This window comes from Lontra canadensis, unplaced genomic scaffold, assembly GCF_010015895.1.
Source record: "Lontra canadensis isolate GAN:19392208 unplaced genomic scaffold, GSC_riverotter_1.0 scaffold4, whole genome shotgun sequence".
Taxonomy (NCBI): Eukaryota; Metazoa; Chordata; class Mammalia; order Carnivora; family Mustelidae; genus Lontra; species Lontra canadensis.
In genome coordinates, this window is record NW_022630998.1 from 13,219,154 (window position 1) to 13,363,332 (window position 144,179).

The 144,179-nt window shown below is 35.5% G+C and overlaps 4 protein-coding genes and 1 pseudogene across 42 annotated transcripts in view; 2 read left to right on the forward strand and 3 right to left on the reverse strand.

Moving 5' to 3' along the window:
- Nucleotides 1-4,907: 4,907 nt before the first annotated feature.
- On the reverse strand, nucleotides 4,908-82,480 carry PPIP5K2 (diphosphoinositol pentakisphosphate kinase 2). 18 transcript variants are annotated; one of them, XM_032845402.1, is made up of 33 exons: nucleotides 82,308-82,480; nucleotides 79,375-79,494; nucleotides 77,143-77,504; nucleotides 71,554-71,749; nucleotides 68,728-68,818; nucleotides 67,409-67,494; nucleotides 65,804-65,958; nucleotides 64,443-64,544; nucleotides 63,110-63,271; nucleotides 61,465-61,586; nucleotides 59,184-59,285; nucleotides 57,967-58,053; nucleotides 57,171-57,246; nucleotides 56,980-57,089; nucleotides 56,198-56,283; nucleotides 53,702-53,827; nucleotides 53,438-53,559; nucleotides 52,985-53,167; nucleotides 44,599-44,740; nucleotides 43,604-43,827; nucleotides 37,446-37,573; nucleotides 36,574-36,688; nucleotides 30,949-31,056; nucleotides 30,740-30,856; nucleotides 27,858-28,025; nucleotides 26,188-26,304; nucleotides 25,343-25,516; nucleotides 23,969-24,041; nucleotides 22,288-22,407; nucleotides 21,341-21,403; nucleotides 17,626-17,766; nucleotides 13,524-13,649; nucleotides 4,908-6,630 (listed from the first exon to the last, which is right to left on the reverse strand). In XM_032845402.1, the coding sequence occupies exons 3-33, from the start codon at nucleotides 77,254-77,256 to the stop codon at nucleotides 6,518-6,520; spliced, it is 3,849 nt and encodes a 1,282-aa protein (XP_032701293.1). In that variant the 5' UTR covers nucleotides 77,257-77,504; nucleotides 79,375-79,494; nucleotides 82,308-82,480; the 3' UTR covers nucleotides 4,908-6,517. The 18 variants fall into 18 exon arrangements, with proteins under 18 accessions (XP_032701293.1, XP_032701319.1, XP_032701287.1 ...); XM_032845428.1 differs by lacking the exon at nucleotides 79,375-79,494 and having other exon boundaries at nucleotides 53,438-53,556; XM_032845396.1 differs by lacking the exon at nucleotides 79,375-79,494.
- Nucleotides 9,692-10,066, forward strand: LOC116859882 (annotated as a pseudogene).
- A 155-nt stretch (nucleotides 82,481-82,635) lies between the features above and the next one.
- Nucleotides 82,636-108,105, forward strand: GIN1 (gypsy retrotransposon integrase 1). Of its 4 annotated transcripts, none has more exons than XM_032845559.1 (8): nucleotides 82,636-82,711; nucleotides 91,858-92,003; nucleotides 93,838-94,031; nucleotides 95,753-96,058; nucleotides 101,096-101,287; nucleotides 101,386-101,562; nucleotides 102,236-102,521; nucleotides 107,034-108,104. In XM_032845559.1, the coding sequence occupies exons 2-8, from the start codon at nucleotides 91,865-91,867 to the stop codon at nucleotides 107,306-107,308; spliced, it is 1,569 nt and encodes a 522-aa protein (XP_032701450.1). In that variant the 5' UTR covers nucleotides 82,636-82,711; nucleotides 91,858-91,864; the 3' UTR covers nucleotides 107,309-108,104. The 4 variants fall into 4 exon arrangements, with proteins under 4 accessions (XP_032701450.1, XP_032701458.1, XP_032701464.1 ...); XM_032845567.1 differs by having other exon boundaries at nucleotides 82,649-82,743; nucleotides 107,034-108,105; XM_032845573.1 differs by lacking the exons at nucleotides 82,636-82,711; nucleotides 93,838-94,031 and having other exon boundaries at nucleotides 91,914-92,003; nucleotides 107,034-108,105.
- Nucleotides 108,106-120,173: 12,068 nt separating this feature from the next.
- Nucleotides 120,174-120,668, reverse strand: LOC116859889 (tubulin alpha-1 chain-like). The gene has a single exon (XM_032845603.1). The coding sequence runs from the start codon at nucleotides 120,666-120,668 to the stop codon at nucleotides 120,174-120,176; it is 495 nt and encodes a 164-aa protein (XP_032701494.1).
- Nucleotides 120,669-134,158: 13,490 nt separating this feature from the next.
- The window catches only part of PAM (peptidylglycine alpha-amidating monooxygenase), a 278,000-nt gene continuing 267,979 nt past the window's right edge, over nucleotides 134,159-144,179 (reverse strand). For 4 of the 19 annotated variants that reach the window (XM_032845610.1, XM_032845631.1, XM_032845695.1 and 1 more), the window contains 3 exons: nucleotides 139,251-139,454; nucleotides 136,276-136,332; nucleotides 134,159-135,193 (listed from right to left, as the gene is read on the reverse strand). In XM_032845610.1, the coding sequence (XP_032701501.1) occupies nucleotides 135,012-135,193; nucleotides 136,276-136,332; nucleotides 139,251-139,454 (443 nt within the window). In that variant the 3' untranslated portion in view covers nucleotides 134,159-135,011. The remainder of the gene's footprint in view (nucleotides 135,194-136,275; nucleotides 136,333-139,250; nucleotides 139,455-144,179) is intronic. The other 15 variants (XM_032845616.1, XM_032845640.1, XM_032845720.1 and 12 more) reach the window with 5 other exon arrangements.

The window sequence follows — 144,179 nt, forward strand, 5'->3', positions numbered from 1 at the left end:
AGGATAGTAACCAAAAGAGAAGTGATTCCTCGTTTGAAAATGGAGAAATCATTTCTCAATAAAAATGATTATCCCCAAATAGAAAACAGAGATATAAACTGTCTTCAACAAAACAGGAAAACAGTTGTAACTTCAGATACAACCGATGAAAAGAGCTGTCAAATGAAGACAGATCTAACAGGAAGATGCCTGGAGAGGATATCTCTACTCCAGACCTCAAAGTCATCAGACAAAAAGACTCCAAAATAGTGGACATTATCTGAGGGGCAAAACCAACTTCTTGTCTGAGACAATGGAAATGCAGTGGGAACCAGCAATGAGGGGTTTTCTGGATACCGCCTGGGACCACAGAGTAGCAAGTGAGGCAAAGCCAAAGGAGGAGATACAGACATGTCACTTACAAGAAGCTGTCTGTGGATGAGACAAGAGTGGAGGAAAGAGACTCCAAGAGGGAGTAGCTCTGAAGTTGTTAATTATTGTTTGCTGGAGAGAATAAAAGGGTAAAACAGCTCTCTCAGAGCCACAATCCTGTCATAAGTAGCTTCCTGAATACCCAGGAAGAGCTGTTTGTTCAAAATGCTACATTACCCACTATATGGGTGTATACCAAATAGGTGAGCTAGAAACTTAAGATGCGTGATGAATGAAAATGAACCCACCTGTTACTCGCACAAACACTCCAAGAAAATGACAGGAACAGGAGAAATAATAGCAGGTAAAACCATTGTTGATACAGGGGTGCCTGGGTGGCTCAGGCAGTTAAGCGTCTGCCTTCGGCTCAGGTCATGAGCCAGGAGTCCGAGAATTGAGTCCCTGAGTTCCAGGATCGAGTCTCGCATTGGGCTTCCTGCTCAGTGGGGAGTCTCTTCTCCCTCTGCACTTGATCCTACTTGTGTTCACTCTCATTTTCACTCTCTCTCAAATAAATAAATAAAATCTTTTCAAAAAATTGTTGAGAAAACTATTCAACAGAAAAAAAATTGATCTACTGAGCATGTGAAATATATGACCAAATATACTGTCATAATTCAACTTAAGGAAACCAGAAGTTCATCTAGAGATACAGGTGATCAGAAACCACATGGAAACACAACCGAAGGAAATGCGATAGGAGTTAACAGAGTTCAGGAAAGAAATGGAAAAGCGAAAAAGTCATCCCAAAACAAATGCCATACCAGAGGAAATACAAAAGGGAGAAGTGAAACTGAGAGAAGGCCAAAAAGGGTAAGGTAGAAATGGTTTCATCTTAATTGGGGGTTCAAAATGTGGCATTTAAATTGATAAGCATGTAATAAAGCCATAAAATATTTATAGGTATAAAGCTGAACACAAGGAAAACCAAAGAAATAATACAGTCAACTAAAACTGCTCTAGAGGGAAAGCAGAAAAAAAGTATACTAATTAGACATTGTTCATAGCAGGGAGTCAATAGCATCTAAAAAATGAAATACATAAATTACAGTTAAGAAGAAAACCACTAGGGGAACAAAGGAAACTAGAGCAAATATGGATAATACAAAATGCAGTGTACAATGTGTATTGTTGGATTACTTATCCTTTATTCATCCTTCCACTCCTCATCCCTAACAGAACCCAAATTTTGGTCATATGTCCATTCTTTCTTCACATAATCATGTGCTCAAAGGATTCTTAACCCAGAGTGTTTCTGCTTCTCCAGGGGACATTCTGACAATATCTAGAGACATTTTTGACTCTCTTTTAGGGGGAGTTACTGGCATTTAGGTTAGAGACCAGCAGAACAGCTTCAGGCCAAAATCCTATGATCTTTCAGGCCTTATCATAGGCAATTACAAAAGCCTTTACATAAGCTTTATGACAGAAAGCTGTCCTCCCCACACAGTCTTTGAAGGGAGCTGTAGTCAAGGACTCAGGCCACCAATGGCCACCATGCTCATATTCATATCTGCCTTCCCAGCCCTGGCACCTCCATCCAGAGGCCTCCTTCTCAGGGGGACCTTGGCTATGGCAATGTTCGGGCGTCTCCACTGAGACCTTCTTACTGCGGAGAGAGGGCTTGACCAACATACACTTCTCCTCTCTGTTTTTTCCACTTCTGGCCTTTCTTTCTCTCCCCTTCCTGTCCCTGGGTTCATAAAATGGCAGGGATCTTCTGCTCAGTGCTCCTCAGCAGTCAGACTATTTCCTCCATCCACACTGCATGTCCTGTGATTGATCCCTGCCCAGTGCCATTCAGTGGGGGGTGGGGCAGGAGGGAAGGAAGAACAGTGAAGAGCCAATACTACTTTTCTTTTGGGCCTCTTGCTTATATTATCACAGTAAGTAAACAGAGACTTGATCATTATTTTCATTTTGGCTCATTGTATTAATTGACTACTTCAACTCTTGCAGCCTAGCATAGGAATATTGGAAAACACCGACTAAGAACAGAACAGCCTTCCACAATAAAGCATTAATTGGTCCAAACTATATACAATGCTGAGGCTTTTGGGGGAGCTTGACCGTATCACCAGCTTCAGAGCCAACAAGCCCATAGAACTCTCCTAGAGAATGTTATTCATCCAGGAACGGATAGATGACCAAATAAGTTGGCCCAATCACATGGAAATGAAAGACTTACTATTCCATGGGTAAGAGAGAATTTTCTTCAATTTTTGTTGTGTTAGGCATGAACAAGGGAGCATAAAACCCTAATTGCCATGGGCAGCCATTTTGTGAACAGGAGGTAAAACAACTTTGGGATAAAGCTTGTACAGTGCTATAGGAGTGAGGGAGAAAAGGTGGGTCCTTGAAGACAGTATGGACTGAGAAGACTGTGGCTGGAACCCACCTCCCACCTGTGGACTTGCAGAAATGTGTTCTAAATTTCCTCATGATTTTAAGTTTCAACTGGAGTTTTTCTTACTTGGAGTGAAAAGTATTCTTTTACAAAAAGATAAACAAAATAACAAAAGCAATAAAAATAGAAAGCATTAATCTAAAAGCAAAGGTATATTACATATGAATAGACTACACTAATATATGAAATAAGAGGAATCCTAAAATTGAATCACAAAGCAAAACTCACCATATACTATTTTAAAAAACTTGAAAAAACTGACAAAAATACAAAAAATACAGGGATGAATAAAGGTGTAATCAAGCAAATGCAAGCTAAATTAAAACTTCAGTCATATTAATATCAGACATTTTAAATTATAGGACAAAAGCATCCAGGGAAACAACAACAACAACAAAAGATTTTGTTGTAATGATAAAGGTTATACCCACATTGGAAATCTAGCAGTCCTGAATTCATATGCAATGGAAAACACAGCCACATACAACAGAGAAAAAAAATAAAAACTGACAATAAAAGGAGAAAACCCCTAAGTGAAAATTTTCATTTACCTTTGTCTCAAGTTATGCCTAAGCACATAGACCAAACGAAAAGGTTACAGAAAATCTAAATGATATATTTAATCAAAATATAATTTACATGTAAAATAATAGATCTTATATAGTTCTCCATTCTCTGAAAATAGAGTAGACCTTCAAAACAATTGACCCATATAAAGAAAACGTCACATGGCAATAGTGTGGTACCCATTATTCTGTACAAAGGGAGAGCTGTTTCTACTTGGACTCCTTATGACAAGTGACTCCTTCAGAAGAAATATAAAAATTGTTCCCCTGGGTAAGAAGCTGCTAGTGGTGACAGCTCTAGGTACAGTTTATGAAAACTGGAGAGAGGCTAGAGAGGGAGGTGCTGAGCCACTGCAGAAATGATCCCCACTTGACTAAGAATACAGGCAGTCTACACTGTCCAGGTAAGTCAAGGATAAAATGATGTAATATTAATGAACACTATATGGAAAGCAAACTTTGATAAACGCAAAAGGAAATACTGAGGACAAAAACCAGACAAAAAGGTAAGATCTTAGTTCAAACTGGCATGAAACTAGGTAATAGTGGACATGCAGAGCAGAGCCAGAAAACCTGGAGGGAAATCTGGGTAGTACTGTTCAAAACAGACTTTTGTCTTGTCTAAAGAGTTTTAATGAAGTATTTCTTGAAGAAGTGTACATTTAACTTGTCTCTCTCCGTGGCCATCTATTGCCCTTTTGCTCCATGTATATACTAAGCACACTGTCACAAGTTCTCTGTCCCTTTACTGTTTTTCTTCTGCCTCCATTTCCTGCTCAAAGGAAACATGAGAACAGCTGTTCAGCACATTTTGCTCCTTAACCTGAGGTTGGTGAAACACTCCCCACTCCGAATATCTCCTGTTGAGGATGGGCTATGAGACCTCAATACAACCAGGGCAGCAAAAGCCACCAGCACAACTTCAAGGGCAAAGTTAAGTCTGAGTTCAGATGTATGATTAAGGATGGGAAGAATGAATAACGTACTCTAAGATCAAAACCCCAGAATGGCTGGGCAGTTCCTCGGGCAGCACCTTCTCATCTCTTTGCCGGATAGAGGATTAGGCTACAAGCAGTATCTTCCAGTATTTAAAACAAACGAAAAATATACCTTCTAGGGACAGAATCATTTGAGAAACAAATGGTTCAGTCAAACTTCCATTAAATAGTGGTAGCTATAATTTCTTGCTCTTATGTATAAGCCTTTTTGTTGCTTCAGAAAAGGATTAAAAGATTCTTTGAAATAAGACTGTCCAGTCTATACAAAAATATTTCTGAGTTTAGTGACTACAGTCAAATCATAGTTCTTGTATAACAATGGAAAAAGTGAGCTATGCTGAACTTTTCTAGTTAATTTCTAGGAAATATATTGCAATGTGTATGGCCAACAGTAAGTTTTATTTCACAACTAAGATAGCACTGTTTAATAATCAAATAGTTTTCTTCATTTACTGCTATTTTGAAAGCTAAAAGGAAAGATAAAGAATAGGAATAAAAAATAATTTGACATTTAAGTCACTGTGATACTGGAAATAAAATATTTTAATTCAGTTCCACTTAAAAAATAAAAGGAGTTTCTTACTCCCACACTGAGCACTTAACATTTTCACATACAGAAAGCTTAGGTACATTCAACTGTTTACAAGACATGTCTCCACATAATACAATTACATTCAAGTGAAGTATATAAACTTGTATAATTATATATATTTGTGACTCCTGTATCTGGTACTTTTAAAACTAACACATAATATGCTTATTTTCTAAAAGTCAATTCTTAGATGATGATTTTGAGTTAGGAGAGTCTCCTGAAAAATTTTAATAGTTGTGTTCATATGAGAATTCAGTAATTTCCTGAACATAAGCTTCAAACTATAGCTTTAGCAATTTAAGTGACCTGACTGGCAATGCATGGAATTCTTATCAGGTTGTACTGTTTGGTTTACAGTTTAAGTCATTTCAAGTGGTTTATAATTATTTGTGCATTAGGGGGGAAAAAGCACCAAGGATAATAAATATTTTTTCACATCATAGATGAAATCACAAAACAATGATCTCAATTTCCTTTCAAAATCTAATCATTTGAAAAGAGCATATATTTCAAATGTTCTATCTTTAAGCTTTCTTAGTGAGATCAACTAATACACTAGAGATAAGAGTAGAAATGCTAAAAAGAGGTGCTATAGATAATATCTACCAACTACAGAATTCAGACATTTTTCTCACATTGATGACACACATTTTTTAACTGATTTCCTTAGATCTAAAAAGAACTTTGAAAATAAGTGTAACATTTATAAACTTGTCAACTATATCTCTTAAAAAAAAAAATCTAAAGATGTCTTTCTTCCCAACACATGAAGCAAAATTTTCCTGATGAGCAAAAGCACCTTATGGTAAGGAAATATATAAAGAAAATATTTTCTACAAATTAATATAAGAAATTTATGTGCATAAAGGTGTAGTTATTCCAGCTGTATATGTAATATTTTAAATAACATATAATAAAAAAACTCAAAGCACAGATTGAAAAAATAACCCATATGTTAATACTCCAGTTATTAAATATTGCAGCATATATGTAATTCTAACAATTGGGGGAAAAGGTTTCTAATCTAAATGGTCAGTGAAATCTCTTTGGAAATACACTTAAAAAATCTGCTTCAGTAATCCTGACTGTCAAATTCTAACCCAAGCTACAGGTTTTTACAGCTAAGATAAAATCCCATGAAAATGAAAGTAGATATAGAGGTCACCTCACAGATTCTTAAGTAAACAGCATTATTGGTGTGACACTGGTACAAGCTATCTGGGCTTTTCTGTCCTTGTCTTTACCAAAGGTACACCGTAAACATAACATTAGGAATGACAGTCCTACATCGCTATAACTTTTGGTACTCATAAAATGTTAATAAACATTGTCTTAAACATTTCAAGATCATGAGAAAAGTTCCTTACCTGAATATATACAAAGAATTCTCTAGATTTAACATATTCTAAAATGAATTCAGAGATGTATAAGAGAAATATAAGCTACTTGCTTTGACAGTTTTCAGTCAAGGTTTATTATGTGTCCTTTTCTATTGAACATATGACTTTTATATATTTAAGGAGTTCCAGCTTCTGCTAAGATTTCATTTCTTTTTCCCAGTGGTCTTTTTGTGTTCATGCATTTCTGTTTTGTTAGTTATATTCTTTTTTCGAGATGAGGTATTAGGAACAACTGCATTAGAAGGTCCGCTGGTAGCTATACAAAAAAAGAAAACTATTGCTTAGATTTTCACAAGAATTCATGTTCAAATAATACTGCTAAGTGATAAAATAATTACTTTATAATTGTGATGTAAATGAAACATTATATTCAACAGAGCATTTTTAACCTTTTAAGTTTTTAGAATTCAACACTAATATAAAAAAGCAATTTCAATGGGCCATGTTCACAAAAAATTTCTCTTTTCACTCTACATTCTTCCTAGAAAACTAATTTATTCATCATTTTTAACTACTATCTATTGTGCTAATGATCTTCAAATGTACACTCTGGTCCCAGATCTTTTCCCTTACTTCAAGATTTGTATATCCTGTATATTCCAATAGAAATCTCTGTATAGGTAACTGACAGGAAACATAAACTTAGTATGTTTAAAACTCATCATATCCCTAAAAACATCTATTTTCTACTCTATCTTTTATGTCATCACTATTTAAAAAGCCTGAAGATGGGGTGCCTGGGTGGCTCAGTTGGTTAAGCATCTGACTCGAGTTCAGGTCATGATCTCAGGGTCCTCCCTGCTCAGTGGGAAGCCCGCTTCTCCCTCCCCTCCCCCTGCTTGTGTGCTCTTTGTCAAATAAATAAATAAAATCTTTCACAAAAAAATAAAAATCTGAAGGTTAGAAAACTACAGACATTCTTGATTTAGAATTCATTCTTCTATATCCAAATGAAAATCAAGCCCTAATGAGTTACTAAAAAATTATTCTAAGCCAGATTATACTTCCGGTCCAGATGGGAAGCTTCTGTCACACCAATTCTTCTGCAGATAACAAGTATAAACTCAAGATAAAATATAAAAAACAACTATTCGAAGACCCTCCAGAGTAAACAAAAGCAGGCATACAATGGAAAAAATCAACACTTGGAAGAAGTGCTGAGTCCCCCCAACACACATATATTTTTGAAAAAACTTCTGGCCTTAAAAAAAATGGGGTGCCTGGGTGCCTCGGTCAGTTGAATGCCTGACTCTTGATTTCAGCTCAGGTCATGATATCAAGGTTGTGACCACGTTGGGCTCTGCTCTGGGTGTGGAGCCTGCTTGGGATTCTCTCTCTCCCTCTCCTTTTGCTCCTCTGTTCCCCACCCTCCCAGCGCCCCTCACCCCATCCCGCCCCGTGCCCAGCCCCTAGCTCATGGCTCACAAGCTGTCGCTCTCAAAAAAAAAAAAGAAAAGAAAAAGAAAAAGCTTTTGGCCTGAGGACCGTATCCAGAGTATCTAGTCTGAACCATGTGCAATGACTAAAACTCCAACATAAAACTCATTCTTAGTAGCATTAAGAACCAGAAGATAAGTACTGGAACAACTACAGCTGCTGGAAGTCAGGTGGGTGATCCCAGAAAGGGAAAGCCCCCCATTCTTTGTATAAACCCTGATCATATTTATGGCATGAGCAGGGTAAGCTCCAAGTCATCCAGCTGAGGCTAAAAGAAATGAAGTGAAATGTGAGCTGCCAATGACTTCAAGGGACACAGTTTTGCAATCTGAGTTCCGTCAAGGTTAACTCTTTGCTTTACAAGAACCCAAACAACTCAATAGTCTTGTGAAAAACATAACAAAAACAACAGTCTGGAGTTTATACAACGTCTTATTCATAATGTCTAGGACACAATCCAAAATTCCTCAATGTATGAAGAAACAGGAAAACATCTTTCTTCTTGAGAATGGATAAACTGATAGAGACCAATCCCAAGATCAGCCAGAGCAGTTACGCAAGAATTTTAAAGCAAGCACTTTAACTATACTCAAGAACAAAGGAAAAGGTTGCTTATAATGAATAAGAATATAGGAATATAGGAAATCTCCGAAGAGAAAAAAATTACAAGAATCAAAAAGTGTCTAAAACTAAAGAATAAATAAATATCTGAAATAATAATCTACGAGATAGGTTAACAGCAGAATGGAGAGGAAAAAGTGAACATCAATCCAAATTATTTAAAAAAAAAAAAGTCCTGGGCAGGCTTGCCATAGTCAAACTGCTGAGACTTTGTCAAAGATAAAGGGAAAATACTCAAAGCAGGCAGAAAAAAAAACAATTCATTAATCCACAGCATACACTGGAACAATTCAAATTAGCAAATACTTCTTATCAGAAACAATGGGAACCAGAAAATGGGAACACCACCTTTTAAATGCTGAAAACAGTAACAACAACAAACGAACAAACAAAACACTTTCTTCCTAGAATTGTCTATCCAGCAAAACTACTTTCCAGGAATAAAGGTGAAATAAAGACTTTTTCAAATACAGAAACAGATCTGCAGTATAAGAAATGCTAAAAAGATTCAGGTTGAAAGCAAAACCAGATGGAAACAAAGACTTAGAAAAAGGAATAAAAACTGATATGGCAAACGTGTGGATAAATAAAAGACTTTTTTTTCTCTTCTTAATTTCTTTAAAATACATATATGACTACTTAAAACAAATATTCCAACACTATATTATAGCCTTTATAACATATGTGGAAGTAACACACATAGATAACTACTATGTGTTAAGGATGAGAGGAGAGGAAGGTAAACAAACCTATAGTTGCAATGCTTCCCACATTTTGAGTATAAAATTATCTCTAAGTAGACCATGAAAAGTGAGAGATGCGTATTTACAGCTGCCAATAAAAGAATAATTCAAAAAGATAAAGCTAAAAAGTTAATAGATAAGTTAAAATAAAATACTAAAAAATACTAAATTAATACAAAACAAGGCATAAAAGAATAAAATAACAATCAGAATATACAAACAGAAAATATAATAAAATAGTAGATCTAATCCAACCATATCAATAATTACAATGTTAATGAATTATAAACATTTCAACTATATTGTTAGAATGGGTTTTTTTAAAAAGCCAAATGTATGTTGCCTACTACGACAATAAAATTTCTTAAATACAAGGACACAGCAGAGAGCAGAGTTGAGGTCTGGAGGGCAGCGCGCCCCGAGCTCTCTGCCTACCCCCGCATGTCAGCCGGAGGCCCAGGGGCCCAGGTGGACCCCAGCAGCAGCAGCGCCCAGAGCAGCCCCAGCAGCAGCGCCATGGTCGGGTGGAACACCTACATCTACAACCTCATGGCGACGGGACCTGTCAGGACACGGCCATCATGGGCTATAAGGACTTGCCCTCCGTCTGGGCCACTGTCCCTGGGAAAACCTTCATCAACATCATACCAGCTGAGGTTGGTGTCCTGGTTGGCAAAGACTGGTCAAGTTTTTTCGTGAACGGGCTGACACCTGGAGGCCAGAAATGTCCTGTTATCCAGGACTCACTGCTTCAGGACAGGGAATTTACCATGGATCTTCGTACCAAGAGAACCAGTGGAGCCCCCACTTTCAACATCACTGTCACCATGACTGCCAAGACGCTAGTCCTGCTGATGGCAAAGAAGGTGTCCATGGTGGTATGATCAACAAAAAATGCTATGGAAATGGCCTCCCACCTGCGGCGTTCCCAGTACTGACCTCATCCGTCCTTCAGCCCCACCACTCCCCACGGCTTTTGCACCCCTCTCCTTCCCAGACATACAGATAACACCATTTTTATTTTGGGGGCCATTACCCCACACCCCTTATTGCTGCCAAAACCACATGGGCTGGGGGCTGGGGCTAGATGGACAGACACCCCCCCCACACAAACCCCTCTTGTGTATGGTTGGAAAACTTTTTTTGTTTTCTTGGGTTTTATTTTCTGAATAAAAAAGATTCTATTAAAAAAAAAAAATGAAGACACAGACTATTTGTAAAAATACTCCATGCATACAGTAAGCATGAGAAATGTGAAGTAGCAAAATTTACAACAGATTAAATAAACTTGAAGATAAACCATTACTTGGAATCAGAGGGAAATTTCATGATGAGAAATGAGTCAATACATTAGGAAATCATATCAAATATGTATGTACATAATAAAAAAGCTTCAAAGCACAGAATAAAAACTGACTGAATTAAAGGTAGAAATAGACAATTCCACAGTTGAGTGAAAATTGCTCTCTAAGCAATTGATACAACAGTGAGAAACTTTCCTCCTATGCACTTGTTCCCACCCCTCAAAATGGTAAAGACACAGAAGATCTGAATATGATTATCAGCAATTCTGACCTAATGGGTACTGATAGAACATTACATTACTGAACTATGGAATAAAATTTCTTTTCTAGTGCGCTTGATACATTTAAGATGTACCAAGTCCAAATGGTAAGCCATAAAAAAGTTTCACATTTAAAAGACTGCAATCCGTGTATGTTACAAAACAGCATATGTTTTGTAATTGCAATGCAATGAAACAAGGAATTAGTAACAAGATCAAATCCCCACCCCCCAAATATTTAGAAATTAACCAATATGTTTCTAAATACTCCATGACTCAAAGAATAAATCACAATGTAAATTAGAAAATATTTTTAACTGAATGAGAATGAAAATAAAATCTAACTTTTGTGAGGTGTAGCTAAAAGAGGGAAATTTACAGCTTTAAACGTTTATATAGTAAGAGAAGAAATGTCTCACAAAAAGTGATCTAGAAACTATAAATAGAAAATAAATATAAAATAAGTAGAAGGAAGAAAATATTAAAGAGTGGAAATCAATGAAATATAAAACAAACAGCTAAAATCTAGCTCTTTGAAAACACCAACAGAATGGATAATTCCCTAGTAAGGGTAATAGAGAAAAAAAAAACCGCAACACAAATTATCAGTATCATGAATTATAGAAGTTATTACCATATTCATTAAAAGGATAATAAAGTAACAAGAAAGTTGACAACTTAGATAAAATGAACAAATTCCTTGAAAACTATAAGTTATCAAATCCATCACTAAAATGAAACAGAAAATTAATTCTATCAAAATTTAAGAAATACCCATCTTACAAAAACTCATTCAGAAAACAGAAAGAGGGAGAAATACTACCCAAATCATTTCATTCATCTCAGAATCAACCTGAGACCAAAATCTAAAAGATATTACAAAAACAAAGAAAACAAACAAAAAACCCAACTACAGACCAGTCACTATCTTTCACAAATGCAGGTGCCCAAATCCTCAAAGTCAAACTGAATTCAGCAACATATAAATAAATTATTCATCATGACCAAGTAAGGTTTATCCCAGAAATGCAAGATTGGCTTTTAGTGGCTTCTATTTGGAAAGTCAAATACAATACCATTTCATCATTATTTAAAAATGCTTATGAAATAATGCATTTATTATGTGTCTAATATATAGAGAACAACAAGTATTCAAGTCCGAGGCCTACCAATTAACAGTTATGTGAACAGGAGTAAGTCACAACCTCTCTGTAACTTTTCATCCATAATGGCATGGCCATGGGCCATGTTTAGAAATATAAGAGTAAAAAAGCTCTTTGCAGTATAAAAAACTATATAAATGTTAGCTTTGTGTTATATATGGAATATACCATAATTTATACTTCAGATACTCAGATATTAAGTTTTATATTTAAGATTATATTTAAGATTTCAGTTGTCTATTCTGCATATTCTGACTATTTAGAATGTACTAAGTTTAAATATATTTAAGATATTGTCTTTAACTTATTAAAGCCTGATAATCTGACAGAGCTATAATTAGGTATAAATATCATGTCAGTAGTGGAGTGTCATCAGAGCTCTTGTTTTGGTAATCCTAGAAATATCACCAGTGGAGGGGGCTGGATTGGGTCTTCAAGAGTGGGAATTAATGGGAGAACATTTTAGAAGAAGAAAAATTACTTGAGTATCACAGGGATTTATTTGGGGGGAAGTGAAGAGAACAGTTTGCAACACTGTGACAATAACAGCAGCTAACATTTAGTGAGTGTTTACTGCGTGTGTCAAGTACTTTATAATATTATTGGATTCATTTCTGACAACCTTTAAGAGGTACTATTACCTGGTGTTATGACTATGAAACCAAGAATCAGGGAAGTTAAGTAACATACCCAAGATCATACAGCTAACAAGTAGCAGAGTTGAGATTTTAATCTAGGTTCCTCCCACTCCCAAGCACGAACTGTTAACCAAAAGAATATTTGAGTGCACTAACATGAGGGAAAGAATTAAGAGATTTCCAGTGAGGATACAGTCAGAAACTCAGAGCTGCCTAGAATTCTCTGAAGAAAAGAAGTATAGGTTAAGAAAAAAAGAACAGCTGAATGTCCTTATTTAGTATAGGAAAGTAGGAAGAAGGACCCTCAAACAAGAAGAGTAGAAGAATCAGATAAAGGTAAAGAGCACCAAAACAGAGTACACTGTGGAAGTCAGAATAAGAAACAGTTTCAGGAAGGCCCAATCACACAACCAAATATGCCCAAAACTAAAAACAGAAAAAAGTTGGGGCACTTGGCTGGGTCAGTTGGTAGAGCTTGACTCTTGATCCTGGGGTTGTGAGTTCAAGCCCCAGTTTGAGTACATTACTTAAAAAAATACAATCTTAAAACACACACACACACACACACACACACACACACACACACATACACGGAAACAAACAGAAAAAAGTTGATAAAAGATAGTTGAATTTGGTGTTCTTACCATTAGACTGAGAATAGAAAATTAAGACACTGTAAAGGAAGACAAAAAAATTTCATATAAAAGGACTAAAATAATGCCTAGGCTCAAAAGAAAAGCAAAAAGTTCATAAGTTAGTTTGCAGAAACATGTTAAGTATGAAATAATTTTTATTAACAGATACAGGGTTGGGAGAGCCAAAAGAGAAAAAAAATACAAATACATCAATGGACTACCGTAACAGTTTTTAACTCTAGGAATTGTAATGATCTTTCGTAAAAATAGATTTTAAACTCAAAAAGCAAGCTATTTTTACTCCTCTGATTGCTATACAGAATCCATAAATTCACAAGCAGTCCTAACCTGGCTTGCTGCTTGCTTTCGTACCCTTTAAGGTAGCTGGTGGTGTTGGGAGGATCTTTGCAGGTGTATAAGTATTTAAAGTTATTTTTCTTCTCATTACTGGACTGGAACGTGAAGCTGTGGAGGCTGAAAGAAAAAAAAAACACAACAGATATGGCAGTTCAGTAACTTCCTGCCAAGTCTTTACATTTTAGAAGTTTCTAATGACATATTTAGTGGACTTACGAATACACATCACAGGAAAAAATAAACAATGTAAGGTTTAGAGAGTAAATTCAGCAAAATCATCTTTCCTATAAAAAGTTCTCTCATGCTCTTAGCCAAATAGATGTTTTGTTTCTACTGTAAACAATAAGCATTTAACAGTATTTACTAAAGGTATGCCAAGGGGCGTCTGGGTGACTCAGTTGGTTGGGCGGCTGCCTTCAGCTCCGGTCATGGTCCTGGAGTACTGGGATCAAGTCCCACATAGGGCTCCCAGCTCCATGGGGAGTCTGCTTCTCCCTCTGACCTACTCCTCTCTCATGTTCTCTCTCACTGTCTCTCTCTCAAATAAATAAATAAAAATCTTTAAAGGTATGCCAACAAGAATAGAGCAAAAGACATAATTTTATCCTGCCCTGATAGAAATTCAGATTCTTAAGGGATGGTGGAGAGCTTTTGACACTTTTATTGCCTGATTAAAAAAAAAAGACAGGGTGCCAAATTGTTTTCCCTTAAAAATATGAGGTGGAGATTAAGGGATAGTTAATTCATGAACACTATGGTCTATTAAACTATTCTGGTTAAGAATAAATTAATATGATATAAGTAATAAATCAAATTGTCTTCCTCTATTACCTAATTGAGATTTATCTTAATGCAAGGGAATTTTAAAGATTTTTTTTTTCTTTCTAATCAAGGTGGGGCAATTAAGAGGTGTAAAAAGGAAAAGTAGGGATAATTCTTAAGTATAAGCTTCTCTGGGGAAGGATAGGCCAGAGCTGGTTAGCTACTGGCATGAGCTTCTGAGTTCCCAACCAAAAGGAGGTGGAGAGTTAACAACATACAGATTTGCCTGTTTTTGTGATTTTGGGGGGTAGGACCTGATAGCAATAAACAGCATGTCTCTGAAAAATATGTGGGCCAATTACACCAACTGTGCCTTAGATGGCTGATATCTATCTACACTGACTGAATATAAATCCCATTGGTGGAAGCTCCAAGTAGTCATTAATGACATAATACACAAATGAAGAAAAAATCCTTAAAGTACCATGTAAAGCACTACATTGCTACCAAGCTCTTTCCCGCTTGCATATTTTCATCCTGTTAACTTCCTTCTTTAACTTAACCAATTAGCATTTCCACACCTCCTCCCCATCGGATATTGTTAGTGTCCCATTTTAAGCTATCTACTAGTTAGCACAAAATTAAATTTGTCCTAAGTGAGGAAAAAGACTTTCTGAGTGACAGAGGATTAACAATGTCAGCTTCCTTATTATAAATAGCACAAAATCAATATAGTCTACATCATGATACAAATTCCTTGACAGTTCAGGGAATTAAGTATAAGTAATGTAAATATACTGTGATTACTATTAATTCTGCAGTTACAGTATAAAATACTAAATAAAAAAGTCAGTCAGATAACTTATTTTAATTGGCATCTATTTTCTTTACTATTCAAAAAGAATGAAAAAACCATATACTTTAGAAGACCTGGGTTTTAGTCTTGCTTGACCACTAACTGCTTGATTTCCTCAATGGCATTCTAAGTTTTTTTTCTTTAAACAGTAAATTTTTCCCAAATGAAATGTTAAACAAAATGGATGAAAAGAGATACTCTGGTTGAAGCAGCCATGCAAGACATAAGGCCTAACCATTCAGCATCGTCGTCCTCATAGAATTTCCAAAAGCTCTTGGGAATACAGACTGAAGACCAAAGAACCAGATGGACTCTAAGGTTTATCCAATTCTATGAACTGTGTTAACTGTATTTACATTCTCCTCTAGTTCCCTTAGTAAGCAACGGCAGGAAATTTTAAGAGAGCTACAGGTTGGGGTACAACTTGTATCCGTGATACAGAGAAGAGCTAATCTGAACTGGAAAAGGAATTTGATATCCTTCTTTTCATTAATATACCTCAATAATATACTCTGATGAACTGAATTCACTAACCCCAGAAATAAAGCCAACATAATATAACAGCATCACAGAAACGAATGTACCTTCAAAGATGATCCTTTTGTAAATATTCCACAATTCTCTTTCCAAAAAAACCCAGAAGTCATTATTACTATTTTCCTTAAGTCATTCACTGAAAATCTTCTAAAGTCTAAATAGCATTGATATCTATCCTAAGTTCTAATTTAATAATCAGAATCTTCCTTTCATCTCTATTTTAAGATCATAAATCCTTAGCCCAGAGAAGAAGTGAAACATCAAGAATAAAGAGGGTAAAGGGTAAATGAGAATTCATTCAGGTTCTCTACTGCAATCTGAGGAAAAGCACTGTCCATTCTATCAGCTAACAGAGAAGAAAGGCATCTGAACATGCTTTGTTTTCCTAACTTTGATTTCACGGAGCTTGGAGAAGTTATTTCATTTGCAGTATTATTAGTTCCCAGAATCAGAAAAACTCATATGAAAACTCTGAAATTAAAACCTACTTCCTAAAACCATTTCTAAAAGTATTTTAGAATGCCCTGATATCTCTCTATTATCGTTAATGATTCAATGTTGACCTCTACTACCGGAAGTGGAAGAAAAGGGAAGCCCACTATACTGCAGAAATGCAGGGGGCACCATTCAGACAGAATACAATGTGAACAGAACTCTCTATAATAATACAGTGTGGTAGCCAGAGAAGAGAACCCAGCAACACGAAAGTGGCTTTCATTCCAAGCCCTCCCGCTTCATTCTTCAGAGAAACAGATTTACAGTATGCAACTTACGAAAAGGAGAAAGGTATACATTGAAAATCATTCCAAAGATATGATTATCCTCAGCAAGATTCTTAACAGAGCAGAGCATGCTCTCCCCAAACTATATGCTTCTTAAACTAGAAGTTCCAACATGCTGACGGATCCTATAGAGCTGAGAATGACAGCAGTCAACTGACTTCTCACACCAAAAAGGTAGCTCTACAGGTTTCCCAAAATGATGTCCCTTACAACAGTGCTAAAGAATGTGTCACCAAAAATGTGTTTTTAAAAAAAATAAGTTTTGGAAAATCTAGGTATACAGTTTTCCTGACAGAAGAATCTTAGCTATTTCTACACAAATGTAACTCTCTCTCTCTAAAGGGAGGGAGAATATAATAAACAGTTTCCAAACCTTCCTGAGCCATGAATCCCTTTTCTTCATACAATGAATGAACGTTTTCAGAATATTTTCTGAAGAATGTAACTTGAAAACCCTTCTGTCCTAATCTGCTCTCTTTAGTCAAGAGTGCCTTCTTGGTCAGTATGACTACTTACCAAAGGTGTTGTGGGGATGGGCATGTGTGCCTGTGTAGGTTAATGACAAATTATATTTTGTAATTTTTTAAAAAGCTTATTATAAAATGACACACGATAAGGATGTGGAAAAAAAAAAAAAGACCATGACTCTATACTATTGACTTCTATTGCTGGGTTTTTTTTTTTTTTTTTTTTTAAGATTGATTTATTTATTTATTTGACAGAGATCACAAGTAGGCGCAGAGGCAGGCAGAGAGAGAGGAGGGAAGCAGGCTCCCCGCTGAGCAGAGAGCCCGATGCGGGGCTTGATCCCAAGACCCTGGGATCATGACCTGAGTTGAAGGCAGAGGCTTAACCCACTGAGCCACCCAGGCGCCCCTATTGCTGGATCTTAGATTTTTTTTCTTTTTTCTTTCTGGAAAGAGAAAGATTTTTGGGAGGAGTCACGAAAAGCGCCACACTGCATAGTAATTATGCTAAAGAATTCCAAATAATCTTCCGGTATACCCCCTTTTCTCCTAAAATTCTATTCACTACCACTACTTGAGTTTGTTATTCTCAAAAATTTAGGTTTGCACATATTTTTATATTCAGATAATATCTACTGCCACAAGATGATATAATAATAATAACAATAATAAAATAATAATTTTCCTACAAATTTCAGGGGTCTTCCTTGGAACTTCACTTGATGGAGAAGCAATGGAAGCAAGAAATTCATCCACCTGCTTTAAGGACAGGGCATTGTGAAGAGTCTCTAGAGGACAAATAGATGGCACCATGGAATACAATTCAAAGCCTGAAAAAAAGAAAGAAAAAAATTTGGATATTTAAAAAAATCATTACATATGAAGGAAGACAACAACTGCTTAGAACTATGCGGGTTAGGTCTTTCCAATCTATCACATGCAAACACATGAGATCTCTGAAGTCATGACGCCAGATGCTATGCGATATGGGATTGGAACAAGATGTGACAAAGATTTCATTTCAAATGTAATCACATAGTATAGCATGCACACAATTTCATTCTATATTTTGGTAAAATCTGAGAATGATACTTAAAACCTGGGGGTGGGGAGAAGCAGAAAACATTATATTGTTTCAGTTTTTACTTTAAAATTTCAGGTCTACTTGAAAGGTGAGTAAGCTGATGCCATGATGTGTTCCTGATGCCAGAATGCTAAAATTAACCTCTTATCGAAGAATAATTATGTTGTAATTACTTGTGAAGAGTGATTTAAATTAGCTTTTCTAGTCATACCAAGGCCAATGACTCTCTAGTGTGACCTGTAAACAACATTCATTTATTTATGCTGAAAATGAAATTTTAAAACATTTACCTACCTTTTTGAATTAACTTAATAATGCTATTGTTGAAATTGCTAGTTGAGTAAAGTCAAGCCAAGTAAAAAGCAATACAAAATACAGACATGTTTGCATTCAAAAATGGCACAGAAATACAAAAATTCCATGAAACAAATCATGCACATATATATTATTAATACCATCAGTGAAACAAAAATGCTTAGACACAGTTTTTTAAAAATCAGTAAGATATAGGTTATTTGTTTTTTATATGAATAGCCTGTTCATTTAAACTTCATTCAACCGAATGGCTTTTAAAATTGCTTTCATATACAACTGAAATAATAGGTCCTTCTGCAGCTATTCTTTGCAAAATTCGAACTAATTTTCCTCCAAAGGAAATACTTTTAACACTTAGATTAAGATTTTCTATAAAGGCTAATATGATTAAATAAAAATTAAAAATCAAACTCAAATAGACTGCAAAACTCTCCGCTTCAATAGGCATGTGCTCATTTTACTTGGCTGATTGTTTACTTAATTTGGGGAGGAAAGAGTGACCCAAGAACTGCCTAAGTCTTGGCTGAAGTAGGGAAAGTATGGTTGAAAGAGAATCAAGTCTTCCTATGAAAATAACAGAAAGGTTTATAAAACCGGTTTGTTTGATTTTTCAGGTGCAAACCAAAGCATGGCGTAACATTACATATAGTCAAAAACAAAACAAAACAGAAACTATACCGTAACAGCAGTTAAAGCACCTAAATTAAGCACTAAAAAATTTAGGTTTGCACAAGTATTATGTTTTTTAAAGTAGAGGATTCATGCAAATACACGCAAACCCTTTCTTGGCATTACACGAAACTTAACGATGTGATTTTTTTTTTCTCCTCTCGTCAGAATGTTTTGTAAGTGTTTTGTAACAACTACTTCCTTGCATTTGCCTGTTAGATTTCTTAACGGGCAAATAACAATACAGTAAGTTCCTCTGGTGACATATTTCCCCACTTATCTTTAGTAAACTTTGCATTTAATGCACAAGGAAAGGGTTAGCGCAGCGATTTAAAAAGCCACCCTGCTGTCATGTTTAGAAGCTATGAAAACATACCACTGGAGCCTAGACATTCCACAGAGGAAACGGACCAGCACCTATAGAGGTGTAGGTGTTCTGCACAGAGGCCCAGAAAATAAGGTAAAGCACTGTCAGAAGATACTTGTTTCACCATGTTCCTTGAACTAAAGATGAAGGGAGGGATAAGTCCATGATATGTATTAAGATGGAAATAACATAAAAGGGGAAATAAAAAGTGAAAAGAGTCAAATGACAATTCATAGGACAGATAAGACAACACAGTATAAAAAAGAAAAAAAAAAAAAAAAGAATCTTGAAAACCCAAAAGAAACATTTCTAGAGTTGAAATGAATGCATTTTACATGCATTAAGTCACACATGTGGAAAACCCACATGTGTGGGTCTTAGCCAAAGTCTCGGCCAAAGGAATATAAAGTTACTCTAGTTTCTGCTAAATTTCACAAACTTTTTTTTAAAGCTTCAGTAAACACAGATTCCTCCTATAAAAAAACTTGCAATACTGGCTATAAATACATAAGCAGTCCGCACAAAAACTACAGTCAGTCTTAAACCTGCAATGTCTCTTCTTAGGATTTTGTGACTTCTGTGTTTCTTGTGACTTCGGTTTTTCTTCTAAGAGGTTCTTACGCATGTGGGTTCTTTAGAAGCTGCAGCTGTATCAAATAAGGATCTTTTTCTTCAGAAAGTAGCATTTAAAGAGCTACAAGGGAGGGAAAGCACATTAGGCTTTAAGGCCAAATTTTCTCTTGTTTGAGGATGAGATCTTCTTACTCCACCTCCAGGAAGTATTTAAGTGCACTGTTACTTAAGTGTGCTGTTAAAGGATCCAGACAGGCGAGAGTAACTATAAGCTGTGTTTAACCCTTTCGTTTCATAGAAGTTTTTGAAAGACCTGACTCGAGTTTTTGAAAGATTTATTAAAAAGAAAAAGATTTATTTATTAAAAAGAAAAAAAAAAAGTTTTTGAAAGACCTGACTCGAGTTTTTGAAAGATTTATTTATTAAAAAGAAAAAAAAAAATTCCAGGGGATCAAAGCAACTTCATTCCGAAGAAAAGCAAAAATCTCTATGTTTTCCTTTAAATTCTTTGATCCTCAGTTATTTAAAATGATCAGTAAATAATCCCTTTTGTCCCAGAAGAACAAGCTCTGTGTAAGAAAGCAGTAGTAGTGCAAGGATTCAGTTTATCAACAATGGGCACGAAACACTTTATTGTTAGCCTCAGAAACTGAATTGAATTGAATTAGCTTTCTAGATTTTCAGCTTAGTCTTCTTCCTATCGTGAGTTCTCCAAATTTTAGCAAAAAACAGTGGTACCAAAAAAAAAAAAAAGCAAAAAACACCAAAACTGATTGCTTCACCATAGCAAACCATATTGCCACATGAGAACAAAGTGAGGGCTAGATGAAGTTTTCAGTCTGCTCCAGACCAAACGGAGTTTTGCTTTAGACAGAGAGCCACAGATAAATGATGTTACACAGTGAAATCTGCATCTCCTAGTTCCCAAGAACTTTTCAAAGACACATCTCATTTGGCTATTTGACAAGTGTGTCTCTGTATTTCTATTGAGTAACTAAATAAAACAATCACGTGATCAGAAAACAAATTAGGAAAAAAAAATTTAAATGATTAAGAATTAAAAAGGAAAGAGAATACTAATTGTATTTTTAAAATTTGTGTAGACTGATCACTTTAGAAATTAGAAGGGATTTTTAGGTGCTAATTTAGTATTAAAACTCATCATCATCGTGGTCATTTAAAAGTTTGATGAGTGATGTTAAGTGATTATGTAAATTACAGCTGAAAAGGGGAGCTAGACAGTATCAATGCTTCAGGTGAGTAAGTTGGAATTATATGCCAACTGAAATTAAGAATGGAGAAGTGAATGATACTGTATACCCCACAGTTTGAAATAAAAGAAAAATAAAAAAGGATGAAGCAGGGGAATATCTTTTAAAATAAAAGCAAAACGTACCATTGGTTGGGTGTCGAGCAAATGAGATAGAAAACCTTTTAACAGCAGAACCGCGTGTGGCGTCTGAGAAAGAGAAAAACAGGTACCTGAAATTCGTAACAGCTACCAAAAGAAGAACACTTAAAAAAAGAGGGAAAAAACAAATATATAAGAAGGTTAGAATTAGGTGACATGCAGAAGGGAATGAGAGAGGGTACTGGTTAAAAGTAAAATGGCTTGATGATAGAGACAAAGTGTTTAATGAAATATACAAAAGAAAGAAAAGCGGGATGAGCCAGCAATTCTGGTAAATCCATGTTTTACTGACTTAAGTAAATTTGTGGATATATGAGAAAACATTTTAAATAAAGTTAATCTGAAAGGGCTAATAAACATTCCTATTAACAGGCACGAGCTTCCACGAGCCTCAAAAGACAATCTGAATATTAACACTTAAGGTATTTTAACAAGAGTGAGAGGCTCTCCAACTAGGGATTCTAAAATATTCTCATCCTATGTTTATTTTATAAAAGTATTGCCAAAATATTTTCTTCTACTTATAAACATTCTGTTTACTTTATTTCATATAGATCACTGTCAGTAAGTAAAATGAGGGATAACAATGAACAAAAGTTTAAAAGATCAGAGAAAGACTTATTCTTTATAATATGGCTTACTTACTGTCCATAAGACCAATACATATGATGCAGTTCTAAATTTCACATTTCAACAAACTAGTCATTGAATAAGTACTGTGTGTCTAACTACAATTAACTCTGATGAAACACGGATCCAAGCTATGGACAAGAAAGCGGTGATTGTCATTTAGGTGCTAGGTGTCATCAAAGGGAACTATGATTCCAGTTGAATCAGTCAGTGGACTTAGGCTTGCCTTTGAGAAGTACTGCATGTTTATGGGTGTGTGCGTGGGTGTGCATATGAATCTGTGTGTGCATATGTGCACATACCATCTATGCAGCCAGAAGAAGTCAGCTTTTTACGATGAGTACGAGCATAATCCTGTAGGTTAGGTGCGCTTGAAGAACCCCCGAGCACCGAGGTGCTAAACAGGCCCGCACAGTGAGACCCTGATGGGAGTTAGAGAAAATACATACACAACGGGTGTTCTTCCATTCACAATGGGAATTCATGCAGCATGCAATAACATGGCTCTTACCACACTTATCTGGCAGTGCCTTCAATAGACTCACAATTCACTTGTAATGTCAACTTTAATATAATCACCACCACCATTTATTATATGTACAAATGAAGGTATTTAACACTGGATAAAATGTTGCCTTTGAGGAAAATAATATACCTATACCATAACTAGACATATACATATTAAAAGTACTAAAAATACTACCACAGGAATTAATTTAGGTTGATAAGGGATTCTGTCAGTTTGCATGAGCAGTTCATATAAAAAACCTCTCCTAGCACAAATCTAGTCATAACAGATCAGTATTTTTTAATGTATGTCTATAAATGAAGAATCTTTTCTGATACCCCTGAGTTAAGAATCATCAGTATATGTTACAAAATAAAGCAAATTATTAATCTGTGAGAAGACCATGTGAGAACAATTCCTTGTAGGTCATCCAGGCCTAAATCACCTTAAGTTTTTAATACTTAAATGACTTCAGATCTTAATTAATAAGACCCCATGAAACATATTATTAGCAAATAAAACATAGCCAGTATAAACTGATGTTTAATTTGTAGCAAAAATCTTTATACCCAAGGAAAACTTTTACCACTTGGTAAAGTTTAAAAAAATTTCTATCAAATACATTATGATACATAAAGTAAGATAATGTGGGAATATTAGAAGCTATCAACATTAGCTGTGTGTAATTAACTAAAGAAGATCCTCAAGTAAATAGTCATCAACAAACAGTTCATATACTTAGTATTTAGATCAAAGTACATAAAAGTTGAACCTTATTCATGCTTTATTAAACCTATTTAGACAACAATTTATAGAGAAAATACTATGCCATTACCTCATATCGTTTACTAACAATGAGCTTAAAACTAGTAAGTTTAGAAAGGTCCTTTTCAATGTTGCTTTGCAACTCTATTTGCAAAGAACTAGTTATGTTCCACAGGTCAATAATGAATAACAACTGCACTTATGCATTAGTTTTGCTTTGGTTTTCCTTAGGAGATAATCAAAAGGAAAATCAATACACCGAGAAAGGGTTTAAAACACTCCCCACTTAAAATTTTTTTTTAATCAGAAAAGAAGTTTCTTTTTTTTTTCTTTTTAGTAGAAGGTTCTTTTTCATTTGCAATAGCATATATACAATTTTGTCAACTGGGAAAAATGAAGTTTCCTTCATAAATTAAAACATTTTGGGGTTTTAATTTATAGAATACAAGATTAAAAACTAGCATTGGCAACTGGACTAAGTATTTCACACTGCAGATAGTCAAAACAGTTATAAATCAAATTAAATGCTATTCCTCGTTCATTTTATTGAAACTTTATACTTTGAGTCGTACAATATCTTTTAATTAGTATGTGTTAAATTAAAACTAAAGCATAGCATTTGGTCATGCTTTCATCACTGAAGTTTTACATATGTGCAGAAGAGGGAATTGAAGAAGGTTTGGAATATAATTTCCCTTTAGACCACATACCTACAGTAGGGTTCTGCTTCTGTTCCACAAGAGTTCTTGGTGTTCGCAGGTAATTAGCATTTTCAGATACAACCTGTACAAGGAAAGCAAAATAAATGAGGTAAAACAGTAAAATCAATTAAAAAGTCCATACTTCATTTGAAGCCTGTTCCAGACAGACAAAGGTTAATAAGCTGTATGATAAATATTAGTAGAAATACATAAAACATGAAAGATCATGCAAGATCCCCTTCTGAAGGGAGTCCATTTCATATGAAGTCCTTGCAATGAAGTGGTGCGAAGCAGGCATTCAGAATGAAATATCATGTATGAAACAAGACAGATGAAAAGAAACAATTAATAGATTGATATAATTTCACTCTTAAAAGAAGCCAAATGCCCACTCTTACACAGCTCCTGTATTTGAAGGGGGGAAAAACAATCACAAACAAAAGAAAAGACAGACAGAGACTGTTGAGGTCACCATACAATTACTGATCCATGCACGGGCTTTATCAGAGTAACCTTTAAATATTCACAGCCTTAATGGATACCATAATCCCTTTTCCTATAATCAAATGCATTATATTTCCAAAAGGAAGTTGCTGAAATTCTTGGGAAAGTCATGTGTAACAGCAGACCTTCCATTCTTAAAGCAAAAAAAAAAAAAAAAAAAAAGCAAAAAAATTCTATTATTTTAAATTTCCAAATGTCATCACAGAAAGTCCTTCTGAAGTCCTTTTATTTTGGCCCATATTACTAATGGGTACCTATATATTGCATCTTCATATAAAGAGAGCATTAAAATATTATACAACTCAAAAAAACCCCACACTGTATGTATCCTTTAGATACTTCCAGATAATGGAATAGTGAGGGAGAGAATAATTAATATTAGGTATACCCTGCTAATTAACACAGGACCATGTAAATTTTGATAGTTTAAAAAATGTTCATACTCTCAGCAAATTCCAAATGGAATCTAATTTTTCAATTATCGGGGGGGGAAGGTCATTAAATTTTCTTACCATCAAATTACATAATTTTGTTTCTGAATGTTTTGAAGGACAACTATGCCAAAAAAGATTTTTTTTCCTTTTTAAAAATTTTTTATTAACACACTAAAGTTCCAGGAATATAAAATTTACTGATTAATTTTTAAATCCTGGATATTTAAAATCCTCCCAATAAAAATCCTAAGCACATGCAATGTAAGAGGTTTCTTTCTCTCAAATATTGTCAGGTATCACAAGCTTATTTTTAAATGAACGGAAAATTAAAATACAGAAGGATTTACTCTGATGTTAAATATAAGGGATTAGATGTCCTCAAAGACAGCTGTTTGTTGCTCTGAATGCGGGTAGGAAAATGTTTAATGAAGTAAAGTTTAAAAACCTGTTGCCATGAGCCAAAAATACTGGATGTGAAAGCCAATGATTTGGGGGAGACAGGGGAAGAAGTGATTTGTTCCCCTGATCTGCGTCTTCGACGCCCAGTACCCACACCACTGGTATAATGCAGCCAGGTACCAGTACCCTCTGGGCTAGACACACTCAGGGGGCTCTCTTCCTGGAAGTGAGAAAGGGGCAAAGAAAAAAAAAAAAAAAAAAAAAAGCAGAGAATGCAAAGTTAGATACAACAGAGCCAAATGATCAGAAAGAAAAAAAAATACAGTTTGTTCGCATTTATCAATTTAAAAAAAAAAAAACTATTAAACAGTAATTTGGGAGCCAAATATTTCAAATATTTGAGAAATCCATGGGAAAGAGTTAGAAATCTAATTCTGTGTGATAACAATTATAGGAATTACCTTATCTTCAAAATACGAAGTATTTATACTGCTTAATAGTTGTCACTTTTCTCTTAAAACTGGAAAGATTTAACAATTTTCTGTCTTAGCAACTTTTAAAGTATAAAAGTATTCTGCTTAATTTTAAATATTCAAGACATTCTGTGCTATACTGGGTAACCTTCTAGCCCAAAGCACTAAAGAATTGTGCAAAGGGTTACAGAAGTTTCAATGTATATGATGTAGAAAAGAAAACCTATCTGCCAGACACTTTAAAAAAGAGAGGTAAAATGGATTCAAATTGAACTTGTTTCCACTTTCAAGCTATTTTGTTTACCCCCTCCAAAGATTACTTATAGAGTTCAGTAAGCAAAACATGCAGCAAACATCATCATTTACATGTTTGCATGTTCAGGTTTCAGACAGTGAGGACAGAGTAAAATCTACTTGCACAAAATGAAGAGAATAGTCTTTTTCTCTGTGTGTCTTTTGGAAGTACAAACTTCTGATATCCATGGAGATGGTGGACGCTGGAAAAAGTCTTCAAGGTTTTACTTGAATAATTTACCTTATGGAAGTAAAAGTTTAGCATGGCATAGAAATAATCTCTTGAAAGCAATTATTTAAGTATTTATGAGAAAAAAGGTTTATAAATGTGTTCTGCGTCTTAAGATTAACAAAGGGCAGTGATTCTGTTGAAGAATTTACAAATACAAATGTGTTGCAAAATGAAGACTCACAACACATTTGGCTTTATCAGTGTTACAAGCTTTCTGGAGTACAGAAGGTTTAATGGTAAAATTTTGAACAATCTGATTAATGTGCAGATTGCTTTGTTCAACAACATCAAAATCACTGCCCTCACACAGATGTTTAAGTTATATTAATATGTCATTTTCCAATTTTCTGAAATTAAAGATACCTGAACATAGTCCCAGGTTTCTTATTTTTAAATTAAGCTATACTAGAACACAGTCCCAAATTCTACAGCTCTTAGTCATTGTCTTTAATAATTAACTTAAAATATCACAATCCCTATAGAAACCCTAAGTAGTATACAATTTCCATTATAAAATTACCACAATCTACTTATTGATGGATGTTTTTCCTATACATAATTGTCAAATTGGGCCACATATTTATTTGAAATTTGAGAATCCTAAAGCACTCCTGTTTGTATAATTTGGGGCAACAGAAATGAGCATAATTCTGTTTTGTTGTTATTTATGTTCTTACTCACCAACTGCTAGTTAAATGTTATATTTAACTCTCATGACTTGGCATATGTCATTATCAACAAAGATATTTTTCTAACTTAAAAGTTGAAGGTGGTTTCTATCTTAAAATCTTGCTCTGTACTTTCAATTGAGCATTTAGAAAACATTTATAAGCACTAATCTCAATCAGTGCTGGGAGAATCAGCCTATAGGGAATATAGATAACCCAAAATAAAGGTTTTTGAATTATAAAAAATGCATAGTGATGTTAAAGATTTACTTAACAAACTACATTCCAACTGTTCAGCTTTCCTGTTAAATCTTATTTTAGTAGTTATTTAAATGTCATTCTACTAGGGAACATAAGAATTAGCCTTATTTAATTATAGACCTTAATACAAAAGGTAACATTTTCAACTATCTCCTCAAATTTTCAAATTCCTATACTGATTTGTGCAATCAGGCTAACAACTTAGAATTTCATACTTAATTTATAGTGTCATTGGAATCAGTTGTTGTCAAGGCATTTCTGGTAGTTCCTCTCTACTTTCAGGCGAAAATTATTCTCTGCCTATTAAATCAGACTTTTAAAAAAGTTCTTGATTAGAATAATATAACGTGACAGGAGAAAAAAATAGATGAGTTTTTAGAAAGGTCTTATTTTACTATGTCTACTTAACTTTGTTAGGAAAACAATACATAAAGCTCCAGATTCTTAAAGCTTTTTCTCTTTTTTAATGGCCTCTCTATTTTTAAAATATTAATTAGAGAAAGAGGCAAAGTTGACAATTAAAAATCTGTTAGGTTCCCAAGCTCAATAATTAAAGCTGTATTTTCTTTTCTGTTTTATTAAAATATAGTTAGTTTTTTTTTATGAAAAACATGCTCTGACACATATACTTACTTCATTTGTAGGAATCTTCCTAGATCTTGGAAGTGGAGACTTCCTGTGTATATGAATTGGCTCTGATACCATAGGTTTGAACAGTATCACAGCACGATCAGTCTCATCTTTTTTAGAAGTATGTGGTTCATCATCATTATCAATTTTAAAAGATCTCCTGCCTTCATTCTGTGAGCAAAGAATACAACATACAAAATTCAGATAAAGCAAGAGTCTCTTATGATAAATTCAACCACCAACTGGTGAAGTTAGTTGAAGCACATATATAAGTTTGCTGATTCAAATGAATCAATATTAACTGAGTTTTTACAACAGCCTAATATTAATCTGGGTATCATAAGACAGATGACAGAGTTCCTGACTTTAAGAAATACATAATGGAAAAATTAAACAGTAAGTGACAATACAAAGTGCCATACAAAACCAACTGTTTAATTATATTTCATCAAATGTCAACATAAATAAGAAATAATAATAAGTAACAGTAATAAAGAACAGAGATCAGTTTTATTATATGGGAATATCATTAGCATAAGCACAAACTAAAACAGCATTTTAATTTATAAATTTCAGAATATTTAAATTATGTCCCAAATAGTCCCAACACATGTGATGATTGCATAAATAATCATATGATGACTTACTAAATATTTACTGGGTGTGTACCATGCGCCAGGACACAGATGAATAAAATAGAGTTCCAGATAAAAGATAAACAAATTAAAAACAACTTACACCAAATATCTATCTGTAATAGAAAGGATAACTTGGGGGCATAGTCATACATATAGTAAAACATGTTTTAAAGCAATAGCAATGAACATACTAAAACTAAATACAATTACATTCAACAAATCTCACAAACATAACATTAGTCAAAAGAAGTCAGGCAGAGTACATAAGATCCATCATCAAACTAAGGAGTATAGGAAATAAAGAACTTCTTCAACTGGTTAAGAGATATCTAAAATCTTGATAACAATCATCACAGTTAATAAATCATTGAAATATTAGTGTGGCCACCATTATTAAATCTACTCAATACCATATTGGACATTTGTCATCATTCATAGATATGACCATATCTATAGAAAATAGATATGATCTATTTTATATATATTATATATATTTATATAGATTATCATGGATAAATTATTAGAATTAATAACAGCATGTTAATAAGACTGTTATAAAATTTTCATACACAATTGAGTTAAAATTCACTATTCACTAAAACAAACAAAATGAAATTTAAATAAACCATGTATGATAGCATAAAAATATAAAGAACAAGGAATTAATGTGACAAAGAAGATACAAGACATAAAAACCCTTAATTTTACCAAAAAGATACAAAAACAGCTAAATAAATTCAGAGCTATATCAACTCCTTGGACTAGAGGATCTACTACTGTAAGTTTATTGCCCTCAAAATTGATCTGCAGAATTTATGTAATCTCAACCAAAATCCCAAAAAGTTCTCTTTGGAACATTACTTTTTACTTTAGTTTGAGAATAAAGAAGCATTTATTTTTTTATTTTATTTTTTGGGGGAAAGGGGCAAAGAGAGAATCTTAAGCAGCCTCCACAACCAGCCTAGAGCCGGACTTGGGCTCACTCTCACAACCTTAAGCTCATGACCTGAGCTGAAATCAAGAATCAGATGCTTAACTGACTGAGCCACCCATGGGCACTGTGAGTGAAGTGTTTAATAGCAACACTTCTATTCAACACCATGCTGGTCTAAGCCAGTAGCTCTTCATAAAAAACATATCCAATTGGCCAATAAACATATGAAAATTGCTAATCCTTACTGGTCATGAGGATAATGTAAAATTAAACCATGACAAGATATCACTGTATAGCCTTCAAAATGGCTACATTAAAAACAATGACCATACCAAGTGCTGACAAGAATATGGCAGTATCTTTAGAAAACTATTTGATTGTATTTTCTAAACTTGAACACATACACCCTATGACCTAGCAATTTTGCTCCTCAATGTATATCCAAAAGAAATGCATACATATGTTCACCAAAAGACTTGTACAAAAATGTTCATGAAAGAAACTTCATAGCTTGAAGTGGAAACAAATAAATGATCAAAGATGAAGAGATGAACACACTGTACTGTATTTATTTATCTTTACTGTTGCCATGTAATCCTACATGACAACAAAAATGAAGAACAGAATGGATAAATTTCATAGACATAATGAAAGAAAGAAGCCAAACCCACTCACGCTCCCCCAAAAGCGTGTATTTTGCGATTTATAAAAAGTTCAAAAATAGGCATAATTCAAACATGGTGCTAAAGTTCATAACAGTAGGTATCTTTGAGGAGAAGAAAGAGAGGTTGGATAGGGAGGGGGGACACAAGGGGGTCTTCTGGAATGATGATAATATGCTACGTATAACCTCCCTGGCTATTTTGTAATTGTGTTCATTCTGTAATACAACATTAAGCTAAATCATAAGTGTATGATTTATCAATATGAATTATAATTTAGTGATAAGTTTTAAATTGAATACATATTTAACTTTGTAAGGTTAGTGTAAGGATTAAAACAACAATAGTTTGTACCAAGTACTCATTAGCACAGTGTTTACCATGCACTAGTCCTCAAGTAATACAACAACCAAAACTATAGTTAAGCATTCTAAATAGTGGTCTTAAAAATACAAAAAATCTAAATAAAATATAAAAGTCTAGTATGCTTAGAAATGTCGTCTGCCCAAATCATACATAAAGAAATTTATATCATCTTGCTACTTGGTAGTTGAGGTAAGAATTGAAGTGCATTAACAGGAAATTCTTACAGAAATCTTATGGAAATCTAGAACTATAGTAACCAAATACTGCGAGTTTCATCTTTATTACCTCTCTTGAAGCTGGTCTATATCCATAGCCAGATGGTAAATTTTTGTCTTCTTCACATCCTTTAGCTCCTGGACTAAAATGTAATTCAACGTGAAAGCGCTCCTCCGAGGAAAGATCCTAAAAAATATTATAGAACATTTCCAAAATGAAAAACTACAGGCTACTTACTTACCTCTGATAATAACATACAAATCAAGAACTCTTGTTACCTTGTTAGGATCCTCATAAAGCATGATCACAATCTGAGTCATGTAATTGAGTTCATTGACAACATTTAAGTAATCCATAGCTCGTTTCCACTGTTCATCCTTTGATTCCTGAACAAAAGGTATATGGTAAGCATTTTTCTCATACCACTTTACTTGAAAGTCACTTTATTTTCATTATGGTAGTTTGTTTAATCCTGAGTTATACCACACAAACAAGGTAAATACGTATATATTCAACCTTTCAAAATAACTCAACTATACTTAAGTCTTGATAAATTACTTATGTTTCGCTAAAGTATTTTAAGAATCTCTTATCAGCAGTAATAGAAAATCTAATGGTAACTTTTTAAATAGCTTCTAGAAAGTAAAAATAAAAATCTCTGAAATACAAAAGCAACATTGTATTTTGAGGCTTAGTAAGGGGCAGTGAGTTGTTAAACTTAATTCCCAAAGTGTGGAATCACCCTTAATAATCAGAATACTATCCTATAAGAGTAGAGCTATTTTTCCCAGTATTATATAGTCAATGTATGTAATACATGCTTATCAGTAAATATGCCTCATTATACTGCAGTGGTATTTAAAATAATCAGCAGGAGGTAGTATATTTACAAGTTTGATTAATCTTATCATCTCTTTCATCACTCCTCCATCTTCATTTAGGTAATCATTGGTATTTAAACATATAATCATATAGCATCAGAACTGAAAGGAATCCTAGAGAAAATGTACTACAAGCATTCGAAGTAGAAAATTCTATTTGAAAGGGCAAAACTAGTCAAAGTACAAAGTCTACAGTCAATGCGCAATAGGGTCTACATCACAGATAACTTTCCTGCATTTCATATGTCATAAACTTTAGAAATAAATGCATACAACAATTTTTTGCATACAGTAAGAATATACAATATTTTAGACTTTAGAAGATTTCTATTGTTTTAAAAAATGAAATTTGACACACAAAAGCCTAAACTTACAAGACCACATGTTGATTACTTATTTAAAAAAAAACAACAAAATCCCAAACCAGCATGTATTCCTTTTCAAATTTAGACATTACACATCTCTGAGGAAGCATTCCCCTTTTGAAGTTTCTAGAAAAGTAAAGTTAAATATACATCATATAATTTGTATTCTTCCATGTGTACTTAGCATCATTTTAATAAATGGATATCCACACCTCTAAATGCTCTAATGCAAAGCCATTAGGGAAGCTACTCCCAACCTAAGCAACATTCCAGAGGAAAAAACTGAATCTGTGTTTGTTTGCACGTGTCTGCTTGTGTATTTGTGGTAGGAATATATGCAAAAATGTATCTGTGTTTTTTTCAAAATTGGTAAAGGAGAATATTAGCATAGCATTTGAGTTTCACTAAATGTGAGTTACTATAAATAATGAATTTAAATTAAATACTAAAAATTTTCAGTAGGTTAAAAAGATATATTAGAGTTTGTGATCCTATATTATTAATGAAAACACCATTTAATAATATCTAATTCAGTTAGAGTTTGTGATCCTATATTATTAATGAAAACACCATTTAATAATATCTAATTCAGTGTTTCAGTTATAGATTCTCCTAGGTCTAATCTAATGAACATATGAAATTAAATAATATTTAGTAGCATCTTCCTGAACACAATTAACATGTAAGAATCTATAAAATATCTTTTTTAAATTAAGTCTTATAAAATACATTCCCTGAAATCTTACTTACAATCATGTTACCTTAACAAACATCTTTTGAAAAAAATCCATTATGGAGAGCTAGATTTTACCCAGTTCACACTGAAAAAAAATCAAAAATTTCAAGTGGGGAGAGACTGAACAAGGTTTTAAGATACCTCTTATAGGGCCTTATAAAGGTGACATGAACTGCAATCATGAATTACAGTTCAAATAAATTAATTTTTTATATTAGAAAATGGGACATCATAATGATATTAAAGATCCTACATGCATTTACTAACATGAAAAATAATTTTTTTGAAATCCTGGAAGCAGATTTTTAAAAGGATGGAGTTGTTCAGCTTTTGTTTTAAAAATGTAGCTGAATGCAATATATACTCAACAAGCTCTAATTCTACTACCACTACCCTAGTCCAAGTTATACCTTTCTTCAGGTCACTGCAAGAGAGCTTCCAAACTGGTTTTCTCACATGTACTCCAGACTATCTGCTGTCCACACAGCAACCAAAGCCATTTACTTCCCTGCTTAAAAATGGTTTCCCAATCCCCTTAGGATCATCAAGGCATTTGCTCCCAAACCTATCTGTTGCCATTTAATCCACTGCTCACTAAAATGCTCCACAGGCTTATTCTATTGGCTCCTGTATCTTCCATGCTTCTTCCACCTTCTAAATAAGTGTAAGAGTCAAAAAGGAACCACATAGGAGACGTAGTTCTCCTCCCCCAAAACAAACAATTCCATCACTACTACTGGATAAATTAAGTTCCTTACTTGCTAATTAAGCATCTTTTTTTTTTTTTTACAATTTATTTTATTAAAGCTCAATAATGCATATATGCACGCAAGGGCTGTCACTTTGCAGTGACATAGAAGAACATAGGAATGAAAAATCTGATGAGAACAGAGGACTGAAATAATTTTAGTATAACTTTAATATTAACTATTCATCAAGGCTAATAATAAAATTAAGAATCAAGAGACTAACAGGGGCGCCTGGGTGGCTCAGTGGGTTAAAGCCTCTGCCTTCGGCTCAGGTCATGATCCCAGGGTCCTCGGATTGAGCCCCGCATCGGGCTCTCTGCTCAGCAGGGAGCCTGCTTCCTCCCTCTCTCTCTGCCTGCCTCTCTGCCTACTTGTGATGTCTGTCAAATAAATAAATAAATAAATAAGTAAAACATTAAAAAAGAGAGAGACTAACAAATCTTCATTATATATCTAAATGTCCTTTATTAAAAAGGTAAAACAAAACTGAATTTTCTTTTAAGAACCACTTTGTTAATAGATGTGTATAGATGTGTACACCAATACTTAGAGAAAATTGAAGGAAAAATTCTTATTTTTTGCAATTTTAGAGATGTATGAAAATATATCTCTGTTATAGAAAATATAATAGAGTGAAATTGTTTCTAGGTAATCTATAGTTTGGGTGTACTGAGAAACAAGATATTAAAATTTCTAAGTCTTTTGTACATTATCACTTTCACTGCCAATCCCTACAATGTCGTTTTGCAATTTCAAATACAAACTCCCTGGGAACCTTAGCTGTCATTTGTATATTGGCTTCCTAACTCTGCACATTTAACCCAAACCTCTATCCTCACATATGAACATACTCAAGCTGTCTAAACCTAAACTCATTACTTTTCCTTCTGAAGACCTGATCTTCCTCCCAAGTGTTACTTTTATCAGTGAATGGTAGGATCATCTACCAAATTACCTACATTAGAGATATGGGAATCTTTCTTGATTCTCTCTTCTTTCTCACTCTCCATATGTGTGAGCACTGGAAGGGTCCTGAGGAGAGTGTTAGTGAAAGCCTAACAGGCTGGAGGAGGTTGTTGGTGAGGGATTGTATAAAGGTAAGAAAAATGTTACTGGAAACTACAGGAAAATGAACTCCTGCTATGTAGTGGCATAAAGTATAGAAAACACTAGCCTGTAGACAGTGGAAAATAAATAAGAAGTATTTCTAATGAACTAGTTTTGGAGACTTTTAGGACAAGTGCTAAACATGTCACCAAGATTCTTCTCACTACCTGTGATAAACTAGGAGAGAGATAAGCTACAAGGAAATTGTCAATTATAAAGAAGCTTGCTGGGTCCAAAAATAAAACTGTTTCTCATTCACAGCATTTTCAGGTACCAAATGATGCTGTAATTAACAGACTTTCGAGAAGAAAGGAAGCACAAGACTGCCATAACGTAGTGCGATTATAAAAACACTTGCTAAGACCTCCAAAAGCTGTAATGAGGTGCTTCACATATCTTCCAAAGAAACGCACTTTCTCGGGATCCTAGGAGTATGTCTCTCACATGCTCAGTATTAAGCAATAAACGATTGCTGAGTGCCATCCCTTAGTAACCACATAGGGAACCCAAGGTAGAAAGGGCTATCCTTAAGAGATCTTTAGGTTTGATGGGTTTAATATAGTATATTCTAAATTATTCCATTTTGTTTTGTTTTTTTTAATTATACCACCTGAGCTAAAAATAAACATACCTTTGGAACCCCAAACTTCTCTGGGCAGGAAGCAGGTTGAAGAAAACTACTCAACTGCAAACATGAGCTACTTTTTATTTTAAAGGAAGGATGACCCAGATGAAGCAATCAAGAACCCAAATTATGAAGCCATGAGCCATTGAAAACAACTTCTTGGCAGTATGACAGAGCCTTAAATAAAGAATGGGCAACATGGGCCTGGGGAGCTTCGCTAAATTGCTATGGACCAGTAACTACAATGCACCTTCTGTTTTATCCTCTTTTGAAAAGTTCATCTACAGCAGTTATCTTATGCCTAATGCCTAACCCACCACTGTATGTTGGGTATTTGAAGGATAGATAATTGGTCTCTTCAGTTCATAGGTCTTTGAATTAATATCAAATGCTCTTGAGCATTCAGGAGTTGTGTCCAAGGAACCCCATCTATATCTGAACTTGACTTAGGTGAAGAAACCTGGGATGTCAAGTTTATGATGTAATAAAATAAGACAGGTAATATTGTATGAGAGATTAAGTGAATTTTGTAAATAGGAGAAACATGGATTGTGTATTCAACAGACAGATTGTGATGGATCCTATTTTCCAAAGATGGTCACCAAATGTATCTAATCCCAAGTACTCATCTTACAATGTGACAGTGACACTCTATGCATATAGTAATGTAGATCTATTTCCCCAACCCTTGAATTTGGATGAACCTCTATGACTGCCTCAACCCATTCAGGTCAGTAGAAGTGCCAGTATGTTACTGCATAAGCTAGATCATAAAAAAAGTCTTGCACATGCACCTTGTTCCAATACGAAACTCAATCCTGGAACTCAGCTACCATGTTTTGAGGAAGCAGGCAGGTCACACGGACAGGTCAGGTATAGGTATTCTAGTCGACAATCCCAGCTGAAGTTCTAGCTGACATACAGCATCAAGCACAAGATGTGAGAGGAAACCTTTAAGTTGATTCAAGCCCCTGCCACTGTCTAACTGCAACCTCATCAGAGACCCAAAGTGAAACTGCCTGAGTATATCACAGTCAATCCTTTAAACTATGGGAGATAAAAGTAAGTGTGGCTGTATTAAGCCAAATTTTGGTATGACTCACTACTAACAAGAGATGAGAGGCACAATATCCAACCAAACACTAAATTCTTTCTACCCCCTAAATAACTCAAATTCATCAGGTGCTTTTTATCTAATTACCACCAGCCTATAACATTACCTAAAATATTTTATGCAATTGTTTGCTTAAACTTCTCCAAAGGGAAGAGAACATGTCTTTATCCCCAACATCTAGCACAGTGCTTGGTATATAGTAGACCTTTGACAAATGATGGCAAATGATCAATTACTGAAATTGCACAGTAAAAAGTGGTACTAGTGATTTGATTACGAGTTCAAGGAACCATACTTGGTAGATTGGAATAGCTTATTCTACTTACATTGCATAAGGCACCATAGCGAAGAATAGAGAGCAAAGAATGTACATGACTTTCACTGGTAAAATATAACCTGGTACGGACATGACGTTCAGGAGACAGAACACCTCTGGAATACCTAAAGTTAGTAGCAGACAATGTTAGAACATAACCATCTAGTCAAACATTAAGTACTGAAATTATTTTGTAATGGAATTTAATCTTACTAGAAGTAAAAAACTATAATGAGTAAATCTATCCCTCTTCCAACCACAACTGAGGAGTTACCTTTGTAGATATTCCTCTAACATGAAGATTAACTAGAACTAACTGGGATCTCTGAGATTAGCCAAAAAAGAATTAATATTAGTTTGGGGCGGCTGGGTGGCTCAGTGGGTTAAAGCCTCTGCCTTCTGCCCAGGTCATGGTCTCAGGATCGAGCTCCACATCGGGCTCTCTGTTCAGCAGGGGGCCTGCTTCCTCCTCCCTCTCTGCCTGCCTCTCCATCTGCCTGCGATCTCTGTCAAATAAATAAAATCTTAAAAAAAAAAAAAAAAATAATATTAGTCAAATTCACTGTAAATAGGTCATTTTAGCTCCTCTAATAAAAATGACAAAGGTCGTAACCCTAAAGAAGCTCACAGATATTTATCCTGCTGAATGTACACACTGATGATCCCATATGAAAGATGACACATGTCCCCTTTCATCTCAGTTCTTCCTCAGTTTGGACCCCTAAAGAACCTTGGTTGGAAGTTAAATGTTAACAATACCTTGGTTATCCTTCTTTCCACAGTGCACTAAGTAACACATTCCTGATTTCTTCATAGGAACATTAGATTTGAATATGTAAAAACAGGTGCCTATAGATTTACAATACCAGTACAGTCTCTTACACAGGGTGGAGTTTATTTACAGTGTCATCATCTTGTGTCCTCTGGAGGTCTGAGCGAATTTTTCTAACTAGAGGAGTACAGTAGCCTTTGGCAATCTCCAGTTTTTCAGCTTTAGTTATACCATATTCCTGAGCAGAAAATAATATCATTATTAGAAAAAGGGTATAATGACAAAGCACTCTAGCAAATGCACTGCTTATTTAAAACATCCTAGGTAAGAGACAAATACCTTTATTAAGCTTCTTTTTTTGAACACTACAAATTTCTGAGTTTACATTTTTTGCAACTGCAAGTATACCATCTTAAAACTTCTAAGTATAATTGGAAAGGCTTTTTTTTGTAGAATGGAAAAAGCAAGTAATTTCTGAAGAGGGGAGGATGAATGAATGAATGTAACCTTAATTGACAGTAGTTCAACTCAATCATAAGGTTTTAAATGTAGAAACAATCCTAAAAGAAAGACGGACTAGGGGCGCCTGGGTGGCTCAGTGGGTTGGGCCGCTGCCTTTGGCTCAGGTCATGATCCCAGGGTCCTGGGATCGAGCCCCGCATCGGGCTCTCTGCTCCTCAGGGAGCCTGCCTCCACCTCTCTCTCTGCCTGCCTCTCTGCCTACTTGTGATCTCTGTCAAATAAATAAAAAAAAAAATCTTAAAAAAAAAAAAAAAGAAAGAAAGACGGACTAAGGACACAAACACTAGAGCACAGAAAAACAGTCAATAAACCTATGAAAAGAAATACAAATGAAACCATGAGATTTTGTTTATTCAAATGCCAAAGATTAAAAAGGCTAACAAATCACTTAAAAGCCTTTGGCTAATGCTTTGAAAGTGGTGAGCAAAAAAATGTAATGTAATCATCATATTTAATGACTTCAATAATAATTATGAGTTAATCAAATTTACAATGATTTTACAATATGAAGTGTTAAGAAAACATAATCATAATAATAATTCTAATAAAAATTACAGTTCAAAGAAACAGGTTAGAAAATGACCTGATGTATAAAGAGAAAAAGCTGTGATATGTGTGTAGATGGAAAAGAGGGAGAGGAAGAAAAGCCAAAAGTGGAAAGGGAGGGACAGAGACAGAAAGGAGAGTGCAGAGAGGAGGTGGGAATAGACAGACATACCCTCTCTTTCCAAGTTTATTCTAAGATAACCTGAATTTAAAGACTACTTCCTGCTATCAGATACTTCCCAAATAGCAAAAACTCTATATGGATAATAAAACTGAGAACTGTCAAGTAAAGAAAAGGCTGACTGATTACAGATGAAAGGCCCATGAAAATAGAAACTTCTTAGGTCCCTTTATCATAAACTAAAACTTGGTTGGTTCAACAGTCTTGCCAACATAGATCACTGTGAATGGAGTATGTAAAAAAGATATATATGTAATTGTGTATGTGTAAATAAAAGGAAAATACTGGAACTAAAAATCATTAGGTGAAATTTTTTTGTGTTGTTAGCAAGGTATGAAGAGACAGATGCTTTCCCAGTGTTTACCTGGAAAAAACTAGTAAAAGATTTCTGCAGCTACAAAAACAGTCTTGAGTATATGTAAAGACATGTGAAAAGAGAGTGAAAGAAATGAAGAGTCCAGATTCCCAAATACGAAAAATTGGTTATATAAGTAATTATCATACCATTACCCATTAGAAATAATGATGTACATATAGCTTTAACGATATGGAAAGAAGTTCTTGGTGCTAAGTGAAGGGGAAAAAATCAGGTAGTAAAAGAGTATGCTTTTTCTGGTTCCATTTGTGCAAAGAATATGTTTGTTACATGTATGAGAAAAATTGTATCTTTGTGAATTTAAGAGAAAAATCCTTTAAGAATTTTCTAAAACATTAAAATGTTTTCCTCTAATTGATAATATCACAGTGACTTCTACATTTTCTAATTTTACACATATATTAATTTTGTAATAAAGAAATTATTCCCTTTAACACACATACATGTTTTGTTCATCTGCCACCACCAAGAAGGATCAAATAATTAATTGTTAGATATCCCAGTTCTTGTGTGTAATTACAACATTTCTGCCATAGATAGAACTAATTAAAATACCAGATGAGGCTATCTGAAAGCTTATTATGTGGTTATATTTAATGAGAGTATCAATGGACTTTATATGGTAAATGCTATTATAAACAATTCTACTTCATAATCCATAAATAACTAAACAAATTGTCTTCAAACGTTCATAAATGTGATCCCAGTTAAGAGAACCTTAATACCAAATTTAGTCTTAAGAGGTTCTTATCTACTGACATAACATCATGACTATTTTTAAGCATCATTTTTAAGACAGAGCCTCTATTTGATGAAAATTGAGACTAGTTAAAAAGTGGAAAGTTAATTCTATCAAAAGAAAAATATTTATAATAATTAAATTAGTTTAATTTAAAAATAAATAAAAGTAATAAACTGCATTATATTTAAGCTTAGTTGTGATTAGAATTACATAATTCACACAGTGTAGATTTAAGTATTAATCAATTCAGGGGCGCCTGGGTGGCTCAGTGGATTAAGCTGCTGCCTCCGGCTCAGGTCATGATCTCAGGGTCCTGGGATTGAGCCCCACATCTGCCTCAGCATCCCTGCTGAGCAGAGAGCCTGCTTCCCCATCTCTCTCTGCCTGACTCTCTGCCTACTTGTGATCTCTCTCTCTGTCAAATAAATAAATAAAATCTTAAAAAAAAAAAAAGAATTAACCAATTCAATGTAAGGACAGAAATACATTTTTAGAGGCATAATACTTTGAGGTATACCAGTGCATATACCCATTCTTCTTGCAGACAGTGATGTTCTCAATCTAAATTAGCATATTCTAAACTAGTCAAAATTCTACGTTATTTGACTGAATCATCAAGTCTCTAAGCTTGAAATAGTCTTTATTTCCTTGAGAATTAAGTAAGCAAAATTTTCATTTTCTTTCCATTTTAAACTACAGTTTCATCATAATTACCATAAATACATTAATAACTTTTAGTTTGTTAAGTAACTGGAAATGCATGCATTTTGTCCATAGTTGTGGATTTAGGAAGGCTAACAAAGCAAAATAATATTTACTGGATTGAACTCAATACTCCATTAAAAAAGAAGAAATCCCAAGTTTCTGCCACAATAAGGAATATCAAACCAAAAAGTTAGGGAGGTAGACCCAAAGCTGTCCTCTACTCAAGTTATAATCTCAGAACTACAGAAAAGCATACTAAAAAAACCTCTGCTTTTAAAGTTATAACTTTTTCAAAATATAATTATAAATTTATCAAAAATAAAACAGATTCTTGTAAACTTGGGCAAAATGTTGTCTGAACAATCCAAAGATTTGGATAAGTAATTTATCCAAGAAAGAAATTTTGGAGATGTCTTCAAGTAAATTCTCAGACTGCTGAGATCTAACCTAACTGCATCCAAAGATGATTACTGTAATAAAGACTGAGAACAGTTGAGCATGACAAATTATTTTAAAAGATATATATGATGCTTTAAATCCCCAACCCATTCTCATTTTTACTGATTCTTAGTACTTTGAAAAATTCGTTGTAAATATTTAAGCTACAAGGAGATGGTAAGAAGTTTCTTCAGTGATTTAAGCAATACACCTAAAATACATAGATACATAGGAGAAATTAACATCTAAAACCCTATTAACACTTGAGTATCTTTTTAAGCCCAACTCTGAGAAACCAGCCTTTCATGCCCAATTCTAGAATGTTTAGTATACAGAACTGAGAGGCACGAGGTTACATAAGTCATGTAACAAAATAGACATGATTATGCTAACAAATCATTTGTGTAGTTAGCCACTGAGGAGCTAAGTTTAGATATACTGAAAGCCTACTCTGAAGAATGCATATAGCCACCCTAAATATTTAAGACTGCCTTATATTAACAGTTTACCTGTTAAAAAGCATACTTTTCGATAATCTTCACTGACGAAATGAGTATAACTAATACGCACTGAGCCTGGACTAATGTCAAAGCAATCCAAAACAATGAAAACTTCCAGTGCAAACTAATTATATGGTTAGCAGAATCAACAGCAACCATTCCGGGGCACCTGGGTGGCTCATTCAGTTAAGCCTCTGCCTTCAGCTCAGGTCATGATCTCAGGGTCCTAGGATTAAGCCCCACCTTGGGGTCCCTGCTTAGTGGGGAGTATGTTTCTTCCTTTCCTTCTGCCTCTCCCCCCTCTCCCCCCTTGCTGCCTCTCCCCCTCTCTCCCCATGTGCTCTCTTTCTCTCAAATGAATAAATAAAATCTTTTAAAATAAAACAAAACAAGCCAGCAATCATTCTTGGAATAGTTAATAAAAATTTGAATAAACTTTCTTTCTTGAATTTCAAAACAAAGATGACTCTGACTCAGTAACTTCAGTTATAATCAAACCAGTGTTAGCTCAATGACTGTCTATACATTGCAGCTAAAACTTGAGTTATGCAGAATTTAGTGTGTTCATTCTGATGATAATCTTAAAACATATTACCTGTCATAAAACTCTTTATTCTGTAAAATTAAATTTCTCTTTTGCATTTTTTTTTAAGATTTTTAAATCTATTTCAAAGAGAGAGAGAGAGAGTACATATGCCTGCAGGGAGGGGCAGGGGGAGGAGACAAGTCGACTCCCCACTGACAGATCCAAGAGTCCAACACGGAACTTGATCCCAGAACCCCGAGAGCATGACCTGAGTTAAATCCAGAGTTGGACGCTTCAAAGACTGAGCCACCCAGGTGCCCCTAAATTTCTCTTTTGCAGAATAAAAACGCTTCCATTTAGTAAAACAGATCATCAGATAACAATTCCTTGCTTGCTAAGTCAAACTTTAAGTTTCCTAAAAGGCCCAAAGATATATTCTTGATATGTGACGTATTTTTATCTTCTTTTTTAAGAATTCATTTTGCATATCACTGGATCATACAATATACTTAAGATTGTCTATATTATACATCTGACCAAGCAAGTAAGCAGTGTTCTCTCAGGCTGAAAGAATAAGCTAATCTTTAGCAGGTACACAAATAATTATAGGTAAGTTGTGTACTGTCTGAATTCCCAGTTTTGTAAGTTGTAGTTCTTCCTGAACTTTCTGTGAAAATTAAGGGACACTGATACTATTTTAACCATTTTCATATGTATTTTTAGGTAAGGCTACTTTTGTTCAGCATCTTCATATTTTTCAGGTATCCCATTTTTTCCTTCTATTTAACTTTGGTTCTTAGGTGGAATATCTGATCTACTCCAATCTCTTCTTTATAATATCCAAATAATCTTTTGTCATTGAGTAGAAAACAGGTCCCAAATTTAAGAAGAATTTAGAGGAGTACCAGGGTGACTCAGTCAGGGGTCTGACTCTGGATTTCAGCTCAGGGAATCTGGAACCATTTTCCATTATCATGTTCTGTATCTCACTTGTCTTGTCATTTGCCTCTTTATTATCAATCTGATTCTCTGCCTAATTGCATTTCAATTATTTGAATTCTGGCTACACCTTTATTTTTATTCTCCTATAAATGAAAAGACCCATGACTTGTACCCTTCCAATAATAACTTACACCTTGACCTCCAAATAATTTTTTCAAGGGGCACCTGGGTGGCAATTAAGCGTGAACTCTTGATTTTTGCTCGGGTCATGATCTCAGGGTCATGAGATGGAGCCCCATGTCAAGCTCTGCATTGGGTGTGAAGCCTGCTTAAGTTTCTCTCTCCCTCTGCCCCTCTCCTGTTCTCTCAAAAAAAAATTTTTTTTTCAAACTACTTGCACATATTTTTTATTTTTTTTCAAAACACTTACATATAGTACATAATATGGAAGTATGTGGGGAGTGGGAGAGAAAGGTAGTTGTGGCCCTATGTAAATTTTGCAAGTCTTTTTAATTTATATGCAAGTATTTTGAAAAAAAAATTTTTTTTATTGAATAATAAGTAGTAATTAAACTATTAAACTATCACTATAATTAAATTATTAGAAAATCAAGTAATGATTTAATACAATAAAAAGCTTAAAATATAAGTCCATAATTACTTAACTTTCCTTTTAAAAGTTACGGATTTTATAGAGAGATAAAAACCAACTATCTTTTTTCCAGTGACAGAAATTTTTTAAAAGAATCTAAAGAACCCTCTAAGAAAACTGATTTCTAGATTTACTTACCTGAGGGATAACAATATCTGCTAATGCTTTCGAAAGCCTGTATAATTCCATTGTATTTTCTAATTTCAAGGAACCATTATGCTGGACATCATATTTTATACAGTCATATATGTCGGGGATTTTACTAATGTCATATCTTCCATTCTTTGTTTTAAAGTCCTTCTCCAACTTGGACCATCTACGTAGCATAAGCTCTAATGTTTCACTGTGGTAAAGCTGAATATCTAAAACAACATAATGGATTTAGTATTATTAAACTTAGATTAAGGGAATATACTAAAATGTTGATATTTAGAAACTTTTAAAAGTTGATAATTAGAAACTTTTTTTAGCGTCAGACGTAAAACTATTAAGAAAGTAGGGGATGTTATCATAGTTATATACCATTTGCAAGCATTTATTTTGTAGACTTTCAAAGAGTAAATAATTGGCTTAGGACTTGGGTTAAAGAAAAGAACTTTATGTTACACACTTCAATAATCAGAAGAAAAAGAACAATTATAACAGACCTCTTTAAGACTATTTACAATTCTAAATTTTAAGTACCATTCTTTCTTACTAGATTCACAGAACTAACAACAGAATAGACACTCTTTAGCAGAAAGGAACCTTAGAAATTAAACAGTTCAAAGGATTTATTTTTACCAGGAAGGATTCTAGATTTCAAAGTTGCTCAAGTTATAACAAAGTTAATATCAGAGTTAGAGCCCAGATCATCTTCCCATGTTTGTTTCTGATAAGCTGCCTACTTGCCACTTAACTATATGACAGTGCTATGGGATTAATCAAATAATAATATTTTATTATTTTTTTCATGTTATCATAGAGAAAAGAAACTGTAACCTAGCCATTATTCTTTTGCTGGATGTATGTTCACTCAGACCTAGAATAGTATGAGGCTTAATTTAAGATTGATGTATCTTGTTTTAAAGTGTTTATTTAACTGGATAATAATTTTCATTAGTTTCATGTCCCAAGGAATACATAATATTTACCTGATGATTTGGGATCTTCCATTCGATGTCTGATTTGAGAAGTCAAACTTTGTATCAAGGAATAAACTTTATCACAGGTCTTAACGGGATTTTTAATTAAATGCATTGATTTAATTAGAGAAATGCTTCCAGATGGAGTAAGCTACAAATGAAGAAAGTAAAAATTTTACATCTAGTTATGCCTAATTATCCAAGAGAATAATACACAAAATTTTCCAATAGCTGGAGAATAATTCTGTATCATAAATTAAGATGACCCCCCAAAATATAGTAATAAGATCAAGAAGGAAGTAAAAATTTCAGAATTTTATGTTAAAAAATAGTAAAGATTAGTTATCATAAGATTACTCAGAGAAAATTTAGCAGAAGTACTCTAACTTACAATGAAATTTTATTCTAACTTACAGTGACAAATTGCTGACTCAGTATGGTTTTAATATAATGTATTATATATAATGTATATATAATGTAATATATTGCATATATTTACATGCAATAACCCTAAGACTCTATCACTATCATTATCTTTTTTCCAGATGCGTTTCTTAACAGAGGTTACATGACATGCCTAAGATCAAACCAATAGTAGGACAAGAGTGAGAGAAAAATAGGCGCCTGGGTGGCTCAGTGGATTAAAGCCTCTGCCTTCAGCTCGGGTCATGATCCCAGGATCCTGGGATTGAGTCCAGCATCGGGCTCTCTGCTCGGTGGGGAACCTGCTTCCCCCTCTTTCTCTGCCTGCCTCTCTGCCTACTTGTGATCTCTGTCTGTCAAATAAATAAATAAATAAATCTTTCAAAAAAAAAAAAAAAGGTGAGAAAAAAAAAAAGCGGGTGGTCTGGCTATAGAGCTTGTCCTCTTAATGACCATGCTAATGCTATTGTGATGAGATTTTCCTAAGTCAACAAAATCCGTTAGTGACAATATAGTTTCAAATTAGCTTTGATATTTAGCATGACAAGTTATTTTATCATTAGAAAGTTTCTTTAAAGTATGTAAATTGAATTTCACTTCTTTTTATTATAAACTAGTTCGTTTGGATCAATCTAACCATTGAAGAAAAGTAAGAATTCTGGGCTAACTTCTGTATTTCTGCTTTAAGGTATCTGAGAAATAGCATAGTAAGAAATTGTGGCAGCCGAACTCATAGGTCAGAGATCCAGAGAATGATCCTGGCATTTAGGTCTATTTTTGTACCAGAGACATTTATTGAGTCTGAATAGATAGCAGAGAGGTGGAATAGAGCTTTAATAGTCTTATTAGGTTAAGGCGACCGAAGTGAAGTACAGTGTTCCCAAAAGTAGAACTCTGGCAAACTACACATTTAAGGTTTGAAAAAGTAAAGATGAATCAGAAGCAAACCAATCCATGAACAAAATGCAGACCAGGTTCAAGTCAACTATTGGCTCTGAAAAGATCTGTTCTGAAATTGGATTAAGGCAATCCTAGATTGTTGTACTGACAGGTACATGGCAGGAACAAATTAAGAAAGCCATATAGGAAGATGATAATATAATCTTAAGCTAACTGTATTTCCACAAACAAATATGCATCCATTACTCAAGATAGTCAGGCACAAAAAAAAAAAAAAAGACAGGCACAAAAGAAAACAGGACAGTATGAATGCCAATAAGCATAATACACAACAGAAACAGAACCAAAGAGACTCTAGGTATTAGATTTATTAAAAACTAAAAAATGAGGAAAACACTAATTTGTAAAGATACATGCACCTTATATCTACCACAGCATTATTTAAAATAGCCAAATAATGGAAGCAGTCCAAGTATATACATATAGATGACCAGATAAAGGTGTGGTGTGTACAAACACACACAAACACACACACACACACACACACACACACACATACACACGAATATTATTCAACATGAAAAAGAATAAGATCTTGCCATTTGCAACATGGATAGATCTAAGGAGTATCGTGTTAAGTGAAATAAGTCAGAGAAAGACAAACACCATATGATTTCACTCCTATGTGGAATTTAAGAGACAAAACAAATGAAGAAAAAAGGGACAACCAAAACAACCACTCTTAACTGAAGAGAACAAATTGATGGTTACCAGAGGGGAGGTAGGTGGAAGATGGGTGAAATAGTGATGGGGACTAAGACGACACTTAATCATGATGAGTACTGAGTAATGTGTAGAATGGTTGAATCTCTATATTGTAAACCTGAAACTAATAAAACACTGTTAATTATATTGGAATTAAGAAAGAAAACAAAGAGTAAAAAATTAAACACCTGAAAAATGAGGAAACTTCCTGTGTTCAAAAAGATAAAAGAAAACACTAAAAATAAAAAACTGCAAATGACTGAAAAGTGACATATTCAATATTAAAATAGCAAAAAGAAATTTTAGAATTAAAAAATACACTGGCTAAATTAAAAGCACATAAAATACAGCCAAAGGCAGATTTAGTAAATTGGAAGACTGGTGAGAAAATTTTATCCATAATAAAGCAGAGACCAAAGGATGAAAAAAAAATTTTTTTAAAGGATAAGAGAAGAGAAATTTCTAACAAACATGTATTTAGAGACCCAGAAGAAGGTAAGAAATGCTACATTAAAGACAAAAATCAAAACCAGAAAAACAACTTCGCAAAACTGAAGCCACAGATACAAGAATCCTAATCAACTACTAGCAGGATAAGTTAAAAAAAAAAAAAAAAAAATCTAGGGGTGCCTGGGTGGCTCAGTGGGTTAAAGCCTCTGCCTTCAGCTCCGGTCATGATCTCAGGGTCCTGGGACTGAGCTCCACATCTGGCTCTCTGCTCAGCGGGGAGCCTGCTTTTCCTTCTTGCTCTGCCTGCCTCTTTGCCTACCTCTGATCTCTGTCAAATAAATAAAAATTTTTTAAAAAATCTTAAAAAAAAAAAAAAAAACAATCTACATCTAAACATGTAACAGAATAACTGCTGAAAATCAAAGGCAAAAATGTTAAAAGTGGCCAGAAGGAGTTACTGAAGAATAAAAAATTAATTAATTAATTAATTAATTTTTATAAAGATTATCTTCAAAGGTATAACAGTAAGATCAACAACTGACTTCGTAAGGGAAATACTAGAAGCTACAAGATGGTCTAACAGTATCTTCAGCGCAATGAAAGAAAATAAATTTTATCCTGGAACTCTATACCTAGTGAAAATATCCTATAGAGTCAAGTTGAGGGGCGCCTGAGTGCCTCAGCTGGTTAAGCATTCATCTCTTGATTTCGGCTCAGGTCATGATCTCAGGGTTGTGAGATTGAGCCTCACGTCAGACCCTGCTGCTGGGCATGGAGCCTGCTTAGGATTCTTCCTCTTCCTCTGCCCTTCCCTTACCCTCCCTTTAGAAAGAAAAAAAAAAAAAGTAAAGTTGAAATAAAAACATCTTCAAACAGAAAAGAATTCACCACCAGTAGACTGATACTAACAGAATTAATATAGTTGTTCAGACAGAGGGAAAATGGTCTTAAATGGAAACTATAGACTTTCAAAAGAATAAAAGGTAATTTAAAGGGCAAAGGAGAGGCGCCTGGGTGGCTCAGTCAGTTAAGCCCGCAACTCAATTTCAGCTCTGTTCTTGATCTCAGGGTCTTAAGTTCAAGCCCCTCCACACCGAGCATGGAGCCTACTAAAACAAAACATAACAAAACAAAACAAAAAAAACAAAAAAGGGCAAATTAATGGATAAATCTAAATAAAAACTCCTTGCATAAAAGAATAACAAAATGACATTGTACAGTTTAAAATACACAAAATTAAACAATATTAAGAGCATACAAGTTACAGGTAGGCAAATGTTACAAGGATTTTAAGGCTTGTTGCTAAATGTATGGTCTCAGGAGTAGGCACTGACACGAACTGGAAGCTTATTAGAAAGCTGAATCGTAGTCTCCATCCCAGATAGGACGAATAAGAATATGCATTTTTAATAAGACTTCAGATGATTATTATGCAAGTTAACGTTTGCATAGTATTTTTCTAGAATCTGTGCATTGTCCAGAGTAAGAGCACCATATATGTAAACATTTGACTTTAAGAAGTTATAGAAGCGGGGCGCCTAGGTGGCTCAATGGATTAAGCCTCTGCTTTCAGCTCAGGTCATGATCTCAGGATCCTGGGATGGAGCCCCACATCGGGCTCTCTGTTCTGCAGGGAGCCTGCTTCTCCCTCTTTCTCTGCCTGCCTCTCTGTCTACTTGTGATCTCTCTCTCTGTCAAATAAATAAATAAAATCTTAAAAAAAAAAAAAAAGAAGTCATAGAAGCCTATTGTTATCTCTGGGGTAATGACAAAACAAAAAACAAAATCAAATATAATTTTTAATCTAACAAATAAGTAAGTAAAAAGTACCAATTTCAACAAAGGAAGAGAGAAAAATTAAGGCAGTATAAATGTAAAGCCCTTGAAAATATAGTGGATTCATATCTAAATTTGCCAATAATTTATATTGTAAATAAAAATGCCCTAAATATTTTCATAATACATTTTTAAAAATCCAGCTATATGCAGATTACAATAGATATATCTAAAAATGTAATTTAAAAAAAACATAATTTCACAAAGACTTAAAGTGAAAAGATAAAAAAGATACACAATGCAAGACCAAGTAAGAGGGGAAAAACTGTTGTTGCTTATATTAACCTCAAATGTTGAGGCAAAAAGTACTGGTGGAGATATATCATTTCTAAATTTGTGTCTGTCCAACAACATGTCATCAAATATGTAAAGCAAAGATTAAGAAAACTACAAAGACAAGGAAAATCCACAGTTAGGGAAATGTTCACACACAACAACAACAACAACAACAACAACAACAAACAAAAAAATTCAGGAAGAATTCTTGTTTTTACTAAAATGATATAAAGTTTAACTCAAAATGACATAGGTTTGGAAATTTTGAAAAACAAACAAAAAAACAAAACCCTCTGAATAATCTATGATCAAAGAAGAAAAATCAAAGGAAATTAGAAAATATCCCAAACCACACAAACCTCAAAATTTATGCATGCAGTGATAAAGAGAAATTTATAGCCTAAAGTCTGTATTTTAGAAAAGACTGAACATTCATGAGTTAATAAGCACACAGCTAGTGACATGAGTTTACGGAAAGAGAAGGAATATAATATTAAACAAAAATTAATCAAATGGAAAATAAGTACATAATAAAGAGGACCAACAAATCAAAGATATTTCTTAGAAAGGACTAGTAAAGTATATCAACCAGTCCAACTGATCAAGAGAAAAAAAGACAGTACAATGTTATGAAACAGAAAAGGACATCTCTACAGATCCTGCAGACATCACAAAGAATTTAAAAAGGATATGATAAACTTCTATAAGAATGTAATTTAATACTGACACAAAATATAGTAACTGAAAATTAGTAAGTACTCTGGAATCCATAATTACAATGATTACATGATTTCCCACAAAGAAAATCTCCATAGGATTTACTAGTAAATTTTACCAAATATTTAATTAAAGATATGTACACAAACTCTTTCCCCAAAATAGGACACCTTAACAAATTTTAGGGGATTAATATAATTCTGATATTGAAAGCAGACCAAGACATAAGAACAAAAATGTGAAGGTCAGTCTAACTTAAACACAGATGTAAAACTCTTACCCAAAAATAGCAAACCCAAACTAGGGATATATATTAACAACAACAATAACAAAATACATACATACACATATACATATAAAAGTTGAGTTTATTCTAGGAACCACGATAGCTTTGATATCCCCCCAAAATCAAATGATACAAGAGACAAAAAGAAAATAATGATAAAATTCACCAACTTTTCATTTAACAAAACAGGAACAAAATGGAATTTCCTTATTTTGAAAAAGAATAGCTATTTAAAAATCTATAGAAAACATATTTAATGGACAAGTGTTAAAAGCTATCTTTGAGAACATGGACAAGATATACCACTTTTATTTAATACTGTTTTTAAGCTAGTTACTGAAGATAAGAAAAAATAAATAAATAAAATCAGAAAGGAAGAAAAAAACCTATATGCTTTTAAAGGATAAAGAAAAATCTACCAATAAATTATTAAAGTAATAAATGAGTTCAATAAGGTTGATGCATACAAAGTCAACGTTAGCTATTTTTATGTAACAACAGAGAATAAAATTTTTAGAGGTACTATTTACAACAGCATTAAAAATATATTAAAAGAAATACATTTTCAGAAACTACAGATGTGATCCATGTAAACCAATACTGCAACAGGATTTTTGACAGGATATTTTTAAATTTACATGGAAATGCAAGAAAAGCCAAAAAAAAAAAAACTTGAAGAAGGGACCTTGTAGTACTTGGGAGATCAAGAAAAGAATATAGTATAGAAAAAGATCATGTATATATATTATAAAGATGGTACCACAAAGTAGAGGGGAAAGGACAGTCTTTCAGGATGTGGTACTGAAGTATCTGGGATGTATAAACAGCTGGGTAAAAATCAATTTCGACATCCTATAGCACACAGAAACGTCAAGTTTAGCCAGATTATAGATAAATGTGAAGGGCAAAACAATAAAGCTTACAGAAGGTCATACATAAGACTATTTTATGACCTCTAATTAGAAAAAGATATTAGGGGGCGCCTGGGTGGCTCAGTGGGTTAAGCGCTGCCTTCGGCTCAGGTCATGATCTCAGGGTCCTGGGATCAAGCCCCGCATCGGGCTCTCTGCTCAGCAAGGAGCCTGCTTCCTCCTCTCTCTCTGCCTGCCTCTCTGCCTGCTTATGATCTCTGTCTGTCAAATAAATAAATAAAATCTTTAAAAAAAAAAAGAAAGAAAGAAAAGAAAAAGATATTAGAAGCAATACATTAAAATGCACTGACCACAAAGGGGAATGGGAGATACCAGCATCCAGTTATTGAATGAGCAAGTCATGGGGATAAACGGCAGAGCACAGGGAATATAGTCAATGATATTTTAGTAATGTTGTACGGTGATAGATGGTGGCTACACTTGTGGCGAGCATTGCACAACATACACTCTTGTCTAATCACTAATCAACTAATCAACTCATTATGTGTTTTATACCTGATACTAATGAAACAATGTGTGTCATTATACCTCAATAATTAAAAAAAAAAGATATTAGACTACACTAAAAAAATGGACTGACCATAAAGGAAAAAATTAAACTTGGAATTCATGAAAAATGAGAACCTCTGCTTATTGAAAGACATCATAAAGGCTCAGAGTAGGTGGTAGGATTTAGAATACATATTAAAAGAGCTCATATTCAAAATAACTTAAGAACTTCTACCACTCACTAGGAAAAAAACAGACAAGCAGTAGAAAAAAGGACAAGAGACTTGAAGAGAAGGCCTCAGGAAAGGATAGCTAAACGGTCAAAAGATACTAAAACCATACTGAGCTACTATTACACATCCACCTTCAGGACGGTCAAAACTGAACAGTCTGAGAATACCAAGAATAGAGACTATGTAGAATAATGATTATTTTCATGGACTTCTGGTGGAAGTGTAAATTGGCTCAATAATGGCTTTGGAAAACAGTTTGACATTATCTACTAATATTGAAACAGAAGCGTACGGTGGGTCATAACAATTCCAATCTTAGAATACACCAAGAGAATGTATGCTCATATGCACTAGGAGATGCACAATGACCGTCTCAGCAGTATTAATCATAAGAGCACAAGACTGTAACGATGATACAAAGTACATATAAATTATAGTATACTCATAGAATAAAACACAGGTCATCAAACTATGGCCTACAGGCCAAATGTGGCCTGTGGCATAGCCCATGAGCAAAGAACGGTTTTTACATTTTTTAAAGGGGGTTAAAAAACAAAAAGAATATGCAACAAGAGACCAAAGTGACCCACAAAGCCTAAAATTTACTATCTGGTCTCTCACAGAAAAAGTTTGCCAATCCCTAAAATAAAATACTACATAGAAGTGATTACTGGTTAACTGTGGAAATTCTCAAAAATATGGATGAACGTCATAAACACGGTATTGAGCAAAAGAAGCCAAACATAAAAGAAAATCTACTCTATTGTATGAAGCTTAGAAAACAGCCAAAACTGAGACCATAGCAATTAGGGATACATACTTATCCAAGTAAGTTTCTTGATATGAGAAGATTTTAAAAAAGAGCAATAGAAAGTAAGGATAGTAATTATTTCTAGGAGATTGGGAAGGAGCTACAATTGAGGAGGGGCACACAGGGATCAGAGGTGTCCCAATGTTCTATTTCTGTATCTGGATGGTGGCTATATGAGTATTTGCTTTCTAATACAACAGACTCTAAGTTTATGTTTTATATACTTTTCTGTACATGCATAATATTTCACAATGTAAAAGAGTTTGTTTAGACCCACCTTTTCATAGTCTTCAGCTGTAAAATCTCTATCTTTCTGAAGTATTTCATGAAGTCTTGCTTTCACACGTTGCTGACAACTGCTCAAAGAGTCACTGTCACTATCCAAAAGACCATTCATATTTGCACTTTTTACCATCTGAACAAGAATGGGTGTAAGCTCTCCTTCTAGAGCTAAGAGCCCCTACACATATTGAATAAAGCCAATACAGATTTTAAAATTAGTATGCAAATTAATAGAAAGCATTTTAATAATTATTTTGTTACATGCTGAATTTCACAAGGCATAGGCTAACTATGTGCAATAAATGAACTGTTAATAATATAGCCCATCACCATTTCAGGGCCTGAGTTTGAAATTTCAAATGTAGAATTTTTAAACATTGCCTTAGCAAAAATCTTTTAAAATGTAATATTAGATGACATTCCTAGTAATTCTAAAAAACATTTATACCTTTGCAAAAGCAGCTGCAGTCATCTGTACTCGTCCCTCATCAGAGGCATATATTTTGAGGTCATGTCGATAGGTACTATGTAATCTAAGTAAACCACAACCAGGAAATCCTGCATAATCTCCTGAAAATAAATACTCAAATCACTTAAGCTATATTTTTGTCTCACTATATTTCTACAAATATTTAGTAACATCACAAAATAAATGAAGATTTGAAAACATAATGCATAGATTTAACCAAATTAAAGAAACGACAAGATTTACCTTGACCTCCAGGATACATACACCTGAAAGCTCTTCCAAGTTCTTCAGCCTGGACCCTGCCTGCAGGAGTTAGTTCTCCTCCCCATTTTAGAACCAAAAGTAAGGATGGTTCTTCTCTTCGGCTGTCTAAGACACATGTGAATGGATAGAGGTAAATGTCAAGTTTGTTTCTTTTAAAGAGACATATTACTGAGATTAATTTTTTCTTTGTTCTCTCTTCTGCAGTGAAATATAACTTTTATCTAAATTATCTTGTTCCTTTGAACATACCTATCTGTAGGTTTTTGTTTCTTTCAGGAACACTCTTTGCTCCTTCAGTTAAAATCTTACTCAAATTTCAAAATCTCTTCCATACTTTACAAAGAAGGCTCTTTCTCAGTTTTCTGAAAGAAGTATTGCTTCTACCTTCCCTGCTATCATAGTGACAGGACACCAATAAGATTTGCCCAATATATTTAATTTAGTTGTGCTAGCGATGTTAGATTAAGAGCTCCCTGACCATAAAGCTCCCTTATATTTGTCTTTATATCAAAAGTCTCACATAAAAGGTAATGCTACCTGAAGTGAAGATGTATACATTTTTATGATGAGAAATTAATGATCTGCATAATTTTAGGAAGACATGAGATGAGAAAACCTAAAATTTATTATAATTTAAGTTTATGAATGATATATAATAAAATGTAGCCAAGAGCAATTTTTTAAATTTGGAATTGTACAATCTCTTTATGTTCCTTACCAAAGATTTTTCTCAGATATTAGGGGAAGTTCCACAAGCAAATGAGTTTCTATACTTAATTCATCTGCCCTTTATCATGTCCTAAGATCTGTATTGGGCTACAGAAACAAAGGTAATTTTAAAATAAGCAATAGGGGGCACCTCGGTGGCTCAGTCAGTCTGGCATCCGCCTTCAGCTCAGGTCATGATCCCAGGGTTCTGGGATCCAGGCCCCTCGTTGGGCTCTTTGCTCAGTGGAGAGCCTGCTTCTTCCTCTCCCTCTGCCACCCCCCTGCTCTTACACTTTCTCTGTCTCTCTCAAATAAATGAATAAAATCTTTTTAAAAAATAAATTAATTAAAATAAATAAATTTTTAAAATAAAAATAAGCAATAGAAGTGCTAAAAAACTTAATGTTGATTCATTAAAAGTGATAGAAATCAACCTTTGTCTTGGGATTAGATAGTAGTTGTGTTTATTACATAGGCCAATATTAATTTATGGAAGGAAAATTAATTAACAGACTTTTTCAATCACAGTTATTTACTGAATGTTTTTTATCACAAACATTAAATAAAAGAAATTAATCTGTATTGCTATTAATCACAAGTGTGACAAAACAGCAACATGTCAAATTTTAAAAATAAATTTATTAAAGATCAACATAATCAAACTTGTGCTTTCATTTAAGATAATCATTACTTCAATTTATGCTACTATAAAGAATGACACTGAGAATATTCCCAAAGATCAATCTTTCCCTGAATATCTAACCACTTCCTTGGGATCGATTCTTCTTATTTTTCCCCAAGATTTTATTTATTTATGTGAGAGAGAGAGCATGAGACAGAAGAAGGTCAGAGGGAGAAGCCGACTCCCTGTGGAGCTGGGAACCTGAGGCAGGACTTGATCCAGACACTCTAGAATCATGAGTTGAGCCAAAGGCAGTTGCTTAACCAACCAAGCCACCCAGGCGCCCAAGATTCTTCTAAGTAGAATTAAGATCAACGCATATGAACATTTTCTGAAGTTTCTAATATATACTGCCAAATAACTTTTCAAAGAGTATGTCAATTTATACTCCAATCAATAGACTGAAATATACTCACACTGTTTTCTCATTAATATCCTTTATCACCAATTTGACAAAGAATAAGAAAACACTTTGCAAGTGTGATAGGCAAAAGTAGTTACTACTATTATTATCATTATTTTTTGGGCATCTATACTCCTCTATGAAATGGCTTTTCTAACTCCTGCCCATTTTTCTTTTAAAAGGTAAATGAATTTATGGAGTTTTACGCTGACTGCTTTTAGAGACTGACCTTCTTTAAATGCTTATTCTGACTCTTTCAGTGGAGGAAAACAGCTATATCAGAAACATTTTTATTATGTACTTTTTTAGTTTTCTTGTACTTTTTGAGCTTTCTTCCTGTATACTCTGTCCTCTTTTACGAAAAGAGGAAGAAAGGGATCCATTAAGTAACATGTAGTCATAAATAAACTTTCTGAAACAATCCCAGAGTAAAAAGGAAGTCCAAAGCAGTTTCCAAAACAATAAAATCTATCCTTAAAGGATCAAGAATAAAATCTATCCTTTACTTAAAATATAGTTAGGGAAAGTAAGAGGGAAAGTTAACAAAACTCTACTTTATTTTTTCCTTTATTCAGCATGTCAGTCCCTAAATTATTACACTCAAGAGGGCCCGAAGGTAGTCAAATGAGTAGTTAAGTCCCTACACATAATTAAAACACAACAGACATTAATAGTGATATACCTTCTTCTTCACTAGATGTTTTAGGACAACCATGAGGGAGATAAGTTAATTGGACTTTACGATTTATTCCAGAAAAATGGCCATACCTGAAAAACAAACGACAAGCAAAACAAATAACATTTAGTAAGTATTCAATGCAATCTCCTAAAGAAAAATTAAACCTGTCTAGAGAAAAACTAAATCTACATATTAATGTGCCTTTCTATTTGTAATTAATTGCTGAATTCTCTAACATATCCTACCAGAAAATCTCCATAAAATATTCATTTTAATCACATTAAAAATGAAAATACAAAAAAGTTTCTCTACAAAACTCAGACAATTTTGAAGAGATGAAGAAGTATAGAAATATAAAAAAATAAATGTATGGGTATCTAAACGAAATAGGATTCTAAGTGGTCAAATATGTAAAGCTTATAATAAGCATACCGGTGTTATCAATTTCACTTGACTGAAACAGCTCAAAATTGTTTTTTAATTAAACAACATTTAATCAATGGTGATGTTAGCAATTTGGCTTTCATCCTAAGTAGTACTTCATAAAATATCCAAATTCTTCTCATCAAAATGAAAAGTAAAACTAAAATAATAACCTTCAAAACAACCATCTATTTTCTCACTGGTACAAATAAAAATCTCACTCGACCTTCACTAATATCTCTTCAGCTTCAGCAATAAATTACAAAAAGATTAAACTGTAAAGGAAATTTAACAAACTCATACATTAAAAAAAGAACACAGCAAGTAATTATCAAAGTTAAGGGTTTCAGAAAGATTCTCACATTTCTAATACAGTCTTAAGTTGTTCAAGTTTTGACTTGTTTTCTTCAATTTCAGAATCATTATTTTGCCCCAGCTCCATAAGAAGTTGTCGGGCAATGTCCAGCACTTCCTATAAAATAATAAAGAACTGAATTTTTATGTAACATTGCCATTAGCAATTTAAAACCAACAAAAAATAAAATGCACTTGCCTGTAATTGTTTTGGCTTTTTGAGTTTTAATTTCCCCGATTTGTATCCATCACACTTTTCAAAAAGATCAAAAAATCTTATAAAAAAAAGATAGCACAGTTAGTCCTTTGCAATAATTAGTATTAATAACATATACTTACACAAACCACTTATAATGAAGATATGGGACTCAGGTCTATGGATTTCAAATACTGTGTGTTCTCTTTCACTATAGAAGGTTGCTCCTCCACCCTGGGCAATAAAACTTAATATTCTCGTGAGCACATCAAACTAACAATCACTAGATTATTTTTAAAAGTTTTCTCATGATGGAAACGGAGTATATGATTGTAATACTAAGTATTACATTCTCTGAAGTGACTGCATACCCATACATATTAAAAATGTTTCAACACATATTTATTGGCTCAAGTTTTCAAATTTTATTATTTCCAAATCAAATACTGAAGAGAAATAAGATAAACTTCCATTCTACTAATTTTCTTCTAGAAGGTTGAGAGGTTAAAGACTCATAGAAACCAATGAAGAGAGTAACAAACCAAGATTAAACAGAACACCTTAGGATGTTTATGCCTTTCCAGAAGTAAACAAAAGTCAGACCAGATGGACGATAATTGATGGATATTAACATAATTTTCAGATGCTGATACACACAGTTATTTTACATGGATTTTCACTGCATCCAGCAGTTTAAATTAATGGCCAAGAAATGGGGAAACAGATTTTCTATAAGATGTGTTAATCAAATCAGCTAATCACCTATCAGAAATCTTAAATTATTCCTCCTAAAACATACTTTTGATGCCTCACTTCCATTTTCATTTTTTGTTTTGGTGTTCGATCCCCATGACGTATCACAGCTATGACACATCTAAGTTCCATCCTAAAATTAAAAAAAAAAAAAAAATGCTTTCAATTTTCTAACAAAGTTTTCTGTTAAATAATTCAGACTAATACAACAGCTTATTATTTGTTTAGAGCTACCTTTTACATTTGAGAGCTTTCCTATGAAGAACAGTATTTGTAACAACCAGTTGATTTTATCAAATTCAATCTTAAGATTTTTAGGAGCTGGAGGGGGAGTAATACGAAGCTTTATGTTAGCTTCCTCTCTAGAGATGGTTATGCTCACACTGGGATAAAAGTAAACGAATGGCAATCCTGGAACTTCATGAAATGCTTGTTCTGTAGCATAGATCGTTATAGACTGAGATTTCATTAAAACAAAGCAAAATAAAGCTTTACTTTATAGCTGCTATATTTATTTTGCCCTTGGTAAGAACAGAACAGGTATTTCAAACTCAAATTACTAGAAGATAATACAGTTCTAGAAAGAATGCTAGGGTGTACTTTAGAGTGTGCCGAACTATAAGCCACAGAATACAACCCTGCAGGATTTTAATAAGTTACCTAAAAAAATGTTATACTAAATAGTTTGAGAATACTGGTTTAAAAACATTATACATATTTTTTTGTCCCCCCACCCAACCAAGACTTCTCAGAATTTTTAACATGCTAATGTAAATGTCTAAGCTGTGAATATGAAGCATTTGGTCAACTCACCTGAGTAGCAGATGAGTTTCAAGCAGTAATTTTCACTAGGAGAATGTTATGAGACACCCTGGCAATACTGGTCTAATTAATTTACTTCAAGACTTACCCGTGTATTTTTTCTGTACACACTCAGAAGTTGTAAAACCATCAACTATGAACCTTTAAGTGACATACCTGTTGGCACCTCATTTATTTTTATGACTTAATTCAATAGTTCTATAACTAAGCATTTTTCAGAATTTTTTCCCCACAGAATTTTATTTTTAACAATATAAAAGATTTTTAGTCTAGGTGGACCCCGCAAAAGCATATAATCTATTTCTCTATCTGCCAAGTGAATCATATGAAAACATACACAGCAAAGTATCCAATAACCATCAGAAATTTAATCTCTATTGTAACAGCAGAGACCAATATACAAAACCACACGAATTACTAAAAGAAAATAATCAAACTTACATAGTTCCAGATGTAGTTGGTACAATTGGGATATCTTCAGCTTCTAAGGGTATTGACCAGGGGATATGAAATTGTGGAGCAAGCTCTCTCATTACAATATTGCTTTGATACAAAAAAAAAAAAAAACTAGAAATTAGTTCATTTTAAGACAAAGCTAGGTATTTAATGACTAATAATACAGAATCATAAAAGTTAAGGTCAAACCAGTGATTCTGTGATTATAGCACAAAAAAAGTAACTCAAAGAATCAATCCTGATTAAAACAAAGATTAGCAGTTCTAAACTGGTACATTAGAACACACTGAAGAAACGCTATAAATTTGGAATTACTGGGGCGCCTGGGTGGCTCAGTTATTAAGCGTCTGCCTTCTGCTCAGGTCATGATCTCAGGGTACTAGGACTGAGCCCCGCTTCGGGCTCTCTGCTCAGCGAGAAGCCTGCTTCTCCCTCTTCACTCCCACTGCTTGTGTTCCCTCTTGTGCTGTCTCTCTCTCTGTCAAATAAATAAAATCTTTAAAAAAAAATTGGAATTATTTATTATTTACATTAGTTTCAAAGTATAAATCACACTGGAGTCAAATAAATCACTATAACTGCATTATATCCACTCAAAGATAAATTCTGAAAACAAAGATTGTCTCTTCTTTATGGCCACAGGTCATTTCTTTTTTTTTTTAGATTCTATTTATTTATTTATTTAGAGTGTGTGAAAGAAGGGGGGAGGGGCAGAGGGAGGAGAGAATCCCCAACAGGCTCCCCACTGAGGATGGAGCCCTACATGGAGCTCAATCCCAGGACCCTGAGAACTGACCTGGGCCAAAACCAAGAATCGGAAGCTCAAACAACTGAGCCACACAGGTGCCCCAAGGGTCCTTTCTTAACTGTTAATCACTTTTGAAATTACTCTAAATACCATGGCTCTTTTTAAACAAATATCCATTATATTTTACTAATAGGGTTAACAATAATTTTATAATTACATGTTAAGTAATTATAAAACATTTTTTGTTTTGTTTCAATTCAGCATTCATGCTAAAATTTAGTAAGCTCCCCCAAATTTCACCTTAAGGGTCAGTTCTCCAATCTTTAAAATATATTATAAAAGCAAACTCTAATTATGACAATACATTTTTTTAATTTATTTTTATTAACATATAATGTATTATTTGCTTCAGGGGTACAGGTCTGTTGAGTCATCAGTCTTAAAAAATTCACAGCACTCACCATAGCACATATCCTCCCCAATGTCCATAACCCAGCCACCCTATCCCGCCCCCCAACAACCCTCAGTTTGTTTCCTGAAATTAACAGTCTCTTATGGTTTGTCTCTCTCCCCGATCCCATCGTGTTTCATTTTTTTCTCTTCCTTCCCCCCAGGACCCCCTTGTCCTGCCTCTCAAATTCCTCATGTCAGAGAGATCATATGATAATTATGACAATACATTTTAAAATGTAAGTTTCTTAAGCCTTTGCCATATATACTTGGAAATGGTTTAAAAATATGTCTTGTGAATCTTCTAAATCAAGGTATAAGAAAATAGTTCAAAGAAAATAAAAATCGCATTTCTACATGTAGTAATTTCTTATGGGTTCACTTGATAATCTCATGAGATTATCTTTAAGTGACATGTAATGATAGAAAACAGTATCATTCAAAAGAAGTCTGAATCCCAAATATTTCTATTCTAATCCAGTTACTTATTTCATGAATATTCATTTTATACCTTCAAGTAAGAAAATGAAACCTTTTCAACTGTAATTATATACCAAAAACTTGCAAAACAAAGTAACCTAATAAATTAGCTGTAATAATCACTGCATGGGGCACCTGGGTGGCTCAGTGGGTTAAGCCTCTGCCTTCAGCTCAGGTCATGATCCCGGTGTCCTGGGATCGAGCCCCGCATCGGGCTCTCTGCTCAGCGGGGAGCCCGCTTCCCCCTCTCTCTCTCTGCCTGCCTCTCTGCCTACTTGTGATCTCTCTCTCTGTCAAATTTAAAAAAAAAAAAAAATCACTGCATAGCACTTCTAAATCTTTAAGTTGAAGTATTTTTAAGCCATCATCTATACTGGCCATAAATTACTCTGCCTTTGATAACCCAAAGTATAACTCAGGATTTGGTGTAGTTCTTTGGGGAATGTCATTTTATGAACATTGATTTTTATTCTAGAGTGCTTTCAGGACCCTGATCATTTGATGTTTGCAATTATTTGGTTTCTGAATAGCTAGTATGCATTAGCTGTAACAAAGGTAAAGAGGAGAAATGTAAAGAAAAATTCTTACCCAAGTATTTTTGCACAATCATCATAATACTTCATGGAATTTTTCACAAAACTGAAGCCATTGACATCACAGACATAGGACTGTCCATTGGCCCGTAACAAATCAAAACCACAAACTGTTTGCTATTTAAAATAAATTATATTTAAAGTTACATTTGAATTAGGATCCACAGTTTTTCAGTCTTATAATGTATCAAATTTCATAAATGCCTAAAAATTTACTACTGATTATTAGTTGATTTCATAGTAAGTAATAAATGAAATTACCATCTCTAACCTGAGTACTCTGAAAATATATAAAACATACCATATGACCATTTGAGTTCCCCCATGAAATAAATATAGAACCAAAATGTGTAAGAGATAAGAGAGGCCAAAAAATAACATACTATAAGACGTTCTTCAAGTAACAATTAAAAAACAAGAGTAAACGTTTTTCAAGGCTTTGTTAAAATTTTGTCATAGTAGAAATTCTACTGCTTTAATCCAAAAATGCATAAAGGAAAACAGTTTCGAAGATATGTCCCAGAGGAAACATCCAATTACCCCTATGAATCTTTTTTTTTTTTACGAGATTTTATTTTTAAGTAATCTCTACACCCAATGGGGGGGTTCAAACTCCAACCCCGAAATCAAGAGTTGCAGGCTCTACCAACTGAGCCAGCCAGGTGGTCTGCCCTCTGAATATTTTACACCCTGACAACTATATCCTTGTGAGCACCTGAAATACATTCCTTTTATTCTAGGGAGAAGAAAACAGTTGTAAGGCTCCTGCTCAGGCTCCTGAAATTTTCTATCTTCTGTGTCTTATATTCAAATTATCACATACCAGTATAATGGGATTTTAAGTCATGTCTTTTGGAATCCTGGTATTACAAAATTAAAACAATTTATATAAAGCTATTAAAATGTATTTATAGACAAATATTCCTTTCACAAAAGTGACTTCAATATATTAAGACATAAAGGATTATTTAATAACCAGTAATACAATAGTCTTTACATTATATACCCAAGACAAGACTTCAAAAGGTAAAGTTTATCCTTTAAAAGATCAGGTTGTACTACCTCGGTTTAAATCTTTAACATACATTATTGGAAGCCTAATGATATAGACTGAGGGAATTAGTCAAATGCTAGAAAAAAAAAGTTTTCTTTAAGAAATGTATTCGTATTGCTTTCATGAACACATTTTAACATATACTATAAATGGGCTAAAGGATGTATTGCCAAAGCTAGAAGACTACTAAGGACCTTTTTTATTCAACAAAGCAAGCATTTATCAATTCTGAGTAAATAGTACTTTTAACCAGTTGTTTTTACCATGTTAAACAATATCTCTAAACACTGGTTAATGCTACTGCTTTAGTTAAGTCCATCAAACTTTAATTTCTGAACAAATGGGCAAAATTCCCTTTTACATAACACAGAAAGAATACAGAAAAACAAAGGCCTTCATTTACTGTATATTTTTATTAATGGCACTATAAGAATCTCCTGAGAAGTATATAAACAGTTCAAATATATCATTTTTAATCTTCTGAGCTGATTTCTCCTATTAAATGCCCATGTAACATTTCTTTTACTCAAGAGAGAAAATTAGAATTTCTTTTACAAGGGTCTATGTGGCCTGTAAAACATCTTACCTTAAAAGCAAGGCAGACTTTCCAGGCAATTAATTTCTCTCGTGCATTAAGAATAACAGGGTATCTAACTTCTTTTCCCTCACTGTCTCGTTCCACCTTGCCATCAAGTGCTGGAGATTTTCGAGCTTCAGCATGCGCATAATCTGGACCCACTGTATAAACCTTTAATAAATGTTAAAATATATACATTAAAATGTATATGTTATATAAAATGTATTAAATTTTAAAAAGCAAGACAACAAATCAAAAGAAAAAAAAATCAATAAAAAATACTTCAGTCTCCAGACTGTTCTTTTCACACTTCTTTCTATTTCACATGCCAAAATTTTCAATACACTGGAAAAGATTATAAATAATTAATTACATGGCAAAACTGGTAACATGAAGTTCTGTTCTCCACAGAGAATGATTATACTGAGCGGTATGAGGGAACACAAGGTTGTATAGGATGTGATCTTTCCCTAATTTTTTTTTAGCTTAACCAAAGGAGAAGTACAAATAATTATAAAAACGTTATAGAAGGAAGTAATAGCCAAAAGAAAGATTGTGGTGGTGGTGGTGGTGAGGGGCAGCATATGCTGAAAAGCAGACAAGAAAGGGAATAGCACCCTAAGTAAAGGTAGTAAACACAGAGGCCAGAAGCATTAAAAAGCACAATGTATTAAGGCAAGAGTAAGTTATTTGGTGCCATTTATACAGTAAGAAATAAGGTTCATAGAACAGACTGGGAAATATTCTGTATGCCACCCTTATGAATCTGATTATTACCCTACGGTCAACAAAATCCATAAGAGAATTTTAAAGGAGAGGTTCACGATCAGGTTTATACCTTAGAAAAAAAGATATTCTCATTAGACAGAGATTAGTTGAAGGTAAAGCAATTAAGACCTTATCTGTCACCCAAGGAAATTTCAAACACATTGTTATATTACACTACAGTTGTCACAGATCTCAGAGCATCATTTACAACAATCAGTGCTTAGAAACTAATGGCTATTAGACCCTTAACCCACTATATTTTATTATTTAATGTCCTTTTAAAGAAGCACACATATTATTGTATCACAAAGTTGGTTTTTAAATATTTTTATAACTACATTTCAAAAAAAATTGTCCCCCTGGCAATCTTGTTTTGGGCATCAAAGAACATGATTCTAAAACAAGGGTCCACAGGCTTCAGACTGCCAAAGGCATTCATAATACAAAACAGATAAAGAACCCCTAGTCATAAAAAGAAAGAGATCCACAACAGAGTCTATCCTTGGGGTAATCTCTTTTTCTGTATTACTGGTAAACTAAAGGCAAAATTAAAATATACTGTAATCAATCCTACCTTTACATCAGTACCATCTGTAGGCATAAACTCTTCATATATATATGAGCCTGTTTTTCGTACATTGCTTTCTGGGGAATAAACACTACTTCTACTGCCAATCTGAAAACAAAAGATGTCCACAAATATAAAAGCTAAGTTATTCATCTCATTTTTATAATATAACCTCTTTATCATCTATTTCCATCTTAGATATTTCCAACAACTTTTATTGGTGAACAAATATTTAACAACACTTACTATAGAGTTGACAGTGCATTATTTTCTGTTGTAATGTAACTTACATGTAAGTTAAGTAGCATAAGAATACAATGAACAGTAAGAATAATGCTCCTAAGATTCAATCATGTTCTTGCATGTTCTTGCATGCATCTCTTTTGTTCACTTTTTCCACCACCCAATTTTACACTGTATAGGTACACCATAATTCATTCATTTTATTAATGAATATTTAGGTTGTTTTCTAAGCTTTAGCCAGTAGAAGAGTGTTGCTTTCAATATTCTTGTAAGTGTCCCAGGTGCAAGGGCATTTCTAAGGTACATACTACAAGTAGAATTACTAGGTGATAGAATTACTAGGTGCTCATATTCAATTTACAAAGATAATGCTAAAATATTTTATAAACTATTTTGACAATTTAGAGTCTTCTAGCAATGTATGTGAGTTCCCACTGCTCTACATCCTCATCTATAATTGGTATTGTTAAACTTAATATTTGCCACTCTAATGGATATAAAATAGTACCTCACTGTGTTTTACTCTGTATTTCCATAATTGCTTATAAGTATACGTGCATCTTTGATCTTAATACACTGTTAAATTATGTTGCTGAGAGGAAAAAGGCTATATTAATGTACATTTCTGCTAACAACATTTGGGCTTATGCCTGTTTTGCAACTATCTCAATCTTTTTGATTTTTTGCCAATCAAAAAAGTAATTCAATGTCATTACCTTTTAGACTTCATTTGCATTTATTTTATTATGGGTACAGTTTTGAGCACACTTTCATGAATGTAAATGTTATTGATATTACTTGTGTCTATGAATTATCTATCTTGGAGGCCATTTTTCTTACAAACTACTGATCTTTGCTTGTATTTCTCATATGCCAGATACATAAATGGAAGATAGAAAGAAAATCAAGTAAATTTCTTGGTATTTTGTACATAGAAATTTTGCATAAACAACATTAAGTAACTAAAATAACATCTTGTTTTTCTAACAAAGAAGGATATGTTTGAATTTATGCCTAAATGGTACATTTTTATTTAATCTTAATTCTACTGAATACTTGGTTACTTTTAGTATAATTTCTATGAAGTATGAATAACAGTATCCCCTAGGATAACAAAGGCTTACCTTTCGAAAAAGTCTTTGACTTCCACCACCTGCAGATGTGGGATAGTAAATGTAAACATTGTGATCCTCTGCACTGACTGGCTTTTCTACAAATGGCTTTTGAAAAACTTCACCATTTACTTCTACATGATCTTCCCCTTCAATGAGATTGCATTCTAAAAATCAAACATAACAGCAGGAAAAATTAAATATTGTATATTAGCTACATTTAACATTATTGTTACAGTTTTTACTAGAATAGAGTTTACAAAGAAAAGTAACTGTGGATAATGTATGATTTTATTTTAATTAAAAAGTCATGCAGAAGTGCCTGGATGGTTCAGTTGGTTAAGCGTCCCACTTTTGGTTTCAGCTCAGGTCATGATCTCATGGGTCTGAAGATGGAGCTCAGTCTTGGCTCCACACTAAGCAGGAAGTCTGCTTCAAGATTCTCTACACTGGGCTGCCTGGGTGGCTCAGTGGGTTAAGCCTCTGCCTTCAGCTCAGATCATGATCTCAGGGTCCTGGGATCAAGTCCCACATCAGGCTCTCTGCTAGGCAGGGAGCCTGCTTCCTCCCCTCTCTCTCTCTCTCTCTCTACTTGTGATCTCTGTCAAATAAATAAAATCTTAAAAAAAAAAAAAGATTCTCTACACTGCCCCTCCCCCAACCTCTCTCTCTAAAAAGTAAATCATCTTTAAAATAATATTTATGCAAAAATATACACCAAGATTTATGATCTGACATTAAAAACTACAGTTATTCTTCAAAATCTTATGAACCTGACATTTTACCTTATCATCCCACAGAATTCAATATTAGATATGAAATGATGACAACAAGAAAGACTGAGAAATCTTTCTAGATTGCTATCATCTTCTGAAAATTATATGGAATTATTTGTATCCCAGATACCACAAAACATGAAATTATTTAAGTTATTAAAGTAACCTATATAAAGTAAGCAAGCAATCCAATCAGGAAGTTAATTTTTTGCTCTAGACAAATAAGAGAAATTCTCTGTTACTGATAATAAATGCTATATATAGTTTTTTAACAGAAGTTGCTTTAAAGTACAATAAAATCATCAAAATTCCCCAAAATACCCTTGTCAGAATATTAACTCTTAAAGCAGATAAATATTTACCTTGGCTTTTTAGAATGTTACATATAACTTACATGCTATGTTTTAGATAACCAGAAAAATGAAGCAAAGGGTGCTTTAGGATATTAATAAGTAGTAATATTTCTGAATCCCAGGCATCAGAAATTATGGTATCTTAGCATGAAGTTTCTAATCCTGAATTCAACAACCACAGATAAATCACCTGATTACCAATCACCCGTAATCAATACAAATTTATTAAGCATGTAATTCAAAAATTCTTTATGATTCCCGGATATATGTTAAATGTAGAACAAAGAAAAGTAGGATGTATAACTCTTAAATTATTAGCGGGCCTTTTAGCTTATAGTGGCACACTTTAACTGAACATAATGCTCATTAAAAAAAAGTAAATAGAATAGTATGAGTTCTCTGAATTCCTTCTACTTAATTAGAAAGGAAATAACTCAAAAGTATGTTGAATGACAAAAGGTAGCTTGCTCAAAATCTCATGTTCTTACCTTTGGGATTATTTGGGTCACGGTTCAAAATTGCATAACGAGGAAGTAAAATACCTTCAGCTTGAAGAATACTATATACTTCTCTTCTGAAGAAAAAGGAAAACATTTTTTTAAATTTTATTGCTCTATTTGAAGAGTACTTTATTACTATTGTATTAATTAAAAAGGCAAGGATATCAAGTCTTCTTATTTTTTAAATAAACAAATAAATCATTTAAAAATATTAAACATTTCTAAGGAAATATTCAGCCACATTAGAGCAAAAATGTATGCACAATACTTTATGTGACATATTAAAACACTAATATTTAAAAGTGGGAATAAAAATGTATAAAAAGAAATGGTTAAATGCAAAGTTGTGATATGGCATGACAGCATATTATCTATTAAAAACTTTATACTCAAAGAATATTTAATGACATGGGAAAATGTTCATAGTATTTTAAAAGAAAAGTGACCCTCATTTTGTAAAATGTGAGTGGATGTATGTATTTCTTTCTACATGAAAAAATATGATAGACAGTAGTAGGGTTAAATGCCTTTCTTTATGCTTTTATTTTCCAAATTTCTTAAAGTAAATACACATTTACATATTTATGTATATATTTATAACATAGAAGTATGTATTAATATGTAAATCTAGGGAAAATGTTTTAAAATGTTAGATATTGTACTATTTGGAAGAACAGAAAAAATAACAAAACCAGAAAACTATAGGGCCTTAAACTTTATAATGCATTTTTCACACATATAATCTCATACAATAATCCTAACACAAAAGAAAACTAAATATTGGTGAAATTATATGGTAGCCATCAGAGTGAAACATCACTCAAACAAAATAAATATATTTGTATTTTATAGTTTTTCTTAGAAATCCATGCTTTCAGCCTGTAAAATGAATGCTAAGATATATCATGAGATATTTTTCAAAACAGTTGCACTATTCCATTAAAAAAAAAAGTCTAGTTCAATGAGTACAACTAATTTCATCTTCAGTCAAATGACAGAGAAACTGTTCATAATTTCAAATTGAAACTAAATTTTCAATGGTTCGGTAGGCTCTGGAAATTAAACAAACCTAGTTTAAGTCCTTGTTCCACTATTGACTGAACTACTTGTGACTCTGGGCAAATTTATTCATCTCCCTGAGTCTCAAGTTTCTTCATCTATAAAACTGGGTATAAATTCCTATTCCTAAGTATTATTTAGAGGATACCACAAGTTAATATATATGAAAACACCTGATGTCAGCTTACAGTAGACATTAAATAAATGTTATTTTTCCTTCCCTTAATTCAGCCATCTCCATCACTCACCTATCTTGTATGAGATACTGCATATTCAAGTCATTGATTACAAATGGATTCCTGAGTTTTGCATAGGCAACTGCTTTGTCCAGTGGAAATCCTAAGAACACATATTATTAACATATTCCATATAATCTCAAGATAAGTTGACATCTATAATTTTATCAATTTGATTCTGTATCACTTCCCATAAAAGGTAAATTTAATTATGCATATAATTGCTTTCCATACAGCGCATGGAAAAACACACAAAACTTGACATGTATTAATAATAAGTCTTATTTTTTCCTAGTTAATTTGATTGATAAGGCATAACAAGGCAGTGGCTATATAGCCAAATAGAGAGCACTGACATGTTAGTCAATGCCTGATTATTCAAAGTCACCTAATAAAAGTTAAGATTACTTCATATGCAAAAGAGAAATCTAAATATAATTAAGTGTATCACAATCACTTGGTGTTTAAAAAAAAACAAGTATAAATTCTTCCCACTTTAGTTTGATATTTATACATATCAATTGCCAAGAATTCAAAGAACTTATGTACCTTTTAAAATAGCAAAAACAAAAGTTAATTCACATATAATAGATATGCTCTAAATATAAAATTTATGCATAGAATCATACTTGCTCTTACTAGGTCACTGTTAAGGTATTAGAAATTAATTCCCTAAAATTTCTAGACTTTGATAAAACTACTAATTACATGGAAAACAAACCAAATGGCAGATATAATAAGAGGTCCAAAAAAAATCTAAAGCATTTAATAATTATACTGCACTCTCTGTATTGACACTAAAAGTCTCCAATTTTATCCATCAATACATACTATTAAGAGATGGTGTGGCAGTATACCACAGAGTCTAATAAAACAGGGTTCAAAATCCTGGCTCCATCTTTCATTAGCTTTGTGATCCTGGGTAAGTTTATTTAACATCGCTAAGCCCCTGATTCTCAGCTGTAAATGGGTATTATACCAGTCTTACCTAGTAGAGTTTTTGAGGAACTCGATAAAGGAGTATATATAAAACAGTATAGTCCCTGACAGAGTAGGCTCCCAATAAACATTTAATATTCCTTAAGTGACAATATTTTAGTGAATATCTTATCTATGGAAAAGCGTAAAAATCAGTAAGCATGCATAACTTTAGAATTTAACCTTGGGTACTACAGTATTACTGTGAAGACACTGTATTTTGTACTATTATCAGAACAGTTGGAGGGGAAGTAAGTACAAAGGCATACTGAAGTTAACAAAACTAAACAAACAACTATGGTCAGATTAAAAAGACATTCCTAAATTCCTCTTAGCTTTTAAAATTTAATGAAAGTACTCTATACCAAGAATGACTTCCACAAACTACAAACCCTTCTCGTTTTGTAAAGACTCTGAGAAGAATTCATCACTTGTCATCAGAATAGCTCAGTGTCTATGATTTAAAGCATCTTAACCGAATTCAGCGTATAGGAACCGCTGTAACAGTTTTCTGGTTCTGTTACTGCTGTTAAAGAGGAACTTTTTCCTTACCAAGAGACAGTATATGGGATATGACCTTAGATAGCAGCTAGTTTTTACAGGCAAAAACAAATAAGAAAGGTAGGAAAATGGTAGTAAAAACCATGTGGTAGTAAGGGAAGACCACCTTACCCTGAAGGATAAGCCAATTTTAAGATTCTCTGAAGTAAAGGACTTCAATTTATAAAGACCAGGACCTTGGCTTATCTATAGGATATAGGAGCACAAAAAAATCTCAACCATGTTCCATCTCCTTCTTGCTGAAGGAGAAATTTCTTGAACACCTAACTAAAGTAAAACTTTAACACAGCTGGAGATTACGTGTTTTGGTAACAAAGTGATTTAATATGAATACATTTATAACTGAGCATGTATTTTTTAAATTATAGTTCTTAGAAATTCACTTAATTCACAGAATCTTGGGTTACAAATTTTCAAATATTCACTAATAATTTTGATTTGTGGGTTTTACTATGAAGGCATAATTTACCATCAAGTAATACTTAAGTTTAATTAATACTTCTGTTTGGTTCATAGAAAAACCAAGTAAAATTGAAAATTCAAACATTAAGCTCTTTAGAAATAAAATATGAATATGTATATGTGGAAAGATAGATCATTTTCTGTATGGCAAAAGCATATGGCTAAAAATATCCAATAATTCAAGAATTTATTCTAAGTAACTTAGAGTAGCTCCAACCAAGATATGCATTAAAAGAGTTCATAACAACCATATTTCTAATAGTGAAAACTGGAGACTAACTGTTAGGATAATGTTAACTATGTCATAGGACAATCTCATGATGACACCCTATGATGTCATTAAAAATTAGGTCTTTGGGGCACCTGGGTGGCTCAGTGGGTTAAAGCCTCTGCCTTCTGCTCAGGTCATGATCCCAGAGTCCTGGGATCGAGCCCCGCATCGGGCTCTCTGCTCCACAGGGAGCCTGTTTCCTCCTTTCTCTCTCTCTGACTGCCTCTCTGCCTACTTGTGATCTTTGTCTGTCAAATAAATAAATAAAATCTTTAAAAAAAAAATTTGGTCTTTGAAGAATGTAATAGAGGGGGAAAAAACTTCTTGATATAACTAATGAAAAACTTAAATATAAAATTACATATACACAACTACAGTAAATTTGTTTAGAAAAATACACAGAGAAAAAAATGCCTGAAAAGAAATACATAAAAATATTAACATCACGGATCTGTGAGATGGGTGAATTTAATTTTATTTTCCTGTTTTATCTAATATTCTACAATTAATATGTATTAGGTTTATTATAAGACGATGAAGGGAGTTCCCACCCCATTCTTTAATACCTTTAGAATGGAACGAAATAAGACAATCACATAAAGGCCAGTTTTCTACTGGTTCATTCAAAATAACATCTTCTTCAAATACTACTACTGTGATATATTTAAATAAGGAGATCCGTTCAAGAATTTCCTTCATTGGTTTGGATTTGGATTTCTTTGCCATGGAACATATTCCAACCACAATCTGTCTTTCTGGTGGCTAAAACAGAAAGAAAACAACAACAACAAAATCAAGTTGACTTAATACAAACTCCAAAGTAGAGCTATATTATATCTTTTTCAGAAGTAGATGCAGGATGTTATCAATACAAATGATACATTAACCAAAAAAGGCATTTTTTTAAATTACATTTTTGTTATAATAAATAACAAATAATAGAAAGTAATACAAAAGTCTGGGGAAACTTTCACTTTCAGGACATTGTTACTATTTTTGTTCTGATTTTAAACTTAAAAAATACTCCTTCCTTAACTATCTCTAGTACTTATTTACCTTTGCCACAACAGGAAGGGAAAAATGAGGGCCAAAACCTATCTAATCCAAGTAAAAAGACCAATGAGAGTGGGATGAAACATTCTCTTGCCTAAAATAAGATATTCTGACTACAAAGCTGTATTATATAGTGTTAAACTATTTTTGTAGTTTGAGCTTGAATAGGAGTTGGTCAACAACAACTTGAAAGAAAATTTTGGAAAAAGCCAAATTGCTAACAGAGGTGTCAATGTCTTTGAACTCCAATCTTCATACTAAATATTCCTATTTAATGGTATTGCTCATATCTTAATGCCCTTGCTATAGCTCAAAGGCCATGGTTCGTCCTAAAACTAAAAAAAATTAAAAAATAAAAAATAAATTTAAAAAATTTAAAAACCAGGATATACAGGATATAGAAATACTTTTAAGTAACTCAGAGGTTTACAAAATTACTCAAGATTCATTCTGAGATCTTTGCATTCAAGTAATGAAGAGTTTTATCAAATAAATAAAGCTGTGCCCAGTTTCTTTTTTTTTTTAGTTTTCCCTCTTGCATATTTTATGTTTCACGTAATATTGTAATCTGAGCTCGAAAGTGTTTTACTAGCCTTTCTTTTATTGTAAATCTAAAAATAAAATTGGGTAACATCAGATTTAAATTACTATTCTTCTTATATCTAAAATTAGATTTCTTCATTCCCTCTTCTAATTCATGAAATTTAGAGATTAAACTGGTATTGAATTTGACTATAAATCCTAATCTCCCTGGGATTTGCTGTTTTTCCCCCTTGATCATCCACTTTTATGTACCGCTATTCAATTCTTTCCCGATTAAAAGCCTCTGTATAGCTTATGATGTTCCTAATGAATAACTCCCCACCAACAAAATATATTTGCAAATGATATATCCATTAAGGGGTCAATTTTTATTTATTTTTATTTTTTAAGGGGTCAATTTTTAAAATATATGAAGAACTCATACAACTCAATACCAAAAAAATCCAATAATGCAATTAAAAAATGGGCAGAGGACCTTAACAGACAGTTCTCCAAGGAAGACATACAGATGGGCAAAAGATTCATGAAAAGATGCTCAAAATCACTAATCATCAGGAAAATGCAAATCAAAACCACAATGAGATATCTATCACCTCACACCAGTAAGAATGGCTAGTATCAAAAAGACAAAAAATAGCAAGTGCTATCCTGTACTGTTGCTGGGAATGTAAAATGGTATGGCCACTGTGGAAGATAGTATGGAAGTCCCTAAAAAAATTAAAAATGTTATTAATTATTATATAATTAATATTAGTTTAATAATTAATAGCAACAGTATATAATTAATTATTGGTTAAATAAATACTGATTAAATTAATATTTAATTAATTTAATTAATTAATTAAAATGCTATATGACCCATTAATTCTACTACTGGGTATTACCAAGAAAACAAAAACACTAATTCAAAAAGATATGCTGACTGCATCCTTATTTACAAAAGCCAAGATATGGAAGCAATCTAAGTGTTCCTCAATAAATGAATGGATAAGGAACGTGTAGTATATATATTAGTCAGCCATAAAAAAGAAAAAAATTCTTGTTACTCTCAGCAACATGGATGGACCTACAGGGTATTATGCTAAGTGAAATAAGTCGGTCAGAATGACAAATACCCTTTGATTTCACTTAACATGTGAAATCTAAAAACCAAAACAAACAAAAAAAACAAATAGACTCAAATACAGAAAACAGACTGGTGGCTGCCAGAGGGAAGGGGGGAGGTGGGATGGGTAAAAATGGCGAAGGGGATTAAGAGGTACAGACTTTTAGTTATAAAATCGTGGAGATGAAAAATATAGCAGAGGGAATACAGTCAATAACAGTAACTTTGTATGGTGGCCGATGGTGACTATATTTATCATGATGAGCATTTTATAATGTATATAATTGCAGAATCACCACGTTGTACACATGAAACTATTAAGTCGATTATACTTCAGTAAAAAAAAGCACTCAACCTAATATTCCCTATTGTTCTACAATTTACAAAAAGGCTACTAAGTTAAATTTTATTTATTACAGATCTGTTCAGTATCTATTCATTAGTTAAAATGATCTAGAAACTTCCAAGTTTAAAATGCACAAATAAACCTGCATTATTAAGGCAAAATTATAGGATTTTCCTATTAGGTAGAACCTTGGAAGCATGAAAATAACTTTAAAACAGATTTAAGTTATTTTGATAGATTTAATGTCTAAAATGAAATTCATACCTTTATTTTTCTGAAATTCTTTTCTTTAATCTTAAAAATAGGAGAATGATCTGGAACAAATTATTTTATCAATCTGCAGGCCAAATGAACCAAATCAAGTTTCTCAAAAGTGTCAACTATGCACCATAAATGCGAACTCAATTTAATTAGTACCAATATTCTAAGAATTACACTAAATGTTAAAGTTAGATAAACAGAAACTACCTATCCTCAAAGTGCTATGAATCGAACAGATCACAGTAATAATGTAGTACTTTATGCTATGTGGAATACAAGTATATATGTCAAGGTACAGAAATAGTACTGCAGGGGCACCCAGGTGGCTCAGACGGTTAAGCGTCTGCCTTTGGCTCAGGTCATCATCCCAGAAGGTCCTAGAATAGAGTGCCATGTCAGGCTCAGCAAGAAGTCTGCTTCTCCCTCTCCCTCCACCCCTCCCCCTGCTTCTGTGTGCTCTCTCTCTCAAGTAAATAAAATCTTAAAAAAAAAAAAAAAAGTACTGAGGAAGAAGTATTCAAATCTACAAGGAGAAGGGGAAGAATATATAGGGAATAGGAGCAAGGTTTTGAAGAATGAAAAATAATTCATAAGGTACCCCTCAGAAAAGGGCATTTCAGGGGCAGCTGGATGGCTCAGTGGGTTGAGCCTCTGTCTTTGGCTCGGGTCATGATCTCAGGGTCCTGAGATACGGCCCCGCATGGGGCTCTCTGCTCGGTGGAGAGCCTGCTTCCCCCTCTCTCTCTGCCTGCCTCTCTGCCTGCTTGTGATCTTTCTCTCCATCAAATAAATAAATAAAATCTAAAAAAAAGTGGGGGGCATTTCACAGAGATGAAGAAATACATACAGGAGTGAAGAGGTATAGTACAATATTGAATAATATGTGAAAAAAAATTTGTTTAAACATAAATTGTTTAAAATTGTTTAAAAAAATATTGTTTAAACATAAAAGGTAGAAGGGAGGAGAGACTAGTACAGTTCTAGATATAAGGGACAGACAATATTTATAAGAAATGGACTTGCTCTGTCAGTGATGTTCACAGATGTACTCAGAAGAACTCAGGGAAAAAGGGGTAGGCTAGCAGAGGCTGAGTCAATAGTACTTTCTAGATTAAGGCAGACAAAAAAAATATGTTTTACTCATTGGATTTCTGCATAACACTTTAGATGACGAAATATTTTGCTGGTAAGAGAAGCCTGAAAATCATTTTTTTCTGGGGTAAGGTGGGGGTGGAACAGGTTTTAAGTGAATGACAGTCTCATTGGCATTTCAGACGTGTTACAACACTGTGAAAATGGTTGATGAAAATGGATGCAAAGAATCATCCAATAGCTATTTTTGTTTTTTGGGTTTTCTTCTACTCTTACAAAGTATAACGGGTTTTGATTTGAAAACAAAATTATGAGGACGCCTGCATGGTGCAGTTGGTTAAGAGACATACTCCTGGTTTCGGTCAGAGTCCTGAGATCAAGCCCTGTTTCGGTCTCTGCGCTCAGCATGGAGTCTGCTTGGGACACTCTCACTCTCCTTCTGTCCCTCCCCACTCTCTCTCTGTGTCTCTCAAATAAATAAATAAATCTTTAAAAAAATTATCTTTTCAACTGGAAATATAAGAAAAAAACAAACGTAAGGTTGTATCTTAAATCAGTTTTCACGGTAAAGCAATCTACTTCTAAAGGGAAAACAAGTAAGAAAAATGTTGAGCTCTCACCATAGCACATCACCCAACCACCCCATCCCCTCATCCCTCCCACTCCCCTCCACTCCAACAGCCCTCAGTTTGTTTCCTGAGATTAAGAGTCTCTTATGATTTGTCTCCCTCTCTGGTTTCAACTTATTTCATTTTTCCCTCCCTTCCCCTATGATCCTGTCTTGCTTCTCTAATTCCTCATATCAATGAGATCATATGAAAATTGTCTTTCTCTGACTGACTTATTTTGCTTAGCATAATCCCCTGTAGTTTCATCCATGTCATTGCAAATGGCAAGATTTCATTTTTTATGGCTCTATAGTATTCCATTGTGCTATGGTGAGCACTGTGAATTGTGTAAGACTGATGAATCACAGACCTGTACCCCTAAAACAGACAATACACTATATGTTAGTAAAAAATAAAATAAAATGGCAAAAAAAAAAGAAAAATGTTGAGCTAATGTAATTATAGTAAAATGAACATAATAAATGTGTGTTATTCCCAAAGATTCGGTACAGCTATACATCTTGGTAGATCAGATCAAAAAGTAAACAAGACTCATCCTATATACCTATACCTATACCTCATTCCTATATACCTCTCTGGATACTTGAGGTAGCCTCTCCATCTAGTCACACAGTTATAGACTTCTGAATAGTTAATATATAAGGCTATCTTTGGGTCAACCACCACTTTTATTGACAACATGACAAACTAAAAGAAGCTGGCTAAGTCCTTCTTTAGTACCTTTAAAATTATCTCCTTCAACTTATTTCTTTATCTTCATGTACTTTTTAGGTACTTCTGTATACAAGAAACCCTTTTGGTTTATGGCCCTGATTATTCTCTCCTTGCCACGTTTTCAACTGAATCCTGTGTTATGCTAGGCATATCAGTGAACATATCATGAAAGACACTAAAATTAGCATCATTAAACAACTTAGAAGTCTGACCCCTAATGGATTTCTTGCCGTACCATAGATTCAATAATGTTACTAGTGAAATATAATATGCTTTTTCAGTGCAGAAGATTTCCAACAAATTTCTATGTGCAAAAATGTCTTCACGATTTAGATACTATTAATTCACCCTGACAGTGATTAGTAAGAAGCCTATATTGTACTGGTCTTCTCTCACCAAAAAAACAACTTACAGACTCATCTTCTTCCTCCTCATCTTCATCTGTATGGTGGAAGAAATGTCGGTAATTTCCCGAGTTTATTTCTGTATCTTCAGGCCCAACAAAGAATCTGGGGGCCTCACTCATTTTTATTTCATTTGATATAGATATAAAGCACTATACTAAAACTGCTTCTAAATAAACCATTCTCTCTAAACTAGCTGACAGAGCTCTGTCGCAGCTTGTTTCTGCTTATACAATCACTTGAAATTGTGATGACAGTTAGTTGGCAAATGTTCTTCTGTTCTCAGATATCATTGCTTCATTGTTGATGAAGTTTAAAAGACAAAGAGTGAGGTTATTGCTTCAGTGAGTTGATGCAGTAATCTTTCTACCTAAAATGCAATAAAAAAATTAATTTTGGAGACTGTACTTCAAAAATATTCATGTAAATTACACTTGTAAAATCCTAATCAGTAACTTGATGCATACCTTCAAATGAAATGACCTTTGCTTCCATAAAATATAAAAAATTAAGCTCTAATCTTCAATAACCTACATTTTAGCAATTTGACAAACTGATTCAAAATAAGAGAGTAACAAAATAACAAAGTAACAATAACAAAAATACACACTAAATTCTTCAAGTCCAAAAATATCTAACAAATGAGAAAATTATTCAAATTATAACAAAATTCCATTAAAAGCTAAATACTTCTGCAATGCACTTAAGAATACCCGAACAGAATGGAAAAAAAAAAAAACCAACAACAACATAAAGTGTAATGTGGGTTTAACACCCACTGACATCTATAAATCAATCTGAAATTTGATTAAACCAATTTTTAAAAGACTAACTAGAAAGTTCAGGGAATAAAAACCATTTCGCATTCTAGTCTCAAAAAAAATATATCAACAAAATAAAATTAGAATAAAAACAAGATTTCATTATAACAGCAGTTCTTAAACTTTTAAAAGTCAGAAATTCCTTGGCTAGCCTAATAAAACCTACAAATCTTCTCCTCAGAAAAACATGTACATGTGTAATAAATTCTGCAAACAATTTTATGTGACTGACATCCAAGCTTTTCTATATAAACTGATGCCTATGAACATCAGTTTAAGAACTCTCATATAACAGTGATATCTCAAAACATCTTTACCAAAGCTGTTTGTATTACTGTTCCTTGGTCATATTAAAACTAATAACCTACCAAGATGAAACCACATATCAAATAATTCATTTGCTTATTGGTAATATAGTAAATTATTTGATCAAATATTCTTAGAAGTTGGATTATATGTCAGAACCACAAAGCCTAAACCCAAAACCCTTTTTCCTAAAGATCTAATTCTAGTTTAATTGGTGACTCCCTATTAAATATTAAAACCCTAGTGTACCTAGCCAGGCTTCACTTTATGCAACTTTAAATTAAAATTGCACAGTGTTACGAAATTTGAAACAGCTGGTGATTTAAAAATTAAAGTAAAATACTTGCTCATGAATACCAAATACTGCTCAACTCTGATTTTTATATTAGAAACTACCATGCTACTAAGTATCCACACTCAAAGAAGTGGTTCTCAAACTTCACATATCAGAATCACCAGAGGGCTTGTTAAAATATTAAACTAAAAAAAAGTCTCAAAGTAGGACCCAATACTCTAAAAATTCCAACGTGGTGCTCATGCTGCTGGCCTGGAAATCACACATTGGGACGCACTGCTCTAGACTTTGACAAAATTGGGTTAGATAGCTTTTGCTGATAACTGTCCTTAACTTAGTTAAGTTGTTAATTAAGTTGTCCTTAGATCTGTGTCCTTAACTAAGTTACTGAAACTCCAGCCACCATCTGTATAACAGGGTAAATCTCATTAATTATTATGCAAATTAAATGAAAATGAAGATACAATGGCAATTAGCACAAGGTAAGCATTTAGTAAATGTTAGCTATTTATTTATCTTGCTGGCTTTTATAATTAAGACCTAGATTGGGGCACCTGGGTGGCTCTGTGGGTTAAAGCCTCTGCCTTCGGCTCAGGTCATGATCCCAGGATCCTGGGATCGAGTCCCGCATCGGGCTCTCTGCTCAGCAGGGAGCCTGCTTCCTCCTCTCTCTCTCTCTGCCTTCCTCTCTGCCTACTTGTGATCTCTGTCTGTCAAATAAATAAATAAAGTCTAACAAAAAAAAAAAGACCTAGATTCCTGACCTATCTTAACTGGCTCAGAACAAATACAAACAATTCAGTTTAGAAGGCACCTACTTAGCACCCACATAATGAAGCCACAGAAACTCCTTTATGCTGCTGCAGCTGACACTGGAGACTTCATGACATGTTTTCCAGTCTTACCACACTGCTTGAGACTTTCATGAACACTACTGCCTGGAAAAAACACTCCTCTCCTTCACAGATCTACCTCGGTCAAAGCTGCTTAATTTTTAAAATGATACCACTGATCAAGCATCAGTCCCACCTAGTATTCATAAACCCACCTTTCTTGAAAAGCCCGATTTTCCTGAAACCCTAAAAGCAGTTTCCAATGCAAGCACTGTTGTAAATGGTAGCTCCAGTTCCAAGGCGCTATTACCGCAGCTACATAATAGGTTATTAAATAGGCTTCTGCATGCTGGCCAAAGCAGCCAAGCATCATTTAGAAGTGTATACAAGAAAGCCCATGCCAAGTTTCACAAAACCCTCACATTGATTTTTTTTTCCTTCTTCAAACATTCATACACTATCTTTTTGCTGAGCCAGTCTCTCCTTCTACTTACAATTCACTATTGCCCTTGAAAGTTCCAATTCCTCCTTGAATAAACAACTGCAAAGTCTTCAACAAATGCTTTTCTGACAACTGTCATGCTTCTGCCAACCCCTAAATACGCGTCAGCATCTTTCCCATCCTCCATGATCCACAGCATTTGAGATGTATCTCTCCAATTACCTGTTTCCATTAGAGTTAACGTTTTTCCTCCACAAATTTTTATTGTGAAAGATTTGAAATATTCAGAAAAGTTGAGAGAATGGTTCACTACACACATACATTCATATGCTTACCGCTAGACTTCAACAATTGCTAACATTTCACCATATTTACTTTCCATTTATATACACATATACTTGCTCTATCATTTGAAAGTTATAGATATCAATTTACTTCATTTCTATATACTTCAGTATGCATCTCCTAAAAATAAGGACATCCTCCTATATAACCAATTATCATTTCCACTTAGGAAATTAATAGTTCTTAATACTATGTATATGTAGCTGTGCTGGTGCTTTTAGAGAACAAGGACCTTATCTTGTATATTCCTAGTACTTAACTGGTGCAGAGCACTTATGTGGGTGATCAATAAACGTCCCACCAACTGTTAAGTGTAATAACCTCACCACAACCACCAACCACAAAAGTCATACAAGTTTAAAACCTAAAATAGCAAGATCTGACCATGCAACTCTGAAGGTTCTGCACATTAGCTTAGTCGTCTGCTTTCAAAAAACACATGCTGCAGTTAGTCTTTTGGTTTCTGAACTATTTATTTCTGCCTCACAATATGGAAGCTGCATGAGGACAGAGATCATTTCATCAGACACATAAATAGGCATATTGAATTCTTTTTTATGAATACTTTCTTTTTTTTTAATGAATACTTTCAACCACTGAAAATATTAGTGAAGAAACTGGAAGCAAAGAAGCATAATGGTAAGACAACAGTAGTATATGGGGTGCCTGGGTGGCTCAGTGGGTTGCAGCCTCTGCCTTCAGCTTGGGTCGTGGTCCCAGGGTCCTGGGATCGAGCCCCTGCATGGGGCTCTCTGCATGGGGCTTTCTGCTCTGCGGGGATCCTGCTTCCTCCTCTCTCTCTGCTTCTCTGCCTACTTGTGATCTCTGTCTGTCAGATAAATAAATAAAATCTTCAAAAAAAAAAGTAGTATAATTAAGAATACAGATTTTGGAATCTAATAAATGTGGTTTCTAATACACATTTAATAATAAGTTTAAATGTTTACTAGTAACAAAAGTGGTTTTAGTTAGGACAAGTTAAGTGGCCTCTCTAAGTCTCAGAACCTATCTCAGTAAAGTGAAAATAATACTCTAATATAACTCATGGAATTGTTGAGAGAAGTATATGAGAAAATACGTAAAGCACTTGGCACAATTAAGAATTCAGTTACTGGGGCGCCTGGGTGGCTCACTGGGTTAAAAGCCTCTGCCTTCGGCTCAGGTCATGATCCCAGGGTCGTGGGATCCAGCCCTGCGTCCCCTGCGACGAGCTCTCTGCTCAGCAGGGAGCCTACTTCCTCCTCTCTCTCTGCCTGCCTCTCTGCCTACTTGTGATCTCTGTCAAATAAATAAATAAAATCTTAAAAAAAAAAATTCAGTTACTGGCAACTGCCTGAAATAAAAACTGTATTTTTCACTGAAGCCTTTTCAATAGCAAAACAAAACCCTGTCCCAGGCTAGCACAAGGATGCTGGGTACTAAATAAAGCCAGCCACGCTTCTTCCTACTTCCCCATCGAAGCCTTCCAGCACACTGAAGCAAAACAAGTATCACCCACAGGAATCCAAAGGTCGCCAACTCCCAGAAGTCGTCCAGAACCTAGTCCATGCGATCCTGTGGTCCCCACCCTCGGTCCTTCTCCCTCCAAGCGCGCGAGGTGCAGCACACTCGAACTGATTAGGTGAGGCAGTGACCTGCCATCTCCGTTTTTACTCTGGAAAAGCTGCAACGCAAGGGCTTTTCTGTTCTTCTCAAGTGGGGGGGCGGGGTGCAGGCGGCGTGGAGAAGAGGGGTCAAGACTGAGGAAGGAAAATAAAAATAGCCGTCGCTACCCACATCAGTCCCCAGACTCGAGGCTGCCTACTTTGGAGGAGCGAGCCCACAGCCTGGAGTACCAGCCACGGACGCTCGGCAGCTTCCTTCGGTTTCTTCTGAAATGTCGGGTCTCTCAAGCCCAAGGAATACAGAAGGGAGGCAACGGAGGAGGAGAAGAAAATAAGACGCGAAAAGACCCTCGGGGCTGGAGTGTCACGCCTCCGCGCCCACGCCGCCTTTCGCTCTGGCACACGCCCCTGGGAAGAGCGCGTGTCTAAGCTCCGCAAAGCGCAGAAGACAAAGCAACTAACTGCCCAGCAGCGGCCTCGGGTGACCGAGCTCGGCACCTCGGTTCTCCTCGGGGCTGAGTCCTCACCTGCTACCGCAGCAGCAGCCGCGCAAGCTGCAGAAGATAGCCGCGCCCTTCCCAGCTTTCGGCTTCCCCTTTAATCCCAGAGACAGAAGGCAAGTGGTCCGCAAAAGACTCCAGCTGTTAGCTTGGACGCAGGTCTCCTCTCTACAGTAGGAGCTGAAGGGCCACACAGAGGTACTGCAAAGCACTACACCACCTCCCTTATCTCGGTCACGCCTCTCCCAGCCCGCCTCGGGTCTCACACAGAAACCTCACCGGGCGGAACGCTTTCCGGCAAGTGCCAAACGGCCTGCCCGGCCCCCATGAGCACACCCTTCTTAAAGGCACGGTAGTTCCGTTTCCGGCAGCACCAGATAAGTCTCGAGAGGAAGCTTAAATCCTGTCGTTTGTGTTTAGGACCACTTTCGGTGAGTGGTCGTTCCGGTATGCTTTGTTAGAGGTGGTGGTTTTTTAAAGTGAGGCATCACCTGAGAGTAATTTCGAAACCATTTGCATCGACTAGTTTAAGGACGGGTTTAATTGACCGCGGAGATTGCGCAGGCGCTCTTGGGGAGAGAGGGCCTTGCTTGGGCGTTGCGGAGTCCCGCGCCAGCTGAATTGAAAAGGGGCGAGTTCTGTTAGTCGGGCGTGGGGTGGTGCTTCGTCTGTGGGACCGAGTTTTGCTTCAGATCGTTTGGCTGATCAGATTAAGTTTAGCTGGTCGTTGCCCTTAAGAATTGATTAACGAGCCATTCAGACTCGCTGGAAATGCTCTCCGGTAGTTAAAGTAGCGTCCGAGACCGCGAGCAGGTTGACCGCCACAGTTGGCGGACTCTGAAGAATTCTCCCCGCTTGACTTGACCATCGTTGTCGTTTGATCTGGAATATTGCCCTCTTGCTCCCAAATTAAAATTTCCTTTGGCGGGGAAAATCGCGAGTTCGGGGGAGAATCTTGTCCGGTAGTTTCAAAGGAAAAGAACACTACCTCAGTGTGGGTTTTCCTCAAATGAGCGTTTCTGGGCCAAAGTAGAGAAATCGTGTTCCCAAAATGGAAATTCATGTATCACACCTGACTTTATGTGTATGCTTCTGGAAGTGAAGGCATTTTGGTTAAACGAATTTGTAGGTTGAAGTGAAGCAGATTAGAAGTGTTCTGGTGTCATTAGTTTTCCCATTCTTAGACATTACCAAAAAATTGTGTTCCTCTTTTTCGCAAAGACTAGACTAAATCAGAAGTAAAAATTCTGATCACAAGTTAATATGTTGAATATGTTGAAATATTGCAAAATTTAAGTTTTTAAGCTGGAACACATGCATGTGACAACTCTTTGGAGACTTAAGTTGTTGCCCTTGATGGGTTTTGTCCAATTCTTATTTAAAGTGATACTTAACTGCCTTACTTTTTGCATACGCAAGATAAAATTAAAGGAATTAAGTAACAAATATTTACGCAACTACTTATTGATTTTGTTTGACGTGGTCTTAGGGACCTAGCGTTAAAGCTCAACCAAATTTGACCCTGACAGTTGTTCTTGCAAAATTAGAACTTGTCATCAGCGACCTTCACCTCCTTTTGTCATCCCTACATATTTTAATACACAAGTACTTATTTAACACAAATTCTTAAAAATAAGGACTATTTAAAGAAGGCTTAATACTTATTTTTATGACTTAAACCACTTAATTCTCCCTTGTAAATGATACTTCTGTTTAATATTTGGATATAGGAAACTACTTGATTTATGTTTGTTCTACTCTTACAGCTTAAAGCCTGTATTATTTCTGTATATAAATGCCAAATATTAGCAGCAAATTTTAACCTATTTAGATGATTTTCATTTTTATGAACTGATTTTTCTTATGTATTTAAACTTGTGAACCATATTAGACTATAATCATTACAAAGTGTGCAACTCTTCAGTCTTCTGGCTTTCCTTGTTAACATTAAAACATAAACATTACCATAAAACATTAATCACCATTAGTGAAAACAAGATTTTAAAATCTTTTTCCTTGTAGATAAAGGTTTTGAGAAAAGAGTTTTCTATTACTTTGAACAGTTTGATATGAATGATAAATATTTTAACAATAACTATATATTGAATTACCATTTGCAAGGGACTTTGCAAATCCTTAATCTCACTGATCTGGTATTTATGAAAAAGGAGGAGTAAGTATTATTTTCTTTTTTCATATGTGATTACTGAAGCTTAGGTAGCTCATACACCACAAATTTTGACTCTTAAAAGCCATGACTTCGTAGACACACCCTATTTATGTTGCCATATATATGTAAGAGAAGTAATGTTTTACTAAGTGAAATAACAATTACGTTTGGAACATGTGCTCTTTTTTTTTAATTCACTGCTATCTTTCCTATGAGGAATGGCAAATAATTCTTTGCTCATTCACAAATACGTGAATGTCCACTGTGTCCCAAACTATGTGAAATGGTATAAACATTAAAAATTAATAAGACTTTTGTCACTTTTCATATGTAATCTGAATTATTAATTATAAAATAATTTTACAACTTCACTAGAAGAGGCCTGAACCAAGTATTATGAAATTTGAGATTGACAGTAATGAAGTTATTAGCATAGCAGGGGGAAAAAAGCCAACAAAATTTGAAACAACAGAAAACAAGGGTCAGATGTCAGTGCCCCCACTCACTGTGTTGCTTTGAGCAAATTGGATAATCTCTCTGAAACTCTATTTTCTTATCTATAAAGTGGATATACAGCTAGTGCCTACTTCATAGGATGTTGTGAGGATCATCACAGTAAAGTATTGTATAAATGTTTGCAATTCTTAAAAATTGCTTTTGCAGTTCATTAAAAAATCTCCTTTTTTAAAAAATATTTTATTTATTTATTTGACAGAGAGAGAGAGGTCACAAGTAGAGAGGCAGGCAGAGAGAGAGGGGGAAGCAGGCTCCCCACTGAGCAGAGAGCCTGATGTGGGCCTTGATCCCAGGACCCTGAGATTATGACCTGAGCCAAAGGCAGAGGCTTAACCCACTGAGCCACCCAGGTGCCCAAAATTTCTCCTTTAATTAAAAAAATTATTCCTTGCCCCTGTAGTTTTTTCAGATGTCATTTAAATAATAGCATATAGTATGTAGCCTTTTGTGTCTGACTTTTTTCATTTAGCATAAAAACATTATGGTTTTTAGATTTATCCCTATTAAGTATCTTTTTAGTTCATTCATTATCATTGCTGAGTAGTATTTCACCATATGGATCTACCATGATCTATTTATCCACTCACCAGTTGCTGAACATTTGGTTTGTCTTCAGATTTCAGCTGTTAGGAATAAAGCTTCTAGAAACAGTCCCATACACATTTGTATGGACATATACTTTAATTTCTCTTGAGTTAAAACTGTTTTCCAGCATGTTTGTACCATTTTTGTATTCTCACCAGTGATGTTCTGTATCCTTGGTAGTACTTAGTATTGTTAGTTTTTTTTTTTTTTCTTTTTCTTTTTTGGCCGTTTTGATAGATGTATAGCAGTATTTTAACTTTACTTGTTTTTTTAAATGTCTAATTGTGTTGAGCATATTTTCATGTGTTTATTCGCAAGTCATATTTTCTTTGATGAAAGGTCTGTTCAAATCTTTTGCCCATTTTCTAAGTTGGATTGTTTGTATCTTGAGATTTAAGAATTCTTTACAAATTCTTTGCAATGATGAGGATGGAGCTAGAGATTTATACAAGGCAAAATAAGTCAGAGAAAGACAAATACCATATTTCACTTATATGTGGAATCGAAGAGACAAAACAGATGAACATAGGGAAAGAAAAAAAAGAGAGAGAAGCAAACCGTAAGAGACTCTTAACTATAGAGAACAAACTGAGGGTTGATGGAAGGAGGAGGGTGGGTGATGGGTATTAAGGAGGGCACTTGTGATGAGCACTGGGTGTTATATATAGTGATGAACTACTAAATTCTACACCTGAAAGCAAATTTACCATATATGTTAACTAACTAGAATTTAAATGAAAACTTGAAAGAAATAAGAGTTATTTATAAGTTCTGAATACAATTTTTTTATTATATTTGTATACTGAAAATATTTTCTCCCAGCTGTTACTATTCTTTTCACTTTCTTAACATTGCCTTTAAAAGAACAAAAGTTTTTTGGGGCGCCTGGGTGGTGCAGTTAATTAAGCATCTGACTCTTGATTTCAGCTCAGTTCATGATCTCAGAGTCATGAGATCAAACCCCTGCAATGAGCTTCGTGCTGAGGTGGTTTCTGCTTGAGATTCTCTCCCTCTGCCCCTTCCCCCTGCTCCTGCTCTACTTCTCTCTCCTCTCGCCCTCTCTCTCCCTCTCAAATAAATAAATAAATAAATCTTAAAAAAAAAATAAAAGAACAAAAGGTTTTTGGTTTTTTATTATTTATCTTTGTATTCCCATAACCTAGTCCATATAAGGATTTAAGGACTTGGTAAATGAATGAACAAATAAAAGGTTACATGGATGAAAGGCCTGCCAGCTGCAGTAGTGAGTAAAACATAGGAAGTTCTACAGTGGTACAAAGGTCAGGAGAGGTTGCGATGGCTTCAGATTCAGACATCATGAAAGGCTTGCTTCAGTGAGGTGCTAGAGATTTATTTTGAAAAATGGTTAAGACTTAATCAGGTAGGGGCACCTATGTGGCTCAGTTGGTTAAGCATCTGCCCTGGACTCAGGTCATGATAGCTGAGTCCTGGCATCACGCCCAAGCTGGGCTTCCTGCTCAGTGGGAAGTCTGCTTTTTTCTCTCTCTCTAATAAATAAAATCTTAAAAAAAGGTTTACTCAGATAAAATTGGAAGGATAAACCATTCACGGGGAAAATGGTGACATAAACCAAGGTACAGAGAGTGGTTGGGATGTGGGCAAAGGTATATAAAGAAGACGAGAGGAGAAACTGTGAGCTTGTTTTGTGCCAGGTTGTAGAGGCTTGGCTAAATAGTTCAGACTTTGTCAGTAAGCAGTGGAGATGGCCAAGGGCAGTCTTTAATAGTGCCTACTCTGTCTAATAATTCATTTGGAAGATAAAAATATGCTTAGGACAATGAATAGTTTTTAAGTTTCAAGGTAACTGTCAAACAAATAATCACCCCTTTAAGTGTTCTTTTCTTTACTAAGACAGCCAACCCTTATATAACACACTTTTGAAATACAAAAATGTGGAAATTTTCTGATTTTTATGTCTTCCACCATTAGAAGAGTCCACTCTACCTTAATGTTGACAACAAACAAAGCCAAAAACCTCAGAGAACTCAGTTTTCAAAATTTTGTTTATTGATTTCTTCTATTCCTTGAACTTTTGTACTATGCGCTTGCTCTGAGGAGCAAAAATTCTTCTATTTTGATGTATTTTCAGTTCTTCAAAACTTAAGGGTTTGAAAGTGGAAAGGTTAATTTTAGTGAATAGACTTTCTGAACATGAATCTTTGTTCATGTATTTTAGATAGGACAGCCAGGAGTATCCTAATAGCACAGATGCTTGAATGTATTGAGGGCTTTATCTTATATTGAGTAATTAGAGAAAAGATTTTCTGGATGTTTGTGTGTTCTCTCCCCCATACCCCTGCTCCTGCAAATCTGTATGTTGAAATCCTAACCACCAGTGTGATGGTATTAAGAGGTAATGCCTTTGAAACGTGATTAGGTCATGAGGATGGAGCCCTCAAGAATGGAATTAGTGCCCTTCATTTTTGCTGCTGCTGCTGTTGTTGTTTTAAGTAGTCTCCATGCCCAGTGTGGAGCCCAGTGCAAGGCTTGAACTCATAGCCCTGAGATGAAGACCTTAGCTGAGATCAAGAGTTGGCACTTAACTGACAGAGCCACCCAGACATTGGAATTAGTGCTCTTTTAAAAGTGATGTCAGAGAGCTCCCCAGCACCTTCTGTTATGTGAAGACAAAGCAAAGAGGTAATCTATGAAGCAAGAAGCAAGCTTTTACCAGACACTGAATCTGCCATTTTGTGCTTAGACTTTTCAGCCTCTAGAACTGTGAGAAATAAATGTTTGTTGTTAATAAGACATCCAGTCTATGATATATTGTTAGAGCAACTCAAGTGGACTAAGACACCCTGGAGAATTGTAGGGGACAGTTGGGGAAACTTAAAAGATAGAAGTTCTTAAGTATAAGGGGAAAATAATGGACATCACTGTAGTTTATGGAGACATTCATGTTGTCCAATAGCCAGTTTTTTTTTTTTCTACCAGTTACAATTACCCATATCCCTCTGTGTTATGGGACCTGTATTTTCTCATAAGGTGTGCGAGTTTGGTTTTGCTCCTGGAGGCTTTTTAATAAGCTTGAAAACGCTTCTTCCCTTTTCTTTTTAAGGTCCTTCAGGTTTTGCAACCTTTACTGATCTCTGAAAGGAAGGCACTAAAGGATTTTATCTTATTTGTATAAATCATGTCTTCTTACAGATACCATGCTCAGCAGCTGGCTAGGATGGGATGTTTCAAGGTTCTCTTTTAGATGATTTAGAACATTGTTGATTCCAAAAGCCACTCATAGAAAACCATAATTTGGGGTTGGTCATATATTTTATAGAATATAGACCCTAAATCATTTTAGATTTAATCTAAAATGAGAAATGGCAGGGATGCCTAGCTGGCTCTGTGAGCAGAGCATGTGGCTTTTGATCTGAGAGTTGTGGGTTTGAGTCCCATGTTGGATGTAGAGATTACTTAAAGATAAAATCTTTAAGAAATAAAATGAGACAGGGCAGTTCTTTCTCTCTCTTGGACATGGAAGAGCTTGTGTCAGTGTACCCTGGGTTGAAAATAGGATAAATGATTTTTGCTTGTTGGTTTAAGAGTTGAGGAGGTTTAATACAGAGCTAGAGTGACAGGCAGGCAAATGGATAGGTAGACCAGCATAGTCTGTATTCCCTACTTGATTGACCAGTTTCCCTAAAATGAAAATTGATGAAGAGTGGAAGTTTGCCACAGAATCATTCGGCAGGGGAAAAACTGTAGTGAGGATGACATTAAAGTAAAGGCATCAAGAGGTCTTCTTTGACAGATGGAGTGGGTGGTAGGGGTCAGGGGGAATGGTACTTCACCGAAGAGAGCTTGAAAAGAACTAAGATTTAGAGCATGATGGAACTTGAAAACAGAGCCACAGGACAAGGGCTAAGTATATACATAGTAAAATCTCTCCATGCCTTTACTATTTCCAATTAGGGATTATTATGACTACAAAAAGTCTAGGGATTATTATGACTACAAAAAGTCTATGAACATTTTCTTACACATCTTTTGATAGTCATGTATTCATTTCACTGGAGTATAAATTCAGAAGTAGATTTGTCAAGTCCTTACCGTACACAAGTTAGAAGACTCAATTTTCCAAGGTAGCTGTAGCATTTTGCACTCCCATCATGTATAAGTGTTACATTTGTTACCTGTTCTTATAGGTGGCATTGTCTGTGTTTTTAATTTTACCCCTTTTGATAGTGTGTAGTTACAGAAATCATGACTTCTTAATTTGCTTTTTGGAGTAATGATGTTGAGCACATTTTCACTTGCTTATTAACCATTTGGATATCTTCTTTTTTAAAGTGCTGTACAAGATTTTACTCTCATTTTTTGAGTTGGGTTTTTATCCATTTCTTTTTGATTTGTAGTTGTTGATATATGCTGAGTATGAGTCCCTTGTTAGATATACATATTAAAGATATCTTCTGCCAGTCTGTGGATTACCTTTTCCTTTCCTTAAAGATGTCTCTTGAATGGGTTGTGATTTCAGTGAAGTACAATTTGTTATAATTTTTTTCTCCTAATTAAGAATAGTGGTTTTTTGTGTCCTGTTGAAGAAATTTTTATATAGACCATAAAATACTTACACTCTATGCTAACCCAAGACTAAGAGGTATTATAAATGTACTGATATTCTCAGTGGAAGTTATGAAAAGATCAGAAAGATGGTTATTGAATGTGGAAAGTGCTATATCATAGGAGAAGAGACATAGGTTCCTGGGCACAGTCTATTCTTTTTTATTCTAACATTCTTTCTGCAGTAATACTCTCTTGTAGACTCATCACTAGATCTTCTAGTAATCAGAAAATACCAATATTGTTTTCAGAATTAAAAACTTTAAGCTTTTGTGTTATAGTCCTAGTAGGGAACAGAAGATGGGGGATAGGGACACCTGGGTGGCTCAGTCCTTAAGCGTCTGCCTTAGGTCATGATTCCAGGCTCAGGTCATGATCCCAGGCTCCTGGGATCCAACCCTATGTTGGGCTCCTTGCTAGGCAGGGAGCCTACCTATCCTTCTCCATCCCTACCCCCCCTGCTCATGCTCTCTCTCACTCTCTCTCCCTCTCAAATAAATAAAATCTGGGGAAAAAAAAAAGAAACACAAGATACATTCTCCTGGAAATTTGAAGAAAATTTAATGAAGCTTCTATTTAAAGACCAAAGAACAGGGTCGAAGAAATCCACTTAGTATCCTGAGATTAGTAACAGCAGGGCATAATGATGGACTAGTGCTCCTGCATTAGCAAAAAGAAGAAATGGTGTTATAGACTTGCAGTGAGAATTAGAAACATGGAAGATGGGCTACTCTACAGGAGCAGTAGTTGCGGAGGATTGCAGCCTAAACCAATAAATAAATATCCTGACCGCTTCTGCATTCTGATTTGCCTCGTAGCAACTCCCACTGAGCAAGCCTAATCAGAAAACTGTAAGTGTAGTTTCCAAGGGTCAGTCTCTTAGGGCACAGTAGCAGGGAAAGAGAGGCCAAAAGATTGATCTGGAAGGGTGGGAGCGGTGGCAAATAGAATAATCTGCATAGAATAGTTTCTTTCACCTAAAAATATGAAAGGGGCTTTTTTTTTTTAACTTAATGGTTTCCCATATAATTTATGGTCTAAAATAGACAAATTTTATTTTGTTTTGTTTTTGCCGGTATGGCCAGAGTTTTCTTTATAACATAGATAAAGTATGTACAGAACCAAAAATCAGTTCTGTTCCAGAAAAAGCAGCTTATATGTAGTTCAGAAGAGTATATGAGATCTGGCATAACTAAATATCTTCTCTGTCATTTATCATTTAAACATTTCCAAAATAGATCCTTTTCATAAACTACTTGAGTGGACTTTTTTTTTTTTTTAATGACCATGAATATATTTAGAAGGAAAAAAAAAAAAAACATTTCTCCCCTTTATAACCTATCATGTATTTAAATGTCATACAACAGAACCATTCTATGTAAGTAAGATTTCAATTGATGGTAGTGAGAGACTTTAAGCAAAACTTTTTGAAGTGTAATCATTTATTTTGTTTTTTCCCAGTATGTGGAAAATTTTCAGCATTTCTTTTCACATGGAAGGAGACAAGATAATGTGTTATGATGTATCTCAAAAATAGCTTTTGAATGTTTTAGTTCGTACACACCACACAGTTCCTTTTCTGTACTATATTTATCTCCATCACAGATAATATTCCGGGAATGTTCAATTCATATGTAAGCAGAAATGTGACAGAAGCGTGAACCAAAATAGCAACTGAATGAACTTACCATTCAAATTATATCTTTAAATACCTTTACCTAGGTTCATCATGGTCCGTAGTGGAAAAAATGGTGACCTTCATCTTAAACAGATTGCATATTATAAACGAACTGGTGAATATCATCCAACTACACTACCAAGTGAAAGAAGTGGCATAAGAAGAGCAGCAAAAAAATTTATCTTCAAAGGTAACACTGGGGCCCTGGATGGCTGAGTTGGTTAAGCATCCGACTCTTGATTTTGACTCAGGTCACGATCTCAGGGTTCTGAGGTGGAGCCCGGTGTGGGGCTCTGTGCTGGGTGTGGAGCCTCTTTAAGATTCTCTCTCCCCCTCCCCCTCCCTGTCACCTCACCCCCGCTCATACACACTCTCTTTCTCTCTGTCTCTAAAAAAGAAAGAAAGAAAAAGAAAAGAGACAAAGGTAACATGTATGCCCCAAATCTTAAGTGTAGAGTTAATATAGATGATTTTCCATGTGTACTTTGTGGAATTCAGAGAATTTTCTGCAATAACTGGTTGCTGCTTAACAATTACCAGCACAATTGATGATGACACTCAGTCAAAAGCAAAATAAAAATTCCAGTGAAGCTAACTGAATACCAGTAAGCATGAAAAGGACATTTTAAATCATAGAAAATGATAACCATGGCAAAAAAAAATAAAAAACACTCACTTAAATTAACATCTCGTGCTTTTGTCCTCAGGTAATTCCTACTTTAATGGCATTTTCTAGCACTTATGTCACTATCGATGAAGAGCTTATTTGATGCTGATATGAAAATATTGACTTTTTACTGTATTTATTTCTGTGGTCCCTCTGCCATCAGATATTTTCAGGATCACATTCATTTTTGGATACCTAATCCCCCTGAATGGATTAAATATTTGAAAGGCAGTAGAAAATTTATGTTGAAAGATTATGGTAATTTTTCCTTTCTCCTCTTCCTTCAAAGGGAAGAGACGTTTGCAATGAAATAAGTCAGAAGTTAGGTTGCCAGAGGACTAAATGAATGTTGGTGCTATTAACTAATGGAAGTTTTTCCTCTAGGTACAAAATCAGGGGACTTTAAAATAATATATAAATACTTCCTCATATCTCTGTGTATACCCGTTCCTATAACTCCTTTATACTTCATAAGTACACCTCTTAGCTCTTAGTAAAGTTATGATTCATTCATTCATTTATTTATTTAAACATTTATGCAGCAAATGTTTACCAAGTTCCTACTGTGTGTCAATCACATTTTAGGCCTAAGGGATAATACAGGGATGAATAAGGTAGATAAGGTTCCTGCCCTTAGGTTGCTTACCTTCTTAAGGAAGGAATGTTTCACTCAGCATATGCTTAATTAAACACTAGTAACTTAGTGCTGTATTTTGGAGTATAAATAACTACCTCATCCACACTGGAGAGAGAGAGTGATTCTTTCCCCACCTCAATTGCTTTCCACCTATGGATTCTCCTCAGGTACCCTCCAGAGGAAAACAGAGAACTATCTTAACGATAAAGGTTCTCTTGCTTTCCTGCTTTGCACATCCCACCTCCTGTTCAAATCTAGAAAAACTTAACAGCGTGATTGCTTATAAAAATGTAAGTTATGTTGAAATACTATTTTGGAAAATTCTGTTCCAGAAGTTGCTAATCTATACATAATTCATCTGCTAATTCATGCCATTTTTAAGGGGTGCCTGCAAGTATTTTTCCAGTTTGAGTACTCCCGTAAAAAGATAATTTCATACTCCTGTAGTTATCACATGTGTTGGTGAACAAACTAGCTCCACTGGTATGGATAGCTATAAAATTATAGCAACTAGTGATACTCCTACATAACAAGCAAACATAACAGCTGAGAACTTTTCAGGTTGTATGTATGCATTCATTACAAATAAGTATTCTATCTTAGAGCGAAAAAGATTTTTAAAAACCATAATGGTTTGATGAGAAGGCATGATTAGATTATCTTAAAGTATATTGATCTCTAAAAATTGCAGTAGTATCTTTTTGTTATTATTTATTCCAGAAAAAAAGCTGTTTTATGTTGGAAAAGACAGAAAACAAAACCGTTTGGTAATTGTTTCAGAAGAAGAAAAAAAGAAAGTCCTAAGAGAATGCCATGAAAATGACACTGGAGCTCATCATGGTATATCCAGAACCCTTACTCTAGTGGAATCCAATTATTATTGGACTTCTGTGACCAATGATGTCAAACAGTGGGTATGGCTTATATATTAAGAATATTTTAAATAATATCTTTGTAGTAGATATCCAGAATTCATTATTGCTTCAGATTTACTCTGGAGATTACCTCTTGTTAAGTACTTTTTCTATGGGTAGTGTTTGTACAAAAACATTTAAAAGGAGTTTTATTTCCCATCAAAATTCTCCTTCAGGGTGCCTGGCTCTTGATTTCACCTGAGGTCATGATCTCAGGGTTGTGAGACAGACCCCCACATCAGGCTCTGCACTGGGCATGAAACCTGCTTAAGATTCTCTCTCTCCCTCTTCCCCTCCATACCCCCCCTCAAAAAAAAAAAAAAGAAATCAGGTTTTCAAATTCTCCTTTAGAATCACTAAAGCATAATTTGAACTAAAACAGTATTTAAAATTTTGAAAAATAGCATATTAAAATAGATTATTTAGAACCAGATTTTCATCATTGAACTCTTTTATATTGGCAGAATTCAAATGGGGGTGAAATTCCTTTGACTAAATGATTACCTCTTTGATGGCCATCATTTAATCTCTTCTCAAGAGGAGAATCTGTTCGTAAGTCAGGTCCAGTGTGTGCTCTTATCTTTTGTGCATATCTCATCTTGATGTAGAAAATATCAAATATGGCAGAGACCCAAAACCAACTAAAGTCGAAATCAAGTTGTAAAAATGATGACATTAGTCTCAGTTTTGTAACTTTATAAGTTATTACAACCTTTCAGCTTCTTAAAGTATATTCATCTAGGAATTCTGGTGTTTTTACTGGTAGGTCATCTGATCCCTACTCCTTCTAGTGTACTCTATATGACTTGGTGTCTATGTGAGATCCTTTTAATAATTATAATAGTACATCAGAAGATTGTCACTTCAGGTGTAAAGAATTAAAGCAACGTTTAAATATTGTTTATAATATCAGTTTGTTGTCTGTGCAGGTAGACCTCAGTATTTGTATTTGCTTTTAGAACCTGCCACACATTTGTTTGATCTTTGTCAGATCTTTATCATTTGAGAATGGATATGGTTTTTAGAAATAGAGGTTATTTATGATGTAAGCTAGTATATAATTTGGACAATAAAACTTCTGATTAAAAGTAACTATGCAAAGAGAGTTTATAAAATTTTGTTCACAAGTTGGTCTGAAAGTGGTTTCCAAAGTGGAATTCTAGAAATATGCTGAGCATTGGCACCATCCATATGTTAATCAGTTCTCATCCCACTCACATTAAAAGCTCCATGGCAGCATGGGCTTTGTTTTTGTTCTTTCTATTTTCCTGGGACCTTGAGGAATTTCTGGCATCTCTAAGTATTTTTTGAATAAAATTATGTTTTAGTAAATACCATTGGAATAGATCAAAAATCTTTTGCTTATAGAAATTATTGTATATTCAGATACTGACTTAAAAATATAACAAATTTGATATAAGAAATTTGTTTTAAGATTTATTTACATAAAAAATATTGTTGAATGTAAACTAGAGTGATGTTCCATGTTAATAAGACCCCTTAAAGTAGTCACTGGATTGTAATAGCAAGTAATTACTTGCTTATTATTCTGAACAGAAGGTTTTATTCTATTCTGAGAATAGTCTAACGGTTTCTCCTTCAAAACAGAAAGTAACTATTAGCCATTTTAATAAAAACTTCATACTTATAAGACTGCTTTTATTATGTTGACTATATAAATATCTGTATATGCTTTTTCTTATTGTGTGCCTGTTTTATAGGTATATGCTTGTCAGCATTGCCAAGTGGCAAAAAATACAGTTATTCTAGCACCGAAACAGCACCTTCTGAAGGTGGAAAATCCATGGAGTATAGTTACTGTTGATCTGATGGGCCCATTTCATGCAAGCAACAGAAGTCATGTTTATACTATAATCATGACAGATTTGTTCACAAAATGGGTTGTGATTTTGCCTCTCTGTGATGTTTCAGCATCAGAAATTTCTAAAGCTATTATCAATATATTTTTCTTATATGGACCGCCTCAGAAAATAATAATGGACCAAAGAGAAGAGTTCATTCATGAGGTAAGACAAATAATTAGTTAGGTCTAAGAGCATATTTTACTAAACTTTCAGTGCCACGCACACCTGTGCATTATAGGGTTCTTAGTAAGTTTATATAAATTGGTACAGATAATTGAAGTTTAATATTGCATAGCACAAAGGTAGCTGGACTGGCATTTAAGAGACCAGGATTTTTGTATTGATTGTGCAAGTAAGCAATTATAAATCTGTCCTTAGGTTTCCTAAAACTAAAATGAGGAAACTGGACCAAATAATCCTTGTTTACTTCTAACTTAAAAATTCCATGATTGGGAGTCCCTGGCCGGCTCAGTGGATAGAGCATATGACTCCTGATCTCAGGGTTGCAAGTTCAAGACCCACATCGGGCGTAGAGATTACTTAAAAATAAAATCGTTAAAAAAAATTATATGATTGACATATAGAGGGAGAGTTGACAATATATCATGTTTATGAATGAGAATATTCAATATTGAAAGGTATTGATTTTTCCCAAATCACAGTAATATATATATAATATAATATATAATTATATAATTATATAATTTATATAATTAATTTCTAATCAGCACTAATAAGGAGGGAACTTATTTCTTGCCCTCACCTTTTTACAGATTAAAGTTAACTTGAAAGAATATGCAGGCAAGAATATATATGAAAATTCTAAAAAAGGAATAGTGACTATGACATTTAAGGCATATTTTAAAATTTTCATAATTAAACAGAGTACTGATATAAACAAAAATTACAGCCAGACATGTTTAATTCTGTCAACAAGGAATTAAAGCAAGCACATGTAAAATGTGCTACCAGGGAAGCTCATTAGAGACACAGTGCCTAGGATTTTTTTTTTAAAGGTTAATCTTTTTTTTTTTTAATTATATTTGAGAGAGAAAAAGAGAGATGGAGAGTACAGAGGGAGAGTAAGATGGAGAAGCAGACTCCTCACTGAGCAGAGAACCCAATGTGGGGCTCAATCCCAGGACCCCGAGATTATGACCTGAGCCAAAGGCAGATGCTTAACCAACAGCCACATAGGTGCCCCTCAGTGCCTAGGATTTTTTTTTTTTTTTTTTTGGTAGCTAGTCACGAAGGTGCCCACTGCCTGGCTTGTACCAAAATTCTAGATTCTAAAGGAAAAATGGTGTTCAGCATAAACCACCTTGTTTGTATAGTTTAAGTGCTGTGAGCCACCTATATCAATTAGGGAATGGTGGAAACCCACCCCAAATCCCGTTCCTAGCCCTGGGTGGTCCAGTTGGTTAAGTGTTTGGCTCTTAATTTCGCTCAGGTCATGATCTCAGGGTCCTGGGTTTGAGCCCCATATTGGCTCTGCAGTCAGCATGGAGTCTGCTTGTCCCTCTTTTTTATTGCTCCTTTCAGCTCCCAAGCATCCGCAAGTGTGCACGCTCCTTCTCTCTCTCTCAGACAAATAAATCTGTAAAAAAAATAAATGAATAACAAATGTGGAAAAGTGTTCAAATTAAATAGGAATTAATATTGAAAATTAAGACCATTTTAACTTACCTAAAAAACAAAAATGGTAATAATACTTACTTTTTCTCTAGGGAATTGACTGAACATTCCAGTTATTACATTATAGGGTGGTGGGATCTCTCTCATCTAGGACTGCTAAGGCACATAGTCAAGAATAACTGCCATGAAGAGACATTCTGACATATAGCCAGGTTCATAAGAGCAAGCAGTAAAATTGTTGCATTAAAGCTGAGACTTGAATGTGTTCTGTTGACTATCAGATAATCTTGCCTGCCTTGACTGACAGAGCAATGGTCAAAATGAGGCATATGAAACAATCCAGTTTATAGGATAAACAATGTTAGAAGTTCTGCTTATATTTCTTTTTTACCTAATAAATAAGAAAGAAAAGAAGTTTTGCTAATGGTCTGTAAGAGCATCCCAGATCAACAAGGCAGGTGGTTGTTCATCACACATGTTATATAAAGTTATCTTGAGGAAAGAGTAAGAATCCACAACATGTAAGAAGGCAGATGATTGGGGGCTCCTGGGTGGCTCCGTCATTAAGCATCTGACTTCGGCTCAGGTCATGATCCCAGGGTCCTGGGATTGAGCCTGGCATCGGGCTCCCTGTTCAGCAGGAAGTCTGCTTCTCCCTCTCCCAGTCCTCCTGCTTGTGTTCCTTCTCTCACTGTGTATCTCTCTATTAAATAAATAAAATCTTTAAAAACAAAACAAAAAAAAGAAGGCAGATGATTGTATATCACACATGATATATGAAGTTATCTTGAGAAAAGAATAAGAATCCACAACATGTAAGAGGTCTTCATTAGTTTCCTTGCTCATTCTTGGTTTTCAGTAGTAGTTGCGTTTCTGAATATCATCTAGTTTCCACCAAACTACTCCTCATAGAATAGCCAGGTGGCTTAAGTTTGTTACAGTGAAAACAAGATAATACAATACTGCAATCACCTGTCAGCCATAAGAAAATGATAGAGCTGACACTTCTACTTAACTTCTGATACTAGTTCTTTTATAGACATATTAATGAGGTGAAAACAAATATGATAGGAAATTGGTCACCTCACCTAAGTTCAAAATATCAAGAAACTGATTTGAAATACTGATTTGCTTCCACCATATCTAATGAAAAGCTTCACCCTAGTGCATAAAGTGCTCAGAGATAAAAATAATGACTGTATGAAGCTATTATGAGTCACCACTTTTTCTGGTTATGTTTAAAGTCATGTGATAATCCAGGTCTTTGGAAATTTTAACAAAGGTAGCAATAAATGTTTATAAGCCTCTTTTGTAAAGTTTAATAGCAAAAAACTAAAAATCACTGAAGATTGAGAAAATGTGTTCTTTTTGGCTTAAATATTAGCTTAAATGGCTTAAATATTAGCATAATGGTGACAAAATGAAATGGTTTCTTTTGTCAGCAAACACATACCAAACACTGCTAAAGTGTTGAAACAAGATTAGAATATTATACTGTGGATGCATACAGTGTGTGTGTATTACACATACAATTGGATGAAAATACAGATGTTTCAATAAAGTGCATGAACTTTTTGTAAATCTCTGAAGGAAAGAAAATACACTTTCCAAAGGAAAATCTACTTCTTTGATTTTAAAAATATGTCTATGGGAAACCAAAATTGTAACAACTAATAGAATGTCTGGTTTGATGGGAGAAAAAAGGCTGTGGGGTTAGGATATCAGGCTGGCATCCCACAAATGAATTCACTGGATCATTCCTAGGCAACAGCCTCTTGAAACTAAGAAGTGGTTTGACCCTCTTCCAGAGCTCAGTCGTTTAAAACCATTGATTATGACCTCAGATTGAGGTTGACCCAAATGACACCAATTCTCTGAGATTTCTCTCCCTCTCTCTTTTTTGTTTTTAAAGATTTTATTTTTGAGTAATCTCTACACCCAATGTGGGGCTTGAACTTATAACCCAAAGATCAAGAGTTGCATGTTCTATCTACTGAGCCAGCCAGACGCCCCTCTAGGATTTTTTTTTCCCTAGGATATCTTTTTAACTACTCTTGAATTAAAAGATTAAAAGGAGGAGTGCCTGGGTGGCACAGTCAGTTAAGCATCCCACTCTTGGTTTCATTCAGGTCTTGATCTCATGGTCATGGGATTAGTCAAGTATCAGGTTCTGCACTCAGAATGTGGAGTCCACTTGGGATTCTCTCCCTCTTCCTCTGCTTCCTCCTCCTCCCCCCCAACTCATGCTTTCTCTCAAATAAATAAATGAATCTTTAAAAAAAAAAAAAAAGATTAAAAAGAGGTAGCCTAAATTCGTACAAATATCAGCTAGAAAATGTATTACCTGCAAGTGAGAGAACTCCTCATGTGCCTAATATATAAACTCCAAAAAGTAAAAGAAGGCCAGACAGTCCAGGGTTGGAAGGGTAACCTGAATGTCTTTGGGAGCCCATTCTTCTAGTTTTCTCTTCTACCATCTTTGAGATGTGACTCTCAGTCTTAGGTTCACAATAGGGCTGCCAGAGGCCATGCCACAAAAATCTGTATTTCAGACAGAAAGAATGGAGAGGACAATACACAAAAATACCTAGTAGCAGCTGAGTCTACCCAACAACTTTTAAAAGCCCAATAACTTCCCACTTACATCTTTTTTACCAAAACTATATCACATGACTATTCCTTCCTTACAAGGAAGCATGGGAAATGTGATTTTGGTTTTGGTGCGTTTTTTACTAGCTTTACCTCTTTTGTTACTGTGGTACTACTTGTCTTCTTACAATTAGGCAACAAGAATATAATCTTTTAAAATACAAGTTTATTAACCAAAAGTTTACCCAATTAAAAATAATAAGAAAAAATATTCTGAGGCATAAGGTAGGAAAAATAGATTATTTTACTTTTATTTTACTGCTTATTGTTAGAAGTTTTCTAAACTCATTTTGACTTTTTTTAGTCTCTGCAGATAATAAATCCACAACAATAATAGTAACATTACAAGTTATGAAGTGCTTAATACTTGCCAATAACAGTTTAAGGTACTTTACAAACATGTACTCATATAATTCTCAAAAGGGTCCTGGGTAGCATTTTCCTCATTTTACAGATGAGGAAACTGAGTATACAGAAGTTTAGTTACTTGCCAAAGTCACATAACTATTAACTAGATTTCTGATCGTGTTTGTTTGAAAAATTGTCTGCTGAATTAAAATGTTATATGAACTCAGAGTTAGTGTTAAATTCTGTACTTCCATTTCCTTGCTGTACATGTATGTTTGGCAAGGCACTTAGCCTCCCAAAACTTCTTATATTTAAAAGGGGGTTAATGAGAACTCATGATTGTTGTAAGGTATAATGACAGTCATGTAAAGCATCTAGTGTATTTACCAGTAGATGGTAAGGACTCACTAAATGGTAACTGCTGTTTTAAATACAGTATGTATGTTTTTATTTAGAGTGGGTATGGTTCAGTGAAAATGGCAAGATTCAGATTCTTTTGAAACCATTCAGTGAAAGGAAAAGTAAAATACGAATTTTAAAGTCAACTTTGTTTTATATATTTTTCAGATCAATGTTGAACTGTGTGGATTGTTCGGCACAAAGCAAATTGTAATTTCTCATACCTCCCAAACCATTAATCCAACTGAAAGTACACCTAGCACAATCAAAGCATTTCTTTCTAAACACTGTGCTGACCACCCAAACAACTGGGATGATCACCTATCAGCCATTTCATTTGCGTTCAATGTAACTCACTTGGTACGTGTCTTTTTATGATTCTGTACTTTTGAGTTATGACTGTTGTTTAGCTACTTAAATATTTTATTACAAATCCTTGTCCGTTTTCCTTAAAATAGGAGCCTCCTAAAAATACACCATATTTTCAAATGTTTAATCGCAATCCTTACATGCCTGAGACTTCAGATGCTCTTCATGAAGTGGATGGTGATGATACAAGTATGTTTGCCAAAATTCTGGGTGCAATTAAAGAAGCTGATAAAATAATGGAGAATAAGACAACTTCAGCAAGACAGGTGATTCTATTTAATAGAAAACTCTATAGTCTAAAAATTCATGAAGTAATTTAAAAAATTTCAGCATGCACACACACATATGGCATACATATGATATATTAAGCCAGATTTTGTTTTCTGTTAAATTCTGCTTTTGTCTTGATTACGCAGTATGCTTATTAGCTATAAAATTTTGAGAGGCAGTAACGGGAAAACTTTGTTCTTTGGAATCCAGTAGAGCTGAATTCATATTCCTGGTCTTGTTGCTTTCCAGTTGTTTGATTTGGGCAGATTACTTAACCTATCTGTTTAACTTCTTTGTAAAGTTGGGATAATGATACTGGTTTTAAAATATGACTTTATGAATTAAATGGTGGGGCATCTGGGTGGCTCAGTCATTAAACATCTGCCTTCGGCTCAGGTCCTGATCCCAGGGAACTGGGATCGAGCCCTGCATTGGCTCCCTGTTCAGTGGGGAACCTGCTTCTCCCTCCCCCACTCCCCTTGCTTGTGTTCCTTTTCTCACTCGTCTCTCTTTGTCAAATAAATAAACAAAATCTTTAAAAAATAAAGTAAAATAAATGGGATTCATGCCTGCTTTGTATTAGCAGTGACCATCTTGTTATCTACATTTACCTTCAAGAAACTACAGCTCTTTCATCCCTTTGTCTTCTGTTTTATTTTGCTCTTGTAGTTGGAGAACAGCAATCCTGATGAACTAAATAAAAGCAAGATCATTGTTAAAAAGAAACCAAAGCAATTAAATCCATTTCATTTGAAAGTGGGTCATGAAGTTTTAAGACAAAGGAAAAATTGGTGGAAGGATGGTCGGTTCCAGTCTGAATGGGTTGGTCCTTGTGTCATAGACTATATTACAGAAAGTGGATGTGCTGTTCTGAGAGACAACACTGGGACTAGACTTAAAAGACCTATCAAAATGTCCCATCTTAAGCCCTATGTAAGAGAGTCCAGTGAACAAGGTAAGCATCTGTCAATTCTTTACATTTTTACTTCCTGTGAATGAGGACGGAAGTTAAAAATAATATAAGAATCCACCCCCAACCCAGCCCAAACCCCTTCTCTCGGTTAGGTTTTCTTTTCCCTTCTCATTTTTATAACATGTGGTATAGTTTTAGATCTCAGGTATTCTCTTTTATTAGAATAACTCTTCTGAAACTGTCAGGCTTGTAAGAGATCTTATTCTGATTTCTAGTGTACTTTTCACACATTTACCCATAGTTCACGTAGGAGATACTAGACCTGTTTCACAGAAGGAAGAATTACGTCTTCTCAATTTTCACTTTCACAATATTTTGTCACTTTGTGTCTCGGTTTAACATGAGAAAATATCAACTAAGATAAATGATGCCAAAACCAAACATACTATCCAGAATCCTGTTTTGAGATAAATATACTAGGGAACTTTAAAAAAAGTGATTAATTTTTATATGTTATGCCATAGTCAGGTCATGATAGATGCAGGGGAGGCTGTAAGGTTGGGTGTAATCAAAATGCTGTAAGTAAGGTGCTTTAAGAAGAGGTGATAGCCTGAACAAGGTTGAACTTGACTCCAGATGTGGTTTTGAACAGTCAGAAGGATATCCTGATTTTGTTAACCCTTTCTTTCAGAGATTAAGAGACAAACTACATTTTGCTATGGCTTTCAGATTAAATCCCATTTGATGGAGACTGTTTTATTTTTTCCTATTGTAACCACTCCCTAGAGTTTCTCTGGGGCAGTTAACTGAGAGGAAGTGAATTGGTACCTCAGCCAGCTAATTTTTCCTATAAAGAAAAATAAAGCATTGATATCCCTTAAATATGAGTAACAATTAATGGAAGGTGAATTTAGTACATTTTTAAACATCTGAGTTATTTAATAGGCGTAAGTGAATATTATAAGAAAAATAACAGTATTTAAGCTTACCTAATTGTTTTAGGATAAAGCCCCCCCTCAAGGGGGTTGCTCAGTAAATAGCTCAACTTTGCTTCTGATCAGTATCAAAACTTGCAAGTTAAAAACTCTTAGTACCTTTCCTTCTTGTGACAGCCTGTTTGCTATATTAATAAACTTACCTTGGACTGTTGTAATTCTGAAAGCTCACAGCACCTGTGGTTTTGTTGGAAGATCAGTACTTTCATTCCTTGTTCTTCTCAGTACTGAGCTGCCCTTTATGATTTCTGCCTTATGTAAGTTAAGTAGGAAAAAAAAAAAAAAGATTATATAGATACATGTTATCCTTTCCTCTCTAGCAAGATTTTCTCCCTAACCTCAGCATTCAGGACTCACTGCCTTCTAATGTGTTAGCCTTCACTTAATACAAAATTTACATTTTAAATGTTGCTATATCAGGATCTGCTTCAACGTTTTGCAGTTTGCTCTTGCCAAAGACTTTCTCAGAAAGGAGGCCAAACATTTTGCTACTGCTGCATATTTCAGAATCCAATTGAGTAGAACAGTTTCTAAACAGAGGCAGTCTAATTTTTCCCTCATGCTTGAATTCTGTGCAGATACTTCTTCCAGTAGTATAAAGGAAATTACAATATTAGTACTAGTGTACATATAAGAAACTGAGATGGGTAAAATTGTTTTTTCTTGTTAACCAAAGGAAGTGTGATCTGGCCATCCTGGAATCTGGTTCTTGATTACTATTTGTTCCTTATTTTGTGTTTCTTTTCTTTGTAGAAATTCAAAATAAATGTGATTTCTGCCATCTTTTTCTTCAGGATCACATATTGTTCTGAAAATCTTCACCTCAAAAGCTGATTTTAAAGAGTCTTTGAACTGAATGTAAAGCGAACTAGATGCCTTTGAATGTCTTAAATCCTACTCTTTCATTTGACATAAATTTGGAAGTGGTATAGCCAAAAGAACTATGAATTTGTCTGTCTGTACTTGTCATTGCTACTGCCAGCTGGGATATCTTGTAGCCGTGTTAAAGACTCACTCTCCAAAGCAGATAAGCTTCTGTTGCCAACTGCGTATTCATTCTTATCTAGAACATAATGTAGAGGGAGCACATTCAGTACTAGGTCTACAGTATTTCTCGCTGCTGTTTTAAGCAGGCATATGTCATTTTGTCCAGTTCAATGCCAGGTACTTTTTCAAGACTAATTATTTTAGTAAGTTTTAGGACATACCATTGTATCTCTTTGTAATCATAATGTTCCCCTCTGAAAAGGAAAATATTACTGACTCATTATTCTACCCACTATAGATTTTGAGCAGTTTTATTGTTTTGTTTTGGGAAGGAGTCTTGATAGATTTCCATCTGCTGATTGCCCTTCACAGTTTCTGAGATGGTTTTCATATTTCATAAGTTTCCTATTGATACCATAGCAAAATATCATAAATTTAATGGTATAAAACACATCCTACAGTACTATAGCTTAGAATTCCAATAAATCAGGAGCTAGAATCAGGCATTGCTGGGGCTGTGTTCTTTCCTGAAGGCCCGAAAAAGAATCTATTTCTTTGCCTTTTCCACCTTTTAGGGGCTGCCCACACTGCTTGGCTTGTGGTCTCTTGCCTCTGTCTTCAAAGCCAGCAATAACAGGTTGAGTCCTCCCCACATCAGTTACTGCAGACTTCTCTCTCCTTCCCCGTTCCACAGTTAAGGACCCTTGTCCTTGGGCCCACCTGGATAATGCAGGATAATCTCCCTACTTTTGGGTCAGCTGGTTATCAACCTTAATTCCATCGCTTCTCTAATTCTCCTTTGTCATGTAAGGTAATGCATTTACAGGTTCCAGGGAGTTTTAGTACATTAACATCTTTAGGGGCCCATTATTCTCTCTACCACATTTATGGGCTGCATTCATGAAACAAAACAAATCTTAGTTCTTTATTTATCCACGCTTTTGTTTTCATCATAGTATGTATATCTTACCATCTTTTTCAATCTAATTACTACTTTTGCATGAATAAGAGTTGGTGGGGTAAAACTTGGAAAATCTCTCAAAACTAAAATACCAAGTATACTCTGCCTAATGAAGAACAAAGTGTGCAAAACTAAATGTCCATACACCCCCAAGTCCACTTAGGCCATCTGTGGGTAGAAAGCACTATGGCTTTGACCTTTTTAATTTTTTTAATCAAAAGTTCTTAAGTGTGTACATTTATAGGATTGGAATAGGTTCATTGAGCTTTTCACATACTAGGACGGGAATGGGTAGAATAAGATTGTGTTCTTGGGTTTATTAGGAAATTTATCTACTCTGAGAAACTTTCCTTGACTTCTAATCTAATGGACAATTAATCTTCCCCTTGCTATTTCTTGAACCTAAAATTTGGGTTGCTTTAAGCTATTACAAGCTTAAAGAGAATCATTAATATTTTGGGAGAAAATCCAGAAAGAGAAGGCAGGGGTCCAGGAAGTTAATCATCTATGGTGGAAGAGTTCCTTGTTGTAATGAATTAAAATATCAGGTAGGGAGGAATCCTTTTATATACATTAACCTTTTTTTTAATAGATGCTCCTGTTTTGCTGTCAGTCTAACATTCATATGAAGCATTTTTTTTTCCTGATAGTAATGATAAATTTGCTCAAAACAGAACCAAATGCTGACAAGGGGAATTCTTTGGCAGTATTTTGGTATGATTTTAGCTCCACCTGAAAAGTTCATGAACATTTTGTTATTAAATTGGGCTTAAATTAGCTAAGCATTTTTTTTAAGATTTTATTTATTTATTTGACAGAGATCACAAGTAGGCAGAGAGGCAGGCAGAGAGAGAGGAAGGGAAGCAAGCTCCCTGCCGAGCAGAGAACCCAGTGTGGGGCTCGATCCCAGGACCCCAGGATCATGACCTGAACCAAAGGCAGAGGCTTTAGCCCACTGAGCTACACAAGTGCCCCAAATAAGCTAAGCATTTTAAACTGCCTACTTACATAAAAGCCTGCTTAGTTACCTATATTGTATCAGTCTGACACTAGTAACTGTCATAGAAGCCTGATGCTAAGAACTTCATCTTAGTTTATAATTTCATATTATAAACAACTCAATATTATTGTCCTGATTTTAAACAACTTGACATTATTGTTACAGATTCCTTGAAGATCAAAGTTACAAATGTAACAATTTAATTTGTTAAATATCTTCCAGTATCCCATTAATTGACTCAGAGGTGCCTTGCAAAAGTATGTAAAGCCTATCATCAAAAGCAGAGCTTTATAACTTTGCTTGTAATCTTCAGCCACTTCTACCACATCACACATACCTGCTAAAGACAGATCAAGAGAACGGGAAAAGTTGGCTCTTTCAAAATCTTTGCTCTTTCCCGAATTCTATATATATGAAATGTCAAATGTATGTATGATTTTATTCGCCCTTTGACATGTATATTTATTTAGCAGATGGGAGAACCCACCAGAAGTTAATCTTATAGTTAATTTTTATTACTTGGGATTTCATCCTCATTTAACACTGTTTGATTTTTAAATGATGTTTACTTATAATTCTAAAAGGTGAACTTACGATGTTTCTTCTTTCAGACAGTCTTTATCTCTTACAAGGTTCAGTCGTGGCAGATCATGACTACATTGGATTGCCTGAAATTCCAGTTGGAGCGTACCAAGCAAATATTCTGGTAGAAGATGCAACTATTGGCGTAGTTGATAATGAATTACTCACATCAAGCAAAGATCGTGAACTGTTAGAGTTTAGAAATGCCAAAATCTCTCCATTGATAGAAGATCATAGTACTCTAGAAAAGCAGACTTTCAGTCTGTTGGACTCTTCAAACCAAGTCCTTGAGTACTTAAGTTAGTAAATACCAAAATTCACGTAAAGTGCTTGTTTAAAAAGTATAACTCCTTGAATCTTTACCTTTTCCACTTAAAAAAAGTTGTATAGAAGTGTCTTGCCATTCTCTGAATGACTAAATCCTGAAGGTTTATTTTATAACTGTTAATTTATCTAAACTTGTGTCATGTTTAAGTATTAGTACATATATATAAAGGCAAAGGAGGCATATAATATATGAAACCCACTTTTTCTTATGATAATAGAATAAGCAAAGTATGATTGCTTCTTACGAAGGAAACTAAATTCCAGCTCAAGACTGTCAGATCTTTCTCTGGTATTGGTACCATGTTTTCAGCTTAAAATTTTTTTTGGATTATTTCTCCCCTTTAAAAAATAAGTTTGAACTATCTAGAATGGGCTTAATAAATATTTATTCAACTGTAACAGTGAATTAAGTGAAGTTTGTTTCTGTGTCATTGGATCTTTCAAAAATAATTTGTAGGAAAGAATTTAGAGTTGTTTAATGGGCTCTTATAGGATATTGATAATTTCACCTTTTAGGCTCAGAATTTGCATCTGAATCTATGTATTGGTTTGAAAACATTTGTGCATTTCCATAAAACATATTAAAGTCAAAAGTACCCATTAATAAAATTTTTTCTGCCAGTCTTAAGTAAATACTAATGATAAAATAGTCTCAGAGGTTTTAAACTATAAGCTCTATGATATTTATAACTTTATTCAACAAATATTTGTTAGAAAGCACTTTGAAGAATACTGTGAGAAAATTAAAGGATGAGTTAGATGTGTGTCTTATCTTCATAAGACACACATCTTCTACCTTTACAGTCTGGTAAAGATTATAGGCCAATATAAGCCTTTTATAACACAAGTTACAAATTACATGCTAAATTCCATTAGAGAAGTACAAATAATACACCTAGGGAGTCAAAAAAGAGAGAAGTTATTTCTAGATAGAAAACTTAGGTTTATGCTTAGAAGGATTAGAAGGATCATTTGAGTTTGACCTTGAAGAATGCACAGGATGTGATGAGAGGGTCCAAAAGAATTAGAGGAAGAAAAATGAACAGAGACAGAACAAGTATTGTAGTGATTCACAAAGCTTTTTGTTGTCTGCAGTGCCTCAGGTGTAAGGTGACAAACTAAGGTATGGGAAAATAAAGCTGAAAAGGGAACTAGGAAAGCTAGTGGAGGGCTTTGAATACTGTTAAGGATTGAGTTGTGTATCTCCAAATTCCTGTATTGAAGTCCTGTACTCTAGTACTTCAGAATGTAACTTCATTTGGAAATAGAGTTATTGCAGATGTAAAAATCAGTTAAGATGAGGTCATATGCAGTAGAATGAGGTCTTAATCTAATATGACTGATGTCCTTATAAAAGGAAGAAGTTTAGGCATAGACTCAAGGATAGCGCCATGTGAAGAAGAAGGCAGGGATGTGGGTGACTCTTCTATAAGCCAAGGATTGCCAAAGATTACCATTAACTCACCCAGAACTAAGGAAGAGGCATAGAACAGATTCTTCCTACAGCCCTCAGAAGGAATCATCCCTGTCAACATCTTTATCTCAGATTTGTAGCTTCCAGAACTGGTGAGGCAATAAATAACCTTTATTATAAGCAACCAAGTTTGTGTTACTTTGTTTTGGCAGCCCTAGCAAAGTAATACAATACCTAGCTGCTTTTTTTTTTTAAGATTTTATTTATTTATTTGACAGACAGAGATCACAAGTAGGCAGAGAGTCAGGCAGAGAGAGAGGAGGAAGCAGGCTCCCTGCTGAGCAGAGAGCCCGATGCAGGGTTTGATCCTAGGACCCTGGGATCATGACCCGAGCTGAAGGCAGAGAGGCCTTAACCCAGTGAGCCACCCAGGTACCCCCTTTTTTTTTTTTTTTTCCCTGAGGATTTTTTAAAGTTTGGATTTGGATTTGGGGTTGGTTTTTTACTTCTTGTTTTGTTTTGTTTAATGTAAGCTCTACACACAACATAAAGCTTAAATTAAACTCAGTACCCCAAATGAAGAGAGTCGAATGCTCCTCCAACTGAGCCAGCCAGGAGACTCTGTTGAAGGTTTTTGTGTAGGTAAGCGTCATGATCGGAACTACATTTTAGGAAGTTTAATCTGGCAGCTAGTACGTTAGAGGAAGAGAGAAGAAAAGAATGGGCATTCGTCATTGATAACGATTTTGCAGTGATGATGAGTAATGGGAACCTAAGCTATGCTGGTAGCATTATTAATGAATAGAACATAGCTTAAGATCTATAGAATATCACATTTTATGTATCAACCATACTGAATAGTGATAGGATACCGAAAATGGAGACCTGAGGTACTGCAATTACTCATTTAAGAAGAAAGATTATGTTTAATATAGGCTAGAGGGTAAACAATTGGAGGAAAAAAATACCAATCTGGAGCTTTATCTTATACCACAGACCAAGTAAATTCCAGGTAGGATTCTAGAAAGAAACCTTAAAGCATAGTTGTCCCAAATAGTGATACCTGTCATGTTCCCATCAACAGATCAAAGTTCATGATGGAGTCATATTGGACCCTCTATGGTAAATATAATTGGTTAAGTGTCCTTAGCTCAAATGAAGTAACTTTCCTTCAATAGTCCTCTCATTCAAAATCAGCCTCTGTCTCATTATAAGGGGGTGATTAGTAATGAGTCACTTTATAATTACAATTTCTAAGCACTGTAAAAAAATTCTGCTTCAAGTAGTTTCTGATGAAACAGATCTTTATCCTGTGTGCATGTATCATGATAGACTCTTAGTGACTAAACATAATGAAACTTATTTCTTAGCCACATTCTTTTTTTTTTTTTTTTTAAGATTTTATTTATTTGTCAGAGAGAGAGAGCACACAAGCAGGCAGAGTGGCAGGCAGATGAAGAGAGAGAAGCAGGCTCCCCACCGAGCAAGGAGCCCGATGTGGGACTCAATCCCAGAATCCCGGGACCACGACCCGAGCCAAAGGCAACAGCTCAACCAACTGAACCACCCAGGCGTCCCTCTTAGCCACATTTTTAATGGTTTGGTTCCATTTGTATCCTCCAAGATGCAGGCTGATAGAGCCTCACCTGTGGAATACATCAGCCACTGTGGCAAGGGGACAAGGTGGCGAACCCAGCACTAGCTCTGGAAAAGACTTGCTGTCACGTTATATACAACCTTCCTATTCAAATTGCAGTGGTCAAATCTGGTCATACTCTGCTAACAGGTATAGGTGGCAATGGTATAAAGGATTAAAGTTAGTGATGTTATTTGCATAACTGAAAATACTAAAATCTGAATTGTACACTATAAAAGGGTGAATTTTATGAGAGTTACATCTCAATAAAATTATTATAAAGAGTCTAAACCAGAATTTAAAATAAATGCCACATAGCCACACCTAACACCAAAGGATAGGTTACATACACTCCTATATTCCTGGAAGGAGAAAAACCGAAATAGTGATAGAGAACTATCACAGCTGCCGTACTTACCTTTGTTTACAAATTCTATTGTAGGCCATTTTGATGAATAATTTTAAAATCCTGATAGCCAGTACAAGCTATTCAAATAAGCTGCTGATTTTGTTACTGAAATCTTGGGATTCTAAGGTAGGAATTCCAAGTACAGATTTATAAGTAAGCAAATATACACACATAACAATCAACAAATTATGTATACATGCAGTCTTGTCTCTAATGTTTGCAGGGCCCTGTCAATGAAAATGGAGGTCCACATACCATTTACCTAAATAATCAGAAGTTACAAATCACACTAACAAAGTGTTCCTACCTTGACAAACACGCCTTCTTACAGTTCTCAGAATTCTTGGACTCCTCAAGCCCTGCACCTAATGCATGGTAAAACAGGGAGAGATGGACTCAGAGAGCTCTCTGTCCCAGTGCCATCTTCTCCCAAGGACAACCCACCCTAGCTCCTGCAGATGCACTGCTTGAGTAGTCCTGACCTTTGGTATGTGCTCTCCAGCTTCACTTGCCCTTCTGGGACAGACCAGGAAGGCCTTGGAAGAGGTTCTGCAGGTGAGGAGGGCATGTCCCTGGGCTCTATCGTCTTCTCACCCTGTAGGGAGAGACATATGCTAGAGTGGAACAGATCCTAGCCCTCAAGCAAATCCCTCTTGCCTGGATTTCAGGGTGGTTTTTCTGTAAGTCTATAATAAAATTTTGACAGAATTCCAGAAATGTCTCTACGAGGTTTTGTGTGCCACCTTGTGGTATTTTTAGGAACACTTAGAAACATGATATAGTAGAAAATGGAGATGCTGAGCTACAATAAGAGAGAAATATATTTTAAATGAGAATAATATCTTGGCTTGAAAAGTTATTTTTAAATATCATTATTAACATTTACAGTGTAAAATTTTCTTATGTGACTGTCTAAAAAAAGTAACTCACTGAGATTTATAAAAGAAAACTTATTACATATTTAGCTATGGGATTCATTCATACACTCAAAAAAGATATGTATTAAATGCTTGCTCTGCTCCAAGTACTGTTCTGGCACTGAGGTTATATTGGGAAACAAAAATCCCTACACTCCTAGAGCTTATGTTCCAATTGGATAGTAAAGTAGCACCTACAGTTCTTTTTTTTTTTTTTAAGATTTTATTTATTTTATTTATTTGACAGAGAGAGATCACAAGCAGGCAGAGAGGCAGGCAGAGAGAGAGGAGGAAGCAGGCTCCCCGCTGAGCAGAGAGCCCGATGCAGGGCTCAATTCCAGGACCCTGAGACCACAACCCGAGCCGAAGGCAGCAGCCTAATCCACTGAGCCACCCAGGCACCCCAGTACCTACAGTTCTTAATGAATACATTACTTACGTTCAATCTTAAAATCTCATTGGTAGCCTTTTGCACAGACATTTTGTTTGGATCCCTTACGTTAAACCTTGAAAAAGAAGTAAGTATTCTCTGCTTATATTTGACTATATAGAAAGTTGTAATAGTGTTTTGTTCACATGTCTAAAAAGGGCTGGGCCACTTCCAGTGGGAGTTTATAACTGGTATAAGTAGTAATTAAAAAAAGAAATTAAGCATTTAAAAAGCAAACTTATTTCAAACTTTTATTTTCTACAAGTGCATTTATTATTCAGTGGGAAATGCTAGCCTTGTGCAGTGTTAACAATTAATGTTAAGCAGGCAAAGATCAGTTCAGTGCCATCAAATTAAAAAGTACCTAAACTGGTAGCTTGCCCTGAGTGTGAGGCCCAGGCAAAATGACTCTTTTGCTTCCTCTAATCAATCCTTCAATGTTCTCCTCACCGCCTTTCTTCCTTATGCCCATTAATGCTACTTCCTTTGTGCACCCACCCACAACTTGTTTAGAAGTTAAGTGGTACTGGGCCCAGGGGACTTGCCGTATCTGACCACTTCACTGTTCAGACTTTGAAGGTCCTGTGAGGAGCACACAGGAGAGCCAGTTCCTTGGCCTGGTGGATAGCTGGAGGAGACCAGATAGCCAATGACAACTTCCTTCTTCTCCCATCTATCCCAATGAAGCCTCTGTTCTGAAAGTCTCAGGAATTGAAGTGGAGAATCAGGAGAAACTAAAGGAAAGGGGGTCTGATTTTAATCCTTCCCCTGTACCACTTTCATATAGTGATGGAGAGAAAAAGACTAGATGGAATGGTTTTCTTTCTCCAATACCACATTTTTCTATTGCATCATAATACAAAATCTAGTCTCTGATCTTCTGAGCAGTGTTTTGTTCTGGGTTTTGCTCTATTTATTTAGAATTTTATCCTTACAAATATATATATATATATATATATATATTTCATTTTTTCAATTTTATGTGGTAAACAGTGATAAAATGATAGTAGTGATGGTTTATGTGACTTGGTCATAGCTAGAAGTAAATCAGTGGCAAATCTGCCTAGGCTTTCAGAATAATACTTAGAGTCAGACCTCTGTTAAGCCATACCCAACTATGTTTAATAATCACTAATTTTACCTAAGGTAATTAATACAGTTTAAAGAGGTAATGGCTTCTATTTATGTAATGTAACAAAACAAAATAAAACCTAAAGTGCAGAAAAAATATATATTAAAAACTCATAATTTAAAAAAAAAATTAAAAAGAATAAAAACTCTCAGGTCATGATCCCAGCATCTCGGTATCTAGCCCTGCATTAAGCCCACACACTGGGCTCTCTGCTCAGCAGGGAGCCTCCTTCTCCCTCTCCCTCTGCCTGTCACTCCCCCTGTTTGTGCGCTCTCTCTCTCTGTCAAATAAATAAAACCTTAAAAAAAAAATGTGTAGAGGACTCAATTACACATTTCTCCAAAGAAGATCTACTAATGGCCAGAAAGCACAGGAAAATATGTTCAGTATCTCTAGTACTTGGGGAAAAGCAAATCAAAACCACAATGAGATACCACTTCACATCTAGAACGGCTGCACTATTTTTTAATGGAAAGTAGCAAGTATTGATGAGAATGTAGACAAATTAGAACCCTTGTACATTGCTGATAGGACTGTAAAATGGTTCAGTCAATAAGGGAAAGAGTTTGGCTGTTCTTCAAAGAGATAAGATTACTGTATGTACCAGTAATTTCACTCCTGGGTGTGTACCCAAAGGAACTAAAAGCTGGGACTGGAAGAAATATTTGAACACCAGTGTTTATTGCAGCATTATTCACAATGGCCAAAAGGTGGAAACAGCACAAGTGTCCATCAGCAAGTGAATGGATAAACAAAATGCAGTATATACATACAATGGAATATTATTTAACCATCAAAAGGAATGAAGTTCTGAATAATGCTATGTCATTGACTGTTGAAGGCATTATTCTAAATGAAATAAGCCAAGCAAAAAGGACAAATATAGTATGATTTCACTTGAAGAAATTTAAGAATAGGCAAATTTATAGAGACAGTAGATTAGCAGTTACTAGGGCCAAGGGGAGTGGGAAAGAGAGTTAATGGTTATTGATTACAAAGTTACTATTTGAAGTGATGAAAACATGTTGGAAATAGACAGTGGTGATGGTTGCACAGCACTGTGAATGCAATTAATGTCAATGAATGGTAGATTTCAGGTGGTTAAAATGGCAACTTATATATTATATATATTTTACTATAATTTACCATAAAGTGAGTAATATAATATGCCAAAAACTGTTACGGTATTCACTTTAACTAGGTAAATTATATGCTGTGTGAATTATATCTCAGTTAAGCTGTTTAAAATTTGTAGAATGCAGCTCAAATTGTCCTTAGAGGAAAATTTATGACTTATGTGCTTATATTGGGAAAAAAAAGGGTTATAAAGTAATGAGTTAACGTAATTTAATGTGATCTAAACAGAACAAGTGAATAAGCCTAAAGAAAATGGAATGATTGAAATCATGAGAGTAATGGAAATTAATGGAATAGAAAATGAACATATAATGACATGAACTGAGGCAAAATTTAGCAATTCTACTAAGAAAATATAAACCTAGGGAATTTATGAATAAATAATATTGTGAGGTAAAAAGGGTCAGGACCTGATATGAGACATATATTTAAAAGAAGATATTACAACTTTGTTTCAATAAACTTGAAACATTAAAATGGATAAATTCTAAAAAAATTTAACTGACAAAGTGATTCAAAAAGAAATAATAAGCCAAATGATTTTACCAAACATAACAAAATTTAAAGAACACATAGTATTACATCTCACACAAACTATTCAGTCTAGAAACAGAATACTCCTTCAGTCTTGACATGAGGGTGGCATAATTGTAATAATCAAAATCTGAAAAGGACAGAATGAAAAAGGAAAATAACAAGTGATTCTCCCATAAATATAAATATGGCAACTGATAAAACATTGAACTCTACCTCTGAAATTAATAATATACTACATGTTAATTAATTGATTAAATAAAATAAAATTTTAAAAATAAAAATAAATACAAATACAAAGACGTAAAAGAATAAAAAACAAACTGAATACAGCGACCTATAACAATATGCATTATGAGCAGTTGAATAGTAGATCCCAAAAATTAAAGGTTGATTTAGTGTTAGAAAAGCAATTTGTATAATTAATGGCTACATTTCTAAGAGACACGGCAAGAAAGAGATGAAACACAAAAAATAGTTATAACTGAAGGAAATTTAAGGAACAGTTTAAAGAAGCATTAATGGAACCAGTAAGGGATAGTTGGACATCCCTTTGATGACCAGTAGGAGCCAGAAACCTCTAGGAATGAAAGGGCAAGAAGAGGAAATGCTTAGTGAGAGATGGAGTTATGGAAGAGGGTTTAACCATCAGTATTTGTAGCCATAGAAGAATGTGTCTACTGCCAGAACCTCTGGTCAGTACTGTGACCAACAAGGGCCCCCTATTTCCTTTCATTTGTCAGCCTCCAGGAAAAGCAGGTGGCAAGGAAGCTTCAGGATGCAAGCAGTAAAAATAAGCCTTGTAGGCAATAGAGCAGTAAATGACAAGGAGTGGATTTGGGGTGTTCACTCTGAGAATAGTCAGCTAAACAAAAAGATCAGAAGTAGAAAGGAAACTTGTATGATCATCTAGTTGGCAAACTTGTGCCAAAGGCTAACTAGATCGCAAATATTTTTAGCTTTGCTGGCCATAGAACTACACATTTTTGCCATTGTAGTGTGAAAGCAGCCATGTGTACTAAAGAAGTATGTGTGGCTGTTTTCCAATAAAGCTTTATTTTTTAAAAATGTGGGAAGGATTTGGCTTTTGAGGACACTAGTTTTTAGACCCTGGATCTAGTAGATGCAGAAAAAAATATTTGCTGAATATTAACATCCATTTGAAATTTAAAACAACAAGAGCAACAGGAAACTCTTGGCAAACTCAAAAGAGCATTTCCCTATCCTGATACAGTATATGTTATTAAGAAAAAATCCTATAGTAAGCTTTATACTTAATGAGGAAAACATTGAAAGTATTCTCCTTAAGATCATGAACAAGACAGGTGTCACTGCTATTGTATTAGGTGCTCTAGCCAATATATTAGGGCAAGAAAAAAGAAAAGTCGTAAGGATTACGAGAAAAACTAGTCATTTGCAATAGAAATTATTGTCCATATAAATCAATATGAAAAAGATAACCCAATGCAAAAATGGGCAAAAGTCTTGAACAAGTACTTCATAGGAAAGAAAAGTGAACATGAATAGCACCTACAAATATCTTTTGTTTGCCCCTACATACCAACTTTACATTCTTCTCCTGTGCTCTGTCCAGGATCCTGGCATTGGCAGAGTTCCCATTCCCTTTGACTTCCAGTTGGATTTAGCCAATGGAGCTTCCTGACAATAGACCAGAAGGAAGGAGGAGAATGAAGTTGAGATATTCTCCTTGATCCCTTCCTCACTCTAGCTATTTCTTTTAACCAAAGTTTCCTGCTTTGTAAGACTATTCTAGGTTTTCAGTAACCTTTTCCTCTTCTTGTCCTTTTGGGTTTAGGGTGGAAACAACACTATCATGGACAGACTGGGTTCTCCTACACTCCATGTACATCTTTGTACTTAGTTCCTTTGATTATCTAACTTGTCATTTGTTCCCTGTTGGAATCCTGATACAGTTAATCAGCATACTAAAAGATGCTCAACCTCATTAATAGCCAGAAAAAAATGCAGATCAAAACCATTATTAAAGACAATTTAAAAACTACCATATTGGGAATAATTAAAAATATCAGCAAGGATGTAGAGCAGATAATACAGTTATACATAGTTGGTGAGTATATCAATTGATACAACTATTTTGGAAAAATAGTTTAGCTTTATGTAGCAAAGCAAAGCTGAAGATGCAGCAAGCCTATAATCCAGCAATTTTGCACCAGGAGCTATGTTCAAGAATGTTTATAAGAGGATTTTTTTCGTAATAACAAAACATTGGAAACACCATAGATTTCCATCAATAGAATTGATAAATTGTGACATATTTGTACAGTAGAATGCTAAATGCAATGAAAATGAGTAGGTTAAAGCTACATAAAAAGAAAGCATGGATGAATTCAGAAACATAATAGGGAGCAGAAAAATCAACTTAACAGGAGAAGATGATAAATTCTGAATAGAATGAGAAAAGGAGCCATGTGTATACCTAGTGGAAGAGCATTCCAGAGAGAAGAAATAGCAAGTGAAAAATGTAGTGTTTCTGTGTCTGGCATTTTGAGGAATAAGAAGGGGTCCAGGAGACCTAGAATGGAATAAGGGGGAGTATAGCAGGAGACCACAGAGGCTAGGGGGTTGTGTGTTCAGCCATGAAGGTCATTGTATGGACTCTGTTTTTAGTTTAATATGGGAGCTCACTGGAAGTGTTTGAGAAAAGAGACATGATCTGACTTATTATTTTTGTTTTACATAATCACTCTGCAAACTGGAATAGGAATGGTCAGAGAAAGTGCATTGGCAGACTGGTTATGAGGCTGTTGTGGTAATTCAGGGGAGAGATGATGGCATGGATAGCAGTGGAGGCGGTGAGAAATGGTTAGTATCGGTTATATTTTGAAGGTAAACAGGATTTGCTGACACCGGAGATAGCTTTTAGAGGAAGAGAGAAATCTAGGAGGACTCTAAACTTTTTAGGCTTGCAGGACTGGAAGCACAGAGATGAAGAAGACTAGGAAGAACAGGTTTGGGGAAGAAAAGAGAAGTTCAGTTTGAACGTGCTGAGTTTGAGATGCTTATTATACGTTGAGTAGATCCATTGGGTAGATATTTGGATATGAGTCTGGAGTCCTGGGGATAGGAATTCAGCATTCACTTATGCACAGTTTGGAACTCTCCAGAATGAAACTTTAATTAATATGTGTCCCTTTGGAGAAGCCAAGACATTCTTGTTGCTACAGAGATCTGTACTTGCTATTGACCTGCCACATTTCCTGTTAATCCTTGCTGAGGTAGTGATCCAAGACATCTGGTGACTGATTACACATAGTCTGTGGCATTATTTATATTACGTGGCCGATCGAACAGATGCTCAAGCAAGGTTCCTAGCTTTTTGAATGATGGCAGCAGAGCATTTGGCCCCCTTCCGCCTTTTGATGGGTATACCAGATGTGAACACCACATATAAGGGGCTACAAATAAAGCATGCAAGTTCTCAAGAATCTCATTCTCATCTGCCAATAGAAACCGAATGAGATAGAACATTAGTCTTTGCAGTAACGTATTATTTTGTAATCACATAGCAGTTGGTCTTTGCTAAGGAATTTACAATCCAGTGTAATTTATATAGAATATCGATTTCCTATTTTTACCTCAATTTTTAATTTGAAAATTGGAGACAATTTGAAAATTTTTTTTCCAGAATAAGAATCAGAAATTCTTAGGCATATGTCCTATCCTGCCTCACAAACTTGAAGTTATTAGCCTTCAGTCCTAAATCTTCCTTTGAATTCCAATCAGTTCGTAATAGAACCTGAAAGTCTTAGCATAGTATATATTTTACTAAGATACCTGAATTTCCAAGATCATTGGGAAACAGAGCTTTGCTAAAACAATATGATATTTCAGAGAGGAAGCTGTGTTTGGCTCTGGTGGTAAAGAATTTTATTACAACTGTGTTGAAGGACTGGTCATGTATAAGTAGGGAAGACAGAATGGGCACTGAAGGTAGTGAAGGAGTAGAAAGCTGAATGTTTTCTGTTCTCCTCCCACACAGTTCATTTCTTTCCATAGCCAGCTTCATATCTCTCCCCTCTGGGAGACCTTTCAGGTTTTGAATGTCATAGACTTGGGCTCCCTGAGCTGAGGAATCCAAAGTAGGCAGTAGATGTACCTGACAGTGAGATGGAGGGCAGGCAGGTACAGCAAGAGGACGGCACCAGGTAGAGAAATTGTGCTGTGGGATGCAGACTTCCACACACAACAAAAATGTTCCCATATCTGTAGGCCTTTACCTAAGCAAAGAAAGCAGTGTTGCAGGACACCCTGGGGAAGGGTAGACAGCTGGCCTAAGCAGGACAGGTATAGGGCATTTTCACAAGTGTGAAGCTAGAGGATTCATTAGTGAGGCCCCTGGTAGGGGTAGGAATGATTCATTATTTGAAGGAGATATGACTCAGTTTTGGAAGATACAAAGCGATTTCTAAATGGCCCAACTGACTAGGAGTTTTCAGGCTTTGAGGATGGTCTTTGTTTACCAGTTTTGAATATGATTGTGTGTGTGTGTGTGTGTGTGTGTGTGTGTAAAATTAACATACAATAAAATTCACTCATTTAAAGTGAAAATTCAGGGGCACCTGGGTGGTTCAGTGGGTTGAGCCTCTGCCTTTGGCTCAGGTCATGATCTCAGGGTCCTGGGATCGAGCCCCACATTGGGCTCTTTGCTCAGTGGGGAGCCTGCTTCCCCCTCTCTCTCTGCTTGCTTTTCTGTCTACTTGTGATCTCTCTCTCTCTCTCTCTCTGTCAAATAAATAAATAAAATCTTTAAAAAAAATTTTTAAAAAGTGAAAATTCAATGGTTTTTAGTAGTCATAGAATTATTATTTTAATAATTTAATACAGGAAATTTAATTGTAAACAACTTGAAACCAGCTATGCTGCCAGCCGCACTCTCGTATTCTTCCACAGAATCCATGCCTACCTCTTCCCCATCTTTCTCCAGAGCTGCCAAGTTCTCCTGGGCCTCAGAGACCTCTCTTTCCTACATGCCTTCCCCCCAGTACAACACATAAATATTCACTTTGCTTCGTGAGATCAAACTTACAGTTCAGGCAGTCCCAGAGCTCAGCCATGGCAATGGTATTGCTCAGTATGCCCACACTCTGTTGCTCTTTGGCCAGGTCTCCCCGGGGGATGACAATCAGAGGGCTGGTAGTTGATGTCCACTTTAAATCTAGTTGGGCAACATCCACAAACTGGGTGTTGCATTTCATCCTGTTGCTGGTAAAGGCTGTGTTGATGTTGGCTTGTCCCTCCAACACCACACGCCACAAACCACGTACTTGCTGTGGCAAGAGTCGTACTTGGCCATTTGAGTGGCTGGCTTCAGGCAGGCGTTGGTGATCTTGCTGCTCATCGTAGGCCTTCTTAGCGGAGATGCCTCGGAGTAGGTGGCCCGGGGAAAGTAGATGTGGGGGTATGGGATGAGGTCGGTTGGGAAGTCTGTCAAATTCACATTCAGGGTACTGTCAACTTGCAGAGAGGTGATGATGATAGACACAACCTGCCCAATCAAACGATAGAGATTAGTATGTATGATATCCAGGTTGCGCTGACCTATGTCATAGAAGGCTTCCTTGGTGACCATGAAGGCACAGTGAGAATGATCTAAGGTCATGTGAATGAACAAGAAGGAATTGTAGGGCTCCACCATGGCTGTGGAAACCTGGAGGACCAGCAAATTTGAGGTTGGGCTTCTTGCCATAGACCACCAAGAACGGATTCATGAGCAGGGGCACAAACCTGGGGCTGCTGCTGTCCCCAAAGCTGTGGAAGATGAGCAAGTCCCACAGCACTGTACAAAGATCTGCCAGTTTTCAGATCCAGTCCAGGTCACAATCTCCTAGCCAATGATGTAATGGCCTTTGGCAACATTATCGCCTGTGTCTTCTTTCCCAGGGATCAATGCTAAGCACCCATTTTTTAAACTTTTCTGAACTTAATTTTAATTTTCTCTTATTTCTTAAAATGACAATGGGTTAACAAAATATGCAAATGATTTTGAGTGCCATTATATATGTTTATTTTTGCTTCCTTAAGTGTTCATGTTAAAAAGAAAAAGTAGCTGAACAATTTCATGGTTTTCTGTTCTTTGGTTTGGAGAATAGTGACTCCATTGTCACAGATGACATGGATACTGTCAGTATCTATGTGATACCTGATGTTACAGATCTTTTCAAATACCTGGGTGCTTGATATGATGTGGACATAAAAATTGGGTGACTCGCAGCTTTTTAAATTATTCTTGAAGACATAGCCATCATTCACCAAATGGCCCCTCTTCTATGAGTGTACAAATCCATGCAAATTTTTACTGTTTTACCACCAGATGTCAGCCATTCACTACACTGGTAATAACTACCCTGAAGAATGCTTTATAAAAGCATTCTTTTATATCATCTTTTATATCATTCTTTTATATCATCTCTCCTTCCCTCTGTCCCTCTTTCACCCCTTCTTGCTCTGACTGTCAAGTCAGTTTTTTTGACCACTTCAGAGAAGGAAAGGAGAGGGAATCCCAAAATCCAAAGGTTGGTAGCTGGCTTTCTATCAGTAAGAAAGGTAAGGACCTGAGCAGTTAAGTAGGATGATAGAAGGTATTTGACCATATTTGTGCCATGAGTTTGGGGAATATATCATACTAATTATAAATAAAATGAGGGGATTAATTTATGTTCTTGAACAGATGCTACCAATATTTATTGGGGTGAGATTAAGACTCAGTCATTTACAGAAGAATGCTTGCTAATAAATGAAGAAAAAATAATATATAGAAAACCATTATTATTTAAGAACTCCCCCAAAATTATAGATTCAGGAAAACATCACCAATGCATAAAAAAACTATTAGGTAAAAGTTTTGGGGGAATAGATATTCACATGATCTTAAAAATGTTTTCTCTCCTACTTTGTCTCTTAATCTCACAAAACAAACTGAGGATTGGGGGGGTGGGGGGTTGGTAGGGAGACAGTGGTTGGATTATGGACTTTGGGGAGGCTATGTGCTATGGTGAGTGCTGGGAAGTGTGTAAACCTGACGATTCACAGACCTGTACCCCTGGGGCTAATAATACATTATTTGTTAATAAAAAAATAAAAAATAAAGCTCAAAAAAATGTTTTTTTTCTCAGAAACACTTTAAAGAAAAGGTAGAAATGGAACATATATAATGGGAATTTGTTGGACATTTAAAAAAATTTTATTGTTTTTAAGATTTTACTTATTTATTAGAGAGAGAGAGCACGAATTGCGGGGTGGGGGGGGGCCAAGGGAGAGGGAGAAGCAGACTCCGCACTGAGCAGGGGGCTGGGGGCTGGATGCAGGGCTCAATCCCAGGACCCTGAGATCATGACCTGACTGAGCCATCCAGGTGCCCTGGACATCATTTTACTTAAGTGATCAAATGTAGCATCATCAATAATGGAGCAAACTGACATTGTGTGTCTCTTAATATGAGGCAGTGGGAGGTAGGCATCATCAGAATTATAAATCAATCATGAGAAAAAAAGATGAAGTTACAGTGGGAGCCCTTGTGCAAAATGACTGGCCTGTACTATTTTTTTTTTAAAGATTTTTATTTATTTATCAGAGAGAGATCACAAGTAGGCAGAGAGGCAGGCAGAGAGAGATGGTGGGGAAGCAGGCTCACTGCTGTGCAGAGAGCCTGATGCAGGACTTGATCCCAGGACCCTGAGATCATGACCTGAGCCCAAGGCAGAGGCTTAACGCAGTGAGCCACCCAGGTGCCCCAGACTGGACTATTAAAAGTGTTGATGTTTTGGAAGAAAAAGAATGGCAAGAGAATTACTTTAAAAAGACAAAAGAGGGGTCCCCTGGGTGGCTCAGTGGGAAGAAGCCTCTGCCTTGGGCTCAGGTCATGATCCCAGGGTCCTGGGATGGAGCCCCGCACTAGGCTCTCTGCTCAGCGGGGAGCCTGCTTCCCCCCCAACCCCTGCCTGCCTCTCTGCCTACTTGTGCTCTCTCTGTCAAATAAATAAATAAATAAATAAATAATAAAAAAAAAAACAAAGGAGACAAAAGAGTTGTAAGAAACAACTGCATCATGTGAATATTAATTGGATCCTGGATCAAAAATAGAAAGCTCCAAAGGGAATTTTAGAGATATTGGAGGTTCAAATGTGGACTACATATTAGCCGATATTAAGGAGTCAGTGTTAAATTCTTTTGTGTAACAATGTTTCTGTGGTTATGTAGGAGAATGCCTAATTCTTAGGTGATATGTATTGAACTATTGAGAGTAAATGTTATGATCTCCTCAAATTATTCTCAAATTGTTCAGTAGAGGTAAATTAGTGTGTGCATGCATTGCACACCTGTGAGAAAGAGAAAAACATATATGGCAAAATGTTAATCTCTGGTAAGTGTAAGCGAAGGGTATATGGATAGTCAATATGACAGTCTTCAGTATTGCTATGGCTTTGAAATTTTCAGAGGAAGAACTAGGGACAAAAGAACATCATAATTTGTTTGTTTTAGAATGAATAGTATTGACTGAACATCCATGATTTATCTTTTTTTAAGTAAGGCAACTATCTCTTTTATTGATTGGAAGCTACCTGTTTCCATCAACCTTAGATGAGTAGAAATCGTAGTATAAGAAACAGATTTTAGGTCTCAAATCTTTGCTCTTGTTTTCTTTGTATATTTTTGATTGTCACTATTATTGTGACAGATCCAAATTGAACCCTTCTTCTTGTATTCAGTATTGTTTGTGGGAATTTGAGACTCTTTTCATTTATACACTGGTACAGACTTAATTACTCAATGTCCCTTTTTAATGTAATAATTTAAGCACCACACAAATAGGCATTTCAGTAAACCTCTTTATTCAAGAAATAGAACATTAGTGCCTGTCTCCTATTTTTTTCTTACCAGAATCAACATTTATTCAACTGGCAGTAGTATCTGAAGTTTTCTTGGGGAAACAAATTCTCTATAAATCATCAGTGTGGTTACTGTGAGATGTGACTCTGCTCTGGTTCTACATATCATACTTTCCCTGCCTATGGTGATTTGTTCTAAAGTTGCACAGAAATCAAATCAGGCCAGTTAATCAATGCATTAGAACTCTTTAGAAAAGAAAGGTATCTCCCTCAAAGTTAATGCTGGAAGGATTTAAACTCAGAGTTGCTGGTTGCCACCTTTATTACTTCTGGGTGTAGAGTGTGCATGAAAATGAATCCTTTGTAGGAGAAAGAGAAACTGAGGGATGATGGGAGGCAAATTCCTGATATCATCTTCTGAGTTGCTGAATCTAGCTATGCCTGAGTTTTTCAGGTATCTGAATGAATAAATAATAGTACTATATCTTAATAAATTATTAATTTTTCATTATTTTCATTATTATCATTATTAATTCTTAATAAGTAAGAATTATGTGAATTGTGATTTATGACCAAAGAAGTTTGACTAATAAAATGGTCTGTATTTTATAGGTATATAAGATATAGCTATAGGTGGGTTCAGAATGGTGTATAGTAAGATCTAGTGCTTGGAATTTCTGAACTTTCTCATCTTAACCCGGCGTTCTTTCCAAAGTCAATATTGGCTAAGACTAGGCTGCACTATTGAATGGAACTACCTCCTTATCTGGAAGTTAGTCATAAGAACCAGTGCATTTGTGCTGTTCTATCCATTTGCATGCTTACTTCAGCTCCTGGACAATATATATTTTTAAAGACATGGAGAGTGATGTTAGTATAATAGAGGAAATAGATGAAGCATTCTCAAGTAACTGGTTTGTTCAGGTTACGTATGTATGTGTGTAGGAGAAAACGCATTTTTGCTCGAAAATGAAAAGAGTTCTTTTATTGTCAAACTTGTCTTTATAAACTCGTCTATTTCATATTCTTTCTTCATATGTCCAGACTTGGGCACTCTCTTATCAAGTCTTCATTGGTAAATCCCTGTGAAGGTACAGTGTACTCAGTTTTGGAGCACAGAAAATACTTGTTTCTTGTTTTGTACCTTTAGTTTAGAGGTCCGACCAACATCTCTGTGCTTTGGTGTTTCAGAAATCGGAAGACTATAAGGAGGAGTCACATTTATCATCATCAGTGTATTCTCTAGGTTGAATATATATGCTCCCTTAAATAATGATGCAGGAAAAACACACCAAATGTATCTGGTGGATTCTTGCCTTTAGGTGTGATTTAAAAAGAGAAAATAAGACTAGCATGGTGGCCTGTGAAGGACATCACTTGTATTTTTGTCTTTGGGATGATCAGTGTTAAGGGAACGGAAGGGAGAAGTTGCTGGTAGGTAAGTTCTGGCTGTGAAGACAATTTGCACCTGTGGTTTCTGTGATGTAGGTTTGAGGAAGTGGGGTCAATGACTTCTAGGCCTCTCTCTCTGGAGACCGTATATTTGAAAACATGGCTTTGTATGCCTAATAATTGTTTTAAGGCTTGGCTACTCTCTGTGGGACTGTATTTCTTGGAGATGGTCCACAGAACACCTGGGTCCAAATCACCAAGGATGCTTCTTAAAAAATGCAGAGATCTGGGCCCCACCCAGCATAGTGAATCAGAAACTCAGGGTACGGGATCAAGAGTCAGTCTTCTCAAAATAAGTACCCACAACTGATACTTATATTCACTGAAATCTGAGAAGTATGCTATGGGCATCATCAACTTTGACTTACACCAACTTTGAGCTATTAGGTAGATGACAGTCTGGGGAAAAAGCCCTAAAACCAAGTCTTTGGCTTCCCTTGTCATTCAGTTACTTAAATATTCAATTTATATAACATTTGAGTGAGAATGTAAAGATGCATGAGAATTTTGAGAAAGAATATGCTGATTTGATAAACTAAGAAGAAAGCTTAGAACAAAAGATTTTATGCATATGATAATTCAGGCCAATTCAGTGAATGACAGAGCTATTCTTTTTCCTTCCCCAAGTAATACTCTCTGGATAATTTAATGTAAAAAAACCAAAGCCCAACTGTTTCTCTTTGCCTTTTCAATAAGTCAATTATGCCTATTTTATTTATCCAATTTAAAACACTGAACAATTAAGGCAGTCAGATCTTGGTACTAATGGTAAAAATTAAAATACCCCAGACTCCATCTTCTCTCGCCAAACATTTGTAAACCATAATGTATGTGAAAATATAGATATCGACTCATAGTAACTGGCACAGTGGAACAGCTGTTCTCAAAGACAGCAGTTTTCAGTGCTGGATGCACATTAGAATTACCTAGAGAAATTAAAAAGCATGACCTATACCAAGATACTCCTCTAAGTCAGCTAAATCAGGATCTCTGGAAGGAGTGGTCCCTGCTTTTTTTACTTCTTAAATTCCCCAGGTGATTCTACAGTAAAGCCAGGGATGGGATCCACTTCTTTAGGTGCTTCCTAAGCAGGGCAATCTCTGAGGGTCTCAATAAATGAAATTCAGCTAAGAGCAATAATCAGTGGAGAGACCGTTTGAAGGCAATGGAGTTCATTCATTTCTAGTCTACCGTCTTCTGTCAAGCCAGGTTAGTAGAATAAGGGTAGTGTACTAGGACAGGATTGTAACACCCCAGATTTTCTTTTCCCGACTTCTTTTTTATCATGCCATTTGCTTATTTTAGGCATAAAATTCTGCATGCTATAGTAAGGGACATACATAAGAACAGAGCTGCAAAAGGTATTTGTCTACTCTATGGATATCCTTGAAGGCCTCAGTGACACATCTTGCTGCTGTCTTTCAGAAGGTACTTGGGAGCAAGTTTTTCTGGTCTTATAATTAGGAACTCTAAATGTTTAATGGGCTCATGAATTATGTAAGTAATCGAGTTTTATTTAATGAGCTGCTAGAAAGTTTAGAGGCAAATTCTCTCCCTCGAGCAAATGTAATAGGAATGACTTTTCTATTAACTTTTCCATTTTTATCTTTGTTCTCCCTTTATCTTTCTCACCTCCTTATAATATACCATTTTCATATTTATTTTTATTTTTTTGAATCCATCAAGTCACTGTAAACTGTTTAGGAACATTTGAAAACATTCAAAAAAGTAGCTGATGGAGCTGAGGGTCAAATATTGTACCACAAAAGTGCAAGTCAGCTAATTTCCTCCGTGTAAGCAAACTTGAACACCATCAGAGTCAGTGCATAAAACATTTACTGTGGAGTATTGGACTAATTCTCACACTGAAATTAAAAAAAATATGTAAGATACAGTGGACAGGCACATATACATCAGAAGAGTTGTTATTGTACATTTACATATTTACTGCTGATGGTATCAAAAGGGAAATAAAGGAGTGGTCAAGGGAGGAAAATGTTATTCCTCATTTGAGAAAGAAGATCATAGGAATACAAAGAAAGGTGAAGTTTCTACTTGGGAAGGATGCCCAAATTAAGCTTGCAAGAGAAGGCAATCATCTTTGGTATCAAGGTTGAGAGTAAAAAAATCTGAGTTAGATTTTTAAAAATAACATAACTGGAAGACACTCTAACATAATTTTTACAAAGCACTCTATAGTGTTTTCATGATTGGTCAATTAAATCTCCACTATGCCACTACTAAGATGCTTGAATTGCATGTAGGCATTTTGAAGAAAGGGTTCTAGAGTCTGATTATTATATGAAGGAAAGTTATCAGGTTCTTACTAAATTGCATTGATGGATTATAATGAAAAAGATGTCATAAAAGTAATTCGTATGGGGGAGGAGCAAGATGGCAGAGGAGTAGGGAATCTAAATTTCTTCGGGTCCCAGGAATTCAGCTAGATAGTTATCAAACCATTTTGAACCTACAAACTCAACAGAAGATCGAAAAAAAGAATAGCAGCAATTCTAGGAACAGAAAAACGACCACTTTCTGGAAGGTAGGACATGCAGAGAAGTGAATCCGAGGTGATATATGGGAAGATAGACCGCAGGGGGAGGGGCCGGCTCCCAGGAAGCAGTGGAGCAGCAGAGAACAAAATCAGAACTTTTAGAAGTCTGCTCCACAGAGGGACGTCACTCCAGAGGCTAAGCGTGGAGTGGAGTCCTTACGGGGACAGTGTGGTCATAGGACCCGTGGGGTCACAGAAAGGCCTGGGATGTCTGAGTGCAGCAGAGCTCCCAGGTATTGGAGTGGGGAAGCAGGCTACAGAGAGGAGCCGAAGAGTGGGCTCTCAGCTCGGGGTTACTTTAAACCGTGATCCAGGGCTTACTCAGGCATACTTCGTGGAGTAGGGACCCCACAACTGGCAGATCCGGGGAGATGCCACCCCCTCTTCCAGAGAGGAACAGTGCAGGAGCGTGCTGCAGAGATCTGCTGGGTTTGGAGACTCCAAACAGGGCCATGGGCCAGAGATAGAAATGCTCAGTCACAGGCTGGGCGATCACCGAGTGCAGCTGGAGACCAGGGAGGCGGGAGTGATTGAGCACTTTTCTCTGGGGTCGCACTGAGGAATGCTACCCAAGGGAGACTGGGAGGCCTCCATTTTCATTCCCTCCTCCAGAATTCTATGGAAAGCGTTCAGGGAACAAAAGCTACGGAGACCGAACCTGAGCAGATTCCTTAGGCTGCCCTGGGCAAAGGCGGTGCAATTCTGCCTCAGGCAAAGACATTTGAGAATCACTGAAACAGGCCCCTCTCCCGGAAGATCCGCAAGAACCTCTGGCCAAGACCAAGTTCACTGGTCAATGAGAATTACAAAACATCAGAGCTATGGAAACACAGCACATAGAATTCATGGCTTTTCCCCCATGATTCTTTAGTCTTTCAAAGTTAAATTTTTTAGATTTTCTTTTTTTGTTATTCAGTTATCTTTAAAAATGTCCCCTTTCCTATTTTAACTTAACTATTTTATCAATAGCTTTTTAAAAATCTTTAAAAATTTTCATTGTTATAGTCATATTTTATCCCTTCATTGTATTTAACCTTATTTTTTATATACATATACGTCTTTCTTTCTTCGATATTTTGGGATATAGATTCTTCTAACAGATCAGAACATACCCTAAATCTAGCATATAGCTTTGTTCTAGTCTCCAGCCTGATCACATTCTCTCCTTTTTTTTTCTTTTTTCAACTTCTTATCAATTCTTTTTTTAAAACCTCTTTAAATTTTCATCTTATAGTCATATTCCATCCCTTCATTGTGTTTACCCTTATTTTTGTATATATGTAAGTTTTTCTTTCTTTAAAATTTTGGGAGGCATTCTCTCCTAACAGATAAAAATACACCCAAAATCAACTGTGTGGCTCTTTTATATTCACCAGTCTAATTATATACATATATATATTTCAGTGAGGGGGTGGAAAACAATTTACCATGCTAATGGACATCAAAAGAAAGCTGGGGTGGCAATCTTGACATCAGATAGAATAGATTTTAATCCAAAGACTATAGTAAGAGACACTATTTCATATTTAAAGGGCCTGTCCAACAAGAAGAACTAACAATTTTAAATATCTATGCCCCTAACACAGGAGCAGCCAACTATATAAACCAATTAATAACAAAATCAAAGAAAGACATCGACAATAATACAATAATAGTAGGGGACTTTAACACTCCCTCTCACTGAAATGGACAGGTCATCTAAGCAAAAGATCAACAAGGAATTAAAGGCTTTAAATGACACACTGGGCCAGAGGGACATCACAGATATATTCAGAACATTCCATCCCAAAGCAACAGAATACACATTCTTCTCTAGTGCACAGGGAACATTCTCCAGAATAGATCACATCCTGGGTCATAAGTCAGGTCTCAACCAGTACCAAAAGACTGGGATCATTCCCTGCATATGTTCAGATCACGATGCACTGAAACTAGAACTCAACCACAACAGGAAAGTTGGAAAGAACTCAAATACATGGAGGTTAAAGAACATCCTACTAAAGAACGAATGGTTCAACCAGGAAATTAAGGAAGAATTTTAAAAAATTCATGGAAATAAATGAAAGTGAAAACACAACTGTTCAAAATCTTTGGAATACCACAAAAGTGGTCATGTGAGGAAAGTATATAACAATACAAGCCTTTCACAGGAAACAAGAAAGATCTCAAATATACAACCTAACCCTAAAGAAGCTAGAAAGGGAACAAGAAATAAAGCCTAAACGCAGCAGGAGAAGAGGAATAATAAAGATCAGAGCAGAAATCAATGAAATAGAAGCCAAAAGAACGGTAGAACAGATCAACAAAACTAGGACCTGGTTCTTTGAAAGAATTAATCATATTGATAAACCCCTGGCCAGACTTATCAAAAAGAAAAGAGAAAGGACCCAAATTAATAAAATAAATAAAATCATGAATGAGAAAGTACAGATCAAAATCAACATCCAAAGAAATACAAACAATTAAATGAACATTTTATGAGCAACTATTCACCAGAAAATCTGACAATCTGGAAGAAATGGATGCATTCCTAGAGACACATAAACTACCAAAACTGAACCAGAAAGAAATAGAAAACCTGAACAGACCCATAACCAGTAAGGAGATTGAAGCAGTCATCAAAAATCTCCCAACAAAGAAGAGCCCAGGGCCAGACGGCTTCCCATGGGAATTCTACCAAGCATTTAAAGAAGAATTAATACCTATTCTCCTGAGACTGTTCCAAAAAAATAGAAATGGAAGGAAAACTTCCAAACTCATTTGATGAGGCCAGCATTACTTTGATCCCAAAACCAGACAAAGACCCCATCAAAAAGGAGAATTACATACCAATATCCTTGATGAACACAGTTGCAAAAATTCTCACCAAAATACTAGCCAATAAGATCCAACAGTACATTAAAAGGATTATTCACTACAACTAAGTGGGATTTATTCCTGGGCTGCAAGTTTGGTTCAACATCCACAAATCAATCAATGTGATACAATACATTAATAAAAGAAAGAACAAGAACCATATGATACTCTCAATATGATGCTGAAAAAGCATTTGACAAAGTACAGCTTTCTTTCTTGATCAAAACTCTACATAGTGTAGGATAGACGGTACAAACCTCAATATCACCAAAGCCATCTATGAAAAATGCACAGCGAATATCATTCTAATGGGGAAAAACAGCTTTCTCCCTAAGGTCAGGAACATGGCAGGGATGTCCATTCCCACCACTCTATTCAACATAGTACTAGAAGTTCTAGCCTCAGCAATCACACAACAAAAAGAAATAAAAGGCATCTGAATTGACAAAGAAGAAGTCAAACTCTCACTCTTTGCAGATGATATGATACTTTATGTGGAAAACCCGAAAGACTCCACTCCAAAACTGCTGGAACTCATACAGGAATTCACTAAAGTGTCAGGATATAAAATTGATGCACAGAAATCAGTTGCATTTCTATACACAAATAGTGAGACAGAAGAAAGAGAAATTAAAGAGTCCATCCCATTTACAATTGCACCCCAAACCATAAGATACCTAGGAATAAATCTAACCAAAGAGGCAAAGAATCTCTACTCAGAAAACTATAAAGTACTCATGAAAGAAATTGAGGAAGACACAAAGAAATGGAAAAGTGTTACATGCTCATGAATTGGAAGAACAAATATTATGAAAATGCCTATGCTATCTAAAGCAATCTACACATTTAATTCAATCCCTATCAAAATACCATCATTTTTTTTAAAGAAATGGAACAAATAATCCTAAAATTTCTGTGGAACCGGAAAAGACCCCCAATAGCCAGAAGAATGTTGAAAAAGAAAGCCAAAGTTGGCGGCATCACAATTCCAGACTTCAAACTCTGTTACAAAGCATTAATCATCAAGACATCAAGACTGGCACAAAAACAGACAGATAGATCAATGGAATAGAATAGAGAGCCCAGAAACAGACCCTCAACTCTACAGTCAACTAATCTTCGACAAAGCAGGAAGAATGCCCATTGGAAAAAAGACAATCTCTTCAACAAATTGTGTTGGGAAAATTGGACAGCCACATGCAGAAAAATGAAACTGGACCATTTCCTTACACCACACACAAAAATAGACTCAAAATGGATGAAAGACCTCCATGTGAGACAGAAATCCTTTTCCTTGAGGGGAACACAGGCAGCAACCTCTTCAATTTCAGCCACAGCAACTTCTTCCTAGAAACATCACCAAAGGCAAGGGAAGCAAGGGCAAAAATGAACTACTGGGACTTCATCAAGATCAAAAGCTTCTGCACAGCAAAAGAATCAGTCATCAAAACCAAAAGACAGGGACGCCTGGGTGGCTCAGTTGGTTAAGCGGCTGCCTTCGGCTCAGGTCATGATCCCAGCAACCTGGGATCGAGTCCCACATCGGGCTCCTTGCTCGGCAGGGAGCCTGCTTCGCCCTCTGCCTCTGCCTGCCATTCTGTCTGCCTGTACTCTCTCTCTCTCTCTCTCTCTCTCTGACTAATCAGTAAATAAAATCTTTAAAAACAAAAACAAAAGACAACCGACAGATGGGAGAAAATATATGCAAATGACATAACAGATAAAGGGCTAGTATCCAAAATCTATAAAGAACTTTTCAAACTCAACACCCACAGAACAAATAATCCAATCAAGAAATGGGCAGAGGACATGAACAGACATTACAGCAAAGACATCCAAATGGCCAACAGACACATGAAAAAGTGCTCAACATCACTTGGCATCAGGGAAATACGAATCAAAACTACAGTGAGGGGCTGCCTGGGTGGCTCAGTTGGTTGGGCGACTGCCTTTGGCTCAGGTAATGATCCTGGAGTCCCAGGATCGAGTCCCACATCGGGTTTCCTGCTCGGCAGGGAGTCTGCTTCTCCCACTGACCTTTCTGCACTCATGCTTTCTCTCTCTCATTCTCTCTGTCAAATAAATAAATAAAATCTTTAAAATAAATAAATAAATAAATAAATAAATAAATAAAATAAAAATAAAGGATGATTCCTTAAAAACAAACAAAAAAACAAACAAACTATAGTGAGATACCACCTCACACCAGTCAGAATGGTTAAAATTAACCAGTCAGGCAGCTATGGGTATTGGCGAGGATACACAGAAAGGGGAACCCTCCTACACTGTTGGTGGGAATGCAAGCTGGTGCAGCCACTCTGGAAAATAGTATGGAGGTTCTTCAAAAAGATGAAAATAGAGCTACCCTATGACCCAGCAATCGCACTACTGGGTATTTACCCTAAAGTTTCAAATGTAGTGGGGCACCTGGGTGGCTCAGTGGGTTAAGCATCTGCCTTCAGCTTGGGTCGTGGTCTCAGGGTCCTGGGATCGAGCCCCGTGTTGGACTCTCTGCTAGGCAGAGAGCCTGCTTCCTTCTCTCTTTGCCTGCCTCTCTGCCTACTTGTGATCTGTCAAATAAATAAATAAAATCTTTAAAAAAAAAAATTCAAATGTAGTGATCCAAAGGGGCATGTGCAACCCAATGTTTATAACAGCAATGTCTACAATAGCCAAACTATGGGAAGAGCCTAGATGTCCATCAACAGATGAAGGATAAAGATGTGATTATATATATATATATAAAATACAGCCATAAAAAAATGAACTCTTGCCATTTGCAACGACATGGATATATATATATATATTATATATATATATTATACAGCCATAAAAAATTATACAGCCATAAAAAAAAATGAAATCTTGCCATTTGCAATGACATGGATGGAACTAGGGGGTATTATGCTAAGTGCAATAAGTCAATCAGAGAAAGACAATTATCATAAGATCTCTCTGATATAAGGAATTTGAAAGGCAGGGCGGGGGATTGTGGGGAGAAGGGAGGGAAAAACGAAACAAGATGGGACCGGGGAGGGAGACAAACCATAAGAGACTCTTAATCTCAAGAAACAAACTAATGGTTGCTGGAGGGGAGGAGAGTGGGAGGGATAGGGTGGCTGGGTGATGGAGACTGGGGAGGGTATGTGCTATGGTGAGTGCTATGTATTACGTTACACGGATGATTCACAGACCTGTACCCCTGAAGCAAATAATACAGTATATGTCAATAAAAATAAACAAATAATTGGTAGTCACTGTAAGATGAGTATTCCCATGAACACCTGGGAATCTGATGAAATTATTCTTTAAAAAGAAAACTATTCGTGGTCACCTACACTGATGGACTCATTTGCTTATGTAATTTGAGACACAGCCTTCCTCTTAGCTAGATCACCTTTTATTAAATAATTTACCTCCTGACTGATATACAGGCAAAACCCCTCTTTGAATTTTAAAAGAGAACCTTGCTTTACACATGTTATGTAAAGTCTGATTGCTGGCTTTTAATTTATATCAGCCATATAACAAAATATCAGCTTCATTTTAATACAATACAACACATTTCTTTCTGTTGAAGACATTGAGTAGTTTTCACTGTATCTGTGGTTTGTGTAATTATTACAAAAGTTATATACAAAACCCTCCAAGTATGCAAAAATTCCAAAATACACTCTGACAGCTAATGCTCTGAAAACACTTTATTACACAAATTACATTCAGATTCTGAAAATAGTGTTCTAACAGTGTAACCATCTAAAAATAAGACATCCCAAAAACACACCAACTGAAGAAGAAAATTAAAAAATGAATTTAAATAGAGACTTTTTTCTTTCCCTCATTGCAATATAATGTTAGTGATTTTAAAAAAATAGAAGGAGATTTAGCAGCTTTGTCCTCATGTAGCACAAAGTTTCTCTTTACTGCCACAGGCTGAGAATGCTGAACAGGAAAGGCACCAAAGACAGACATCGGCAATGGAAGTGCTATTGGGAAAATACTGTGTTCAAGCAGAGAAAGGGGTTATTTACATCTACAGAAGAGTCTCAAAAATGTAAATGAGCAAACCTTCCATCATTAAATTAGTAGTGTGATGGAAGAAGAGGACCGTTTCTCTAGTCTATGTTCATAGAAGGACAATGGCGCTGTTATGAACTTTTAGGAAACTCCTCAACTAGAAAGAGAAGCCAACTCAATCAAAACAAAGGAAATAAAATGTGTCCAGTCCCACACAGACTAGTACAGTTTACAGTTAAATACGCAAAACCCTAAACGTGCTAAAGGGAAAGGAATCTGGCGTTCTTGGAAAATCTCGAGAACCTAAATCAAAGGCAGGTTTTCAGGAGGAAGACAGCGAGGGTGCAGGCAGAGGGGCGGAGTACTCCTCTTCGGACTCACTTCCATCATCCTCGTCTTTCTCTTGGTCGCTTCCCTCGGTGCTAAGGCGGTCAAACCCTTTCCGGCTGTAGCCCTTCCGGCTTGCGAAGAAATTTCCAAGGTTTAAGCCTCCACCGCCCTTTCCTGAAGAAAGCACACAATGACATGGAACTGAGGTCAGGTTTGCACAAATGATTCTCTGTCTTCGTGTGGATTCTTTTTTTTTTTTTTTAACATTTTTTAAAAAAAGATTTTATTTATTTATTTGACAGAGAGAGAGAGAGATCACAAGTAGGCAGAGAGGCAGGCAGAGGGAGAGGGCGAAGCAGACTCCCCGCCAAGCAGAGAGCCTGATGCGGGGTTCGATCCCAGGACCCTGAGATCATGACCTGAGCTGAAGTCAGAGGCTTTAACCCATGGAGCCACCCAGGCGCCCCTTCTTTTAGATTCTTAAATGATAAATTAGAAGTTATAATGCCAAAGGGTAGATATTAGTAAAAAACAAAACAAAAGAAAAATGTGGCAGAGAGATACTTATCCTATAGGGTCAGGAATATATTACTCCACACATTTATTAAAATAAATAAAAAAGGGGCACCTGGGTGGCTTGCTCAGTCAATTAAGCATCTGCCTTCAGCTTGGGTCATGATTCCAGGGTCCTGGGATTGAGCCCTGTGTCAGCCCTCTGCTCAACACAGAGTCTGCTTTTCCCTCTTTCTCTCTCTCTCAAATAAATAAATAAAGCCTTTAAAAAATAAAATAAAATAAAATAAAATAAATAAAAAAGCTCCCCAGGATTATATATGTGTTTCTGTAGGACTACTTCAGATTCATTTATCAGGATCTCTGGAACTGGCATCCCTCAAGGAGCTCTTCATTTCAATGACTATATGAAAAGGTCATCTTCACTATGACAAGCACTGACAGGCCGACAGGAGTGACAGAAAATTTACTGAAGACAAATGAAGCCAGATAAAAGACGGGCGAAGAAAATTAGATGATACAGAAAGGCAAAGCAGAAAAAACCGAAACTCGGAAATCTGCTACCAGAGCCACACGCTTTGGTTTTAGTTGATGGTTTACATTCTGCACTTAACATTGCTGTGCTGTACACGAGGAGTTTAATTTTCCGAGAGAAAATAAGAAATATCTCCTTGCTCTATAAAGGACATGAGCTTGTTGACTTTGAGCCAAATGTGAAGGATTCTGAAAGGTCACAGGCATACCTCTAAGTCTTCCGAGTACTCTTCCTGAACTTGCCTCAAGTTTGTGTTCAGAATCTGCTAGAAAGAGATGGCACATTTCAAAATGAGTCCCAATCGCCCGCCTCAACCACGGGTTCAACTTTCAAAACAAAATCAGGAATTCATAGACAATTAAAAACAAGGCCTGGCTCTTGTCTGTATACAATTCTAAGGGGGGAAGAAAGGCAATATATTCTTGTGATAGTATCTAAGGGCCAGAGCTGGGTTTGACTCCTGCCCGTGTCTTCACAGCCTGTGCAGTCTCAATAAGTTGCTTCTCTGAGTCTCGGTTTTCTCCTCAGAGAAAACAGGGATTAATGATGATCCCTAAGTATCTGCCAGGTTTAGACGGGATATTCCATGTGAAGTGCTTAGAACCGTGCCTGGTACACATACAGTACGTGCTCAATAAATATTAGTCACTTTTTCTTAGGACAAGATTAAATTACCAAGAATTTATAATAATTTGGAAACTCTGATTATTATAACTTAGGAGTGTTTGTCTTTGGCTTTAGTCTTTCCATTAAGAACACAACCTGTCCTGCTTGAGAAAGCTTTGGATCCATGTAGATCATTTCTTTTTTTTATAAAAGACTTAACTGAAGGCAAGGACCTGAATATTTTCAGCCATAAAGTTGAAATGGCACTGCCCGTCTCCATGAAGGACGGACTTTCCTTATTTATTGGGAGGGTGCGGGTGGGCCAGGACTCCCAGCTGACTTCATTTTCATCCTCTATCTCTGCACTTTTCATCCTGGCTTCCCTGAAGGGCTGCCCCCTTCAGGGTTGTGGTCATGGAAGTGAGGCTTGGGGTTCTCCTGTGAAGTCCCTAGCCAGGAGTAGAGGCAGCATCGTGAAAAAAGCTAGCAAGCAGATGACAGCGGAAACGTCGCTAAGAGTGTGGAGAGAAACAGTTAAGAAGGGAAGACTCTGCTAAGACTGTTAGAAAGCCAAAAAAATAAGACTGTAAGTTCGATGAGGATGCAGGGCAGTCCTTAGCTGGCTTTGTATCCCCTGTGCCTAGCATGGTGTCTGTTGTGGAGCTGACATGCAAAGTACAGGCTGAATAAATATGGAAGGTCTTTGATGAGGGCTACTAAAAATTCTCACGGGTTGGACAAGCTCTATCCAGAACAAATACTGCAAGAGGGTGAGAGGCTGACCTACTTTTAGAATTAAATGTATTAGATGGAACCATATAAAACTGCAATTTTTCTAAATAAAACATGATTGAGGAATGGTAATTTCATACTGTGTGACCTGGGTCTCTGCCTTCCCAACACCCTCCTGTGAACTCAGTGTTCTGTAGGAGTGCCATGTCCCGTGTGCTTAACAGCAAACAGGAGAGGCAAAGCCTTCCCGACTCCCCAGCCACTCCTTCCAGTGTGGGTGGATGGCCAACATGCCTGCTACTTGCCCCTGGGCCCTGTGTGTTCCTGATCCTCTGTGTACTTATTACTGCACTTACCACCGTCTATCGTTACCTTTCTATGTCACCTCGTTTTTTATGTGTCATCTCTTCTGGGAGCTCCATTTATTGATTCAGTCATTTTTTCAATGACTATTTATCAAAGCCCGAGAGCCAGGAACTGTTACTTGAGCTGAGGTTACATGGGTAAACAAGCAAACATGGGAGATTCTTGCTTTCAGAAGCTTCCATCTAACTCCGTGAAGACAACGGCTGTGTTTGTCTTTGCCCCCTGCTCACCGCAGTCCCATACCCATAACAGGGGCTCAAAAGTTCTTTTTTGAAGAGTTAACTGTATTTTTTTTTTGCAGAGCTTTATCGATTGCAGATGAAAAGCAAACCAGTCCTAGAAAAATTTGCTTTCACCACTTATTAAATGAATTCCTCTGTTTTTTGTTTCTGTGTCTTTTTCTGTGTCAGGGCTTTGCCATGGGCACTGAATCCCTGCCACGGTCGCTTTGGCCTGAAATAGAATCAGATGCTATTTCTTGATCAAATGCTGCCTCCCACCCTGGCCCATGGATTCCTTCCTAGACGCAGCTGTAGACTCTTGCCTTAGGACCTGAGGATCCAGCCAAGAGACGGCTCCTGAGAGGTGAGAATCTTGGGTTAGATTATTTCTTTGTTTATCTGAATGTCTCGAAAGGATTCAGCTCCTGGGTCCTATACAATGATGATGATTTCATAAAATACTGACTCCAGCACTGGACCCTGCCTTGTTTGGTAAAGGAAGGCTGATGGCCTGACTTGTGCCTATTTAAAAACTACCAAATGGTGTATTATAGAAATAGCTGGTTTCTGGAGAAAGTTGAGGTTCAAGACAAGTATCCTCCATGACTTCTTAAGACTTTTGTCCTTTATTATCAATGACTGTTCCTCGTAATCATTGGTGGTATTAACTGAGCACTTACAATGTGACAGAGACTATGATAAATGCTTTATGTTTATTATTTCATTTAATCCTCACACAATCTCCTGAGTTTTTTTATTCTCACTTTGTAGGTGAGGAAACTATGGCTTGGGAAGATTAAGTAACTTGCCCAAGGTCATGCAGCTAGGAGATAAAGCCAGGACTAGTAGGGGAAAAGACAACTCCCAAATGCCTGACCCAGGTATTCTGAGAAGTGGGCCTGTTTCTAACACCAAGGATCTCCTCCTTCCTGACCCTAATTTATACTGACTACTTATCTGCACAGTTTTGTATGGAGACATTAACTGGGCTTATGCCAATTGCTAAAAGGCAGTATTAAAGGTTATATTTTAATCTAACTATCCAAATTTCTGAGGCTTCAGATGTTTTCCTACTATGATACTAACTGCAGACAATATATGGAACATACATAATAACACCAAAAAAGGCAGAGAGCACTTAAAAAAAAAAAAAAAAAAAAAAAAAAAACACTGAAAAAAATCACAAGACTTTGAGGATAATCGGTCCAAACACTCTTTCAAAGGTAGGTTCCAAGTTCAAGGGGCTCATTTTACTTGCCTCCAAAGGCCTTTGATTTTTTCCACCGAATATATAAGGCAATGGCCAGCAGGACAACCACCGGAATAACCAGAAGGGTTGTAATGAGAACAATGGGCACTCCCAAGCCCGGCTCTTTGATCAGTTTCTGTTTCTCTTGCATCTTCTGCAACTCTGTGGAGGCGGGTTTGTTCTCCATTTTGGTTTCAACAACTGCCTCGGATTCTTCGGGAAAAGAAGAGTTCACAATATTCAACTGACTCAAAGACTCCAAAACCCTCCCACCCACCCCTACCCAGGCAAATCAACAACTGCTCATAAAGAACTTGTTGAGGTCAATGCATGTGGGGGTTCACATTTCAGTATCTGAATCTACCAAGCTACCACGCCACAATTAACTGCTGTGATTAGTACTTTCCACTCAGTGGTTTTGTACCTCTCAATTGGTTTTCTTTGAGTCTGCCCTTTGTTTCCTCTTGAGCTAGAATTCCGTAAAAGAGGTATCTTCCTTTTGCATTTTTTTTTTCAAGGTTGAAATTAACAGGCAGCAATGGCGCAGGGCAAAGAACTGGTGTGTGTACTGGAGTTACATAAATCTGAACTGAAATCCCAGGTTGCCTACAGAACTAGCTGTGTAACTTTGGGCAAGTTACTTAAATGGTCTGGGCCTTCACAACCTCATCTGTAGAACTGTGACGATAAAAAAACACCTCCTTCCTAAAACTGTTGAGTGTAAATGCTTATCTTAGAGAAGGTGCTTAAGAAGTCTCTTTCCTTGGCTCTGAAGTTTTTGAATCTTGTTAATGTTCAATGAATTACTGGGACGTCACATGCATAGTTGCACACATTAACTCTAGGATTACAAACTGGAAAAATAACCTTTTCAGTTTCTTTTATACAGCTCCCAGCAAGCCATGAGGGTACACAGATGTATGATATATCCTATTGTTGTTGATGGAAATAGTTTATAGAACAATTCTCTGATATTGACCAGCATTGGGCAGATATTGGGCCAAAAGTGCTTTTTGGGAACTGATACAATGACACCATATAAGCTGCTTCAGGGATTTTAATAACTACTGACTTGAAAATGAGGTTGAGCCTTGCGACATTCTTGCCCTCCCGAAGCACATACGTGTACTCATACAAAAACCCTACTGTGCCAAGGCCAGCAGTTACAACCACATGTTTGCCCAAAGGCTCACAAGATTTCTGGAAGTTCAGTTTTTCGGTGTGCCCTTCTGCCCTACGATACAGAGTGTATCACATGGCCTCAGGGAACTTCTGACCAAGTGGCGGGAATAGGTGGTTTAACACTATCAGAAAATCTTGGGTGAATGTTTATCATTAGAAATGTCCACTTCCTGGACATTTCTCCAAGGAAGCATTTCTCAAACTACTCAAGACACTATAAACACAATTTGTGATGCACACACATGGCAGGTCCCAGTTTTTACTTCCATGTTGCTCCGTCGTGGTCTCAATGATATCTCCTGAGCACTTGCACTGTTTCAGGCAATATTCTCATTTAATCGTTACACCAAGCCTATAAGTAGGCACTGTTAGTATCACCATTTTACAGTGGCTCCATAGTCCTCATTTCCTTCCCTACAGTATGGTGAAGGGCAGACCATTATTTCTCTTCTGTGTCCACTGGAGTGGCTCTTCAAACTTCAGCAGGAGAGAAGGAAAGGGATTGGTTTATAGATTTAGATGGCTTAACATTTAACCTGTCTAGAGCTGTTTCCAGGAGGAATGTTAAGTTTGATTCTCACTCTCCCATGAACTGTTGTGTCTTTTTCTTCATTACTGTGGAAGAGACATGCAAATTGTTCTGTTTTATTTAAGCTCCTTCTATACTGCTGTAGGAAAGTAACAATAAATGGAGGATAGGATTAAAAAAATAGAACAAAGGTGTAGCTTGGTAGTAAAAAACTCATTGTCTTGAAAGGATTTGTTTCTAGAGGAAGGTGACTAAAACCAGAGGAATTATAGCATTTTTGTCATTAGTGGTTTACCTACACCAAAGACAATGGCTGTACCAGAGGATATCTAGTTTCCTTTAGGAGGCAGAGCTAGGACTGGGCTCCAGTAAAAGGAAACAAGAACTAGGAAGCAGGTGGCAGACTAATGGAATCGGTTTAGCCTTCACAGAGAGCGCACCGAGAAGGCGGTAAGGCGGTAATGAACTTGCTAAGGTACACACTCTGCACTTTAGAAATTCTCGATTCCCACACTCCTGGTTCTCTGAGTGTCATCTACTAAAAATACTTGACCATTCTCACTTTTGAAACCCACTGAAGTACGCTTAGATTTTTCAAAGATACTCTATATTTTAAAGAAAGAGGGTAAAAAGTTTAAATTTCCCAGTTTAAAAAAAAAAAAGCAATATTGTTGCTCTTTCTCAGGAACCTTTATAAGTGGAGTAAAAAGTCTGACAAATAGTTATGATTTACGATTCTAGGAATTTCATTCAAAGCATTAATAATTCAAACTTCTTCCACTTTTTCTCTTATCTGAAATTCTTTAATTAAAAATTCTTTAATTAAAAATTAAATTCTTTAAGTTGGAGCATCCCTGATGAAGGAACAGTGAAGAAGCTCTAACATTGGCTAGAACCCAGGGCTTCTGGAAGGTAGAGAGTGCCTCATATGACGTTTTCTATCATCTAAGATGCCAGCCATATTCCACTGAAAACAATGTCTTCAAACAAGCTCTTCCGGTCATCCTTATAGATACTTGGAAATAAATATAATTTTGAAAAGCAGATGTATAGGAAGTTTTTGGTTTTTTTTTTGTTTCCCCTTCTTTAAGCACTGAATTTAGACAGGGAAGCTAGGTATATTCTTGTGTGAGCTCACGCATAGAAGCATGGGCCTATTTCTTTCCCCTGGAGAGAGGGGGAGAAGTCCAGAGACCAGTGGGAATTCGAATAACTCAAGACAGTAAAGGAGAGACATTCTTAATACACGAACCCAGCAATTACTACCCAGTTCATTACAGACAGAACTGAAGGCTGAAGATCTTAGATGGCCTACTAGCAAGTAACAGGGAAAGTGCATATAGCACCAATGAGATTATTTTCTCCCTCCCTCCTTCCCCTCTTTTTTTTTTTTTTTCTTTAATGCCGTGTGCTTCCCCTATAATGTGTTGTTCTCTATAAGGCCTAAGATACTAACTGCACTAGGGAGTTTCTTTTTGTTTTATTGAGACTGATTCACCATCATCATCTTTTATTTTGGGGAGGGAGGAGTGAAGGCTATGATTTTGGTGGGACTTTGGCATATCTGTTGGTCCCTACCAACTTTATTTGAAAATCCTTTTCCTAAGTTTTTGATCATCACAAATTCTCTTATCCCTGCACCTCCTTGTGAACACAACACTGGTTCCAAAACACTGTTATAATTCATCAGTTCTGTGACCATTCACAGTGGAGGCAAGTGTCATCAGAGGTTGCTCGAAGTTGGAAATTTATAAGGCTGTTAAATCTGGGATGTTTCTCCCTCTCTTTTGTAAGAAGTGGTTTAAGTTAAGCTTCCAGATTGTGATAAAAGACAAACTTCTGCGGATTTAGCATGATTTTTATTCCTTTCTGTAACAAGAAAATCATCTTAAAAAAAGAAAGACTTAATGAGAGTCATATAGGTTCAAAGAGGACTGGAAGAAACCATTTGCATCTGGATATTCCTAGTTATTAAAATGGGACCGTCATAACAAGATACTTCAAGAACATTTACTATTTGAACTCCTGTGTTCTTCCACAAGGCTGGGAGGTTTTCCGACCAAACGCAGTCACCGATGCGCAATGAGGATAGAGGAAATGGCCTAGGGAGAACCCTGTTCATCCTTCATTATTGGCCAGGCAAAAAGAGGTCAGTGTGGTTGAGCTGTTCTCAACAAGTCATGCAGTATAATCTAGGATTTTTTTGTTAGTGGGATTTATTTAAACAGAAATGGTTTGAGGCCACTCTGAAATCCCAGAGATCTCAGAGTAAACTTCAACCATCCCCAATCTGTAGCTCTGGGAAGAACTTATGGTAAATGAATTGGTGGTATTCATCTCCCCTGAGTAGCATAAGAACAGTGGTTAAGAGCACAGGCTTTGGTGCCAAACAAACTGTGACTTAAAGTCTGGCTTTGCCACTTACTATCTCAATAGTAATTCTGATCTTCAATTTCCTCGTACATAAAATGGGGATAATAGCAATTATCACACGGTAGGTGTAAGGAGTTAACTTAATAATTCTTATATAGCTCATTGTTTGTGCTCCATAAGTGAGAGCGATTACTAATAATAATATCTTGATTTGAGAGCAAATAACTCACCAATAATTCTCTATGTAACAATTATAGAAAAATAGAGGATCAGGTACTCTTTGCTATGGGTGTGGTATGAATGTCACTTAATAGAGTCACCTGGGTTGAATCTCTGCAAATGCCAAACAATTGCTATTCACTTATAATATTATCTTACCCCTCTCAACCTTGAGCAGGCTATATTCTCTTATCTGCCTACATAAAATCCCTAAACTCCCTCTTGGTTCTTGCCTCTCTGCATCTCTTTCCACCTGCTTTCACAAGAAAGGAAGACAAGTAAGCCTAGGGTTAGGTCTTAATATGTAGGTGAATCATTTGTAAAGCAACTAATAATGGAATCACTTTGCTACTTAAACATTAGGAGCACTTTTAGTGAGTTCTTAATTTCACATGACCAGGTCAAAACCCTGCAGATAGGAGAACATGTACAAATATAAACTGATCCTTGGAAAGGGAGAAAAGAGTTCTACTGGGAAGCCAGTGGTTGCTTACCAGTAGCTAAATTCCATTTCCCGTTCCTGACAGTATATACTAAAGTTATACTTATTTGTATATATGCATAGGTATGTATACACACACATACACACACACAAACACATACACACACACACTCCTTATAGGTTATAAGTCTTG

Coding starts and splice junctions, on each gene's coding strand:
- PPIP5K2 (XM_032845396.1), bottom strand. CDS start 77,256: ATGAGTGAGGCCCCCAGATTCTTTGTTGGGCCTGAAGATACAGAAATA. Junction 64,545..65,803: donor GTCAAAGACTTTTTCGAAAG/GTAAGCCTTTGT, acceptor TTTTGTTTTCAG/ATTGGCAGTAGAAGTAGTGT. Junction 53,168..53,437: donor CTGCAGCTGCTTTTGCAAAG/GTATAAATGTTT, acceptor CAATATGTGTAG/GGGCTCTTAGCTCTAGAAGG.
- LOC116859889 (XM_032845603.1), bottom strand. CDS start 120,668: ATGGCAAGAAGCCCAACCTCAAATTTGCTGGTCCTCCAGGTTTCCACA.
- GIN1 (XM_032845559.1), top strand. CDS start 91,865: ATGGTCCGTAGTGGAAAAAATGGTGACCTTCATCTTAAACAGATTGCA. Junction 94,032..95,752: donor CCAATGATGTCAAACAGTGG/GTATGGCTTATA, acceptor CCTGTTTTATAG/GTATATGCTTGTCAGCATTG. Junction 101,563..102,235: donor AGACAACTTCAGCAAGACAG/GTGATTCTATTT, acceptor TTGCTCTTGTAG/TTGGAGAACAGCAATCCTGA.